The sequence below is a fragment of the Apodemus sylvaticus genome, chromosome 12 (assembly GCF_947179515.1).
Source record: "Apodemus sylvaticus chromosome 12, mApoSyl1.1, whole genome shotgun sequence".
In the NCBI taxonomy this organism is placed as follows: domain Eukaryota; kingdom Metazoa; phylum Chordata; class Mammalia; order Rodentia; family Muridae; genus Apodemus; species Apodemus sylvaticus.
In genome coordinates this window covers 19,469,614-19,613,792 of record NC_067483.1, presented here as the reverse complement: position 1 = coordinate 19,613,792, position 144,179 = coordinate 19,469,614, and the positions used below count along the sequence as shown (strand labels likewise).

The following is a 144,179-nucleotide window of genomic DNA, read 5'->3' as shown; positions in this document are numbered from 1 at the left end:
TTGTGTTGAGTATAGGCTCTTGTAGTAGGATCTGATGATTTTTTGGATTTCCTCAGTTTCCGTTGTTATATCTCCCTTTTCATTTCTAAGTTTGTTAATTTGGATACTTTCTCTGTGCCCTTTGGTCAGTCTGGCTAAGGGTTTATCTATCTTGTTGATTTTCTCAAAGAACCAGCTCCTGGTATTGTTGATTTTTTGTATGGTTCTCTTTGTTTCTACTTGATTGATTTCGGCCCTGAGTTTGATGATTTCCTGCCTTCTACTCCTCCTGGGCGAAATAGCTTCTTTTTGTTCTAAGGCTTTCAGGTGTGTCATTAAGCTGGTAATGTATGCTCTCTCCATTTTCTTTTTGGAGGCACTCAGGGCTATGAGTTTTCCTCTTAGCACTGCTTTCATTGTGTCCCATAGGTTTGGGTATGTTGTGTTTTCATTTTCATTGTGTTCTAGAAAGTCTTTAATTTCTTTCTTTATTTCTTCCTTGACCAAGGTATCATTGAGTAGAGTATTGTTCAGTTTCCACGTGTATGTGGGCTTTCTGTTGTTTCTGTTGCTATTGAAGACCACTTTTACTCCATAGTGATCAGATAGGAGGCATGGGATTAGTTCGATCTTCTTATATTTGTTGAGGTCTGTCTTGTGACCAATTATATGGTCGATTTTGGAGAAGGTACCATGAGGTGCTGAGAAAAAGGTATATTCTTTTGTTTTAGGATAGAATGTTCTATATATATCTGTTAAATCTAATTGGTCCAAAGCTTCAATTAGTTTCATTGTGTCCCTGTTTAGTTTCTGTTTTCCTGATCGGTCCATTGAGGAAAGTGCAGTGTTGAAGTCACCCACAATTATTGTGTTAGGTGCAATGTGTGCTTTTAGTTTTAATAAAGTTTCTTTTACGAAAGAGGGTGCCCTTGCATTTGGGGCATAGATGTTCAGGATTGACAGTTCTTCTTTTTGTATTTTTCCTTTGACCAGCAAGAAGTGTCCCTCAGGGTCTCTTTTGATGACTTTGGGTTGAAAGTCAATTTTATCTGATATTAAAATGGCTACTCCAGCTTGTTTCCTGAGACCATTTGCTTGTAAAATTGTCTTCCAGCCTTTTACTCTAAGGTAGTGTTTGTCTTTGACCCTGAGGTGTGTTTCCTGTAAGCAGCAAAATGTAGGGTCCTGTTTACGTATCCATTCAGTTAGTCTGTGTCTTTTTATTGGGGCATTAAGTCCATTGATGTTAAGAGATATTAAGGAATAGTGATTGTTACTTCCTATCATTTTTGACGTTATTTTTTAAATTTGAATGCTTAACTTCTTTTGGGTTTGATGAAAGGTTACTATCTTGCTTTTTCCAGGGTGAAGTTTCCCTCCTTGTATTGGTGTTGTCCTCCTATTATCCTTTTTAGGGCCGGGTTTGTGGATAGATATTGGGTAAACTTGGTTTTGTCATGAAATATCTTAGTTTCTCCATCTATGGTGATTGAGAGTTTTGCTGGATATAGTAGTTTTGGTTGGCATTTGTGTTCTCTTAGAGTCTGCATGAGATCTGCCCAGGGCCTTCTATCCTTCATAGTCTCAGGTGAAAAGTCTGCTGTGATTCTGATAGGTCTTCCTTTATATGTTACTTGGCCTTTTTCTCTTACTGCCTTTAGTATTCTTTCTTTGTTTAGAACATTTGGTGTTTTGATTATTATGTGACGGGAAGTATTTCTGTTCTGGTCCAGTCTGTTTGTAGTTCTGTAGGCTTCTTGTATATTCATGGGCATCTCTCTCTTTAGGTTAGGGAAGTTTTCTTCCATAATTTTATTGAAGATGTTTGCTGGCCCTTTAAGTTGTAAATCTTCACTCTCATCTATGCCTATAATCCTTAGGTTTGGTCTTCTCATTGTGTCCTGGATTTCCTGGATATTTTGGGTTACAAGCTTTTTGCATTTTGCATTTTCTTTAACTGTTGAGTCCATGGTTTCTATGGAATCTTGAGCATCTGAGATTCTTTCTTCTATCTCTTGTATTCTGTTGTTGATATTTGCATCTCTGTCCCCTGATTTCTTCCCAAGGCTTTCTATCTCCAAAGTTGTCTCCCTTTGAGTTTTCTTAGTTGTTTCTACTTCTGATTTTAGATCCTGGATGGTTTTGCTTAGCTCCTTCACTTGCATGTTTGTGTTTTCCTGTAATTCTTTAAGAGATTTTTGTGTTTCCTCTTTCATGAGCTCAGCCTGTTGACCAAAGTTCTCCTGTATTTCTTTAAGAGATTTTTGTGTTTCGTCTTTCATGACCTCAGCCTGTTGAGCAAAGTTCTCCTGTTTTTCTTTAAGTGTTTTTTGCATTTCCTCCTTGTTGGCTTTTGTATTCTCCTGGATTTCTTTCAATGATTTTTGTGTTTCCCTTGCAAGGGCTTCTAACTTTTGATCCATTTTCTCCTGAATTTCTTTATGTATGACCTTCATGTGTTCCTGTACCAGCATCATGACCAGTGATTTTAAATCCAAATCTTGTTTTACTGGTGTGCTGGGGTATCCAGGACATGTTGGTAGAGGAGAATTGGGTTCAGATGTTGCCATATTGCCTTGATTTCTGTTAGTGACGTTCCTGCGTTTGCCTTTTGCCATCTAGTTCTCACTGGTGTTAGTTTATCTTCTCAGTGCTGGACTCACCAGTGCAAGCTGCCCCTTCCCAGTTGGCCTCTGGTGCACAGCTTACCTCCTGCACTGCTTGTAGACAGTGTGCTGCTGCCCAGGCTGTTCCGATCCCAAATCAGGCACCGGAAGGCTCCCGCTGGGGCCCGCTGGATTCACTGGAGCACACTGACTTCTCCCAGCTGGCTGCCCAGAAGCCCAGCTAGCCACTTGCAGGACTTGGAGATGTAATGCTGCCGCCCAGACTGATCTGGATCCGGAAGTGGAGAGAGTAGAGCTAAGGGCTTCTGCCTGAGGCCTTGCCCCAGATTGTGTCTGTGGAGCAGATGGAGCCCGTGTGCACTCCCAGGGAGTGCAGACGGTGTATGCTACTGTGACCTCCCCTGTGTTCCGCTCACTCCGCTGGGCAGCCGATCCGCCAACCGGGCTGTCGCACACAAGGTTAGCCTGGCCGCCCATTCCCTGAGTCCAGGCAAAAGCCTGGGAGGCCAAGGTCCGAGCAAAGTTCCCCTAGGGCTATGACTGTTAATTGGGTCTGCCAGGTGACTAGGATGGCGGGCGTGTGCGCCCGCGCTCCCTGAAAGCGCCGTGAGAGTCTGCTTTGCTAACAATCACCTGGGCGGGTTGACTCACAGATGGCCCACCAAGCCACCCAGTTCTTGGGGTCTGTCCTGTGCCTTTTGGCGCCTGGACCCCCGCTTTGTTAGCCTTAGGCTATGCCTGTTACAGGTCTGCCCGCCTGAGCTCTCTGTCGTCCTGCAGGCAAAATGACGGCGGAGCGCTCGCAGGCCTGTGCAAAAAAACCTCCTGCCTGGGTTGGCACCCCGATGGCCCCCCGACCCGCCCAGGGCCTGGGTGCAGGCCAATGCCCGTCGGGCTCAGACCACCGCGGTGTTGGCCTCGGATTATGTTTGTGTACCTCAGTCCGATCCGTGGAGTACGGAACCAAGATGGATGCGCCTCTCCTGACTGGTGGGAGGCCGAGTTCTGAAGTGGCCTCCATGCAGGAAAGGCACCGCACAACTGCAGCTGCTTGCTGCCCGGCTGGTCAGCGAAGGTCAGTGGTCGTGGGCGCAGGGCCTAACTGGTCCCTGTGACGCCTTGGTTCCACTGCTGATGGCCCTTCAGCTGGAGCAGCCACTGCTGCTGCTGCCGCTGCGGCCGCCGCCGCCCTCAGCTAATTTTTTTATTCGATATAATTTATTTACATTTCAAATGATTTCCCCTTTTCTAGCCCCCCACTCTCCAAAAGTCCCGTGAGCCCCCTTCTCTTCCCCTGTCCTCCCCCCCACCCCTTCCCACTTCCCCGTTCTGGTTTTGTCGAATACTGCTTCACTGAGTCTTTCCAGAACCAGGGGCCACTCTTCCTTTCTTCTTGTATCTCATTTGATGTGTGGTTTATGTTTTGGGTATTCCAGTTTTCTAGGTTAATATCCACTTATTAGTGAGTGCATACCATGATTCACCTTTTGAGTCTGGGTTACCTCACTTAGTATGATGTTCTCTAGCTCCATCCATTTGCCTAAGAATTTCATGAATTCATTGTTTCTAATGGCTGAATAGTACTCCATTGTGTAGATATACCACATTTTTTGCATCCACTCTTCTGTTGAGGGATACCTGGGTTCTTTCCAGCATCTGGCAATTATAAATAGGGCTGCTATGAACATAGTAGAGCATGTATCCTTATTACATGGTGGGGAATCCTCTGGGTATATGCGCAGGAGTGGTATAGCAGGATCTTCTGGAAGTGAGGTGAGTTGAACAGTACTCCATTGTGTATATATACCACAGTTTCTCTATCCATTCCTCTGTTGAGGTACATCTGGGTTCTTTCCAACTTCTGGCTACTATAAATAAGGTTGCTATGAACATAGTGGAGCATGTGTCTTTATTACATGTAGGAGCATCTTCTGGGTGTATATGCCCAGGAGTGGTATAACTGGGTCCACAGGTAGTACTATGCCTAATTTTCTGAAGAATCACCAAACTGATTTCCAGAGTGGTTTTACCAGCTTGAAATCCCCAAAATTTTTCCTGCCTGCAAGAATTACAGGGACAAAGATAGAGCAGAGCCTGAGGAAGTTTCTGGCCAATGACTGCCCCAAAGTGAGACTCATGCCATAAGCAAGAATCAATTGCTGATACTATTAATGATACTTTGCTATGCCTTCTGGCAGGTGCCTAGCATAACTGTCCTCCATGAAGCTTCACACAGCTGACTGAAACAGATGCAGAGACAGATAGGCAAACATTAGATGGGGCTCAGTAATTCTTGCAGATGAGTTGGGGGAAAGATTGAGGAAGGGTAAGAGATTCCACATGAGTACCAACACAATTTACTAACCTGGATGATTAAGGACTTCTAGAGACTTAGCCACCAACTAGAATGCATACAAGACCTGGACACCCATGCATATGTAGCAGATGTTCAGCTTGGACTTCATGAGTATTCCCCAACAACTGGGGTGGGCCTTACTCTGTCTCTATTGCCTCCTCCAGTAACTGGGCCATTGTTTTGACGTAATTGGTAGAGGAAATAGCTTGTCCTACAGTTACTTGAGGTACCAGAATAGGCTGGTACCCAGAGTGACTTCTCCCTTTTCAGAGGTGATGGGAGGAGGGGTTGTATAAGGGAGAAACTTGGATTAGATGGGTAATGGGATGTAAAGTGAATGAATAAATTTTAATATAAAGTGGAAATAATAGATAAATAAATAAATAAAAGTATAATAAACAAATAAAATAATGTAGGAATGAACTGAAAATTTGCTAAACTTCATCATCTCAGTTTTGCTCACATCTCTTTATTTGCAGTAATATTATGAAAATTCCCCTGAACTGATGGCATAATTTTAATAACCTGTATGTAACTTAAAAGGAAAGAAAAATTCAAATTATATTATGGGAATTTCTATGCACCCACTATAATCCAAAAATAAATTGAGAACAAATGCTAAATGGAATGTGGACTAAGAATTTGCACCCATGAGTTTGTACAAATACAAGATAATACACTTAAGGTATGCAGTTTTCTAGTCTACAAATGTTATCCAATAGTTGTTCTTTAGAGTTAAGTCATATGTTCTGGAGTGTTCCACCAGACAGAAAACTGATAAGGTTATAGGAAGTTCAGTACCCTAATAAATCTCATAATTGAGAATGACAGGAACCTGAACTAGCACATGACCAGGTACATATCCTGGAACAGGTGAACATAACACCGCACTAAGAGAATCATTACAATTGATCATGTAACATAAAAATCTAGAGTTATTCATGCTAATGAGGTATCTACATAGGCCCAGTGATTAGCCAATAACTATCTTTCTTGGATATCACTTGTTCAAAAGGTATTTGATCTCTAGCTCACCATGCATAAAACCTATGCATCTTCATCTGCCATGAATACAACAGTTTGAACAAGTAAGGATAGTACCTTTCTTCAAGGACCACTGTAAAGGGGGGAGGCTGGAGGGTGAGCAATGTGAGTAGGAATTGGTGGAATGGAGATGGGAATAGATAGTGGGAAGAATTATTCATCATTCAGAGCCACACCTAAGTCTCCCATGCAGGGCCCCTTTTCCAACCCCTCTGTTTTTAGGGCACACATTTGGAGCCAAAACAGATTCTGCCCTGTCTCAGGCCCATCACAGGCTCTTCGGTCCCCATTCCTAACTCTTTTCAGTCCCCAGCAGCATGTGGGTAGACAGAAGGATGAGGACCACCATTCTCAACTTCCTACATTTGAAGTTTTAGAACCACAGCCTATCTTCCAGTCCCAGTTTTACATGGGGAAATGCAGGGTGATTACAAATAATTATGGCCTTAGACAGGGAAGAAAGAAAATAGGGATCCTTGACAGGGATTCCTATCTTTACTTTCCTCTTTTCTATCCTTTCTTTCTTAGAAAAGGGTAAGTAGTTGAGAGGGAAAAGTAGGTAAGGAAATATTATAGAAATTAGACAACAAAAAAAATGATTGAATCTACTCTTTTCAACAAAACATTTTATAGTCATAATCTTGGATTGACAGAGATCTTCATATTTTGATGCAAAACTGAGGTTAGGTTTTGTTATATTGATCCAGAATTTTATAAATTGATACAGGTTTAAGGATTTCATTGGTATAAATATTTGTATATCGATATAAAATTTAAGATTATATTTGTTACAACATAATATAAGTATGTTTCAATTCTTAGATAGGCATTGTGCCTATGTAACACATTTAAACATACAAGGTTTAATCCTAGCCCTTTTTAATAACTGCTGTTACAAACTATTTAGAATAATTAAATAATGCAAGTCAAGAGTCAGCCAATCAAACTCATAGTCAGGTTAGATATTAGTCTGGATTATCACAAAAATATACATCCTGATATGTACAGATGATGGTTACCTGGAGGAAGGGAATGTTGGCTTGATGAGATATACTATGAATAGGTGGATGGTCTCCAAAAGCATCAGAGATCAACAGAATAAAGCATTTAACATTATTTAATTTTTTAAAAAATCTTTTGATGAGACAGATATGGTTCTGACAGAATTCTACTGAACCTCAAAAAGGATGATGATGAGTGTTACCTTCATGTAGAGTTGCTTTATTTGTTGGAAACAAGCCACTAGACAATAAATTCCCTAACCTCATCGACTGACCAAGCCCATTCAGTCAGCCAACAGGTTCCTGAGGGAGGGAGGGCGGATGAAAGAAATAAAACAATTAAGCAACTTTATAGGGTGGCTCCAGCCAGCACTGAAGCAAGTTTAGTTTTCCATAATTTTTTATACCATTCTAAGTATATGCAAAGGATAGGGTCAGTTCTTGGTCAAGATCAAACAAAGTATAAACAAAGTAGTCAAGAAACAAACAAGGCATAAACAAAGATCCCAAGGTCACTCCACTGAGGGACTTTTCAAGATGATCTATATACAAGGAATCCATTCTTCGACTGTATTTTTCTTGAGATTTCTTCGTTTTCCTGGACCAATGTCAAATGTTCTTTCCAATTTCCTTGACTCCAAGGGCTTTCCACAATCTATAGGCTAAATACTGTCCAAAAGGGACAAATGGACATGGGATAGTTGACAATTACTAAGCTCTCCTAAGGCAGAATAAGCTAGTCATTCATAATTTCTACTTCATTTAAGTTCTGGCAGATGTTCAAGACCAGCAGGCTGAAGATAGATGCTCCAAAGTTATAATGAATACTGGGACAGTCCAGGTGATCCTCTGTATTCCTCATTTCTTTAATGTTTTGAAAGTTTTGTTTCTTAGCTTTCTTCATACTCAAATAACATTTGTTCCTTCCTAATTCTCTGATGGGGTGGAAGACTAGATTGCTATAGTCTAACTATTAAACTTAAGTCATTTAACATTTAAAGGGATGTTCTGGGCCTGAAAAGATTTAGGATGATAATACAAGCTAAAATAAAAAATATTACTTGCAGTATTGTAAGTTCATTAACCTATGATAGATATAAATGCCCAAATACAAACAGACTAGGATTTTTAATATAACTCTTACTTAATAATTTTCACAATTATTTCATTTTTGGTTCCTACTGAATGTTATTGATTATTATAAGTGAAAGAGACTTTGAAATTTACAAAAAAAGAGGAATTGTTAAGGTTTGGTCTTTTGTTGTATTGTAATGCTAAATACTAGCCCTCAAGGTGTGTTTACCACCAAGAACAGGAGTTTCTGCAGGTACCCAAGTGAAATTCCCAAATGATACAATGTAATCTTGTCCCACCAAGTTATCCCTGAGTTGCAAATAAGGATGCCTCCAGCCAATAGCTAAGCAGAAGGGAGATAGATAGGGTTCTCAGTTTCCTGGGCTTGTGGCTTAAGGAGTTAGAGAGAGAGAGAGAGAGAGAGAGAGAGAGAGAGACAGAGACAGAGACAGAGACAGAGAGACAGAGACAGAGAGACAGAGGGAGACAGAGGGAGACAGAGGGAGACAGAGACAGAGAGAGACAGAGAGAGATAGAGGGAGACAGAGACAGAGAGAGACAGAGAGAGATAGAAGGAGACAGAGACAGAGAGAGACAGAGACAGAGAGAGACAGATAGACAGAGAGATAGAGAGAGACAAAGGGAGACAGAGACAGAGAGAGACAGATAGACAGAGAGACAGAGAGATAGAGACAGAAAGAGAGAGACAGAGAGAGACAGAAAGAGACAGAGACAGAGAGAGACAGAGACAGAGAGAGACAGAGAGAGACAGATAGACAGAGAGACAGATAGGCAGAGACAGAGAGACAGAGACAGAAAGAGAGAGACAGAGAGACAAACACAGACGCACAGACACAGAGATGCAGAGACACAAAGAGAAAGAGACAGAGATAGAGAAAGACAGAGAAGTAGAGAGAGAGAAACAGAGAGAGAAACAGAGAGAAAAGCAGAGAGAAACACAGAGAACGAAACAGAAAAAGAGAAACACAGAGAGAAACAGAGAAACAGAGAGAGAGAGAGAGAGAGAGAGAGAGAGAGAGAGAGAGAGAGAAGTGGAAAGAGAAGAGATGCCATAGAGTAGTAAAGATATGAAAACATGGCCTTGTGTTGGCCAATTGGAGTTTAAAGCATCTCAGTTATTGATTGAGGGTGAGGAGATCAACCTCTTGTGGATGGTATAGTATTACATTGGTAGTCTAGAGTTTTTCATTACAACTGTAGTGACCTTAACTAAGACATAGTTTTAACTATGTTTTTTAGAAATCTCATGAAATATCTCCCTTCCAAGTTAGCATGTCTATATTTTATGGACCCCATCAGGTTATGTTTAGGTAGGAAGGTTGGTGAGAAGTTATGTGTATAGTTTCTGAAATTTCTAGGATACACAATATCACATAAAGCTAACTGTTCCTCTGTCTCTTAGAGTCTGTCCCCATTCTTCACCATTGGTCTTCATGCCATAGGTATAAGAGGGTATAAGAGTTGTTATTCAGGGTTTTTGTCTGGTTGGTTTTGCTTGTTTGTTTTCTTTTGAATGGTGGAGATGGAGGTTGAATATGTAGCTGGGCAGAAAAGAAGTAAGTGGATCTTCAGTCCCGAGGCTTGAGGTCTAAGGCAGAGATCACCAGAAGAGAGAGGAAGAAGAAACAAAGCACCATGGGGTAGATGGACCATGAAGGCATGGCTATGAGGGCCATCCTCTTAGAGTAAGAATAACTCAGGCAGAACATGTCAAGTGGGTTTACTGACACGGAAGTAGACAAAATAGCATAAAAGGTTAAGATCTGCCCATCTCTAATTATGTACAATTATTGTAAAAATAAACATAAATGCTTTGTGTCTTTTATTTGGGAACTAAATTATGTAAGATGGGGTAAAAAAAAAAAAACCCAATATAATATTTACAATATATAGATGTAGAAGGTTTTAGGAGCCAGAAAGGTATTCCATTAGAGGGAAAGCAGGCTAAAGACTAGAGAAATAAGAACATCAGTTTGAAAGTAGGTAGAGGAAAGCACACATGAAAGAATAGAACTCTAGAATTTGAAATCAAATTCTACATGTGACAGAAGTCAACAGAGACACGATCCATTCAAACTTTAGGAGACAGATCTGAAGCTTGGTTCAGAATGACCAAGCTCTTTTGGGAGGGAATTCATTTATACCATTACTCCATATATGCCATTCATCATGATGAATTTAAAAAAGAAACAAAAAAAGAAAAATAAATAAATAAAAAGGAAAGAAAAAGACTGTTCCTATATGGTGGGGAAAAAGGTTTATTATTAATGTATAAGAGACATAGGAGAGAGCAGTCACAGGCAGAGAAATCTGGGAAACTCCAGAGCAGATATGTTATTCACTTTGACTATCATGAAAAAAACGTCTCTGAATCTAAAGATACCTAATAAACCTTATGGGTAAAATTTAATATAATTACACATTAGAAAATTCTCACAAAATCTAGTGATTCATATAGAACACAGAAAATATTATCTGAACCAAAATTAGTTGTTTTATTCTAACATATGTATAATTATGTTATACATGAATATACTGCTAATAATATTTATGGAGTTGTAAAAGACATCAGGAACATATATAAACTCTTACGTAATATATCAATATTCAGATTTTAATTTAATCCTAAATAGTTGTTTCTCTTTCTGCACCATTTATTTTTAACATACATGTCATAAGATAATTAATACTTATATTTCATATTTCATAATATTGTAACATCAAAAAGATGTTAGAGTTACCTCTGAAATTTCATGTTGGGAGAAAAGTATACATTGAAATATTTTGTAGAATTTTTTAAACATGAAAGAGTTACAAATTTTTATTTACATAAGAGAATATTTGATAAGTAATTCTCTTCAGATTTGCTGGTTTCCTATCTAATATATCCAACCTCTGTCAACATTAAATTTATAGTTATTTTTCACTTATTTCTCTTTTCATTATTTATTTGTTTTAAGAAAAAGATATAAATCTCTTACTAATTACATTAATTTTTCTATACAAGTTATTGCATTTCAAACTGCTAGAAAAATATAGTACTATTTTATATTTACAATTACAACTTTCATTGAGATTTAAAAATGTAAGATGTAAAAGAAAATTTTTCTACAAAATGTCAATAGGTAAAGTATTCAGAAAATCAACTTGAGTCATTAGAACAACAATCCATTTTTTTTTCATAAAAAAATTTATAGTTACTACTCATTAAATTCCTTCCACACCTGTTATAATCAGGCCAAGATGGGAATACATGTGCTCTCTGGGGTGGGTGGGCTTTTCTATGGTATTTAAATGATGGGTGGTGCACTGCAATCATAAGTAGCATCAAAGTCATGAATAATTATTCATGTGCTGGGATTAAATGTCTCCTGGTGCTGTAGTTAATAACTCTCATAATTATACAACCAAATGAAGAATTTGAGAAGTTTTCATATGTAGGAGAAAACCCCTAAGGCTCATTTCTTTCCCTCATGGTTGAAGAAACTTTGTGAGAGAGTGGATAGGAAGGGAAAAAGAAGGAAAAAGATGCCTAAAATATTTTAGAATATCTACACATCCTTAGAGAATACTTTGCATACCAAGGGCATTTGAGAACTACCATGCAAATAAATAAGTTAAAATATCATCATGGGTTTCAGAAATAGGTTTTTCACTGGGGTTAAAAAAAATTTAAAAAAAAAATCAAAAATCAATCTAGAGACACATAAAAGTATTCAATTCTTATTTTTCAAATTTTCCAAATAACCAAAAAAATATATTCTTCTATGTTTTCTTTTAAAAGAAATTGATGACTAAAAGGAAAACAGTCCTTTGATATTTCCTCATCTTCTAGGTATCAAAGCCTCAAGAAAGCACTAAGTTATTAAGATCCTTTTACATTTGTAGTAAATTCATTCATGGAATAATTGGAAACCTCCTTGTTATTCAGTTCATACAGAGCTTGTCCTATTGATGCTGAATTAGGAGGAGTTATACTGAATACTATGAATTATTCAGAGGACATTCTAGAAGGCTGAGGAGTGTGCCATGAATTCAGATTTAATATTAAAATCCTATCACACTATATGGACATTCTTTTTCTATATGTGTATGGTTAATATTTCATCTTTAACAAAAATTTTTTTCTCATATAAAACTATCTTAAATACTGAGAAGATGACTGATATTTGAAGAGAATTAGGTTTTAAATGAATAACTTAGCATAGGTCATGATTTTTTTCTTTTAACTTTAAGGTACATCATATTTATCATAATATAGCAAATACAATACCTTTTTCCAATTTATGTATGGATGGAGGTTCTGAAGACCAGACAGGTTTGGCATGATGACAAGAAAAGATAACATTTCAAAGGGTTAAACATTCTATATTTTTAATCTTGAAAAAAAAAAAAAAGAGCATGCTTGCCATTGCCATGGTGGTACATGCCTATAATCCCAGGACTAGTGAAGCAGAAGCAGGTCTATCTGAAGTCTCCTGTTAGCCTATGACACATAAACCTGATCCCTAAAACAAAAATAGAATATGTAATTATTTAATGTTTTAGTTTGATACACAGTTTATTTATCTTGTAGGTTTGAATGTTCATTTTAGCTGTTCCTAATTATTAATAGTTTGATGTATTTTAATCAATAAAAATCAGGGTATATCTAAGAAGAACTGAGTTTGAACTTTGAAGGGAATTGCATAAATCTGTAGATTGCCTTTGGAAAGATGGCCATTTTTATTATGTTAATCCTGCCAATCTGTGAACATGGGTGATCTTTCCATCTTCTGAGATCTTTTCTTCTTCAGAGACAGGAAGTTTTTGTCATACAGATCTTTCACTTGCTTGGTTAGAGTCACACTAAGATGTTTTATATTACATGTGGCTATTGTGAAGAGTGTCACTTCTCTAACTTCTTTCTCATCCTGTTTATCCTTGGAGTAGAGGAAGGCTAAGGATTTGTATGAATTAATTTATAACCAGCCACTTTGCTGAAGTTAATTATCAGCTGTAGAAGATCTCTGCTAGCACTTTTTGGGTCTCTTAAGTATACTATCCTATCATTAACAAGTAGACAAATAGTGATATCTTGATTTCTTCCTTGCTAATTTGTATCCCGTTGACTTCCTTTTGTCTAACTGCTCTGGCTAGAACTATACTATACTATACTATACTATACTATACTATACTATACTATACTTGATAATATACTATACTTTATTGAATAGATAGGGAGAGAGTGGGCAGCCCTGAAGAGCTTGAATTCTCAGATTCACCTAAAAGAACAAAAAATCCAGGATACTGAAAACTATTTTCAACAATAAGAGAACTTTGGGGGAATCTCCAACCCTGACCTCAAGCTCTACTACAGAGAAATAGTGACAAAAACCACAAGGTATTGGTACAGAGACAAGTAGGTAGATCAATGTAATAGAATTGAAGACCCAGAAATAAACCCACAAACCTATGGTCAGCTGATCATTGACAAAGAAGCCAAAACCATCCAGTGGACAAAAGACAATATATTCAACAAATGGTGCTGGCTCAATGCAAAATGATCTAATTCTTATCTCCTTGTACATAGCTCAAGTCCAAGTGGGTCAAGGTCCTCCACATAAAACCAAAACCACTGAGTCTAATAGAAGAGAAAGTGGGAAAGTGCCTCGAACACATTAGTGCAGGAGAAAATTTCCTGAACAGAACAAAAATGGCTCAGGCACTAAGATCAACAATTGCCAATTGAGATCTCATAAAATTGAAAATCTTCTATAAGGAAAACACTGTCTATAGAACAAAATGGAAACCTACAGATTGACAACATATCTTTACCAACTCTACACCTGATAGACAGCTAATATCCAAAATATGCAAAGAACTTAAGAAGTTAGACCCCAAAGAATCAAATAACCCTATTAAAAAAATGGGTACAGAGCTAAACAAAGAATTCTTAACTGAAGAACCTTGAATGTCTGAGAGGCACCTAAAGAAATGTTTAGTATCCTTAGATATCAGGAAAAAGCAAATCAAAAGGACCCTGAGATAGCATCTCATACCAGTCAGAACTATAAAGAACAAAAACTCAGGTAACAGAAGATGCTGGTAAGGATGTGGAGAAAGGAGAACGCTCCTCAATTGCTAGAGGGATTATAAGCTGGTATATTCACTCTGGCAATCAGTCTTGCAGGTTTTTAGAAAATTGGAAATAGTTCTACCTGAGGATCCAGCCATACCACTTCTGGGCATAAACCCAAAAGATGCTCCAACATATAACAAGAATACATGGTCCACTCTTTTCAGCCTTATTTATAATAGCCAGAAGCTAGGGAATTCAGATGTCCCTCAACAGAGGAATGGATACAGAAAATGTGATACATTTATACAATGGAGTACTACTTGACTATTAAAAACAATGACTTCATGAAAAAATCACAGACAAATGGAAGGAACTAGAGAATATAATCCTGAGTAAGGTTTAAGTCACAAAAGAGCACACATGGTATGTATTCACTGATAATTGGATATTAGCCCAAGAGCTCAGAATACTCAGAAACAACTCACTGAACATAAGAAGCTCAAGAAGAAAAAAGGCCAATGTGTGGATGCTTCAGTCCTACTTAGAAGGGGAAGCAAAATAAGCATGGGAGATAGATGGAAGGAGGGATCTGTGAGGGAGAGAGGAGGGGGAGGGAAAAGTGTACAGGATCAGGTGTGGGAGATGGGGAGAAGTATAGGGATCAGGAAATTGTGTAACTGTGTGGAATTAGAAAGTGGGCATAGCCATTAGAAATTCCCAGAAAGCAGGGAAGTGAGAGGTCCCCAATTGTTTGGGATCCAATCTGGATGACTTTAGTAGCAATACCCAACAAAGAGGAGATGGAATCTATAGAGACCATATCCAGAGGTTAGGCACCACCTGTGGTTGAGGGATGGGACTACCCACCAATATAAAAAATTTTAATCTAGAATGGATACTCTCCCAAGGAAATGTGCAGAAACAGAGTGGAACATAGATTGAAGGAAAGGCCATCCAGAGACTGCCTTACCTAGGAATGCATTTCATCTGCCGACACCAAACATAGACACTGATTCTTGCTGATGGCAAGAAGTGCTTGCCAAGAAGACAGAAGCCTGGTACAGCTGTCCCCTATCCCTGACCAATACAGCTGTGGATCACCCATTGGACTGAACATGGGGACCCCATTGGATGAGTTAGAGGAAGGACTGAAGGAGCTGCAGGGGTTGCAACCACATAGCAAGAACAGCAATATCACCTAACTGATTTCCCCTAGAGCACCGAGGAACTAAACCAACAATGAAAGAATACACATGCTCCAGCAACATATGCAGCAGCGTAATGCCATATCTAGCATCAGTGGGAGGGGAGGACCTTGGTCCTGTGGAGACTAAATGCCCTAGATTAGGGGAATGATAGGGTGCTGAGGTGGGAGTGGGTGTGTGGGTTGGTGGAGGAGCACCTTCATAGAGGGAAGGGGAGGATTGGGGGTTGGGGGACAGGACCTGTAAGGAGAACAACATTCAAATTATAAATTACATTTGAAATGTAAATAAATTGCTGAATAGTACTCCATTGTGTAGATATACCACATTTTTTGCATCCACTCTTCTGTTGAGGGATACCTGGGTTCTTTCCAACATCTGGCAATTATAAATAGGGCTGCTATGAACATAGTAGAGCATGTATCCTTATTACATGGTGGGGAATCCTCTGGGTATATGCCCAGGAGTGGTATAGCAGGATCTTCTGGAAGTGAGGTGCCCAGTTTTCAGAGGAACCTCCAGATTGATTTCCAGAGTGGTTGTACCAATTTGCAACCCCACCAGCAGTGGAGGAGAGTTCCTCTTTCTCCACACCCTCTCCAACACCTGCTGTCTCCTGAATTTTTAATCTTAGCAATTCTGACTGGAGTAAAATGAAATCTCAGGGTTGTTGTGATTTGCATTTCCCTAATGACTAATGAAGTTGAGCATTTTTTAAGATGCTTCTCCGCCATCCGAATTTCTTCAGGTGAGAATTCTTTGTTTAATTCTGTACCCCATTTTTTAATAGGGTTGTTTGGTTTTCTGGAGTCTAACTTCTTGAGTTCTTTATATATATTGGATATTAGCCCTCTATCTGATGTAGGATTGGTGAAGATCTTTTCCCAATTGGTTGGTTGCCGATCTGTCCTCTTGATGGTGTCCTTTGCCTTACAGAAACTTTGTAATTTTATGAGGTCCCATTTGTCAATTCTTGCTCTTAGAGCATATGCTATTGGTGTTCTGTTCAGAAACTTTCTCCCTGTACCGATGTCCTCAAGGGTCTTCCCCAGTTTCTTTTCTATTAGCTTCAGAGTGTCTGGCTTTATGTGGAGGTCCTTGATCCATTTGGATTTGAGCTTAGTACAAGGAGACAAGGATGGATCAATTCGCATTCTTCTGCATGCTGACCTCCAGTTGAACCAGCACCCTTTTTTGAAAAGGCTATCTTTTTTCCATTGGATGTTTTCAGGCCCTTTGTCGAGGATCAAGTGGCCATAGGTGTGTGGGTTCATTTCTGGATCTTCAATCCTGTTCCATTGATCCTCCTGCCTGTCACTGTACCAATACCATGCAGTTTTTAACACTATTGCTCTGTAGTATTGCTTGAGGTCAGGGATACTGATTCCCCAGATTTCCTTTTGTTGCTGAGAATAGTTTTAGCTATCCTGGGTTTTTTGTTGTTCCAGATGAATTTGATAATTGCTCTTTCTAACTCTGTGAAGAATTGAATTGGGATTTTGATGGTTATTGCATTGAACCTGTATATTGCTTTTGGCAAAATGGCCATTTTAACTATATTGATTCTACCGATCCATGAGCATGGGAGGTTTTCCCAATTTTTGAGGTTGTCTTCCATTTCCTTCTTCAGAGTCTTGAAGTTCTTGTCATACAGATCTTTCACATGTTTGGTAAGAGTCACCCCAAGATACTTTATACTGTTTGTGGCTATTGTGAAGGGGGTCATTTCCCTTATTTCTTTCTCAGCCTGCTTATCCTTTGAGTATAGGAAGGCCACTGATCTGCTTGTGTTACAATGAATTCATGAAATTCTTAGGCAAATGGATGGAGCTAGAGAATATCATACCTAGTGAGGTAACCCAGACTCAAAAAGTGAATCATGGTATGCACTCACTAATAAGTGGATATTAACCTAGAAAACTGGAATACCCAAAACATAATCCACACATCAAATGAGGTACAAGAAGAAAGGAGGAGTGGCCCCTGGTTCTGGAAAGACTCAGTGAAGCAGTATTCGGCTAAACCAGAACGGGGAAGTGGGAAGGGGTGGGTGGGAGGACAGGGCAAGAGAAGGGGGCTTCCGGGACTTTCGGGAAGTGGAGGGCTAGAAAAGGGGAAATCATTTGAAATGTAAATAAATTATATCGAATAAAAAAAGAAATGTAAATAAATAAAATAAGCATTAAAAAGGAAAAAATAAAAATAAATACAAATAAAATAATTTAAATGGTAGAAAAATATCAGATTTTCTGTTGTGCATCCTTATATACAAAGTACAATGTCCAGCATACTCATTTAACTGTTTGAGCTGCTTTTGCTTCTGGAAGCCAAGCATTATTCTCTAGGTGAATACGAAAAAGAATTGGATAAGAAAAGAACAGTGGTGAAGTCTATCAATATGAATAGCACTAAGTGACTAGTAAAAATCAAGCTCAAAGAAGATTGTGAAAAATAATTTGCTTCAAGTAGGACAGATTTTTCCGCTTGTAGCCTAATAATAGAGTTTCTTCTCCAATAGCTGGTGAAAGGAACTAGCAATCATATCTACAGATATTTTACAAGAGTATATCATTTGGTGCTTACAAATATCCAGTGAGTTTTAACTAAGGGGCTTCTTTGGAAGTTTGGAAAAGTTGAAGAGCATGCTAATCCTAACAATCATGCAATGATATTTAAAGGATGAATACACAGAACTTGTGGTTAAGATTCCCCTCAGTATAGCCAGCTATGATGAGAACAGTCCTAACCTGAGTTGATTAAAGGAGGGGATGGAAGTTTTTAAGACAGTGTGAGCTATAGATACAGTTAAGAACTTCTTGCTATGGTAGGATATTTATTACACCTTGGTCTCACTTAACTTCTGACTCTTATACCCCTTCTGGGCACCCTTTCACAATGTCCCTGAGACTTGTGGGAAAGGGTTATGATATATGTGTCTCAAATATAGCTGAGCAGTTCATACATATTTATTTTCAGCACTTTGATGAAATTGTGTTTCTACTATAACAGCTTTCCATTACACAGGTAGAATTCAGATGAGGTCGGAGGTTGAATTTTTCTGTGTTCTTTCAAAACTTAAAAAATATAGGCTGTTCTATGAAGATTCATACAAACATATATCAGAAAGGTCTATAATACACAATTGCTTTAGTCCAAATGCAACCACAAATTTTTAAAGTTTCTTAAAGTATCAAGTTTGCATTTGTAAGTTGCACCACATCTACACAAGAAGAGACACCACATCAGAGCTGGGGAAAATGGTGGAATTTGCTTCACCAAGTATTAATTGAGACATTTCTATGTACATGTAATGGTAAGCTTGTGTTGTTAAAACACTTATGTACATTGGCCAGCTTAGAACACATAGTGAGAATATGCTCCAAAACTGATAGTCAAGAAAAAATAATTTCTCATAACAGGAAACAATTATTTATTGACATAAACTGAACTACAAACATAGCAGGGTGATTCACCACACACACACACACACACACACACACATACACACATATACACACACACACAATTTCTGAATGCTGGCAAATATGGTTGTCATGACAGCTTTCCTCTTATGGTTTAGTTACTACATCTAAAATAGATAAAGTTATATAAAACCTATTTTTATGGTTATGTTATTACATCTAAAATCGATAAAGTTATATAAAACCTATTTTTAAGTTCTTTTTTTAATATATATTTTTATTTTCTATAGTCTTTGTTTACAATCCAAAAGCTTTCCTCTTTCCCAGTTCCACCCTCCCCATATGTCCCATAAGTCCTCTTCTCTTTATCCATTCTCCTTTCTTTCCCTCTCCCTTTTCTGTGTCCTGTTTACTCCCCTACAATGCTGGATTAAGCCTTTCCAGGATTAGGGCCCTCTTCTTCCTTCTTAATGGAAATCATTTGATATGCTAATTGTATCTTCAGTATTCAGAGGTTCAGGGCTAATTAATATCCACTTATCAATGATTTCATTCCATGTGTATTCTTTTGTGATTGCGTTACCTCGCTTAGGATGATATTTTCCAGTTACATCCATTTGCCTAAGAATTTCATGAATTCATTGTTTTTAATTGCTGAGCAGAATTCCATTGTGTAAATATACCACATTTTCTGGTATATTCCTCCATTGAGGGATATCTAGGTTCTTTCCAGCTTCTGGCTATTATAAATAAGGCTGCTATGAACATAGTGAAGCATGTGTCCTTATTGCATGCTGGGGAATCCTCTGGGTATATGCCCAGGAGAGGTATAGCAGGGTCCTCCAGAAGTGTCATGTCCAGTTTTCTTAGGAACCACCAGACTGATATCCATAGTGGTTGTACCATCTTATAATCCCACCAGCAGTGAAGGAGTGTTCTTCTTTCCCCACATCCTCACCAACACCTGCTGTCTCCTGAGTTTTTAACCTTAGTCCTTCTGACTGGTGTGACGTGAAATCTCAGGGTTGCTTTAATTTGCATTTCCCTAATGGCTAATGATGTTGAGCATTTCTTAAGGTGCTTCTTGGCCATCAGAACTTCTTCAGGTGAAAATTCTTTGTTTAGGTCTGTACCACATTTTTTTAATAGGATTATTTGGTTCCCTGGTGTCTAACTTCTTGAGTTCTTTGTATATATTGGATATTAGCGCTCTATCAGATGTAGGATTGGTTAAGATCTTTTTCCAATTTGTTGTTTGCCATTTTGTCCTTTTGACAGTGTCCTTTGCCTTACTGAAACTTTGTAATTTTATGAGATCCCATTTGTCAATTCTTGATCTTAGAGCATAAGCTATTGGTGTTCTGTTCAGGAACTTTTCCCCTGTGCCTATGTCCTCAAGGGTTTTCCCGAGTTTCTTTTCTATTAGTTTCAGTGTGACTGGTTTTATGTGGAGGTCCTAGATCCACTTGGAGTTGAACTTAGTACAAGGAGATAAGAATGGATCTATTCACATTCTCCTGCATGCTGACCTCCAGTTGAACCAGCACCATTTGCTGAAAAGGCTGTCTTTTTTCCATTGGATGTTTTCAGCTCCTTTGTCAAAGATCAAGTGACCATAGGTGTGTGAATTCATTTCTGAGTCATCAATTTTATTCCATTGGTCCACTTACCTGTCGCTGTGCCAATACCATGCATTTTTTTTAACACTATTGCTCTGTGGTATTGCTTGAGGTCTGGGATACTAATTCTCCCAGATGTTCTTTTACTGTGGAGAATAGTTTTAGCTATCCTGGATTTTTTGTTATTCCAGATAAATTTGAGAATTGCTTTTTCTAACTCTGTGAAGAACTGAGGTGGGATTTTGATGGGGATTGCACTGAATCTATATATAGCTTTTGGCAAGATGGCCATTTTAACTATATTAATCCTGCCAATGCATGAGCATGGAAGATTTTTCCATTTTCTAAGGTCTTCTTCAATTTCCTTCTTCAGTGACCTGAAGTTCTTGTCAAACAGATATTTCACTTGTTTGGTTAGAGTCACACCAAGATACTTCATATTGTTTGTGGCTATTGTGAAGGGTGTCATTTCCCTAAATTCTTTCTCAGCCTGCTCATCCTTTGACTATAGAAAGGCAACTGATTTGCTTGAGTTGATTTTAAAACCTGCCACTTTGCTGAAGTTGTTTATCAGCTGTAGGAGTTCTCTGTTGGAGGTTTTTGGGTCACTTAAGTATTACAATCATGTCATCTTCAAATAGTGATAATTTTACTTCCTTCTTTCCAATTTGTATCACTTTGACCACCTTATGTTGTCTAATTGCTCTAGCTAGAACTTCAAGTACTATATTGAAAAGATATGGAGAGAGAGGGCAGCCTTGTCTAGTACCTGATTTCAGTGGGATTGCTTCAAGTTTCTTTCCATTTAGTTTGATGCTAGCTACCGGTTTGCTGTATATTGCTTTAACTATGTTTAGGTATGGGCCTTGAATTCCTGTTCTTTCTAAGACTTTTAGCATGAAAGGATGCTGAATTGTGTCAAATGCTTTTCAGCATCTAATGAAATGATCATATGGTTTTTTTCTTTGAGTTTGTTTATGTAGTGGATTGCATTGATGGATTTCCTTATATTGAAACATCCCTGCATCCCTGGGATGAAGCCCACTTGATTGGGGTGGATGATCGTATTGATATGTTCTTGGATTCAGTTGGAAAGACTTTTATTGAGTATTTTTGCATCAATATTCATAAGGGAAATTGGCCTGAAGTTCTCTTTCCTTGAAGGATCTTTGTGTGCTTTTGGTATCAGTGTAATTGTGGCTTCGTAGAACGAGTTGGGTAGTGTTCCTTCTGTTTCTATTTTGTGGAATAGTTTGAAGAGTATTGGTGTTAGGTCTTCTATGAAGGTCTGATAGAATTTTGCACTGAAGCGAGCTGGTCCTGTGCTTTTTTTGGCTGGGAGACTTTCTATGACCCCCTTTTATTTCTTTAATGGTTATGGGCCTGTTTAGATGACCTATTTGATCCTGATTTAATTTTGGTGTTTGGTATCTGTCTAGGAAATTGTCCATTTCCTCCAGATTTTCCAGTTGTGTTGGGTATAGGCTTTGATAGTAAGATCTGATGATTTTTTGAATTTCCTCAGTTTCTGTTGTTATATCACCCTTTTCTTTTCTAATTTTGTTAATCTGGATACTGTCTCTGTGCCCTTTGGTTAGTCTGGCTAAGGATTTATCTATCTTGTTGATTTTCTCAAAGAACCAGCTACTGGTTTTGTTGATTCTTTGTAAGGTTCTCTTAGTTTCTACTTGGTTGATTTCAGCCTTGACTTTGATGATTTCCTGCCTTCTACTTCTCCTGGGTGAATTCACTTCTTTTTGCTCCAGGGCTTTCAGATGTATCATTTAGCTGCTATTGTATGCTCTCTATACTTTCTTTTTGTAGGCACTCAGGGCTATGAGTTTTTCACTTAGCACAGCTTTCATTGTGTCCCATACATTTGGGTATGTTGTGTCTTCATTTTCATTAAATTCTAATATGTCTTTGATTTCTTTCTTTATTTCTTCCTTGACCAATGTATCATTGAGTAGAGTATTGTTCAGTTTCCATGTGTATGTGGGATTTCTGTTGTTTTTGTTGCTATTGAAGACCACTTTTACCCCATAGTGATCTGATAGGAGGCATGGGATTATTTCAATCTTCTTATATGTGTTGTGGTCTTTCTTGTGACTAATTTTATGGTCAATTTTGGAGAAGGTACCATGAGGTGCTGAGAAAAAGATATATTCTTTTGCTTTTGGGTGAAATGTTCAATATATATCTGTTAACTCTAATTGGTCCAAAGCTTCAATTAGTTTCATTGTGTCCCTGTTTAGTTTCTGTTTTCCTGATTGGTCCATTGAGGAAAGTGCAATGTTGAAGTCACTCACAATTATTGTGTTAGGTGCAATGTGTGCTTTGAGCTTTAGTAAAGTTTCTTTTATGAATGAGGGTGCCTTTGCATTTGGAGCATAGATGTTCAGGATTGAGAGTTCTTTTTGTTGTGTTTTTCTTTGACCAGCAAGAAGTGTCCCTCAGTGTCTCTTTTGATGACTTTAGGTTGAAAGTTAATTTTATCTGATATTAGAATGGCTACTCCAGGTTGTTTTATGAGACCATTTGCTTGTAAAATTGTCTTCCATCCTTTTACTCTAAGGTAGTGTTTGTCTTTGGCACTGAGGTGTGTTTCCTGTATGCAACAAAATGTAGGATCCTGTTTATGTATCCAGTCTGTTAGTCTATGTCTTTTTATTGGGGAGTTGAGTCCATTGATGTTAAGAAATATTAAGGAATAATGATTATTACTTCCTGTCATTTTTGATGTTATCTTTTATATTTGATTAGTTATCTTCTTTTGGGATTGATGAAAGAAGGTTACTAGCTCACATTTTCCAGGGTGAAGTTTCCCTCCTTATGTTGCTGTTTTCCTCCTATTATCCTTTGTAGGGCTGGGTTTGTGGTACAATATTGGATGAACCTGGTTTTGTCATGGAATATCTTAGTTTCTCCATCTATGGTGATTGAGAGTTTTGCTGGGTATAGTAGTTTTGGCTGTCATTAGTGTTCTCTTTGAGTCTTCATGAGATCTGCCCAGGATCTTCTAGCTTTCATGGTCTCTGGTGAGAAGTCTGGTGTGATTCTGACAGGTCTTCCTTTATATGTTACTTGGCCTTTTTCTCTTACTGCCTTTAATATTCCTTCTTTGTTTAGTACATTTGGGGTTTTGATTATGATGTGACGGGAGGTATTTCTGTTCTGGTTCAGTCTGTTTGGAGTTCTGTAGGCTTCTTGTATACTCATGGACATCTCTCTCTTTAGGTTAGGGAAGTTTTCTTCCATAATTTTATTGAAGATATTTGCTGGCCCTTTAAGTTGTAAATCTTCACTCTCATCTATGCCTATAATCCTTAGGTTTGGTCTTCTCATTGTGTCCTGGATTTCCTGGAGGTTTTGGGTTATAAGCCTTTTGCATTTTGCATTTTCTTTAACTGTTGAATCCATGGTTTCTATGGTATTTTCAGCATCTGAGATTCTTTCTTCTATCTCTTGTATTCTGTTGTTGATAGTTTCGTCTATGGCCCCTGATTTCTTCCCAAGGTTTTCTATCTCCAAAATTGTCTTCCTTTGAGATTTCTTAGTTGTTTCTACTTCTGATTTTAGATCCTGGATGGTTTTGTTTAGCTCCTTCCCTTGCTTGTTTGTGTTTTCCTGTAATTCCTTAAGAGATTTTGGTGTTTCCTGTTTCATGACCTCAGTCTGTTGACCAAATTTCTCCTGTATTTCTTTAAGTTATTTTTGTGTTTCCTTCTTATTGGCTTCTGAATTCTCCTGAATTTCTTTTAATGATTTTTGTGTTTCCCTTGTAAGGGCTTCTAACTGTTGATCCATTTTCTCCTAAATTTCTTTAAGAGATTTATTTATGTCCTTCATGTGATCCTGTAACAGCATCATGACCAGTGATTTTAAATCCATATCTCGTTTTTCTCGAGTGTTGGAGTATCCAGGACATGCTGCTAATGGAGAATTGGGTTCAGATGCTGCCATATTGCCTTGATTTCTGTTAGTAATGCTCCTGCATTTGCCTTTTGCCATCTAGTTCTCACTAGTGCTAGTTGGTCTTGTTGTCAATGCTGGACTCACCAGTGCAAGCTTACTCTTCGCAGCTGGTCCCTGGGTGCCCAGCTGACCTCCTGCACTGCCTGGAGACTGGGTGCTGTGACCCAGGCTGTTCCTGATCCCAAAGCAAAGGCCTTAAATCTCCTGCCAGAGGCCTCAGGGTTGGATCCTCTGCTCTGCAGGGCCTGACTCACCCGAGCACATATTTTTAAGTTCTAAATGAATTATACTATACATATGATAAGGATTAATGCATTTCTCCACCAAATATTTGCAGTGGATGATAATTAACACAGAGACTGATACCTGGCTGTCTTAGTTAAGGTTTCCATTGCTGTATGGAGACATTATGACCCAGGCAAGTCTTATAAAGGATAACATTTATTTGGGGTTAGCTTACAGGTTCAGAGATTCAATCCATTATTGTCAAGGCAGGAAGAATGGCAGCATCCAAACAGGTATATCACTGGAGGAGCAGAGAGTTCTACATTTTCTTTTAAAGGCAAACAGAAAAACTTGCTGTCTTCCAGACAGCTAGTAGTAGGGTCTCAAAGCCCACCCCGACAGTTATATACTTCTTCCAACAAGGCTACACCTACTCCAACAAGGTCATACCTCCCCATAGTACCACTCCTGAGTCAACCATATTCAAACTACCATATTGATTAAAGTGTAGAAAATAAAAGCTCCAACAACTCAGTCCTAAATTGTATAGCTATTTCAGAGCCCACCCTTCCTAGATTCAGAGGTTGTTGTAGAAGAGAGAACAGAAACACAGCAAGGGCCAAAGATAGTAGATGATGAATAGGACAAAACAATGTCCTCCAGATATAACAGGAAAACTGCAATTAGAAACTTACAGCAATTATTATGGTATGAATAAGCCCTATGCAAGGTCCATTAGAATGCACATGAAATTTCATACTTAACCATGGAGCTTTTGATAACTGACAGCTGCTGAAACAGTGAGAGACAGCTTTGTTGAAGTGTGTTGTTCCTGGGAAGTTTGCCATATCTCATTGAAAGCTCACACATCCAAGACTATGTGAATATCACAATCTGGACTTGAAAAATAAACAAAACAATAATAATAAACAAACAACAACAAATAAAAGGACACAAAGTTAGATACATAGGGAAGCACAGAAATAACTGAAGAAGCTGGACAAGCAGAGAAATATGAGCAAAATATATTGTAACAAACAAAATTCTGAAAAAAATAGCAAAAAAATTCTTTCTTAAGTGAATTATACATTTACATATAATTAATGTATAATATACAATTAAGAAACTAAGGCTTCATTTCCATGAAAGATATAAGGGATACTATTTTGAGGAATACTAATGAGATAAAGCAGTAAAAATGCTAAATAGAAAAGCATAGATTATATAATTATATGTATGCTTTCAAAATTAAAGTGACCTGCAAATATTGTAAGAAAATCTCATTCATTTAAAAAGTATGCTAACATTGTTTGAGAAATGGTTTATGTTATAATAATATGCATCTTTTTGCAAAGTAGAAGTGGATGAGCTGATGTTAGTATGATCTAAAATTAGTATAAAGTGATTTAGTTTTATTTGATACTTGTTATTTATACTTCTTTTTACAATGAAGACAATAAATTAAGATGGGCTCTCCTTGAAAGTACATACATCATGGGGACAGAATGTAAAGTTATACTGGGGTTATATAAAACACATGTCTTACTTGCTAGAGTTCTTGGAAAGGCTCAAAATCACAAGACTTAGCATGGGTAGAATAAAGAGAAAATGAAAGAGGTTTTACCAAGGGACAAGTGTGTGGACTGCATGACTGGTTACATTCTGAGCAACAAAAGAGTAAGAAATTAGCTGGAGATGCCTTCTAAATTTCCAGGGTGTGTGATGATGTGTGTAGAAGTAATCCTTTTAGCAGAAGGGAAGTCATCTGGAAAGCAGCCTAAAAGGAACATGATGAATTATGTTAGAGATATGCTTGAATTGCGACAACAATGGAAACACTAAGGGGATCATAGCACAATATTATATGTGCATTGCTATAGACATTGTAAGCTATAATATTCTGTCTTCATCTGATGCATCATTTCCTAGTATATTGACTGAACAAATTGTCATTTAACCTGTATTTGACAGTCTTTTAATGCCCCCAAAATTTCCTATATCCTGACCAATTCAAAATTTTCTAATCCAATCTTTTTAAATGTTCTTCTTAAACTGTTCCAAAAATATATCTCCTGAAAATTATGGTCTTTGATGCTGGCTGTTTACCCTGGAAACACAAAATAAATGTAATCCTTTTTACACAACATCCCTTCAAATAATTGAAGCCATTTTTTTTACATCCCAGTGAGCCTTCTCCTCTGCAGGTTAAACATTAATTGATGTGCTTTTGGTGCCTATATGGTGTCTTTTTTATTTATAATACTTAGAACTGAACTGACTTTTCAAAATAATATATAATTAAGACTGATCATTATGATTAAAGGTTAAGTTTTAATAAAGATGTGTAAGAAGCATAAAGACCAAGCAATTCCAATAAAAACAGAATAGCTTAACACATGGAAACCAGGACAGAGAATCCCATCAAAGATAAAGAAGAGGGAAGTTCTACATGATGAGAAAATTTTAAATCTTAAATCCTAGAGAGATATTGATATTTGAAGAATTGGAACAAAGGTGTTTAAGTCATTTACTAATTAGCATTTGAATTTTGCATAAGTTGTATTTAATGAATCCAGATTTCAGAAATGTAAACTGTCAGAGAACAGGACATTTGCACAGTAAAATGAGTGAATACAGCCACCCGCAAAAGAATCTTACATATTCTGCAGGGCCTAAATGTAGGGACAGTACCTCAAGCAAAGGGTTTCCGACTTTCATCCCCAGGGTTAACTGGTGCAAACTACTTCTTACATAGACCTGTTCAATGACTCACAATTGATCTTGTTGTCATTTACAAATCATAAAGTAATTAATAATATGTTCCTCCTCTTAGTTGTGGCTATGTCCTAAGCCAGTACTGTACAGACTGTACCTGTACAGTAAATATGTACACAGAGAAAATCAATGATCGTCAATGTCAGCAATTCAAGCAGTCTTTGAATGGAAATGGCCTGCTCTGGAGTTTTTCTCAGGTATCAGTTTTTGTTTCTCTGGGAAACACTTGACCATTTTTACACATTTTTTTCATTCCTTAGCACCTGGAACTAATCTTGATGACTGAGTTAAAAGTTAGTATGTCAATTTTATGTATGTTTGTAGCAGTGCCAAGAACATCAATCTTCAAAACCATACTGGTGGTGTTTTCTGTCAAGTAGGTGTGACTTTTGTGACTCAGATGAACGTGGATAAGAAATATGTTTTTATTTCACCTACAAATACTTGTTTGGCCATTCCATTATGTACCTCCACTTCAAAGAGATTTTGAGCATTCAATTTGAAGAATATATTAACTTAATTTCAGATTCTCATTTTCTCATAGTTCAGTATTTGATGGCTCTTTTATTCAGTTTCTAAGTGATTTTTATGATATTTAATTTCAAAATTTTATCTTTAGATTCTGTACACACTCTTCTCTTTTTGCTTATTCCATTTATAAATGGAATGATTTCTACTTCTTATTTTTTAGAATATAACACAGAAAAAACTTGTATCCTATTTATTCTTCTATGATTAATTTCAACCTTCAGAATGACCTTATTTATATTATCATAAAATAGAAGAAGGCTATCATTATTGCTTTATTTCTGGATACTTTCCTTGAATGCCTCTTTCCTTTTCTTAAAAATGTTTGGTAGAAATAACTATGATCAAAGTACACTATATACATGTATGGAAATTTCAAAAAGAAACTCATTCCATGCAACTAAAATACATTAACAAAGAAGTTATATATAAATGTAGGCATGTTTATTAAGTCACTCAGCAAATGTGCATATTTGCTATTAAGGTGCCAAAGAAAATACTAAGAGTAATTTTCATTTTCAAAACTGAAATGGGGACTAGAGAATCAGCATCCTTCTTCACATAAAAGATAATGTGTGTCTGAGGCTTGAGCTCGGCTACTGCAGAAACCAATGTTGATAGTTTCTTTCATTTGTTCCCCCTTTGTTTCATTTTCTATTTTTACCTATTTAAGCCTTGTGAAAGTAAAGTTTTGGCATGGTCAGTTATCTCCTTTTATTGTGTAAATTCTAAGGTTCAAACTCAGGTCAGTAGGACAATGTAGGTTACTCAAACACATATTTTTGCCTTCATTTTGCCTTCATTTTACCTTCATTTTGCCTTCATTTTGAAGTAATGAAATATCATTATTTCAAGATATTTTATACAACATAATGATCATATTCTCTCTGTCTTCTCATTTCTTTTGGATCTATTCTTTCTTTATTCCTGCAATTTTGTATCTTCTTTTTATTTTATACCCATAAAGTACCTCTTAGGCTACCCATATACTCTTGAATATGTGGCTTTCCAGTGTATTCCTTACGTGATAAGCCCACTTAAAGAAAACTTACTCCTTCTTATCTACCTATTGACAACTCTACCCATTGTCAATAGTGCTCTAGATAGAGGTGTATTTGAGGAAAATATACCTGTATATGCTATAATATTGTGTCTCTTGAGCTTTTCAAAATTTTTTCTTTGTTTATTTGATATATTTTTTATTTACATTTTAAATGATTTCCCCTTTTCTGGCCCCCCATTCTCTGAAAGTCGCAAAAGCTCCCTTCCCTCCCCCTGTTCTCCCACATACCCCTTCCCACTTCCTGTTCTGGTTTTGCTCTATACTGCTACACTGAGTCTTTCCAGAACCAGGGGACACTGGGGCCACTCCTCCGATCTTCTTGTACCATATTTGGTGTATGAATTATGTGTTGGGTATTCCAGTTTTCTAGGTTAATATCCACTTACTAATGAGTGCATACCATGATTGATCTTTTGAGACTGGGTTACCTCACTTAGTATGATGTTCTCCAGCTCCATCCATTTGCCTAAGAATTTCATGAATTCATTGTTTCTAATGGCTGAATAGTATATATACCATTGTGTATATATACCACATTTTTTTGCATCCATTCTTCTGTTGAGGGATACCTGGGTTCTTTCCAGCTTCTGGCTATAATAAATAGGGCTGCTATGAAATTAGAGGAGCATGTATCCTTATTACATGCTGGGGAATCCACTGGGTATATGCCCATGAGTGGTATAGCAGGATCCTCTGGAAGTGATGGGCCCAGTTTTCTGAGGAACTGCCAGACTGATTTCCAAAGTGGTTGTACAAATTCGCAACCCCACCAGCAGTGGAGGAGTGTTCCTCTTTCTCCACATCCTCGCCAATACCTGCTGTCTCTTGAATTTTTAATCTTAGCCATTCTGACTGGTGTAAGGTGAAATCTCAGGGTTGTTTTGATTTGCATTTCCCTAATGACTAATGAAGTTGAGCATTTTTTAAGATGCTTCTCCACCATCTGAAGTTCTTCAGGTGAAAACTCTTTGTTTAACTCTGTACCCCATTCTTTAATAGGGTTATTTGGTTTTCTGGGGTCTAACTTCTTGAGTTCTTTGTATATATTGGATATTAGCCCTCTATCTGATGTATGGTTGGTGAAGATCTTTTCCCAATTTGTTGGTTTCCGATTTTTCCTTTTGATGGTGTCCTTTGCCTTACATAAACTTTGTAATTTTATGAGGTCCCATTTGTCAATTCTTGATCTTAGAGAATACGCTGTTGTTCAGAAACTTACCCCCTGTCCCGATGTCCTCAAGGATCTTCCCAAGTTTCTTTTCTATTAGCTTCAAAGTGTCTGGCTTCATGTGTAGGTCCTTCATCCATTTGGAGTTGAACTTAGTACAAGGAGACAAGGATGGATCAATTCACATTCTTCTGCATGCTGACCTGCTGTTGTACCGGCACCATTTGTTCAAAAGGCTATCTTCTTTGAGTTTGTTCATGTAGTAGATTGCATTGATGGATTTCGCTATATTGAACCATCCCTGCATTCCTGGGATGAAGCCTACTTGATCATGGTGGATGATCGTTTTGATGTGTTCTTGGATTCGGTTGGAAAGAATTTTATTAAGTATTTATGCATCAATATTCTTAAGGGAAATTGGCTTGAATTTCTCTTTCTTTGTTGGATCTTTGTGTGGTTTTGGTGTCAGCATAATTGTGGCTTCATAGAACGAGTTGGGTAGAGTTCCTTCTGATTCTATTTTGTGGAATAATTTGAAGAGTATTGGTGTTAGGTCTTCTATGAAGGTCTGATAGAATTCTGCACTGAAGCCAGCTGGTCCCATGCTTTTTTTGGTTGGGAGACTTTCTATGACCCTTTTTATTTCTTCAGGTATTATGGGATTATTTAGATGATCTATTTGATCCTGATTTAGTTTTGGTGTCTGATATATGTTTAGGAAACTGTCCATTTCCTCCAGATTCTCCAGTTGTGTTGAATATTGGCTTTTGTAGTAGGATCTAATGGTTTTTTGATTTTCCACAGTTTCTGTTGTTATATCTCCCTTTTCATTTCTAAGTTTGTTAATCTGTATACTGTCTCTGTGCCCTTTGGCTAGTCTGTCTAAGGGTTTATCTATCTTGTTCATTTTCTCAAAGAACCAGCTCCTGGTTTTGTTGGTTCTTTGTATGGTTCTCTTTGTTTCTACTTGATTGATTTCAGCCCTGAGTTTGATGATTTCCTGCCTTATATTCCTCCTTGGTGAAAAAAGCTTCTTTTTGTTCCAGGGCTTTCAGGTGTGTCACTAAGCTGTTAGTGTATAATCTCATTAGATGCAGAAAAGGTATTTGACAAAATTCAGCATTCTTTCATGCTAAAAGTCTTGGAAAGAACAGAAATTCAAGGCCCATACCTAGACATCATTAAATCAATATACAACAAACCAGTAGACAACATCAAACTAAACGGAGAGAAACTTGAAGCAATCCTGCTAAAATCAGGGACTAGACAAGGCTGTCCTCTCTCTCCATATCTTTTCAATATAGTACTTGAAGTTCTATCTAGAGCAATTAGACAACATAAGGAGGTCAAGGGGATATAAATTGGAAAGTAAGAAGTCAAATTATCACTATTTGTAGATGACATGATAGTCTACCTAAGTGATCTGAAAACCTCCACCAGAGAACTCCTACAGCTGATAAACAAAGTCAGCAAAGTGGCTGGTTATAAAATCAACTCAAGCAAATCAGTTGCCTTCCTATACTCAAAGGATAAGCAGGCTGAGAAAGAAGTTAGGGAAATGACACCCTTCACAATAGCCACAAACAATATGAAGTATCTTGGTGTGACTCTAACCAAACAAGTGAAAGATCTATATGACAAGAACTTCAGATCTCTGAAGAAGGAAATCGAAGAAGACCTCAGAAAATGGAAAATACTTCCATGCTCGTGGATTGGCAGGATTAATATATTTAATATGGCCATCTTGCCAAAAACAATCTACAGATGCAATGCAATCCCCATCAAAATCCCAACTCAGTTCTTCACAGAGTTAGAAAAAGCAATTCTCAAATTCATCTGGAATAACAAAAAAACCCAGAATAGCGAAAACTATTCTCAACAACAAAAGAAATTCTGGGGGAATCAGTATCCCTGAATTCAAGCAATACTACAGAGCAATAGTGTTAAAAAAAACTGCATGGTATTGGCACAGTGACAGACAAGTGGACCAATGGAATAGAACTGAAGACCCAGAAATGAATCCATACACCTATGGATCTTCGACAAAGGAGCCGAAAACATCCATTGGAAAAAAGATAGCCTTTTCAACAAATGGTGCTGGTTCAATTGGAGGTCAGCATGCAGAAGAATTCGAATTGATCCATTCTTATCTCCATGTAGTAAACTCCACTCCAAGTGGATCAAGGACCTCCACCTAAAACCAGACACACTGAAACTAATAGAAAAGAAACTGGGGAAATCCCTTGAGAACATGGCCACAGGGGAAAAGTTCCTGAGCAGAACACTAATAGCTTATTCTCTAAGATCAAGAATTGACAAATGGGACCTCATAATATTACCAAGTTTCAGTAAGGCAAAGGACACTGTTAAAAGGACAAAACAGCAACCAACAAATTGGGAAAGGATATTCACCAACCCTACATCTGATAGAGGGCTAATATCCAATATATACAAAGAATTCAAGAAGTTAGACCCCAGGGAACCAAATAACCTTATAAAAAATGAGGTACAGATCTAAACAAAGAATTTTCACCTGAAGAAAATTTTCACTTAAGAAGTGCTCAACATCTTTAGTCATTAGGGAAATGCAAAGCAAAACAACCCTGAGATTTCACCTTACACCAGTCAGAATGGCTAAGGTCAAAAACTCAGGAGCCAGCAGGTGTTGGCAAGCATGTGGAAAAAGAGGAACACTTCTCCACTTCTGGTGGGGATGTAAGATGGTACAACCACTTTGGAAATCAGTCTGGCAGTTCCTCAGAAACCTGGACATGACAATTCCTGAGAACTCTGCTATACCTCTCCTGAGCATATAGCCAAAGGATTCTCCGGCATGCAATAAAGACACATGCTCCATGTTCATTGCAGCCTTATTTATAATAGTCAGAAGCTGGAAAGAACCCAGATGTCCCTCAAAGCTGGAATGGATACAGAAAATGTGGTATATTTACACAATGGAATACTACTCAGCAATTAGAAACAATGAATTCACAAAATTTTTAGGCAAATAGTTTGATCTGGAAAATATCATCCTAAGTGAGGTAACCCAATCACAAAAGAATACACATGGAATGCAATCTCTGATAAGTGGTTATTAATTAGCCCAGAAGCTCTGAATACCGAAGGCACAAATAGCATAACAAATGACTCCCATGAAGAAGTATGGAGGGCTTTCTGATCCTGGAAAGGATTGATCTAGCGTTGGAGGGAAGTATCAGGACAGAGAAAAAGGAGAGAGGTGATTGGAGAATGGGTGGAGAGAAGAAGATTTATGGGACATATGGGTAGGGGGGATCTGTGAAAGGGGGAATCATTTGGAATGTAAACAAAGAATATAGAAAATAAAAATATGTATAAAAAAGAAAAGGCTATCTTTTTTTTCCATTGGATGTTGTCAGCCCCTTTGTCAAGGATCAAGTAGCCATAGGTGTGTGGGTTCATTTCTGGAACTTCAATCCTGTTCCATTGATCTGCCTGCCTGTAACTGTACCAATACCATGCAGTTTTTAACACTATTGCTCTGTAGTATTGCTTGAGGTCAGGGATACTGATTCCCCTAGAATTTCTTTTGTTGATGAGAATAGTTTTAGCTATCCTGGGTTTTTTGTTATTTCAGATGAATTTGAGAATTACTCTTTCTAAGTTTATGAAGAATTGAGTTGGGATTTTGATGGGTATTGTGTTGAATCTGTATATTGCTTTTGGCAAAATGGCCATTTTAACTATATTGATCCTGCTGATCCATGAGCATGGGAGGTTTTTCCATTTTTTGAGGACTTCTTCCATTTTCTTCTTCAGAGTCTTGAAGTTCTTGTCATACAGATCTTTCAATGTTTGGTAAGAGTCACACCAAGGTACTTTATACTGTTTGTGGCTATTGTAAAGGGTGTCATTTCCCTAATTTCTTTCTCAGTCTGCTTATCCTTTGAGTATAAGAAGGCTACTGATTTGCTTGAGTTGATTTTATAACCTGCCACTTTGCTGAGGCGCCTGCTATGGATTCATATATACTATTGTTTTTCTGTGTCCAGAAATCATCTGTTTTGGAGTCATCCAAGCCATTGGTAATTTTTGTGAGGTTAAAACAATCCATAAAATTACTTCGGAAGAATACAAGAAAGAATAATTGTATATTAATAAAAATTAAAATTTTGTACATATATATATGTATGTATATATACATATATATATGTATATATATATATATATATATATATATATAAAGAAATTTATTTATATTGATGAGAACGGAACATACTGACAAGAACATTACCCAGAATACACAGGTATGAAAATACATGATTATAAGTTACATAATGTTGAGATACAGTAGTGATCCTCTTCACTTAATCATTCCTGTGGTGAATCAAATGCAGATAATACAATGGCTGTAAACCAACTATCTTGTAGTATACAGTTAATAGGTAGAAACAGCAAAAGTGATTTTGTTTAAAAAGATACAAAAAAAAGGGCTGTTGCCTGCCTGCCCTTTCTGCTGTGGAAGAATCTTATCAAGTCTGCCACACTGAAGATACCATCACCTGATTCTTCCTAGAGAATCAGCCACACTCAGGACATTTGGTAACAACTCCCTCCCACCCCTGGAGGCCAAGAGCTACTGCCAGGGTTCTGGCTAGACTCACTATCCAGCAACCACCAAAATCCCTACCCTTCCAAATATGATTTCCCTACCAATCCTTCTTCCCCTTTTGGCACCACCTGCCCTTTCTGCTGTGGCGGAATCTTGCCAAGTCTGCCACAATGAAGACACCATCTCCTGACATTTCGAGAGAACCAGCCTCACTCAGGGCATTTAAGAACCAGCCGCATTCAGGTCATTTGGAGTGTGGAGAAGCCTTGGAGCACAGGAGAGCTGGTCTCCAAGGAGTGCCTGCATACTTATGTACAGAGAGAGAACTGGAATCCCAGGAGGAAACATACACAGGCTTCCTATACTCAAAGGAAGAGCAAGCTGAGAAAGAAATTAGGTAAATGACCCCCTTCACAATAGCCACAAACAGTATAAAGTATCTTGGGGGTCTTTGAAGGTCTGATAGAATTCTGCACTGAAACCATCTGGTCCTGTGCTTTTTTTGGTTGGAAGACTTTCTATGACTCCTTCTATTTCTTTAGGCGGTATGGGACTGTTAGATGATCTATTTGGTCCTGATTTAGTTTTGGTATTTGGTATCTGTCAAGGAAATTGTCCATTTCCTCCAGATTCTCCAGTTGTGTTGAGTATAGGCTCTTGTAATAGGATCTGATGATTTTTTAGATTTCCTCAGTTGTTATATCTCCCTTTTCATTTCTAAGTTTGTTAATTTGGATACTTTCTCTGTGCCCTTTGGTCAGTCTGGCTAAGGGTTTATCTATCTTGTTGATTTTCTCAAAGAACCAGCTCCTGGTTTTGTTGATTTTTTGTATGGTTCTCTTTGTTTCTACTTGATTGATTTCAGCCCTGAGTTTGATGATTTCCTGTCTTCTACTCCTCCTGGGTGAATTGGCTTTTTTTTTTGTTCCAGGACTTTCAGATATGTCGTTAAGCTGCTAGTGTATGCTCTCTCCATTTTCTTTTTGGAGGCACTCAGGCCTATGAGTTTTCCTCTTAGCACTGCTTTCATTGTGTCCCAAAGATTTGGGTATGTTGTGCCTTCATTTTCATTAAATTCTAAAAAGTCTCTGATTTCTTTCTTTATTTCTTCTTTGGTCAAGGTGTCATTGTGTACAATATTATTCAGCCTCCATGTGGGCTTTCTGTTGTTTTTGTTGCTATTGAAAATCACTCTTACACCATAGTGATCAGATAGGAGGCATGGGATTAGTTCAATCATCTTATATTTATTGAGGTCTGCCTTGTGTCCAATTATATGGTCAATTTTGGAGAAGGTACCATGAGGTGCTGAGAAAAAGGTATATTCTTTTGCTTTAGCATGAAATGTTCTATAAATATCAGTCAAATCCAATTGGTCCAAAGCTTCAATTAGTTTTACTGTGTACCTGTTTAGTGTCTGTTTTCCTGATTGGTCCATTGAGGAGAGTGGAGTGTTGAAGTCCCCCACAATTGTTGTGTTAGGTGCAATGTGTGTTTTGAGCTTTGGTAAAGTTTCTTTTACGAATGAGGGTGCCCTTGCATTTGGCGCATAGATGTTCAGAATTGAAAGTTCTTCTTGGTAGATTTTTCCTTTGACCAGCAAGAAGTGTCCTTCTGTGTCTCTTTTGATGACTTTAGGTTGAAAGTCAATTTTATCTGATATTAGAATGGCTACTCCGGCTCGTTTCCTGTGACAATTGGCTTGTAAGATTGTCTTCCAGCCTTTTAATCTAAGGTAGTTTTTATCTTTGACACTGAGGTTTGTCTCCTGTATACAGCAAATTGTAGGGTCCTGTTTCCTTATCCAGTCTGTTAGTCTATGTCTTTTTTTATTGGGGAATTGAGTCCATTGATGTTAAGAGATATTAAGGAATAGTGATTATTACTTCCTGTCATTTTTGATGTTATTTTTGTATTTGAGTGGTTATCTTCTTTTGGGTTTGATGAAGGAAGGTAACTATCTTGCTTTTTCCAGGGTGTAGTTTCCCTCCTTGTATTGGAGTTTTCCTCCTATTATTCTTTGCAGAGCTGGGTTTGTGGAAAGATATTGTGTAAATTTGGTTTGTTCATGGAATATCTTGGTTTCTCCATCTATGGTGAATGAGAGTTTTGCTGGGTATAATAGTCTTGGCTGACTTTTGTGTTCTCTTAGAGTCTGCATGAGATCTACCCAGGATCTTCTAGCTTTCATGGTCTCTGGTGAGAAGTCTGGTGTGATTCTGATAGTTCTTCCTTTATATGTTACTTGGCCTTTTTCTCTTACTGCCTTTAATATTCTTTCTTTGTTTAGTGCATTTGGGGTTTTGATTATTATGTGACAGGAGGTATTTCTGCTCAGGTCCAGTCTGTTTGGAGTTCTGTAGGCTTCTTGTATATTCATAGGCATCTCTCTCTTTAAGTTAGGAAAGTTTTCTTCCATAATATTGTTGAAGATATTTGCTGGCCCTTTCTGTTGTAAATCTTCACTCTCATCTATACCTATAATCCTTAGGTTTGGTCTTCTCATTGTATCCTGGATTTCCTGGATGTTCTGGGATACAAGCTTTTTCCATTTTGCATTTTCTTTGACAGTTGAGTCAATGGTTTCTATGGAGATTCTTTCTTCCATCTCTTGTATTCTGTTGTTTATATTTGCATCTATGGCCCCTGATTTCTTCTCAAGGTTTTCTATCTCCAAAGTTGTCTCCCTTTGTGATTTCTTAGTTGTTTCTAGTTTTAGATCCAGAATGGTTTTGCTCAGTTACATCATTTGTTTGTTTGTGTTTTCCTGTAATTCTTTAAGAGATTTTTGTGTTTCCTCTTTCATGACTTCTGCCTGTTGATTCAAGTTCTCCTGCATTTCTTTAAGGTTTTTTTTTTTTTTTGCCTTTCTTCTTTATTGACTTCTATCTCTTGGGCCTTATTCTACTGCATTTTCTTTAAGTGGATTTTTGTGTTTCCATTATATGGGTTTCTAGCTTATTCATGTTCCCCTGTATTTCTTTAAGAGATTCATTCATGTCCTTTTTGTGTTCTTCTAGCAGCATCATGAACAGTGATTTTAAATCCAAATCTTGTTTCTCTGGTGTGTTGGCATAACCAGGACTTGCTGATGTTGGAGAGTTTGGTTCAGATGCTGCCATATTGCCTAGATTTCTGTTAGTAGCATTCCTGCCTTTGCCCTTTGCCATCTTTTTCTCTGGAGCTAATTGGTCTTGTCTCTGGCTGTTGTTTCAGCCTCCTGAGAGGCTCTAGGGCTATTTCTGCACCACTGGATGGCAGGGTTTCCCCTGTTGCAGATTGCTGATGTGCTGTCCTCCTCTTGGGTACTCTTGCAGCCCTAGTGTTCTTTGCCCCAGATTGTGTCTGTGAACCAGGTGGTGCCCTTTTGCTCCTTCAGGGAGTGCTGAGGCTGTATGCTGCAGGGGCCTTTTCTGCATGCTGATCACTCTGCTGGGCAGCAGAACTCCCAACCGGGTTGGTGCACACAAGGCTAGCCCCGGTGGCCCCCAGATCAGCCCAGGGCCTGGGTGCAGGCCAACAACTGTCGGGCTTAGAGCCCTGCGATGTTGGTCTCGGGTTATATTTGCGTACCTCAGTCTGATTTCTCTGGCGACCGAGAACCAATATGGAGGCCTCGTAACTGACTGGCGGGAGGCAGAGTTCTGATGTGGCTTCTGTGTCGTGAAAGGCACCGTAAATCCACCGCTGCTTGCAGCCTGGCTGGCCAGCGATGGCCAGTGGTCGTGGGCGCAGGTCTGCCTGGACCCTGTCCACTTGGTGCTACTGCTGATGGCCCTTCCTCTGGACCAGCCCCTGCTGCTGTTGCTGCTGCCGCTGCCACCACTCCAAATCTGTACAACAATTTTTAATAGGGATATTTGTTTCTCTGGAGTCTAACTTCTTGAGTTCTTTGTATATATTGGATATTAGCCCTCTGTCGGATATAGCATTGGTAATGATCTTTCCCAATTTGTTGGTTTCTGGTTTGTGCTATTGATAGGGTCCTTTTCCTTACAGAAACTTTCTAATTTTATGAGGTCCCATTTGTCAATTTTTGATCATAAAGCATAGAATATTGGTGTTCTGTTCAGGAAAGTTTCCCATGTGTTCAATGTTCTTCCCCTGTTTCTTTTCTATTAGTTGTAGTGTGTCTGCTTTTATGTGGAGGTCCTTGATCTACTTGGACTTGAGCTTAGTACAAGGAGATAAGAATGGATCAATTTGCTTTATTCTGCATGCTAACCTCCAATTGAACCAGCACCATTTGATAAAAAGGCTATATTTTTTTTCCACTGGATGATTCTTTATCAAAGATCAAGTGACCATAGGTGTGTGGGTTCATTTCTGGGTCTTCAATTCTATTCCATTGATCTACATTCTTGTCATTATACCAATACCAAGCAATTTTTAATACTATTCCTCTGTTGTACTGCTTGAGGTTCAAGATACTGATTCCCCAAGAAGTTATTTTACTGTTGAGAATAGTTTTAGCTATCCTGGGTTATTAGATATTCCAGATGAATATGATAATTGCTGTTTCTAACTCTATGAAGAATTGAGTTGGGATTTTGATGAGGATTGCATTGAATCTGTATATTGCTTTTGGAAAGATGACCATTTTTACTACATTAATCCTGCCAATCTACGAGCATGGAATATGTAACAGTCTCCCAAACAAAAAAAAATCACAGGACCAGATGGAATTCTATCAGCCCTTCAAAGAAGATCTAACACTAATACTCTTCAAACTTTTCCACAAAATAGAAACAGAAGGAACACTAGCCAAATAGTTCTATGAAGCGACAATTTTGCTGATACCAAAACCATACAAAGATCCAACAAAGAGAGAGAACATTAGACCAATTTCCCTAATGAATATCAATGCAAAAATACTCAATAAAATTCTTGTCAACTGAATCCAAGAGCACATCAAAATGGTGATTCAACATGATTAAGTAGGCTTCATCCCCGAGATGCAGGGATGGTTCAATATATGGAAATTCATCAATGTAATCCAGTACATAAACAAACTCAAAGAAAAAAAACCACATCATCATTTCATTACATGCTGAAAAAGCATTTGACAACATTCAGCATCCTTTCATGTTAAAGGTCTGAGAAAGACAGGAATTCAAAGCCTGTACCTAAACATAATAAAAGCAATATATAGCAAACCAGTAACCAACATCAAACTAAATACAGAGAAACTTAGAGCAATCCCACTAAAATCAGAGACTGGACAAGGCTGCCTTCTCTCTCCAAATTTATTCAATATAGTACTTGAAATTCTAGCTAGAGCAATTAGACAACAAAAGGAGGTCAAAGTGATACAAATTGGAAAGGAAGAATTTAAATTATCACTATTTGCAGATGATATGATAGTATACTTAAGGGACCCAAAAAACTCCACCAGAGAACTCCTACAGCTGATAAACAAATTCAGCAAGGTGCCCTGATATAAAATTAACTCAAGAAAATCAGTAGCCTTCCTATACTCAAAGGATAAACAGGCTGAGAAAGAAATTAGGGAAATGACACCCTTCACAATAGCCACAAACAATATAAAGTATCTTTGTGTAACTTTAACCAAACAACTGAAATATCTGTATGACAGGAACTTCAAGTCTCTGAATTGAGATATCAAAGAAGACCTCAGAAAATGGACAATTTTCTAGATACATATTAAGTACCAACCTTAAAACAGGAACAGATAAGCCTTCCAAATATTTCCATAATTCTAGAGGAAATAGAAGCAGTTGTTAATAGTCTCCCAACAAAAATGAAAAGATCTTCAAAGAAGATCTAATATAGATAATCTTCAAACTATTCCACAAAATATAAATTCAAGGAACACTATCCAATTCATTCTATGAAGCCAAAATAATACCTAAACCAAACAAAGACCAAACAAGGAAAGGGAACTTCAGACCAATTTACCTTATGACTATTGAAGCAAAAATACTCAACAAAATTCTGGTCAAATGAATCCAAAAATTCAATAATTCATCACAATCAAGTAGGCTTCATCCCAGGGATGCAGGGATGGTTCAATATATGGAAATCCATCAATGTAATCCACTACCTAATCAAACTCAAAGAAAATAATCACATGGTCATTTCATTAGATACTGAAAAAGCTTTTGACAAAATTCAGCATCCCTTCATGATAAAAGTCTTACAGAGATCAGAAATTCAAGGCCCATACCTAAACACAGGGAAAGCAATATATTGCAACCGGCAGCCAATATCAAACTAAATGGAGAGAAACTGGAAGCAATCCCACTAAAATCAGGGACCAGACAAGTCTGCCCATTCTCTCCCTCTCTAATCAGTGTAGTACTTGAAGTCCTAGCCAGAGCAATTAGACAACAAATGGAGGTCAAAGTATACAAATTGGAAAGGAAGAAGTCAAAATATCACTATTTGCAGATGATAAGGTCATATACTAGAGCAACCCCGTAAATTCCACCAGAGCACTCCTAAAGCTAATAAAAAATCTTCAGCAAATAGGCTGGGTATAAATATCCAATAGAGGGCTAATATCCAATGTATACAAAGAACTCAAGAAGTTAGACACCAGAGAGTCAAATATCTCTAATAAAAAATGGAGTACAGAGCTAAACATGGAATGTTCAACTGATGATACTCGAATTGTTCTGAAGCACCTAATGAAATGTTCAGCATCATTAGTTATCAGGGAAATGAAAATCAAAAGACCATGAGATTTCACCTCATACCAGTCAGAATGGCTAAGATGAAAACCTCAGGGGACAGCAGAAGCTGGAGAGGATGTGGAGAAAGAAAAACACTTCTCCATTGCTGGTTGGATTGCAAGTTGGTAAAACCACTCTGGAAATGAATTTGGTGGATCCTCAGAAAATTAGACATAGTACTACCTGAGGAGCCACCTATACTACTCCTGGGCATATACACAGAAGATGCTCCAACATGTAATAAGGATTTATGCTCCACTATGTTCATAGATGCCATATTTATGATAGAAGCTAGAAAGAACCCAGATGTCCTTCAACAGAGGAATGGGTACAGAAACTGTGGTATATATACACAATGGAGTAGTATTCAGCTATTTAAAAAAATGAATTCATGAAATTCTTAGGCAAATGGATGGAACTAGAAAGTGTCATCCTGAGTGAGGTAACCTAACCACAAAATAACAGACATGGTATGCACTCACTGATCAGTGTATATTAGCCCAAAAGCTAAAAATAAGCAAATTGCAATTCACAAACCACAAGAAGCTCAAGAAGAAGGAAGACCAAAGTGGAGGTGCTTTGGATCCTCTGAGAAAGTGAACAAAATACTCATTGGAACAATTATGGAGACAAAGTGTAGAACAGAAACTCATGGAACAGCCACCCAGAGACTCTCCTACCTGGGGAATTATCCTATAAACAGTCATCAAACCCCAAAACTACTGTAGATGACAAGAAGTGCATACCAAAAAGAGACTTATGCTTGCCTTGGGAAGGGCCCTGTCAGAGCCTTACAGAGCCAGATGATAGCACCCAACCATTCGCCTGAGTACTGGGTCCCCAATGTAGTAGTTGGAGGGCATACTGGAAAAGCTGAAGGGGTTGTAGCCCCATAGGAAGAATGATGATGTTGGCCACCCAGATGCCCCAGGACTCATAGGGACTAAGCCATCAACCAAGAGGTACCCATGGTTCCAGCCAAAAGAGTGGCAGAGGAATGCTTTGTCTGGCATCAGTGGGAGAAGAGGTTCTTGGTCCTTTGAAAGGCTTAATAGATACCCCAGCATAGGTGGTAGGTGGGAGTGGGTTGGGTGGAGGAGCATATTCTTGGAGGCAGGGGTTGGGAGGAAACCTTGGGGGTTTTGGGGGAGGGAGGAAACCTGTAAAGGGTGTAACATTTGAAATGTAAAGGAAGAATGTATTCAACTAAAAAAAAAAAAGTAAACGGCAAAATTTGACCTACAAACATGTTCTTTGACTTCCACCTTTGTGTTATGTAATGTGCACACTTACTGTCAGAAAAACACAAATACAGAAAGTATAATTAAAGACTGGGATTTTTATACTTGTCATTTTAATTGCTATTTATCAAAATATTAGTAATAAAATCACTTAAAACCTCAGGTCTTTGGTGGATAAAATTCAAGTAATATTTATAGTATGTACTTTAAAAACCTTATATTACTTTATAGTTATATAGATATATTACATCAAGAAATTTAAAAAATCTATCTAATAAGTCAAGGAAGTTGACACTTTAATAACACCATCTAGTGATATTTTCTGTAATGATTTTAGAATAATTAATTCTACTTGTATTATCTACATTTATGTCTTTTATTATATCCAAAATTTATATTCTAACTACATATTTCAAAAGTCATATTTTCATTTCTGGTGATTAAATTTAAACTTTAATGGTCACAGTCATACGATTATTATTCATAAATATACTCTTCTTAGAAAATAGGCAATCTTGAAATATTTATCTGTTTTCAGTTCTTTATAGTTTATTTATTCTGATTGTATAATTTTGCATTCAATAGCTATGGTCACCTAGGCTTAATCAATCAGACAGTTGCCACATTCCTAGCTCATCATTCTTCTTCAGTGGGAACAATTTTTCAGATTCCCAAAGTACATGCTTTTATATATATTTTAGTGTAGACCAGCTGATAAAGGAAACACTGGTATGTTCCTTTAATTCTAACACTCTGAAGATAATGTAAATTCAAGACTTTCCCAGACAAGGTGTCCTGCTTGCCCACCCTAAGTGCTTTGTACTAAGTCCTGTTAGTCCCTTTTAAGGCACACCCAACAGAAGTAAACTTCAACTGGTCCCCTGTGCTCCATTTAAAAAGATAATAGAGACCTTTAAAATGGCATGTATAAATCATTTAATGAAATATATGAAAATATAATCAAATAAGAGAAGAAAATTAATAAGGCTGTTTTAGACGTGAAAATGTAAATAGAAGCAATGGAAAACCTAGGTATGAGAATATGAACTATAGACACAGCATCATCAACAAAATGAAACAGATGGAAGAGAGATTATGAAGCATATAAGATATAAGGAAATAATACATTGACCAAAGAAGATGTTAAGTATAAAAGAATCTGAAAACAACATATCCAAGAAATTTTGTGCACTGTGAAAAGACCAGACCTAAGAATAATAAGACTAGAAGAAGGCTCTGTTTTTCCTTCATTGCATTGTAATTCCTTCTCAGAACCTCATGGATCATTCTCGAAAGTTGACCACATACTTGGTCACAAAGCAAACCTCAACAGATACAAGAAAATTGAAATTTCCCACTGTGTCTTCTCAGACCCCTACTAATTAAACAACAGGCTCCAACAACAGAAACAGCAGAAAGCCAACAAGCCCATGGCAACTAAACAAGACTCAACTCAATGACAATGTGGTTAAGGAAGAAATAAGAAAAAGGAAAGAAAGGAATCAAGGAAGAAAGGAAGGAAGGAAGGAAGGAAGGAAGGAAGGAAGGAAGGAAGGAAGGAAGGAAGGAAGGAAGGAAGGAAGGAAGGAATTTCTAGAACTAATTAAAAGGCAGAAAGAGGATATCCAAGTTAAAAAATTAGAAATGAAATGAGGGACAAATAGCAACAGACACCAAGAAAATCCAAAGAATCATGAGATCTTATTTTAAAAACCTGTACTCTATAAAATTGAATGTTCTAAATGAAAAGACTATTTCCTTGAGAGATAGAAAGTGTAAGTCAAGTTACGAAAGTTAAAAAAAAGTTCAGGTGAACAATCTAAGTAGACCTATAACCCCTAAAGAAGTAGGAGCAGTCATTACAAGTCACCCAAACAAAACAACCATACTAGGTAGTTTTAGTGCAGAATTCTATGAAACCATCAAAGATGACCTAATATAATATAAACACTCAAATTATTCCACAAATAGGAATAAGAAAATAAATAAAATATTCTGTCTGTAGCCAGGAAAATGTATGAGCCCCTAATATTGGATAGTAACTACAAGTGTACATTCTTTTGCTAAAATATTATAATCGAACTAAATATAAGTGTTGTTAGGATTTTGTCTAAGATCCACCCCACAGTTTCCTGTCAACAGCCAGGTATGCCCCCCTCCCCAATTACCAGGCAATAGCCAGGTAGGTCTGGCCCATTATAAAAAGGGATGCTTTCCCCTCCTCTCCCTGGTATTCTCTTATTCTCTTATCCTCTTATCCTTTTGTTCTCTTGTCCTCTCTTGCCCTCTTGAGCTCCTCCCTTTCCCCTTCATCTCCCCCCTTCCCTTCCCTGCTCTCTTCATGTGGTCATGGCCTGCCTCTACTTCCCTACTTTTGCATTCTCTCTGCCATTCTCTGCATTTGCTATGCTCTTAACTCCCCTCCCCATGCCCTGAAAATCTCTATTCTAAACTATCATGTGTCTGGTCCCTCAGGGGGAAGGAATGCCTATGCATGGGTCCACTGAGGCACACCCCTTCCCACACATGCCCGTGCAACATAGCCCATGCAACTTATTCTTATGCTGCTTTCTCTTTTTATGATCACAACAAATGTATTTTTTTTATTTTTGTTTAACCCAAATCAGCAAATTAATCACTGAAAAAAATCAAAATTGCCTTTTATTTAGTTTGAATTTTATTATAGTACAGTTTAATAAACAGTATGCAATTTGGGCCATACAAAGGAACAAAGACTGAGTCTTTAATTATTTTATTGTTATCTTTACTAGTAGGAAAAATGATTTTCAATTTAAGCACTCATATTGTTTAACACTAACAGCAATTTTAGGAGAATTCCAGTGTGAAATATTTTGTGCCCCTTGCAGCTTAATAAATGGAAGAAAAAATCCTCCCCTAGATCTTTACTACCTCAGGTGCCCAGAAAGTATTTCATCACCAGATGTCAGTAAGTAATGTGATTTTACGTCCTTATCTCTTGGGCTGGGATAAGAGGTAAACTCAGTTTTTTCATTTTGGTTCAGTGTTCCTTCTGATTCTTCAGCACCATGACTGTAGAGCTCACATTTTTTAAGGAGTAATAAAATGGTATCTCGTACTGCGAGTTTGGCTTCCACAGACTTTCTTTTTATAGATCTGCCTTGCTTGTTTCAACTCAGAAGGTATTAAGTTTAAAGATGCAGTTGTACTATCTTGAGCTATAAAGGGATAGTCAAATGTGAGATCCCATTTAAACATCCTGCTGTCTGACCGCTTCTCCATAAAGACACCATCATGGGGGAAAATCAGACATTTCTTTGGTATAATAAATTTCATACTTGAATAAGATGTTAGAAGAGTTCAAAGTAATTTTTCACTTTATATTTCACTAACAATATACAAGTATATAATTTCCTCTCACACTTTTCCTTCTTATCATTAGTTATTAATTGGTTTCATGCTCACAAAATATGGCATTGTCACTGAATACCTGATATCCATTTTAATTTCAGACTTATTTAACTTTGTATTGTTTTCCTAGATTTTATTTCCTTTCTTAAATTTAACACTTCTTTTATGTACACCTTAGTATACACAAAAATGAATACACACTCATAGGCATATAAATACACACATATAACTCAGACAGCATTTTATTTAAACATATCAGGGAATCTTTTTCTCATTCCTAGCAAATCCTACAAATAAGGACTGTATTTTATCGCTTATTATTTAAACAGCCTGAGAGATATGAGTATATGGATTAGGAGATTTAGCTGAGGCTGTGTGTGATTCTGAATTTGAAAATGAACATATGTGCCCTAAGATAGGAGAATTTACTCCCATTATATGATCTTAGAGGCCCAGAGGCAAGAACCACACTTGCATAAAGAGGGACATTTCATGTGTGTTCAACTTAGATAATGAAATTGCAATCTTTACAAATGTTCCTACAATGCTTCAATGATTTGATCTTCTAGATATAGCCAAAGGATAAAGTCCTAAGATCAGTGGTGACCATATAAATAGATATCAGGTTCACCCTAATTTGGATATCTTGATAGACATTAAGTGTGAAATGGCAAGGTGGACTCCCAGTGCTCAAACTTCTATGCTTAAGACTTTTATGATATTCAGAAATTATGATAAAATGCAAAATCCTTATTCCTTTATTTTAAGACTAATAAAATGTTAAATTGCTCTGCCTGAACTTCTGACATACTGAGTGGTCTTCCTGTTACCTACACTAACTGGGACAATCAAATACTTACCACAAAACAGGTAAAAGGTCTCTTTAGATTAATAGGATTATATTTCTTTGAAGTAAACTCTAGTCAAATTATGTATATTTTAAAAAGCACATAAACACACTGGCCAATATTATTATATAACTGGTATTAAAAAATCAGAATGTATTAATAGCTCCAAACAAAAAAAATAAAAGATAATTAAATGTATTTTTAACAATGCACACCTATGTAAATAATGTGGACACATGTTTCCTGTACAAATATTCAAACCAGCAAATATGATTGAGTTGTAAAATCTTATAAAGTATACTTAGATATTTTTACTAATATGCTTTATCATCAGACTATTTGAAATAGCAATTAATCACTTTTCTTATCACCTTCCAGCCCACCTTTATACTTACCACAATACATGGCCAAAAACAATGCAAAAGAAAAATTTATGTCACAGCTAGGAAAATAGATCAATTAAGTAAGACAAAATGTTTATTGCTTCATTTTATATGATAAATACTTCCAAAGAGAACAACTAAGGGCTTTTGCTCTTGAATTTTAGTCATTTGTACTCAACATCCAATTTTGAACAACCATTTCTGTACCTATAATAACCATATGAAACTGTAATTTTAAAAAAAGCCTATGAAGCCTCAAGCATACCAAATACAACCAAATACAATTAAACAAACAAACAAACAAATGACAGATAACAGAGTGACATTGGAAACAGGAGTTGTGAACGTATCTAAGGATGTCAAATACTCCAGAAATGTATATGAGGAAGATTAAATGGTTTTAGTGGGTTATATTTTAAAATAAATGTATATACAAATAATGTATGTGTGCAATAACTATTTAAAAGAGGCTGTGAGTTTGAAGAAGAGTAGAATAGACGGGGGCATATGGAAGGTTTGAGGCAAGAAACTGAAGATAGAAATATCCAAATTAAAATGTAATATAAAAAAATACCAAACAAAAGGTATAGAATCTTGTCTAGGAGTATCTGAAAAAAAAAGTAAAGCAAATGAGTCAAGAGAGGGAAGGGAGAGGGGCCATCTGATGATCTAACAAGGGGACTGGTCTCAGGGGTCTGCGATTGGGATATAAAATGAATGAATGAATGAATGAATGAATGAATGAATAAATGTATAAATAAATAAATAAATAAATAAATAAATAAATAAATAAATAAATAAATAAATAAATAAATAGAGAGGGAGATAATATGACCAGGCTGACTGCTGTATATAAAAAAAGAGTTTGCATCAATTTAGCTGAGAGTTTTGACATGTCTCACAACTCTAAGATGCAAAGGCATGTCCCTCACATTAAATGTCAGTATCAATCTTTTCCTTGATAGAATAAACAATGTCTAGATGTCTCCTATCATCTAAAGCCAAGAAAACTATTTCCTTTTGTCAAAAGCTACTACATGTTCTATAAAAATTAAATAGTAGCCCGAATTAAAAGGAAAACTGAGTTACCTAAAATCTCTATTTCTTTGATTTTTATTTTAAAAATAATTGCAGCAAAATACTGACAAAATATGAAATTGGTGGATATGAATTGAAAACAAAAGATTTTGCAAATGTAAACAAAATAATCAACAGGGTACAATAGTTTCATTCCCTTTCTCTTTTGTTTCCTGTGATCACTTCCTCAGCTAGAACAGTAACATGGGTGATTACCCACATAATTCTTTAACTGACACTAAGCAGAAAGTCACAGCTCAAGGGTCATATGGAGTGTCTTAGTTCTTTTCTACTGCAAATAACTCTGGCTTTATAAGAGCACAATGAAGGACATAGAAGATATTGCACACACAAGAATTTTATGGCAAGAGTACTTGTGATTTTGACATAGTTGTTTTCATGTACCATCCATCAATAAAAGTTCAGAGTATAGCATTAAAACATAATCTAGTGAAGTCAACTCTGTGGACAGAAAAGGTACTAAAGTCAGTCTTGAGCTAAGACTTCAATTCACAACACCAAGCACAGTGCTTTAGCTATATAGCCTTCATGTCCAAGTAGAATTTCTTTGTCTCTGGCTGAAAAATCTGTTTAGCATCATTAATTTTTAAGTATTTGCAAGTAGAAGGTTATTATATTGAAAACATATAAAATTTAACATTTAAAATTATTATGCTTCTCTCTTACTGAGCAAATACACTTTACCTTCTCAAGTTAAAGGCTATTTTTCCATGTGATTTACATGTCTTACCTAGACTTACACATGTCTCTCAGTGGGATAGGTCCAGGGAGAATAATGAAGCAGAAATGAGAATCAGTAACCTTCATATACAATTAAAATTGACTTAGAAATGAGAATCAGTAACCTTCATATACAATTAAAATTGACCAAGGACCTCTCCTCCCATTGATTCCTGACAAGTCATTCCTCTGCCACACTTTTGGCTGTAACCATGTGTACCGCTTTGTTGATGGCTTAGTCACTATGATACCAAAAACATCTGGTTGACTAACATCATCGTTCTTCCCACAGGACTGCAAACCCCTTCAACTCCTCCAGTCCTTCTTCAACTCCTCTACAGGGAACCCAATGCCCAGTCCAATGGTTGGTTGCTAGCATCTGGCTCTGTATCTGTAAGGGTCTGGCAGGGCCTGTTCTTGAGACAACCATAATAGGCTCCTTTCAGTATGCACTTCTTGTCATCCATAATAGTGTTGGGGTTTGGTAATTGTTTATAGGATGAATCCACTGGTAGGACAGTCACTGGGTGGCTTTTCCTTCAGTCTGCATACTTTTTAAATACAAAAATCACATCTCTTAAATGAATACTTGCTCTGTGTGTATTTTCAAGTAAAATGAAATGTTGAATGAAATGAATATATGGGGAGAAAAATAAAGTTCTATATTATCCTGTCTTCTAATTTTGAGAAGTATCAGTTTTATCATTGTTTCTAACCTTCAATTCAAAGATTTTTTTCTTATCCAAGTAAAAACAACTTGACATCTCCAGTTCATAATTTATTTAGACATATGTGATGGCTATTGTTGGTTGTCAACTTGACAATGTCTGGAATTAACTGAAATCTACTAATAGAGGGTATACCTATGTCCTGCTCTTGAGGCAAAATGCCACCATCCAACATCCCATTGATCCAGACCTTGAGGCTGGAGGACACAGGCTTTTCATCCAGATTTTGAATCAGGATTACACATGCCTTCAATCCAGTTCTTGAGCTGTGAAGATGTTGCTGCTTGCAGCTACAGAGAACTCAGTCCCTGGAAGATAGGGGATAGATGAGGAGTGGTGAGAAAGAAATGACATCAGGAAACTTTGCTGTTCGAGATGCAAAGTTTATATGGCAGTTTTGACAATATATGGGCTATGGGGTGAATCTCTTGAGACTGGCTCAATGTTTGCTGGCTCCACCATCAGTGGGTGGCCTGTTTGATTCAGGAAAATGTAGGTCAGGCAGATCAAAGGACTTCAGCACTCTGCCTCAGGCTAGCTCATGTGTAGCTAGTGGCTTGCAGGAAATAAACAGGAGGCTGTACTGTTCTTTGAAGAACAAAGGGCCAGAGGCTATCACCGAGGTTCAAATATCCTCGCTCAAAACCTGGGGGCGGGAGGGAAGATACAGGAAGTCACATGATTAATATGGACCAAATATGGGCCACCTTTTCTGTAAGCCTATACAAGGACAAGAGAAGAAGGGGGGATTGATTTGTTCTTCACTTGCTTATCCTCACCTTGTCAGCAAATCTATCCCTTCACTTGTAGCAGAATTTTAATCACTCTACATGGCTGATCTGACAAGGGATCAATGACATAGCTCTGTATGATCTGGCTAGACTGCTGACATATCGCGTATCTTTCATCCCTCTGTGTGAAATATAGACAAGTACACACCTTTAAAGTAAAATTAGTTTGTAGAAAGTAGCAGCTATGATTGAAAGTGACGAATTTCAAATTTGAAGGACAGGCAATGTGTTGGATAACAGAAAGATTTGACAGAATGAGTTAGAGATATGATATGCACAACTCTCAGAAACAAAAAAGGAAACAAACTATTCAAAGCATTTTAGGGACAGATAGTCAGGTATGAGTCAAGTGAGTTCAAGGAATTCAAAGCAGATTTGAGTTTCATTCAGTTTAGTGCAGTTCAGTTGAATTCAGTTCATTCGAATTGAGTTCCTTCATGTGTTTGCACAGAGGCAAGTAAAGCCAGAGAATAAGAAGAAGCCAGAAGCTTAGAAAAAATCCGCGAGTTAATTTGAGGCCAAGCAGAACATTTCAGTGTGAAGCCAAGGGAATGAAGTTTGAATTCATCAGCTTGTAGAAGAATTTGAGCCATAACAGCTGAATTGAACCAGCCAGCCAGAGTTCAGAAAGAGATAGAACCTATACAATAATGAACCTCCGAGATGAGAATTACATTAAGTGAATTAATAGTTAATTTTATATTCACTGGATGTACTTCATGGAATATATCTTTTCCATTGGAGAAGGCATTGGGTCCTATTTCTTCAGGATTCCAGCATTTATAGAAGACGAGCTGAGAAAGTCAGCTTTGTGGACTGAGCAACTATTAGATTCTTGGACTATTAATTCACAGATGGCTTTTGTAAATTAATTGGACATCAGCTTCTAAATCAATCCAATAAATTCCAATAAATTCCATTTTACTTATTGAGAGAGAGAGAGAGGGACAGAGAGAGAGAGAGAGAGAGAGAGGATTTTATCTAAAACTCAGCTTGAATCTATAGAAATGTCAAATATAGGCTGAATATGAGTTAAGATACAAGGAAGATGTGATTAAATCCTGGGTATCAGTATTTAAATTCTAAATTGATTTAGTATTAGGCCTCTAGGACAATGGGCAGATTTCTAGTTCTTATCACCAAAACTAATTTTATAGTTGTCTTAATCAAAGAGTAAGAGAGTTACCAAATACATTATAAGAGGAAAGACTACGACCATGAAAAAATCCTATAAAACGTATTTTTGTACTGACTGACAGATCTTTGCATACTTTATAATTTGTATCTACTAATTTATTGCTGAACACTTGCTGTTCATCGGAAATTTAGTTCCTCTAGTCAAAGTTTATGGTTGGTTTATTCAAATACTTACACACTTATATGATCTTATTTAATCTGTATCTAATCAATAATGTTCTCCTCCAGATCCACTCCCCTTTCTTTTTCCTAAAAAAAATTTTAAAAAAGCAAAACAAAAGCAAAACCCACAAAAAACAAAAACAAAAACAAAGCAGACCTTACAGGGATTTCAGCATAACAATATACAATAAGACTAAGCACAAACCCTCACAATTGAACTGAACAAGGCAAACAAGTAGGAACAAAATGTTCCAAGAGCATGAGAGAATCAGAGACACTCCCACTGTTAGGAATATCACAAAACCACTAAGCTAATAAATCCTACTGATTTCGAAAGTATTTAGTGCACCATGAAGGTTCCATGATTGCTACTTCAGTCTGTGAGCCCCTATGATCCCTACTTAGTTGATTTTGTGGACCTCTCTGATTTTCTGGACCCCTCTGTTTCCTACAATTCTTCTTCTTCCTTTATCATGATGGACCCAAGCTCTAAGAGGTGGAACCCAATGGAGATTTCCAATTTGGGATTCCTCTCTCCCTAATATTTGTCGGTGGGTTACTGAATTTGCTCCCATCAGGTGCCAGAGGAAGTCACTCTAAGGAGGAATGGACTAGAAACCAATGTATGAGTATATCAGAATATCATTAGGAATCCTTACTTATTACTATAAGGTTTGAATTCCACCTTCTGAAATGAGTGTTAAATCAAAACAAAATTGTTGGTGGTTATTCCATATATATATATATATGTATATATATATAATATATAATATATATATATATACATATATATATATATATATGTTTCTGGATTAACTTGTTCATGATACGATTTTTCTAGACCAATCCAGTTACCTACAAAATTCATAATTTCATTTTAAATAATTAAATAATATCCCATGCTGCAAGTGTTTCATAGATTCCATTAATTAGTTGATGGACATTTGCGCGGTTTCTGATTTCTGTCTGTTATTAATAGAGCAACAATGAAGAACAATGAACAAGTAAATCTGTCATAGAATATAAATTAGTTTAGTTATATGCCCAAAAGTGGTATAGGAAATCTTGAAATATATCTATTTCCAGAATCTTTTGCAAGAATCATACTACTTTCTGTAGGAACTGTTGAGGTTTTCTCTCCTATTAGCAAGGAATATTAATTCTTCACTCCTGCATACTTGTGTCATTTGTTTTACTAATATTGAACCACAACTAATATTGGGGTAAAATACAATCTCAAAATAGTCTTAATTTGCATTTTTCTAATAGGTAAGTATGTTGAACATTTCTTTTAAGTATTTCTCAGCCATGTGTTTCATTGTTTGAGAACTCTGTTTTACTTCTGTGCCTCTGTTTTTAGTTGGGTTTTGTTTTGATATTCAATTTCTTGTTCATGTTTTAAATTCTATATATATTTTATGTTCGAATCATGAATTATATGTGTAATTAGGAAACATATTTTTCCTATTCAGGAGGTTTCCTCTTTATCCAAATAATGGTTTCCTTTGCTAAACAGATCAATTTCATAAGAACTAGTGTGTTAATTGCTTCTATTAGTGCTTGATTTATTACGGCTGTATTCAGAAAGTTTCCTATTTTCTTTGCCAACTAGTTTTAAACTTGTGGTTTTATTTTACTGACTTTATAAGTAAACTTAGCTATTTCTGTATCTACTCATAGTTTTTCAAAAGTTGTCAAAATTAGCTTAGGTATATTCTAAGCCTTATAAGTTCTCCCATGGCATTTTCTGTTTTATCTTTCATTTCTCATGATGCCACATTAAAATATATTATATTTTCAAAGCCTTAAAATTGTAACTATTTTAATTATAATGATGTGATTCAGACTGATGCCGATGTTCCATTTCGCTAATAAAAAAAATACAGAATGTATGAATAATCAGCATCAAAATCTTCTATGTGGAACTTTGGACCAGATCTAAGAAAAGCAACACACATAATTATTATAGTTTCTTAAATATTTATGTGTAGATTGTACAAAGGTGTCTCTATGATAATATGACAGGAGTGCAAGAGAATCTTAAAGAAAATGATATGAAAGCATTATCAATACAACTGGGATTTTAAGAGGAATGTAAATAGTGTAAGAGATCTATTAATTGACACCAGAATAAAACAATATATCTATTCAGAGAATATATCCCATATACCTCATTGACAATATCGAAAATTTCTTAATATTTTAAGAGCTTATTGTCATAAAGAAATACTGGAGAGTGTAGTATAATGTTCACAGATAATATACTTGTATAATTAAAATTTGAAAGGACTCATGTTTCTTTTAGTACGTTGAATATAAAGCTTAAAGTTATGCATATTGCATATTCATTTCTTTCATTTCTATATATCAACTTCTATTTAAATATATATTTGTGAGATGATTCATATATATATAACCTTTTTAAATTTTTATTTAATATTTTTTAAACTCCAGATTTTATTCCCCTTCCTGTCTACCCTCTATTTCCCATCCCATACCTCCTCCATTTCCCCCTGTCTCCATGAGGAAGTCCCAACCTACCACCCACACACCACCATATTTTTAAATTGGTGTAGTCTCCATTCTTTTGGGGGTTAGGTGCATCTTCTCTGACCAAAACCAGACCCAGTAGTCCTCTGCTGTATATGTGTTGGGGGCCTCATATCAACTGGTGTATGATACCAGTGCCAATGAGTTCAAGGCTCGTTCTCACTTTCTCTTCAAATAGATTCAGTGTGTCTGGTTTTATGTTGATGTCATTGATACAGTTGGACTTGAGTTTTTTGCAAGGTGACAAATGGGGGTCTATTTTCATTTTTCTACATGCAGAGAGCCAGTTAGACCAGGACCATTTGTTGAATATGCTTTCTTTTTTCGATTGTGCATTTTTGGCTTCTATGTCTAAGATTAAATGCCCCTCAGTGTGTGGCTTTATTTCTGGGTCTTCAATTCAACTCCATTGATCAACTTCTCTGTCTTGGTACCAAGACCATGCAATTATTATCACTGTTGCTCTGTAGTATAGCTTGAGGTCAGGGATGAAGCTTTCCCCAGCAGTTCTTTTATTTTTAAGAATTGTTTTCTCTTTTCTGGATTTTTGCCTCTCCAGAAGAATTTGAGAATTGCTCTTTTCATAACTTTGAAAGATTGTGTTAGGATTTTGATGGGGATTTCATTGATTCTACAAATTACTTTGGTAGGATGGCCATTTTCACTGTTAATTCTGCCAATCCATGAGCATGGGATATCTCTCCATTTTCTGAGATGTTCTTTGATTTTCTTTATTGAGAGATTTGAAGTTATTGTCATACAGATCTTTCATTTGTTTGGTTAAGGTAACACCAAGATATTTTATATTATTTATGGCTATTGTGAAGGAAGTTGTTTCCCTAATTTCTTTCTCAGACTATTTATCATTGGTAATTTAATGGTGGAAGGCTACTGATTTATTTGAGTTAATTTTATATGATATTGTTTATCAACTGGAGAAGTTCTTGGGTAGCGTTTGTGAGATCGGTTATGTATACTATATCATCTGTAAATAGTGATACCTCTATTTTTTCTTTGCCAATTTGTATCCTCATGAAAATCATCTCAATGTCTTATTGTTCTAGCTAGTACTTCAAGTACTACATTGAATAGATTTTTTTTACATTTCTTTTTTTTCATTTTAATATTTTTATTTTCTATATTCTTTGTTTACATTCCAAATGATTTCCCCTTTCCCAGGATCCCCATCCCCATATGTCCCATAAACCTTCTTCTCTCCACCCATTCTCCAATCACCTTCCTCCTTTTTCTCTGTCCTTATTTTCCCCTCCAATACTAGATCAATCCTTTCCAGGATCAGGACCCTCTCCATACTTCTTCATGGGATTCATTTGTTATGCAATTTGTGCCTTCAGTATTCAGAGCTTCTAGGCTAATTAATAAGTGGATACTTATCAGAGATTGCATTCCACGTGTATTCTTTTGTGATTGGGTTACCTCACTTAGGATCATATTTTCCAAATCGTTTTTGCCTAAAAATTTTGTGAATTCATTGTTTCTAATTGCTGACTAGTATTCCATTGTGTAAATATACCAAATTTTCTGTATCCATTCCAGCTTTGAGGGACATCTGGGTTCTTTCCAGCTTCTGGCTATTATAAATAAGGCTGCTATGAACATGGAGCATGTGTCCTTACTGCATGCTGAAGAATCATCTGCGTATATGCCCAGGAGAGGTATAGCAGGGTCCTCCAGAAGTGTCATATCCAGTTTTCTGAGGAACCGCCAGACAGATTTCCAAAGTGGTTGTACCATCTTACAGCCCCACCAGCAGTGGAGGAGTGTTCCTCTTTTTCCACATCCTTGCCAACACCTGCTGTCTCCTGAGTTTTTCCCCTTAGCCATTCTGATTGGTGTAAGGTGTGGGCATCTGTGTTTTGTCCCTGATTTTAGTGGGATTGCTTCAAGTATCTTCCCATTTAATTTGATATTTACTGTTTGTTTTCAGTCAATTGCTTTTATTATGTTTAGGTATGGGCCTTGAATTCTTGATATCTCCAATACTTTTAACATGAAATGATGTTGCATATTTTCAAATGCTTTTTCTGCATCTAAAGAGATGATCATGTGATTTTTTTCTTTGAGTTTGTTTATACTGTGGATTACATTATTGGGTTTTTGTATATTGAACCAGCCTTGAGTCCCTGGCATAAAGCCTAGAATTCTGGTAAATGGTGATTTTTATGTATTATTGGAGTTGGTTGGCACATATTTTATTTTGTATTTTTCCATGATATTTGTAAGTGGGATTGGTCTACTCTTCCCTTTTTGATTGGATCCTTACTTGGTTTAGATATCAGAGTAATTGTGGCTTCATAAAATGAATGAGATGGTGTTTCTTCTGTTCCTCTTTTATGGAATAGTTCAAGGAATACTGGTATTAGGGCTTCTTTGATATTCTGGTGAGATTCTACAATCAATCTGTATGGCCCTGAGCTTCTTTTGTTTAGGAAGTTTTTAATGATTTATTCTATTTCTTTTTGAGATGTGAGGCAGTTTAGATAATTTGCCTGCTCTTGATTTAGCTTTTGTATGTGGTATCTGTCTAGAAAATTGACTATTTCATTTATATTTTTCAGTTGTATTGAGTATAGGCTTTTTTAGTAGCATCTGATCACTTTATGAATTTCCTCAGTTTCTATTGTTAGGTCTCCTTTCTTTTCTGATTTTGTTAATTTTCATTCTGCCTCTGAGCCCTTTAGTGAGTTTGGCTAATGGTTTATATTCCATGTTGATTCTTTCAAAGAACCACCATTTGGTTTTGTTGATTCTTTGAATTATTCTTTTTGTTTCTGTTTGCTTGATTTCAGCCCTGAGTTTGACAATTTCTGGAGTCTACTCCTCCTAGGTGTGTTTGCTTCTTTTTGTTCTAGAGCTCTCAGGTGTGCTGTTAAGGTACTAACATAAGATCTCTTCAGTTCCTTTACCAGGGAACTCAATGCTATGAATTTTCCTCTTAGTGCTGATTTCATTGTGCCCAATATAATGGGCATAATGTATCAATATTTTCAATAAAGTCCAAACTCTTTTATTCTTTAATTCTCTCTCTCTCTCTCTCTCTCTCTCTCTCTCTCTCTCTCTCTCTCTCTCTCTCTCTCTCTCTCTCTGTCTTTAGTATTTTGTCTCTACTTTGGTGTAGGTACCCTCCTCCTTGTGTTGGAGTTTTCCTTCTGGGATCCTCTGAAGGGCTGCATTCATAGATATATAATGTTTGAATTTGGTTTTATCTGGCATATTTTGGGTTCTCCATTTATGTTGATTGAGAGTTTTGCTGGGTGTAGTAGCCTGGGCTGGCATTTGTGTTCTCTTAGAGTCTGGATGACCTCTGACCATACTCTTCTGCATTTTGGTGTCTTTTTCTTTTTTAAGAAGATATTATTTTGTTTTTTATAAAATGTTTCATATTACCTTGTCTTTGAGGATAACAATCAAATTGTCAAAGACATCTCAAGTGAATAACCTTTATTCATTAAATGGCCAGTGCCATTGTTTGTTCCAATCCAAGTTGAAACACCAAGCATATACCATAACATAGGCAATAACTATGTAATTATTGAAAATAAACATAGCATTCCCAGTTGCTTTTTGCAACTAGAAAGCCCAAAAATGAATCATTAGTCACATATATATGTTTTAATCTTCTAAATTAGAAATGAGTATCATTTATCTGTAATAAATGATTATGTCCTCTAGGATTAACACCATTATGTGGTAGAGGTAGAAACTGAGGACATCAAGAAAAAAATCTTTATAATTTGATGTGCACAAAAATACAAAATCATTTTTTAAGCCATTACCCTTTTGACGATGTAAATAATATGCTTGTACATCCGATTGTTTCTACATAGTCTGTCTGGGATACTAATTTTATGTGCCTTGCCTTAAGGGATCTTGTCCAGGCACCTTTTTAAGGATTAGTTATATATGAGTATATTGTAGCTGCCTTCAGAAACACCAGAAGAGGGCATCAGATCTCATCATAGTTGGTTGTGAGCCACAATGTGGTCACTGGGATCTGAGCTCCCATGCACCATGAATGAAGGCCTAGTCTTTAATGGCTGAGTCATCTCTCCAGGCTTACAACCACAAAATACAATAGTTCGGTTCCCAGCACCCAAGGCTGTCTCTCCAGCCTTTGGATTAGATCTTAGATATCCAGAGGACAGTCATTTACAGAACATATCTTTTTAAATTTGAATTACATTTGCATAAACAATTGTAAAGATTAAGAGTTAGCAGTATTAAAAGGGAACAATTTTAAGCAATTATAAATTATGAGCTGTATGTGTGTGTGTGTGTGTGTGTGTGTATACCATTATTAAAAGTTTGATTTTTAACATCTTAAAAAGAGTCACTATAGTGCCCAAGTCAGGTATCTGTGCTGAAGCAGGGGAAACTCAAAGGAACAAACATGTGATCTGATAGTAACAATTTATCTTTTGAATAACAATTATTAATTTTGCCTAAAAAGGTTTGCCATGTAATAGATCAACCATCAATGTTTTGTAATAACCAATTTGATTGCTATTTGAAAACAGGAACAAACATTATCTACCTTGAAAACAGAGGTTTAAGTCCTTCTGTGGCAAGCTTAAGATGAGGTTAATATAATATAAAGCCAATTAATATATCCTAACAAACTTTGAAAATCATTTACTTGGATGGGGAAAAGCCTGGGCCATGGCATCCCATCTCCAGGCAGTGCAAGAGGAGAGCTGTGCACCTGGCAGCCAGCTGGGAGAAGACAGCGTGCACTGGTGAGTCCTGCCCTGCAGAACAGAGGATCCAGTCCTGAGGCCTCTGGTGAGAGCCTTCCATTCTCTGCCTCTGTATCAGGAACAGCCTAGCCCATGGCACCCAGTCTCCAGGCAGTGCAGGAGGCCAGCTGTGTACCTGGAGGCCAGCTAGGAAAAGGCAGCTTGCACTGGTGAGTCCGATATTGGCAACAAGACCAACTAACACCAGTGAGAAGTAGATGGCAAAAGGCAAACCTAGAAACATTACTAACAGAAATCAAGGCAATACGGCAGCATCTGAACCAAATTCTCCATTAACAGCATGTCCTGGATACCTCAACACACCAGAAAAACAAGATTTGGATTTAGAATCACTGGTCATGATGCTATTACAGGAACACATGAAGGACATAAATAAATCTCTTAAAGAAATTCAGGAAAAAATGGATCAAAAGTTAAAAGCCCTTACAAGAGAAACACAATAATCATTGAAATAAATTCAGGAGAATACAGGTCAAAAGATAGAAGCCAATAAGGAAGAAACACAAAAATCACTTAAAGAAAGAGGAACGTTGGTCAACAGGCTGAGGTCATGAAAGAGGAAACACAAAAATCTCTTAAAGAATTACAGGAAAACACAAACAAGCAAGTGAAGGAGCAAAGCAAAATCATCCAGGATCTAAAATCAGAAGTAGAAACAACTAAGAAATCGCAAAGGGAGACAACTTTGGAGATAGAAAACCTTGGGAAGAAATCAGGGGCCATAGATACAAATATCAACAAAAGAATACAAGAGATAGAAGAAAGAAACTCAGATTCTGAGGATACCATAGAAACCATGGACTCAACAGTTAAAGAAAATGCAAAATGCAAAAAGCTTGTAACCCAAAATATCCAGGAAGTCCAGGAGACAATGAGAAGACCAAACCTAAGGATTATAGGCATAGATGAGAGTAAAGATTTACAACTTATAGGGCCAGCAAATATCTTCAATAAAATTATGGAAGAAAACTTCCCTAACCTAAAGAGAGAAAGGTCCATGAGTATACAAGAAGCCTAGAGAACTACAAACAGACTGGGCCAGAACATAAATACCTCCCATCACATAATAATCAAAATCCAAAATGTACTAAACAAAGAAAGAATATTAAAGACAGTAAGAGAAAAAGGACAAGTAACATGTAAAGGAAGACCTATCAGAATCACACCAGACTTCTCATCAGAGACTATGAAAGCTAGAAGATCCTGGGAAGATCTCATGCAGACTCTAAGAGAACACAAATGCCAGCCAAAACTACCATACCCAGCAAAACTCTCAATCACTATAGATGGAGAAAGCAAAATATTCCATGACAAAACAAAGTTTACCCAATATCTATCCACAAACCCAGCCCTACAAAGGATAATAGGAGGAAAACAGCAATACAAGGAGGGAAACTTCACCCTGGAAAAAACAAGATAGTAACCTTCTTTCATCAAACCCAAAAGAAGATAACCAATCAAATATAAAAAATAACATAAAAAATGACAGTAATAATCACTATTTCTTAATATCTAACATCAATGGACTCAATTCCCAATATGAATATGTAAACAGGACCCTATATTTTGCTGCATGCATGAAACACACCTCAGTGTCAAAGACAAACACTACCTTAGAGTAAAAGGCTGTAAGACAATTTTACAAGCAAATGGTCTCAGGAAACATGCCGGAGTAGCCATTCTAATATCAGAAAAAATTGACATTCAACCTAGTCATCAAAAGAGACACTGAGGGACACTACTTGCTGGTCAAATAAAAGATACACCAAGAAGAATTCTCAATCCTGAACATCTATGCTGCAAATTCAAGGGAACCCTCATTCATAAAAGAAACTTTATTAAAGCTCAAAGCACACATTGCACCTAACACAATAATTGTGGGTGACTTCAACACTGCCCTTTCCTCAATGGACCAATCAGAAAAACAGAAACTGAACAGAGACACAGTGAAACTAATTGAAGCTTTTGACCTATTAGATTTAACAGATAAATATATAGAACATTTCATCCTAAAGCAAAAGAATATACCTTTTCTCACACCTCATGGTACCTTCACCAAAATCAATCATATACTTGGTCACAAGACAGACCTCAAAAAATATAAGAAGATAGAAATAATCCCATGCCTCCTATCAGATCACTATGGAGTAAAAGTGGTCTTCAATAGCAACAAAAACAACAGAAAGCCCACATACACATGGAAACTGAACAATACTCTACTCAATGATACCTTGGTCAAGGAAGAAATAAAGAAAGAAATAAAAGACTTTTTAGAATTTAATGAAAATGAAGATACAGCATACCCAAATCTATGGGACACAATGAAAGCAGTGCTAAGAGGAAAACTCATAGCCCTGAGTAAATCCAAAAGAAAATGGAGAGAGCATACACTAGCAGCTTAAGGACACACCTGAAAACCCTGGAACAAAAAGAAGCTAATTTACACAGGAGGAGTAAAAGACAGGAAATCATCAAACTCAGGTATGAAATCAATCAAGTAGAAACAAAGAGAACCATACAAAGAATCAACAAAACCAGGAGCTGGTTCTTTGAGAAAATCAACAAGATAAATAAACACTTAGCCAGACTAACCAAAGGGCACAGAGACAGTATCCAGATTAACAAAATTAGAAATGAAAATAACAACAGAAACTGAGGAAATTCAAAAAATCATCAGATCCCACTACAAAAGCCTATACTCAACACAAGTGGAGAATCTGGAGGAAATGGACACTTTCCTAGACAGATATCAAACACCAAAATTAAATCAGGATCAAATAGATCATCTAAACAGTCCCATAACCCCTAAAGAAATAAAAGGGGCCATAGAAAGTCTCACAACTAAAACCAGCATGGGACCAGATAGCTTCAGTGCAGAATTCTATTAGACCTTCAAAAAAGAGCTAACACCAATACTTTTCAAACTATTCCACAAAATAGAAACAGAAGGAACATTACATAACTCCTTTTATGAAGCCACAATTCTGCTGATACCAAAACCATACAAAGATCCAACAAAGAAAGAGAACTTCAGGCCAATTTCCCTTATGAATATCGATGCAAAAATACTCAATAAAATTCTTGCCAACCGAATCCAAGAATACATCCAAATGATCATCCAACATGATCAAATAGGCTTCATCTCAGGGATTCAGGGATAGTTAAATATAAGGAAATCCATCAATGCAATCCACTACATAAACAAACTCAAAGAAAAAAACCATATGATCATTTCATTAGATGCTGAAAAAGCATTTGACAAAATTCAGCATCCTTTCATGCTAAAAGTCTTGGAAAGAACAGCAATTCAATGCCCTTACCTAAACATTGTTAAAGCAATATACAGCAAACCGGTAGCCAATATCAAAATAAATGGAGAGAAACTTGAAACAATCCCACTAAAATCAGGGACTAGACAAGGCTGCCCTCTCTCTCCATATCTTTCCAGTATAATACATGAAGTTCTAGCTAGAGCAATTAGACAACATTAGGAGGTCAAAGGGATACAAATTGGAAAGGAAGAAGTAAAATTATCACTATTTGCAGATGATATGATAGTATACTTAAGTGATCCAAAAAACTCCACCAGAGAACTCCTACAGCTGATAAACACCTTCAGGAAAGTGGATGGTTATAAAATCAACTCAAGCAAATCATTTGCCTTCCTATTCTCAAAGGATAAGCAGGCTGAGAAAGAAGTTAGGGAAATGACACCCTTCACAAAAGTCACAAACAATGTAAAGTATCTTGGTGTGACTCTACCCAAACCAGTGAAAGATCTATAGGACAAGAACTTGAGGTCTCTGAAGAAGGAAATCAAAGAAGACCTCAGAAAATGGAAAAATCTTAGATGCTAATGGATTGGCAGGATTAATATAGTCAAAATGGCCATCTTGCCAAAAGCAATCTACACATTTAATGCAATCCCCATCAAAATCCCAACTCAGTTCTTCATAGAGTTAGAAAAAGCAATTCTCATATTCATCTAGAATAACAAAAAACCCAGGATAGCTAAAACTATTCTCAACAGTAAAAGAACTTCTGGGGGGGAATCAGTATCCCAGACCTCAAGCAATACTACAGAGCAATAGTGTTAAAAAGTGCATGGTATTGGCATAGTGACAGGCAAGTGGACCAATGGAATAGAACTGAAGACCCAGAAATAAATCCACACACCTATGGTCACTTGATCTTCGACAAAGGAGCCGAAAACATCCATTGGAAAAAAGATAGGCTTTTCAACAAATGGTGCTTGCTCAAATGGAGGTCTGCATTCAGAAGAATATGAATTGATCCAGTCTTATCTCCTTGTACTACACTCAACTCCAAGTGGATCAAGGACCTCCACATGAAATGAGACACACTGAAACTAATAGAAAAGAAACTGGGGAAAACCCTTGAGGACATAGGCTCAGAGGAAAAGTTCCTGAACAGAACACCAATAGCTTATGCTCTAAGATCAAGAACTAACAGATGGGACCTCAAAATATTGCAAAGTTTCTGTAAGGCAAAGGACACTGTCAAAAGAACAAAACTGCAACCAACAAACTGAGAAAAGATCTTCACCCCTCCCCTACATCTGATAGAGGGCTAATATCTAATATATACAAAGAACTCAAGATGTTAGACACTAGGGTACCAAATAACCCTATTAAAATGGGGTACAGATCTAAACAAAGAATTTGTGTGTGTGTGTGTGTGTGTGTGTAAGTGTGCTGACACTCCACAGTCTTGCTAATGTTAATACAGAGTCTGACTTTATGATTTCTGTCTGTCTGCTGGTTTCCTATGTGATTTATATTTATAGTTTCAATTTGCACCCCGTCAATTTTAAATAAAGGGAATTCTGCAGATGCTTACTGGCTCTTCGTGTTTCCTTGTCACAGAAATGTTTATTTATACCTTTGCCCATTAAATTATCTTTTTCATTTTTATGAGCTGCTAAGCATTCTACCTAATCTCCTTTAAAAAAAAAAAAAAACCTGGATTACCCAAAACATAATCTACACATCAAATGAGGTACAAGAAGAAAGGAAGAGTGGCCCCTTGTTCTGGAAAGACTCAATGAAGCAGTATTCAGCAAAACCAGAACAGGGAAGTGGGAAGGGGTGGGTGGGAGGACAGGGGGAGAGAAGCGGGCTTACGGGACTTTTTGGGAGTGGGGGGGGGGGGGCTAGGAAAGGGGAAATCATTTGAAATGTAAATAAAAAATATACCGAATAAAAAAATTAAAAAAAAAAAGGAGATTAGGTGGAATGCTAAACAAAGAATTTTACCTGAAGAAATTCAGATGGCCGAGAAGCACCTTAAGAAGTGTTCAACATCATTAGTCATTAGAGAAATGCAGATCAAAACAACCCTGAGATTTCACCTTACACCAGTCAGAATGGCTAAGGTCAAAAACGCAAGAGACAGCAGTTGTTGGCCAGGATGTAGAGAAAGAGGAACACTCCTCCACTGCTGGTGGGATTGTAAAATGGTACAACCACTATGGAAATCAGTCTGACGCTTCCTCAGAAAACTGGACATGACACTTCAGGAGGACCCTGCTATATCTCTCCTGGGCATATACCCAAAGGATTCCCTGGCTTTCAATAAGAACACATGTTCCATTATGTTCATAGCAGTCTTGTTTATAATATCCAGAAGCTGAAAAGAACCCTGATGTCCCTCAATGGAAGAATGGATACAGAAAATGTGGTATATTTACACAATGGAATACTACTAAGCAATTAAAAACAATGAATTCATGAAATTTTTAGGCAAATGGTTGGAAGTGGAAACTATCATCCTAAGTGTGGTAACCCAATCACAGAAGAATACACATGGAATGTAATCTCTGACAAGTGGATACTAATTAGCCTAGAAGCTCTGAATACCCAAGGCACAATAAGCATAACAAATGACTCCCATGAAGAAGTAAGGAGAGGGTCCTGATCCTGGAAAGGCTTGATCTAGGATTGTAGGGGAATACCAGGACATAGAAAAAGGATGGAGATGATTGTTAAATGGGTGGAGAGAAGAAAGCTTATGGGACATATGGGGAGGGGGGAACTGGGAAAGGGGAAATCATTTGGAATGTAAACAAAGAATATAGAATATATATATATAAAAGAAAAAAATCTTTTACTTAAAAATTTTAAAAGTTGAAAGCAAAGGCCTGTAACAAACCTTTCATGATCAAAATATATTGTAAAATCTATGATCCCAAATTCTTGTACTGAATCAAAGACAAAACATTTTTTTCTCACATAAGATAAGGCTATTAGCCATTTCTTGAGGCAAAAACCTTCTCGTGAAATTGCTTTATTGTTTCTTTAAAGTTAGAAGCAAATGCTTTTATAATTATTAGAATTCAAGTAAAAAACAACCCTTTAAATCTATAATAATTTTGTATGGAGTAGGCAGGCCAAATTTTAATGTCTTCATAGCCTTATTGACCTTTCATAAATCTGAAATACATTTTGAACCACACCTGGATAAGTCTGTCAAGAATGTTCTTTTGGCCAAACACTCCCTTGGTGGGGTCTGCAAGACAAAACAGTTCCTCACAAGCCTTTCATTGAGGAAGCTATGAGCTTTGCACTAACTCAAATGTAAATTTTTTTATAGGTCCAACACCAACCAGCCCTAGGCAATTACAATGTATGAGGTTCCTCAAATGTAAAAAACTTCTATTCTGAGCCTTTTGTTTAACACCAGACCCAAACCCACCTGCCCTGCAAAGACTTGTATGAGGATCGAATAACAAAAGGAACCTGTAATTTCAGGATTCCTGGAATATTCTACTGTTTTTTTAGTAGTCAAAGGGGCCTGTTTGATATCAAGTAAATTTCCACTGAGATCTCCTTTTCAATCTTGGAGGGTTAAATTTTGCTTCTACCATTGTAGCCAGTAAACTTGTGGAAAAGTGGCAATAGGCCTATAATGGCCACAACTGTATCACTCTTAAAATTATCTTAATTACAAAATATGTTAAGAATCCTGAGCCTTTGACTAGACTGCAAACTGCAGCCAATGGCACACTGGCAATTTTTATCACAACTCTTAATTTTCTCTTGCAATAGTAGAGCATAACTACAACTTTGGAAACAAATCCTAATTTTAAACAATCTATTTTCTTTAAAAATCAATGGCAAATGCATTATTTTCACAGCACAAGGTTTGTCTGCCATTTTTTATGTTCAAATGTATGACAGTATAACTAATTGAATAGACTTTATTTTAAATCCTATTCCCTACAAGTCCAATTCCTAGGATAAGAGTCTCACAAAACATCATGTCAATTTAAAAGCATCATAGAAGCCTGTATTCTCTGGGTTGCCATGTGTTGTTTAAGATGGCTGCAACCTTGAGCTACTAGTTTTAGACTAACTTTTTGTTACCAACCTTATCAAGACATGCAAAATATACTTATATCTTTAAGAGCAATTATAAACAAGAACAAAACATGAGTTGCATTAGGCCACGTGTCACCAGTTAAGATGGCTACAATACTGAGTTACCAGATTTAAACTAATCTTTTCTTAATAACACTATACCTTAAAAACACTAAACCATAACCAATTAACTTATAACTCTATAGTCAAGGTATGTAAAAGCTTATATTGCATTGTAGGGGTGTATTGGGAAATGGGAAGGGGTGATTGGAAAATGGGTGGAGGGAAGAGGGCTTATGAGACTGATGTGGAGGGGGGAATGAGGAAAGGGGAAAGCATTCAGAGTAAACAAAGAATACAGAAAATTAAAAGAAAAAACAATTAGAAAGAAGAATAAAGTGATTACAGGAATCTCATAAACTTAAACCGAACAAATTTTTCTTTCTTCTAGTTGTAATTTCGAGAGAATGAAAAACAGTTTGAACCAAAAAACACAATTGTAACAGCAGCTTTCTTTCTAACTAAACTTGATTCCTAGCTGAGTGTGGGACACTTTAAATCAGCCTCTGCTGTGTAAACTGCGGCTAGACTAAAAAATAGACTGCCTGCAGACGAACTTTTTACCATTTTTTTAACATGAAACAAATAAACGCTCATTCACACAATGCCACGAATAGGACATAAACAAACACGTAGACACAGTGTACACTGAGGACAAACAATGATACGCAGAAAGGGAAGCATGCTCGTCAATGCAATTACATCCATTTTCCTTCTCTCTTACTCTCTCATTTTTCAAACTTTCTTAAAGCAGCTCTTAGAGGCTGCGGACATATGCCTATTTTTAAACCCTTTTCTTTTCACCTGAATCAGCTCTTAAAAGCTGTAGACAAATGCCTACAAATTCTTCCCCCATTTTCCACTGTCTTGTCCCTAAGCATTTTAGTGTTGGGTCTATGCTACTTTACTTAGTCCGTATCCTCTAGCACCGATTTTGCCCTCCATGCAGGATACCATCTTTTTCCATTTTCTGCAAATTTTCGCGAAGACAGGGTCACCTCAAGAAATCTTGCATCCAACCCCGCATTCAGGAGCCATTCTGTTGCATTCTGTAGCTGCCTGCAACTACTATGAACTGGGTTCTTCGAAAAGAAACTGAGGGATGGATAGGGGAAACAGCAAAAAGGAGGCCAGGATGATACTTTACCGACTGAGGCCCCAACTTTAATGGCAGTCAGACCATTTAACAGTTTAGGCAAGCCCTTCCCCCCCAGACTCTGGGCTGAGGTAAGGGGAAGTCATCTGGTGGTCCTTGGCTCCACTGCTCAGACAGCTGGGTGGGTCACCTGCTTAATTCAGGAATTTATAGACCTGGAGAAACAATGAACTTCACCTTCACTCTGAGCATTCCACCCTAGGTGGAGCAGGATCCTGAATAGCACAGGAATCCCTGCTCAACAAAGTCTGGGAGAGAAGTTCACCTTGACCAATGTGGAGTTCCTACCAAGATACCCCAATATCGCTCTGTACAGTGAAAAGAGGATTTTCTTTTCTGGTTCTATTTATTTGGTGTTCTGTTCCTTCTTGTACCTTTGTGGCCATTGATTTTTTTAGATTGGGGAAATTTTCTTCTATGATTTTGTTGAAGACTTTTTCTGGTCCTTTGAGTTGGAAATCTTCATTCTCCTCTATTCTAATTTTTCTTAAATTTGGATGAAATGTCCTATATTTCTTTATATCTGTTAAATCTATTTGATTCATAACATCTACTAGTTTCACTGTGTCTCTGTTAGTTTCTGTTTCCATTGATGAGAGTGGGGTGTTGAAGTCACTCAAAATTATTATATGAGGTACAATGTGTGCTTTGAGCTTTAGTAAAGTTTATTTTATGAATTTCAGAGCCCATGCTTTATGAGCACACATGTTCATAATTGAGAGTTCATCTTGGTAGATTTTTCCTTTGATGATTATGAAGTGCCCTTCCTCATCTTTTTGATAACTTTTGGTTGAATGTCAATTTTATTCCCTAATAGAATGGCTTTTCCAGCTTGTTTCTTGGGACCATTTACTTGGATTTTTTTTCTTTTTTTTTTTCTTTTTTTTGTAAGTGTTTTACTCTGAGGTAGTGTCTGTCTTTGTCACTGAGATCCTACATGCAGCCAAATGCTGGGTCCTGTTTACATATCCAGGCTGTTTTTACTGGGCAATTGAGTCAATTGAAGTTAAGATATATTAAGAATAAGTGATTGTTGATTCCTGTCATTTTTGTTGTTAGAGGAGAATTATAACTGTTTGACTATCTTCTTATGGGATCATTACAAGAAGCTTACTTTCTTGCTTTTTCTAGGGGGTATTTTCCTATCTTGGGTTTGAGTTTTCAATATATTATCATTTTTTATTGAATATATTCTTCAATTATATTTCAAACATTATACCCCTTCCTAGATTCCCCCTTCCCTGAACACCCCCAACCCATCTTCCCACACCCTATCTCCAAGAATATGCTCCTCCAACCAACCCACTCCCAAGAACCCCAAGACCCCCACTCAATTTCCCCACACTGGGGCCTCTATTGAGCCTTCACATAACCAAAGACCTCTTCTCCTACTGATACCTGACAAGGCCTTCCTCTGCCACTCTTTTAAGTGAAACCATGTGTACCCCTTGGTTGATGGCTTAGTCACTGGGAGCCCTGGGGCATCTGGTTGGATGACATTGTCTTTCTTCCTGTGGGGCTGAAACCCCCACCCCCCACGCCCACCCCAACCCCCGCCCAGCTCTTCCAGTCCATCATTAAACTCCTCTATTGTGAACCCTGCACTCAGTCCAATGGTTGGCTGTTGCTGCCTGCAGCTACTGTGAACTGTTTTCTGGAAGAGAAACTGAGGGATGGGTGGGGACGCAGCAAAAAGAACAAGGGCCAGGGCGACATTTGCTGATTGAGGCCGAAGTTTTTAACGGAAGTTAGGCCATATAACAGCTTGTGCAAGCCCCTCCCCCCCCCACTCAGGGGAAGTGATCTCGAGTTTCCTTGGCTCTACTTTCAGCAGGTGACCTGCTGGAATTAAGACTGCAGGCCTGGTAGATCCTTGGAAGCTCTGGGTGGTGGCTAGCAATGGCTGTCAGGTGAAAGCAGAAAGCTGTATTGTTCTATTAAGAACAAAAGGCCAGGGACTTTCATGGGCTGAGAACTAATGATTAAAGCAGAGATTGGAAAGCCCAGCTCAAACGCTGCGTGAGGGGAAGAGTTGGTTGCTAGTATTCAACTCTGTATGTGTAAGGTGGCACAGCTCCTTCAAAAGACAACCATAACAGACTTCTTTTGGTATGCACTTCTTTTCATCCATAGTGCTTTTGGGGTTTGGTGACTGTTTATTGGATGAATTCCCAGGTAGGACAGTCTCTGGGTGATCTTTCCTTCCGTCTCTACTCCACAATTTGTCTCCATAGTTGCTCCTATGAATATTTTGTTCCTTTTCTCAGAGGAACCAAAGCACCCCCACTTTGGTCTTCCTTCTCTTGAGTTTCCTATGGTCTGTGAATTGTAACATATTTATTTTGAACTTTTGGGCTAATATCCACTTATCAATGAGTGCGTACCATGTGTTTTCTTTTGTGATTGGGTTACCTCACTCCAGATGACACTTTATAGTTCCATCCATTTGCCTAAGAATTTCATGAATTCATTGTTTTTAATAGCTAAATAGTACTCCATTGTGTATATATAGCAATATTTCTGTATCCATTCTTCTGTTGAAGGACATCTGGATTCTTTCCAGCTTCTAGCTATTATAAATTGTAGGTCTGGATTTATGTAAAGATACTGTATAAATTTGTTTTAATCATGGAATACTTTGGTTTCTCTGTATCTGTTAATTGAGAGTTTTGTTAGGTAGAGTAGCCTGAGCTGGCATTTGTGTTATCATAGGGTCTGTATGACATCTGCCCAGGATCTTCTGGCTTTTAGAGTCTCTGGTAGGAAGTCTGATACAATATTGCCTTCATATGTTACTTGGCCTGTTTCCCTTACTGCTTTTAATATTCTTTCTACATTTTGTGTATTTGGTGTTTTGATTATTATGTGATGAGAGGAATTTCTTTTCTGGTCAGTCTATTTGGAGTTCTATAGGCTTCTTGTATCTTCATGGGCATCTCTTTCTTTAGGTTAGGGAAGTTTTCTTCTATAATTTTTTGAAGATATTTACTGGCCCTTTAAGTTGGGAATCTTTGCTCTTTTCCATACATATTATCTGTAGGTTGGGTCTTCTCATTTTGTCTTGGGTTTCCAGGATGTTTTGGATTAGGGGCTTTTTACATTTTCCATTTTTTTGACTGTTGTTCTGCACCTGAGATTATCTCTTCTATCTTTGTATTTTGTTGGTGATGCTTGAATCTATGATTCCTGATTTCTTTCCTAGACTTTCTATTTCCAGAGTTCTCTCCATTTGTGATTTATTTATTGTTTCTGCTTCCTTAGATCCTGGATAGTTTTTTTCAGTTCCATGTATCTCCCTTTGAGATTTCTTTATTTTTCTATTTCCATTTTTATATCCTTGAAAGTTTTGTACAATTTCTTCAAATGTTTGGTTCTGTTTTCATGTAATTCTTTAAGGAATTTTTGTGTTTCCTCTTTAAGGGTTTCTACCTGCTTACCTGTGTTCTCCTGTATTTCTTTAAGGGAACTATGCATGTCCTTCTTAAAGTCCTCTGTTGTCATCATGGGATGTGATTTTAAATCAGAATCTTGCTTTCCAGTGTGTTGGAGTATTTGGGACTTGCTGTGGTGGGAGAACTGTGTACTGATGATGCCAATAAGTCTTGGTTTCATTTCCTTATGTTCTTATGCTTGTCTTTCTGGTTATCTGATTATCTGTGGTATTAGTTGGTCTTACTGTTTCTGATGGAAGCCTGTCCCTCTTGTGAGCCTTTAAGTCTGTGACTTTCAGGTGTCAGCATTCCTAGAAGACCAGCTTTCTCTGGGTGGGATTTGGGTCTGGAGAGCTGTGCTACAGAGTTAAATCCTAAGCACAGATGGAAACTAAAAGGATCCTGTCCCCAATTGCTCCCACGTTCCTATGTCCTGTGTTCTCTGGCAGGTTCCTCTTTGGCCAGATATTGGAGCAAATGTATTCCTATGAACATAGGAGTGACAGAACTGTTGGGAGACCAGCTCTTTTGGGGCAAGATTTGGGTCCAGAGAGCTGTGCCACAAGGTTAACTCCAGGTAATACATGGAAATTGTGGCTTCCTTTATTTCTTTAAGTGATTTATTTGTTTCTTCTTTACAGACTTCTACGTATTTACCTTTGTTTTCTTGTGTTTCTTTCAGTGAGTTATTTATATCTTCCTTAAATGAATTTATTATCTTAATAAGATGGGATTTTAGGTCAGTGTCCTCATTTTCAACTGTGTTGATATATTCAGGGCTTGCTATTCTGGGAGAACTGGGTTCTGATGATGCCCACATATTTTGTCTTTTGTTGTTTATTGTCTTATGCTTGCCTCTAGCCATCTGGTTATTCCTGGTGTTTGCTAATCTAAATGACTCTGTCTACAGTCTTCCTTTTTTGAACCAAGGTTCCTTCAGGCATCTTTGTAGGCCTAAGGCTCTGACTGTAGCAGACCTTCTGTGGAACCTTACAACTGTGGGATCTTCAGAGGGGCAGAGAAGCTGCTGATCTGTTGCCTTGGCTGGAGACGATTTCCTGGGAGGCCTTCAGACTGTTGAGTCTTCAGAGGAGCACTCAAGGTGTTGTCTTGTATAAAGATGTCCTTCAGGGAGGCCTATGGACTATGATTTCTGTTTCCCTGTGTGTAGCAGAAATCCAGAGGGGGCTTTATTTCCTTCTTTTAATTCGATATTTTCATTATTTACATTTCATATGTTATCACCGTTCCTCAATTCCCCTTAAAAAACTCCCAATTCCATTCTCCCCCACCCCCACCTGCTCACTAGCACACTCACTCCCACTTTCCTGAACTGGCATTCTCCTACACTGTGGCATCAGCATTCACAGTACCAAGAGCCTCTCCTCTCATTGATGGCTGACAAGGCCATCCTCTTCTACATCTGTGGCTGGAGTCATGGGTCCCTCCAAGTGTACTCTTTGGTTAGTGGTTTATTCCCTGGGAGGTCTGGGAGTACTGATAGGTTCATATTGTTATTCCTTCTATGGGGCTACAATCTTCTTAGGTCCTTTCTCTAGCTTCTACATTGGGGACACTGTGCTCAGTCTAATGAATGGCTGTGAGTATCCACTTCTGAATTTTGCACGCATTGGCAAATTCTTTCACGAGACAGCTCTATCAGGATCTTGTTAGAAAGCACTTGTTGGCATCCACAATAGTGTCTGTGTTTGATAAGTGTATATGGGATAGATCCCCAGGTGGGGCAGTCTCTAAATGGCCTTTCTTTCAGTCTCGGCTCCATACTATGTCTCTGTATCTCCTCCCATGGGTATTTTGATCCCCTTTCTAAGAAAGACCAAAATAGCCACACTTTGGTCTTCTTTATTCTTGAGCTTCATGTGGTCTGTGAATTTTATCTTGTGTATTCTAAGCTTCTAGGCTAATATCCACTTACCAGTGAGTGCATACCATGTATGTTCTTTTGTGATTGGGTTCCTCACTGAGGATGATATTTTCTTGTTTCATCCATTTGCCTAATAATTTCATGAATTCATTGTTTATAATAGTTGAGTATTTCTCCATTGTGTAAATGTACCATATTTCCTGTATCCTTTCCTCTGTTGAGAGACATCTGTGTTCTTTCCCACTCCTCCCTATTGTAAATAAGAATGCTGTGAACATAGTGGAGCATGTGTCTTTTTTAAATGTTGGAGCATCTTCTGGGTATATACCCAGGAGTGGTATAGCTGGGTCTTCCAATAGTACTATGCCCAATTTTCTGAGGAACTGCAAAACTGATTTCACAAGAGGTTGTACCAGTTTGCAATCCTATGAGCAATGGAGGACTGTTTCTCTTTCTCTTTCTCCACTTCATAGCCAGCATCTGCAGAGACCTAAGTTTTTCAACTTAACCATTCTGATTGGTGTGAGGTAGAATCTCAGGGTTGTTTTGATTTACATTTCCCTGATAGCTAAGCATGTTAAACATTTCTTTAGGTACTTCTTAGGCAATTGATATTCCTCAGGTGAAAATTCTGTGTTTAACTCTGTACCCCATTATTTAATAGGGTTATTTGGCTCACTGGAGTCTAATTTCCTGAGTTCTTTTTATGTATTTGGATATTAGCCCTCTGTCAGATGTAGGGTTGGTAAAGATGTTTTCCCAATTTGTTGGTTGCCCTTTTGTCTTATTGACAGTGTCCTTTGCCTTACAGAAACTTTGTAATTTTATGAGGTCCCATTTGTCAATTCTTGATCTTAGAGCATATGCTATTATGGTTCTGTTGAGGAAATTTTCCCCTGTGTCCATGTGCTTAAGGCTCTTCCCCAGTTTCTTTTCTCTTAGCTTCAGTGTGTCTGGTTTTATATGGATGTCCTTGATCCACTTGGACTTGAGCTTAGTACAAGGAGATGAGAATGGATTGATTTGTATTCTTCTACATGCTAACTAACAGTTGAACTATCACCATTTCTTGAAAATGCTGCCTTTTTTTCTACTGGATTCTTGATCTCCTTTCTCAAAGATCACGTGACCATAGGTGTGTGGGTTCATTTCTGGGTCTTCAATTCTATTCCATTGATCTACCTGCCTTTCACTGTAGCAATACCATGAAATTTTTAATTAGGATTGTTCTGTCATACATCTTGAGGTCAGAGATGATGATTCCAACAGTTCTTTATTGCTGAGAATAGTTTTCGCTTGATAATTCCTAAACCTGATAAAAGACTTCAGCAAAGTGGCTGGATATAAAATTTACTCAAACAAATCCTGTACTCAAAGGATAAAGAAGCTAAGACAGAAATTAGGGAAACAAGACCTTTTACATTAATCAAAAATACTATAAAATAACTTGTTATAACTCTAAGTAAGCAAGTGAAAGATTTGTATGACAAGAACTTCAAATATCTGAAGAAAGAAATCAGAGAAGATCTCAAAAGATGGAAAGATCTCCTGTGCTCATGGATTGGTAGGATTAATATAGTAAAAGTGTCCATTTTGCAATCTACAGATTCAATGCAATGGGTCTATCAAAAGTCCAGCTCAATTTGTCATAGTGTTATAAAGAGCATTTTCCAAATTCATCTGGAATAACATAGGGTGGTGGCTTTCAATCTGTTGGGTCAGTTGCCCTGTATGGTACAAAGCCCCTGGTAGGTCTTCAGACTGGTGTCGTTCACCCAATTTCCTGGTATGCAGCAGAAGTCCTGTGATGCACAGTTTAGCAGATTTTTTTGTGGTGACTCAGCTGTAGTGTCAGTTACCCTGAGAGTAGTGGATCTCTAGGATGTCTCAGGATGTGATGTCAGATGCCCTGAGTGTAGCAGACCTGCTGGGATGCCTCAGGATGTGGTATCTTCAGGGGAGCAGTATAATTGTTTATATAAAGGTAAAATATGACTTTAGAAGAATGACAATATATTAAACACCTAGAATATACCTTGGGATAGGGGATTTCTGTAGTATAGCAAAAGAGTAAATGTACATAAAAATAATTCAATAATTTATATATTGCTTGTGTGTGTGTGTGTGTGTGTGTGTGTGTATGTGTGTATGTGTGCATGTATTGGAATTCTGAGAAATGTGTTTGACATAAAGTAAGAAAGAGAAGAGGTTGCATACAATAGCATGAAAGTATTAAGAATGGCATGATCTTAAAGGCCATATAAAGGGCCATATCTAGCATAGATTTATGGTCCAATATAAGATACTATGATGTGGCACAATGTGTCAAGACATAAGAAACACAATAATTACTTCTGGACACGATTATTTCCACTGTTTTTACATTAAAAAGCTGTCAATATATCATAAACAATGGCATATATATTTTGTCAAGAATTTTACATTTCATATTCATTGTAAATGAAACACAAAGACAACCTAGAGAGACTTCGACAGATCAATGACTAAACACATAGCACTTTAGTGTGCCTTTTTAAGAAGTATAAACTTAGTCTGGCTAAGATGTGATGTCCCATAATGGTGTGGCACCAAAGAGGGGGATTCTGCTCCTCTGAAGAAAGGGGCAAGGTATAATGAGAAGAGAGATTTGTGAGGGTAGTACTTGGGGCAAAAGGGGTTTGGCACTGCCAAGACAATGGAAGTGAATAAAAATTAATTAATGAGAACAAAAGAGTGAGTTTTTAAATAATTTACCCCTGAATATAAAGTATGAGATGATATTATACAAGCTGTTCTATTGCAGAAAATGCATATAACACAAAATATGCCTCTTTTAATGATAAATTTCATTACTATCAAGTACCTTCCTAATGTTATATAATCCATTAAAAATCCCATATCTAGAATTTGTCCATATTCTTCAAATAATAGTAAAGTATTTGAATGGTAAACTTCCATTCTTCTTTTCATGATCCTTGACTTGAATCATTTTATTTTGTGTTTATAAAATGTTGTCCTTCATAAATATGTAATATGTAAATACCATTTCCTGAGTACATTTAGTTTAGGATATAGATATACATACATATATGCTTTATGGGCTGACTACTTGCTATTGGATAACTATTTAGGGAACTAATAGCTATGAACAAATGTTGTCTCAGTAATCCCTAATTGCCTGCCAAGGTTGGACTTGGCTTAAAGAAGTGTTCTGAGAAAGAGGTATTTTTAAGAGGAAAAAAAATTACTTGAAGTCAAATTTTTGGTTATAAGCCAATGCCCTATGTTCTGCTCAAGACAGCTTTCTCTTGCCATTACAAAACTTCTCTGGATACCTCACCTTTTGCAGATCCAGTACCAGTCTTTTATTTACACATCAGTTCAGTCATCTCCCACGGGTTCATTTTTTATTATCTCATGAATAAGAATTCCATGACCCAAGCCCAATGATTCTTAGAAGCAGACATCAACATATTTTTTTAATAATACAAAAGAATTCACAGGTCAGCCTACTTTTGTTAAACACAAACAATAAGCTGGCTAGATCAGATCCCCTCCCTGATATTACCATTCCTACCATGCCTGAGCCTGAACCTAAACATGGGGTCAATCTGTCTCCAAGTGTGGGGGAGGGTGAGGTTCTAGAGCATAGTATCTGCTCCTGGGCCCAGATATGAAAGGAAAGAAAGGTTTGTCTTCTGAAGGGAAGGAGATCCTGTATCCTCTGGGTCCCAGGCTTGTCCCAGTTAGTCTAGGTATTAGGGTCGGGGTTGGAGACTCAACTGTGATCCTGGGAGTGTGAAAGCTCCTTAGAGTCAAACTGTCTCTGAGTATTAGGGTGGTAGGGGTGCCGGAGCACAGGATCTGCTCCTGGGTTCATGTGTGAAACTCAAGTCTGTTCTGTACTTCTAACATCAATTGTAAGATACAGCATAGATTTTCAGTGTTGTTGACAAAATATATGCACAAATATGCTGATGTGTATGATTCTTTGTTAGGGTGGGCTTGTTTCTACAGGACCAGTAATCCAAGTGTGGATATCATGTAAGAAGTCCAGATTGTTTTCTTTTACAGCATCTGTTTCTGAATAAGAAACATGTGTTGTCAAAACAATACCCTTTTATTCTGATAAATAGATAAAATACAGGTAAATTATCTAGAATATGAATTCTCAACAGAGAATATTTTGTCATTTATTTCTGCTTTGGGTCAAGGATAAGAAAATCAACAGTATAGTGGTTATAGGAGATGATAGGAGTGGTATAAGAGAGTGAAGTTTTGCTTGGTTTAGAGCAGTGGTTCATCCTTTAGTCAAAAATATTCTAGAACTCATATTGTTGCTGCCATAGGCTGCTCATCAACGTGTAGCAGGCCACTTGGCTAAATCCACCCTCCTAAATTCTGAGGTTGCTTCTTTAAGCCACTATTAGTAAATAGAATGAATTTTAAAAACTTTGTAGTGAAATGTGAAAAATTTGTGATATTTCACCTACTTGAAATTCCAAAAATCAAATAATTCAACTCTAACACCACATGTCAAGGACAATTGACCCCAACCAAGAATGATCTTGTTTATTTTATAAGAAACAAATAGTTATAGTAAATTCTGTGTAATCATTGATTTCAGAACATTTCATTGGTTGATTTTATCACAGATATAATTTACTCAAATTATGCCATTTTCTATTGTGGCATTCCTTCATATTTCATCTTCCAAATTAATGAATTTATAACAGTATGATAAGAAAAATCAAGAAAAACAACATCAGAGAAGGATGTAAAATCAATGGAATTCTCTCTGGGAGTCTCTCCAGAGTAAATGCAGGGGGCTAATTTTTAAAAAATGTAGTTAAATATTTATTTAACAGCCTTCCATTGAGTTATTCTATATTAAAATTCTTATGAAGTCATTGATGCCTTTGATAGGCTATTAGATCTTATACACATCAAAAATAGTGTAGCTATCTACCTTCTGAAAGAAGATGGTCTCTTCTCCAATCCATACATTCTTAAAAGAAACTAGTCCTCATTATAAGACACAGACTCCCTTTGCAGCCCCATAGGAGGAACAACAATATGAACCAACCAGTATCCCCAGAGCTTCCAGGGAATAAACCACCAATCATGGAGGGACCCAGGGCTCCAGCTGCATGTGTAGGAAAGGATGGCCTTGTTGGACATCAAAGGGAGGAGAGGCCTTTGGTCATGAGAAGTCTGGATGCCCCAATATAGGGGAATGCCAGGACAGAGAACTGGGAGCGGGTGAGGTGGTGAACAGGGGGAGGGGAAATGAGATAGGGGAATTGCAAAGGGGAAAACAGGAAAGGGGATAACATTTTAAATGTAAATAAAGCAAATATCTATTTTTGAAAAAGAAAGAAAAAAAACAAATACTCCCATAGATGTCTGTATAGGTAGTGAAATGACAATATGTCTTCTGTAGACTGTACTAGTGTGTTTGTATTTTCTTGTAATAAACACACTATTTAAAACCAATTTAGGAAAGGAAAGAATTTATTGGATCTACTGCATGTAGTTCACCATGTATGCAAACCAAGGCAGATACCCTAATGCACAAAATAAAGCACAAATCATATAGGAAGGCTGCATATTAGCTCTCTTTATCAATGGCGTGCTCACTAGTTACTTTCTACAACCTAGAGCCACCTTCTCAGGGTGACACAACCCACAGAGTTGCTAGCCTTTAACAGTGAACAAACAAGAAATTACCTTACAGATATGTCCATGTGCTATTCTTATTAAGGAAATTTTTCAATTGTGGTTCCTTCTTCCCAAGTAAGTTGAGGTTATCAATCAAGCTAACTCATCACATACCTACACAAGAAAACAGACTTGGAAAAAAATAAATGGCCTGTGATTATGTCTTATGCATAATTCAGTCTCACTAAAGAAATATTAAATAAAAGTTTTAAATAGGAAAAAATATAATAGGTGGAGGATTAACTACAAGCCAGAAAGAAATCTATTTACAATTAGGAAGTTAAGTGCCTGCCTAAGGGCACTGACTTACGTATATAATTATTTCAAGATAAAAAGCATGGTGTAATATATTCCTTTTCAGGGTAATAAATTATCCTTGTACCTTCCGAATATGAAAGAAAATCTTATATTGCATAACCACACTTTCAGAATAGAGTTCACTTGTATACATGTAATTTTTCCTGCTATAATCTGATTACATACATAAATCTACAATGAATTGAAAAACACATCAAACTCCCAGTTGAAAATTTTAGCAAAGGAAAGAAAAAACAATTGAAAACTAAAGTTTCTAATATCTGCATTTGTCTGTTAATAAGGGGTAATTTTGCTGGCTTGATATCTCACTGAGGAGATCAACACTAAATGCAAACACTTTACCAAATAATTGAAACTAGAAGGGCATCTCTCAAAAGAGGCAGAGGGTCTGGCAATAACAGCAAACTAAAACTGAGAGTGCAACTCAGCCTACTATGAGTAACAGGACACAAGATAAAACACTTCAAAAGTTAGGAGAAAATATGTTTCTAAGAACCCATGTTGTATTTATTTATTATATAAATCACAGTACTATAATAATATCTCTACACAAAATATTTAAATGATTCTGTTTCATTAGAAGTTGCAAGGAAGAGCTAGAGTTCATTGAGGGCTAAAGTATCCCACTGGAACAGTAACACAAAATAAGCTATACTGAAGCTAGAACAAAGAGATAGTGTCATAGTGAATTCAAAGTACAGTCTAAAATGCCAAGAAGTTTGGAGTAGAGGCATATGTAAAGTCACACACAGGTAATGGTATTTGAACCATCTTTGTCATTTCTCAGTTTTCTCTTTCTTTTGGATCTCAACACAGCATGATGATTGTCAAAGTAAAAAGTTATACCATTTATTTTTCTGAGGAATGTGAATATCTGTTTCCTCCAAATTGAAAATTTTGTCCCAGAGGGAAGGAGGTGGCTCATGAGACTACAGATGCTCACAGAATTTACAGTTCTTAAGAAGCTAAGAAATTGATGAGTCATAAGGGGCCAGTCAAGTATAAAAAGATATAAAGAATTTTGCAAGGAGGAGATTTCTTCAGTCCTGGAGCTTGAAAGTCGAAGCTTGATGAGTCATCAGGCATGTGGGAGCATGCTTTTTGGTGATACAGATGTTTTCCCATCAAATCTCAAAACTCATTGATTTGCCCAACTAGATTTGTGTGAAATCCTTTTGAGATCTGTTGTCAGTACTATCTATGGAGTAAGCAGACATTGACATTCAGGTCAATCCCTTAGTTTTCAATCTTTGCATGGAGTTGTGCAACTGCAAAATGTAAATTCAAGCAATCCTATAATATCGCATACTTTTAAAATCCATTCTACTACAGGCCATAACTCCACACTGAAAGTTCCTATATTTTTAATTCAGGAACTTTTGTATATCAGCAAGGAGATTTAAAGATGGAAAAATGTCTGGCTCATCAGTTAAAAGCACAAGCTGTTCCTCCAGATGATCTAGGCTTCTAACTGTTTGAAATAGTTCTGTCTCAAGATCCAGATACACCACTCCTGAGCATATACTCAAAATATTTTTTACTATGTTTACAGCAGCTTTATGCATATTAACCAGAATCTGGAAACCACCAAGATATCCCTCAACTGAAGAAGGGACAAAGAAAATGTGGTTCATATGCACAATGGAATATTACTTATCTATTAAAAATAAGGGCATCATAAATTTTGCAGGAAAGTGCAGGCATAAAATACCATTCTGAGAAGAGTAATCCAGATTCATAGAGACATGTGTTGCATATACTCACAAGTCAATATTAGCAGTAAATAATGGGATGAACATGCTACAATCCACAGACCCAAATTAGCCAAATAACAAGGAGGGCCCAAAGGTGAATGCTTGAATCTGTCTTAGAAGGGAAAATAAAATAGATATTTGAGGTGTATGGAGGGAGGGAACTAGTTGGGAGAGGAAATGCAGAGGCGAACAAGAGGGCAGAAAGGGATCAAGTTTGGGGAGATCCAGGGAGAGAGGGCCAGGAGAATGAATAGAAATTGGTGATAGGTGAGGCCCCCAGGAGTCTATGGAAGTGACTCTAGCTGAGAATCCTGTAATTGGGAAATGTCCTGTGGTGTCCATGTCCTGTAGCTAGGCAGAACTCCCTTCATAGAGGCAGGGGAAGAAAGGGGAGGGAATTTATGGAGTGAAAACAGGGAAGGAGTATAATACTGGAAATGTAAATAAAGTAACCAATAAAAAATGAAAAATGTATTAAGTATGATCGATATGATATTGTTACCTTAAAAATGTATCAACCTGAGGACCAAGCTATACCATTCTTGGGCATATACTCTAGGAAAATGCTCCACCATATAATAAGGACACATGCTCCACTATGTTCATTGCAGCCACATTTATAACAGCCAGAAGCTGGAAACAATCCAGATGTCCCTCAAAGGAGGAACTGATACAGAAAATGTGGTACATTTACACAGTGGAATATTACTCAGCTATTAACAATGAATTCATGAAATTCTTAGGCAAATGGATAGAACTAGAAAATATCCTGAGAGAGGTAACCCAATTACAAAAGAACACTCATGGTATGTAATCACTGATAAGTGGATAGTAGCCCAGAAGCTTGGAATACCCAAGATACAATTTACATGCCAAATGAAGCTCAAGAAGGAAGAACAAAGTATGGATACTCTTGTCCCTCTTAGAAGGGGGAACAAAATACTCACAGGAAGAGATAGAGAGACAAAGTGTGGAGCAGAAACTGATGGAAAGACCATGCAGAGACTACCCCACCTAGGGATCCATCCCAGATACATTTACTAAACCCAGACACAAGTACTTACTGACAGGAGCCTGTTGTAGCTGTCACCTGGAAGCTATGCTAGTGCATGACAAATACAGAGGGGGACATTGTCAGACAACCATTGAACTAAGCACAGGGTCCCCAATGGAAGAACTAGAGAAAGGACTCAAGGAGCTGAAGGGGTTTGCAGCACCATAGGAGGGACAACAATATGAACCATCCAGTACCCCCCAGAGCTCCCAGGGACTAAACCACCAACCAAAGAGATGCATATGCAGCAGAGGATGGCCTTGTTGGACATCAAAGGGAGGAGAGGCCTTTGGTTCTGAAAAGGCTAGATGCCCAAGTATAGGGGAATGCCAAGACAGGGAAGCAGGAGTGGGTAGATTGGGGTGCAGGGAAGGGGGGATGGTTTAGGGGGTTTTCAGGGTTGGAGGGCCAGGAAAGGGGACAACATTTGAAATGTAAATAAAGAATATACCTAATAAAAAAGAAAGAAAAAAAGAAAATTATATATATATATATATATATATATATATATATATAAATTTTTAGGTAAAAAGTATGATTATTTCATGTTTTATCAAACAACATTGTTGATACTTGTTTCTCATCTCTCCTACTTTAATTTTCTTTTTCTTTTTCTTTTTTAAATAATGAATTTTTGACTTTAATTTATATTTGCTATTTCTATTTTGAGATTTTATTTTAATTACAACATTCCTTACTCTCTTTTCCTTGGGTGTCCAAATACAAAGAACACCTCTATAAAGCATTCCTGCCTTTAAGCTCAGGGAACATTGCAGAAAAGGGCACAAAAAGATTGTGAAAGCCACAGGATCAGGGACTTTACAGTGAGATTGTATCTTAGTTATGTGTAAAGCTTCACAAACATCACGATAGCACTATGAGCTGAGGAAGGAGGACAGGAGGACACTGATAAAATTGCCAAACTGTGTGAGGCCCCTGATGCCTCAACCCTACATAAAGAACTACAGACAACTGAGTGATGCTGAGAGGCAGAGCTGCCCCCCCGCCCCAGGGAAGAGCCCATCTATAGGGACCCTTCTCCTTTCATATTAATTCTCCACCCTCCCAAATTGGAATTACCTTCCAGATATTCTATTGGCTAACTCATGTCACCCGCATCCTGCTATTCTCTGCTCATGTTCCCCCAACAAATAGTCCTTCCATATTTTCCCAATTTCTGCAGTTACTCCATGTTATATACATACATCGAAGATTCAGTTTTAGAAACCACAAATGAACATGTGGCATTTGTCTTTCACAATCTGTCATATATCACTCGTTGTAATGTTTTCAAGATCAATCCATTTACCTTTATATTTCATAAGTTTTCTTTATGTCTGAGGAGTGTTTCATTGTGTGCATATAATATTTTCATTATCTACTTACCTATCCAAAGACACTTATGTTCTATACCTTGCCTGTGGTGAATAAGTCTGAAAATAACATTGCTGAGCAAATACCTATAGAGTTGAATGTAATAACCTTTGACCATATATCAAGGATGAATATATCTGTATCATATGAGAGATTTACTTTAAGTGAGGAGGTTTAAGACTGTTTTCCAGAATGGCTTTTCCAACTTGAATTCCCACCAACAATTAATGATAGTCCCTTTTTCCCGTGACCTCCAAAATATTTTTTCAGTTGTTTTTAGTTTTTAGCCACTGTAACTAGAGTGAGATATTTAAGGATGCTAATCTATTTTGAATGATAGTACTCCCTATAGGAACCACAGACAACAAAAAAGAAAAAAGAAAAGAAAACAAACAACAACAAAAAAGAAACCTCACTAGAAACAGAGCAGTAAATCCTTTCAAATGGTTTGTCAAAATAGTGCAGGCTACCCCCAAAGAAAATAGATATTATCAATGTAGTCTTTGGATACTTTTCAGGGGTTGAGATGAACCTCTATTGCTGAAGACCCCACACACATAAGACACAAGGCTCAAATGAGTCTAACTGGATTAGATCTGAAAGCCTATGGTCTTGCTTCCCTGGTTCTAGATGATACTGTGAAAGCTGCTAGGTGAAAGATGCAATTAAACTGCATTTCCTACCTGTGATAACTTTGAGTGATTACAATTAACCAACATGACAAGATATCCATGAAGACCCAGTTAGTGGCACTCACATATATGATACTACCAACAACTGTCTAACTGGACTTACTACTCACTTGACAAGAAAGAAATCATGCCCAGTACTGGAAACCTGGCCATCACTCTAGACTAGTTCAGTCCTAGTGAATAATTAACTACTGTTACACTGACAGACTCAGCACAACCCCTTACTACATTCTAAATATTTTCCTCACATCAACAGAAAAATGTACCACAGCTCATCAAAGAAGCCTCCCTTTATAGAAAATGAAAAGCTTCACAGAAAAACACAGCTGGAAAAATGTAGAGCTCAATAGATCCTGGGAATTCAAGCCCCAACAAATACAGCTCTAGTATCCATAGTCATGAGGTTTTACAGAAGAGAGTCCAGGAAATCAGGAAGTTAGCTCCTGTGAGAGAATCAGGACTGCTTATATTTTTGCAAAACATGAAAATTTAGGAGTTCCACTCTTAAGCAACAAATTACTCCAGGCCTTTTTCAGGGATGAAGACCTTATTGGTTGTCCAATGCAGATTGATGAGTCTTGAAACCATTTGCATATAATTAACCAAAACAAATTCAGTACCTTACATTTGCAGTATTAGAGCATATACATACTGTTGAGGTTTTTTTTCTTTGTTAGTTTGTTCTAATGGCAGTGGATTGATTCAGCAAGGGGAATGCCTTAGGAGGCCCTTAGAAAGTGCTCCTTCTCAGGAATCAGACCTATGACAAGTTGAGTATAAAAAGACTTTCTTTTGGAGAAAGGAAATGTGTGATAGGAAGGGAGTAGAGACAAACAAAGAAGAATAGAGAAGGAAGAAACTGGCTGGGGACATGTGGAGAAGAAAGAGGGGGAAAGGGGGAGGGGTGGGAAAACAGAAAGACAGAAAAACAGACAGACTGAATAGTCCTTATATGCAATCCAGGTTTGTACCTGGCTATTTCTAGGTAACAGTTGGATGGAACCTACAGAAAATGCTAATACATATGGTCCTATATACATATACATACACACACACACATATATATATATATGTGTGTGTGTGTGTGTGTGCGTGCATATATGTGAATATATAATAATAATAATCTAAAAACAGAGACTATCAATTTGAGAATGAAAGGCAACAGAGTAAGGTTTTCAATGTGGGTAATTGGAAGAGGCTTCAGAAAGGAAAAGGAGGGTTAAAGTGACACTATTCTATTTCTAATTCTTATAAATAAATGAAAAGGAAAAAATGAAAAAAAGACAAATATGGGCCTTTACAGGTCAAGAGATGAGGCTCACTAGCCACTAATCAATCCAAAATAAAGATTATTAGACTTTTAAACTGTTTGTGAGCTAGTGAGGTAGCAAAGTAGGAATGAGCACTGACCTGAAATATTAAAAATCTGAGTTAAATTACCACCTAAATTATCAAAGGAGAATGCCTAGTTCTGTACCTACTGTAACACAGTTACACTATATAAACACTTACACACCCACTTACAGATACACATACAAACACACTTAATAGAAAAATATCAACACTTTTATTTCATTTAAAATAAAAATTTAATAAAGAAGAAGCAAAGACAAAAGGACTTGAACCCATAACCATTTCCTCCAGAAGTTTCTTCCATTTAGTGGATTACAGCTCATCCAGAGCTAAGTGTAGAATGCAGTGACCATCCTCTCCTCCACAAAGTGTTTGTCTCAATGCTTTATCGGTGGTACCTGAACTGGCAGGTGAAAGTTTCTCTCTGTTGACCCCTTGCTCCATAGTTTTATTTTTGATGCTACATTTCACCCTTTAGAAACAACATGATTTTGACATTCTATGCACTCACCTCTCTTCAATTTTATGATGTCAGTTTGGTGTATAAAAAGCAGGTTTGTGTTGGCATGTCTGTGAAGCAGATCCATTGGAAGATCTTGCTGGGCACCATCTTGCTCTGACTCCAGAACACTCTTATCAAAAGATAGGTAGAAGGCAGGGTCAGGGACGTATCAACAGGAGTCATGGGTGAGGCATACATCCCTTCACTTCAGGCTACCAAGCATCAACACTTTTTCCTGTAATTTTTATTTTGGGCCTTTTCTGTCTGTTCTTGCACATCCACCTAGAGGGAAGAGACAAGAGGCTTCTTTTATCCCAGTGAGTCTGTAGCCATGATAGAATGTGTCCAAGATGACCTTTGTCAATTTGATCTTTGATCTTTGTGAGACTTTTTTGTTTGTTTTCTTTGCTTTGCTTTGCTTTGCTTCTTAGCATGAGGTTATAATAAAGGAAGGAAACCCATTGTTGTTTAAATTACCCAATGTTGAAAGTGGGAAAATACATGCATATCCAAATATGCATAAACATTAATGAGTGGTATAAGTGATGGTGCCAAGTATTAGGGAGCAAACTATATGCAATTTCATAAGGGGAAAATCTCTTCTGATTTTATGAGTTGTGAGTTATATTTTTCTTCTCTTCACTGGTTCATTATTGTTCAAACTCATTGTAACAAAAGGGGGATAAAAAAGACCTGGTTTAGGATATTTTTGTCTCCAAACTGTCAGAAATACTAACATAGTAGATATTATCCCTATGTCTGAATATGAAAGGTGGAATTCAGGAACACCAACCAGAGAGTCTGTGGAACAGGCAAAGAGAGAGCACGCTACAGCCACAGTTAGGAGGGCAAACAGCCAGAACATACTTCATTCCACAGTCTGTTAGTGTTCACAGCTATAAAGCATGCTTGCAAAGGGTTGTATAAAATATGTTATATTTTTCTATCCTGATAAATTTACTTTCAGAAGGGCAAAATGTGTGAAGTTATTTTCTATATGACTCAAATTTGGAAAACCATCAAAGATGAATGCCTCTGTTTTATACATTTCTCAGTTCTCTGGATGGATTGTCTATGTTTAGATTACTATATGCATAATTCATGAAACTTATGTTTATTTAAAAAAATTTATTTTTATTGATTTCAATTCTACAAATCATTCAGTATAGTGTTATAATCAAGGTTGCCACATAACTTGTTATATAGTGAATGGTCAGCACATTTTGTCATACAGTGATTGTTTATGAACAGCCTAGAGCTGAGACATTTTAGAGATAGTATAAATGATTGAAAATAATAAAAAGTAACATTTTTCTTTATAAACTTATATGATATTTTAAGTGTGCATAAATTAAAGCTTTCCTGAAAGATGACTGCGTCTGCTCACTTATGTATTGGCAAAAGCTGTTGTCCTAGCAGCAGCAGCAGAGTTGAATACTTGCAGTATTTAACTATGTGCCTAAGGTTCTAAAATAGTTACCATCTGGTACTTTATAGAAAAGTTTGTTCTTTTGAGTTAAAAGCTCAAAACATAAAGAGGAACCATATTTTAAAAAATAAGCACATTCCGTGTTTTTAGAAAACTATAAATGAAAGTATAGAAAAATGAATAATCATGTCTTAAAATAATTTTGGATATGATAAAGTGTTTTGACTAAAATCAAATAGTAAAAGAATTTCTGCAAGTGTGTCAAATTCAATATCAAGAATTTTACTTTTATACATCTTATTTCTTAAAAAGATAAATGTTAAGATAAAAATTTCCATTAATTTACCTATCTGTACCTCATTGCCAAGATAATAGCATTTTCAGTCAAGTCCTAATTGACAGTCCATAAAAATCATACAAAATTAAATTCTCCATCAGACCTCAGCAGTGAGCCTCATTGGTTCAGGAACTATTAATTTTGACCTAGTCAACAGGATCTCAAAATGAATCAGAAGAAAAGCTGGTACAAGGTCTAGAAAATAGTTGCCTCTTACAAAAATATTTGTTGCTTCCTTGTTACAATGATTTATAATTTAAAAGGGTAAATAATTTTCCAGTGTCTCTATAAACATGTCATACCACATAGGACAAACCCTGGCATTGCTGCTCAGTCATGATTTATAAGGACAAAAGTCAACCTGAACAATATGAAGAATTACTACAAAAAATGCTGAAATAGGGGAAGTGTTCCTTGACTTATATACAAATACCCCTGTGCTCAAATTAGCTTGTAGGGTGTGGTCTTGTTTTTGATTTTTGTTGTTGTTTGTTTATTTTTGGGTCTAAGAAGGTAAACTCTTCAAATGTTTTGTTCAGAGGAATTTCTATATCAAATCTGTTTTCTAGCTCCCTATAATATATGGGTGCCAGTCACTGATACTGGATTCCCAAAACTTTTCTAATCTTACCTCACACTATATTATGTACTGGGTAGCTTTGGTTTAATTTCTTGCAACTGAAGATTATTCTGAGTCTGGTAGAAACACTGTCAGTGTTTCTCTATGGGATTGATCAGGAAATGTGGCATCTACCAAACCTAAGAAAGATTATAAAATTCTACTAATTCCCCCAATCACTTGTTATGTGTTATTCCATGAAATGTAGACAGCTGGCTTTGAAGTAAAGAAAATGAAGGGACTGTGAAGAATTGCAGTGGGTGGGATACAGCTCCACTTTTGCTTCTCAACCTGAGGAGTCCCTTTATTTTGTACAGACCTACTTTCACTTAAAATTGGATGTTTTGGTTCCACAAAGAAAAGAATTTCAGGACTAGTGAGTATGCAACTTGCTGACACATGGATAAAATACATTCCTATTACTCTCATCTTCAGCTTCCCTTGTCTTCTTTCCACCAAAAAGTAACTTTTCTTATATTCATTGCCTTGGTTTGTTTGCTTGCTTGTTTGTTTTGTAAGCCAATGAATTCAACCAGGTTCATCTGTATGACCACTGGTTTAAAAGTCTCCATTGAAGTCTGGTGTACTTACCAGTGACCATACAGCTTAAGACAGTGGTTCATTGTTTTGCAGAATCTATAAATGGTCACTAGATCAGCAGGAAAGAAACAGAGCTAGGTCGTTTGGACTGCTTCCCATTCCAGTGTGGATAGTGGCAGGACAATTCTTATGAAGAATAAATTGTACAGAAATCTAGTTGCATTAGTTGTAGATGGCTGCATCCTACATAGGAGATGGCATTCAGTAGGCCGTCTTGCAGTCTTCAGTCTCTTACATTCTTTCTATTCCCTTCTCTCAAAATGTTCCCTGAGCTTAAGAACTGGGTGAATATAAATGACTTATTTATAGTTGAACATGCAACCATACACAGTCATGTTCTGGGCTCAAAGTACTTCACACCTATCTGTTTATGGCTGATAGTAGCATTTATCTATGGTATCAACATACATAATTGGGAGTTAGTTTGGCAATATGTTAATTTAGCTATACAACATTGAAAGATACAACTATTAGGCCTTCTAATTCTATAGCTATTGACTATTGACTGGACTTGACTGGATCGGAATTTTATTCTCTCCTATGGAAAAAAACCCAAAAGCACACAAAAAAAAGCACAAAAAAGAGTGACTGTTCCTCCGATGATATCTGGGTAACTATTGAAAAATTGGACCCATTCTGCCTGGCAGGTTTATGCTGGAGTTTGTAGGATTAAATTTTAACATAAATTTTTAAGTAGGTTAGTAAAGAGCTAGAGAAAGAAAAACATGCACACATGGTGGCATAGGTATGGACTCTTCAAATAACAAGTCATAATTAATTTTCTTTACAATATTTATATTTATTATTTTCATGGGATTTGAAGCTATTATATTTATAGATTTGCTAAGGAACTTTAAAAGTGTGTATTTAATTAATATGCATTAGTGTTTCTCTAGATATATTTAAAGGTGCCAAGTGCATACTCTACACGTGGAGACCAGGGAAAAAAAAAGGGCTTTTAATCCCCTGAAAAAAATTACACCTCATTCTTGGCTACCAGTAGGTGCTAGGAACTTAACCTGGGTCTTCTGGAAACATAGTCTGTACTCAAAACAGAATAATCATCTTTCCAGCTGCCACTTGAGAAAGAATTTAAATGAGATCATGTTGTGGTTCTAGAGTAGCATTTGATAAGATAAAGCAGCTGATTACAGCAATGGAAGAAGACAGTATAAATCTACTTTATTTTTTCTATATAATTTTGTATTATTAATCATTTTATTTGTTTACATTTCAAATAATATCTCTCTTCCAGGTTACCCCTTCACAAACCCTGCATCCTATCCACCCTTCTCCCTCCTCCCATTTGCCTCTATGCAGGTGTTCCTCCACCTACTCACCCACTCCCACCTCACCACACTTCTTCTTCGATGGGGTATCAAGCTTCCACAGGACCAAGAGCTTCCCCTCCCATTGATGCTAGAAAATGCCATCCTCTGCTACATAAGTATCTGGAGCCATGGATCCCTCCGTATATGCTCTTTGGTTGATGGTTTAGTCTCTGGCATCACTTAGTGGTTCAGCTAGTTGATATTGTTCTTCGTATGTGTTTACAGTACCATCCAATCTTGCCTCTAGTGCTCCCATTGGAGTTCCTGTGCTCAGTATGATGGTTTGCTGTATCTGCATCTTTATTGGCCAAGTGCTGGTAGAACCTCTTAGGGAATGGCCATGCCAGGCTCCTGTCAGCAAGTACTTCCTGGCAATCAGCTATAGTGATGGGGTTTGGTGTCTATAGATGGGATGGATTCCTATGTGGGGCAGTCTCTGGATGGACTTTTCCTTCCATCTCTGTTCCAGTGTTTTGTCTCTGTCTTTCCTTTGGACAGTAACATTTCTGTGTTAACAATTTTGAGATGATTAGGTGTCCTGGCCCTCAACTAGGGCCCATGTCTTTCAACTAGAGGTGGTTTCTTCAGATTCTACACCAACCTTGTTGCATATTTCTGTTAAATTCATCCCCATTGTGTACTGGGAGCCTCTACATTCCCTAACACCTGGGACAGTCTAGTGGCTAACACCAGTTCCCCATTCCCCACTGCTAAATATTTCTATTCAATTTCCTGACCCTCTGCACTTCTGTCCCTTATAATAACTGATCCGACACCTGCTTTTCTCCCCTCTTCCCCCCTCTCTCTTTTGCCTCCCTCCCTCTCCCTCCCATGACTATTTCATTCCTCCTTCTATGAGGGATTGAAGCACACTTTGATCTTCCTTCTTTTAAAGCTCCATATGGTTTGTGAGCTGTATTGTGGATATTAAGAACTTTTGGGCTAATTATCTACTTATCAGTGAATATATAACATGTGTGTTCTTTTGTGTCTTGATTAACCCACTCTGATATTTTCTAGTTTAATGAATTTGCCAGCAAAGTTCATAATGTCATTGTTTATAATAGCTGAGTAGTACTCCATTGTGTAAATGTGCATTTTCTGTGTCCATTCTTCTGTTGAGGGGCATCTTGGTTGCTTTCAGCTACTAGTTATAATAAATAAGGCTGCTATAAGCAGAGTGTAACATGTGTCCTTGTTAAATGCTGGAGCATTTTGGGGTATATGCCCAGTAGTGCTACAGCTGGGTGTTTATATAGAACTGTTTCCAATTTTCTGAGGAACTTCCAGATTGACTTTCAGAGTGATTTTACCAGCTTGTGGTCATAACAGCAATAAAACAGTGTACCTGTTTCTCCACATCCTCTCCAGCATCTATTGTTACCTTCATTTTTGATCTTAGACGTTCTGATTGGTGTGAGGTAACATCTCAAGGTTATTTTGATTTTCATTTCCCCTATTCTTCTCCCATGTTTCTGGATATTTAGGATTAACATAGTAAAAATCACCACCTTACTGAAAGCAATCTACAGATTCTATGGAATCCCCTTCAAAAGACAAACTCTATTCCTCAAAGAGATATAAAGAGCTATTCTCAAATTCATCTGGAATAACAAAAAAAAAACAACAACAACAAAAAAACAAGCAAACAAACATAAAACAAGATAGAGACAAGTATTCTGGACAATAAAAGCACTTCTTGGAGAATCACCATCCATGAACTCAAGCTGTACTACAGAGCAATAATGAAAAAAAATCATGGCATTGGTACAGAGACAAGCAGGTAGATCAATGGAGCAGAATTGAAGACCTAGAAATAAGCCCACCCACCAAGTGACCCATCAAGTGGTCACTTGATCTTTAACAAAGAAGCCAAATGTGGGACAGAGACAGCATTTTCAACAAATGCTACTGGTTCAACTTTCAGTCAGCAAGTAAAATAATGCAAATTGATTTATTTTTATCTACTTGTACAGAGTTCAAGTCCAAGTGGATAAAGAACCTTCACATAACACCAGATATACTAATATAATACAAGAGAAAGTGGGAAAGAGCTTCGGACAGATAGGTACAGGGGAAAATTTCATGAAGCAAACACTAGTGTCTCATGCTCTCAGATGAACAATTGACAAATAAGATCTCAAAAAATTGAAAGGTTTCTGTAAGGCACAGGACACTGTCAATAGGATAAAACAACAACCAACAGATTGGGAAAAGATCTTTACCAATCCTGCATCCACATCCAATATAGGGCCAGTATCCAAAATATACAAAGAACTCAAGAAGCTAGACTCCAAAGAACCAAATAACTCTATTAAAAATGAGGTACAGTGCTAAACGAAGACTTCTCAGATGAGGAATCTCTAATTGCTTAGTAGCACTTAAAGAAAAGTTTAACATCCTTAGTAATAATCCATTTTAAACAGAGTCAAAAATCTTGTTCATGGTTCTCCTGTGTGGTTTGACAAGATTGTGGATTCACCATTGAATCAACATACACAATATTTTCCAGATCATTGTAATCACCTCTTCCCTGACTATTGATTTGTCCTCCCAAGGATGCTGAATTTTTATTGCAGTATTTTCTGCTTCATGCATATCCTATGTACTCCTATAATTGCATTTATATATACATACACATAGCATTCATTCCTGCACATGTATGTATACCATACATCCAAACACATTAATTTTATTTTACTGATATGAAATATTTGCATATATTTATGAGGTCTTGTGTGATATTTTGACTCCTGTGTGCTTTAAGTAATAATCAGACCAGTGTGCTTAGTAGAGCCATCTAATTAAAATTTATTTTACATAAATATGTGTAAGTCCTTTCTGTTGTGCATATGGATACTTTCTCATGTGAAAAATATTATCCAATACTCATTTAAATTCAATGTACTTTACCACAGCACATCAGACCACATTCCTATTTAAAAAAACAAAACAAAAAAGCAACTATATTTGTTGATGAATATCTACTCAACTTTACTTTCCTTGTCTCTAGTAAGTAGTAATTGTAACCAATTTTCAACTTTTGAGAAAGCATTTTCTATATTCTACTTATGGCAAAGATTAGTAGAATCTGTCCTTTGGTGTCTGTTGTTCAAGATTTCTATGACATGCCATTGTTCATACTTGTTTTAGCTTTCTTTGAGACATTGTAGTTCATTCCTACTCTTTGAAGATGTTCACCCAAAACCCAAGGGTACAGAGCTAATCTATGAACTTCTAAGGGAGCAAACTAATCACATCCCTATATTATGTAAACATCTTTGTTGCTCCTTTTACATTTCAATAGACACTATGCATTTTTGCATTTTATATTTCAAGACAAAAAGCAACTCCCTAGATAATTGCTCTAAAGCAAAAAATGAGAGTAAACTCTAAAATAGCAAATTTGCAATTGACATTTCAAACTTAGATCTGAAATACATTATTATTTCTCTAGAGTTTTTAGGGCTTTAAATATTTCTTCTGCTATTTCCACATAGAGAGAATTCACTCCTCAAGACAAATTTATAAAATGTTTCATCTGGGAGTTATTTCAAAGTACCTCTTGTCCATAGTTGATGTACACAAAGAAACACTTAATCTTTTCATGTGAATCCCAGTTGCCAAATACCAAACGTAGCTCTGAAGACATTAATGACCCAAAAGACAATGTTACTGAATTTAAATTCTTATGTCTATGTTTGTCAGTTTGTAATCCATCTTTCCACGATTGTCTTTGTAATATTCTTATATTGTCTATATTTGTTGTGTTCAGGGCCTTTGCTCCCATTTTAATTAACAATAAACAATATTCTAAAAGGTATTTCCAAGGCATTTATTTTGACAAGTTTTTTGATCAAAGGAGAAATACCATTGTAAACAGTATTTGACATTGTTAATGCTTTCTAATTGAAAAATTAATGAATTCCAGAAAGCAAATGATAAAGCAGGCTGTGTTTAAGAATTTTTAGTGGTATTGGGATTGTGTGGGCTGAATCATCGTTAGAAAGATCATCAGCCCTGGTACATTCAGGGTATTTAGTAATGATTTATTTGTAGTACTTTTTACAACTAGAAAAACAGTATCTGCCCAAAGATGTGGTAGAGAAACAGAAGGGAAAAAGACAGAAGGGAAGAAGCCAACCACCAAAGAATTGGTAAAACTGTCCTCAGGGATAATTGCTTTAGCAAATGTTGCCTGATACTAATTATGGTTAATATCCTTATGTTTTCCCACATAACTAAAAGGGCCATGATATTTTGATTTTGAAATAGATACCTACACATAGCAGACCAATTGTACTACTTTAAGACTGACAAATGAAAACCAATAATAGAAGCAACAAGGCTTGCAACAACTTGAATAAATATGGTCCAATAGGCTTATTGGGAGTGCCATTATTTGGAGGTGGCCTTTTTGGAGGAAGTGTGTCTCTAGTGATGGGCTTTGGTCTTTCAAATGCCTCAGTCAGGACCAATGACACTCTTTCCTCCTGCTGATTGCTGATATAGATATAGAACTCTCAGTAACAATTTCAACACCATTTCTGCATGTATGATACTATGTTTCCCATCATGGTAACAACACACTTAAAGTCTATCTGCCAGTAAGCCAAAATTAAATGCACTCTCTTATAAAAGTTTCTATGGTCATGGTGTCTCTTCACAGCAATAGAAACTCTTAAACATGGTTATTTGCTTCAATATCAGAGCAGATCCACAGTGCCCAATTTTAGTTCCACTGACTTGAACACTTGCCAAACATAATAACATATCATTTCTGTACATGTTGAAATTATGGACCTTAAAATTAAACTAATTCCAGACCATAGCACAGAGGCTGATAGAGGAGATTTAGAGCAGTTTCTTTGGACAACTGTAGATATCAAGGCCAGGGAGAAAGCAAGAAACACCACTCAACATCACTACTAGGTTGAGTAGACCAGATCCTGTAGGTCAGAGTTCTATAACCTTAAGCTGACCCTGGCTCATATGATCCTAACTCCACCAATGGTCTCAAATCTAGAAGACCTCATCTCTCCATCTAGAAGACCTCAGTTAAGGTATAAGCACTTTGTAGTTCAGACTTATGTGACCATTAGGTATAGAAAACAAAGGACAGTCTACATTCAAGAGAGTTATTATTTTCTTCACAATAAGCAATATTATAAAAACAAAAACAAAAACAAAACAAGGAATATTCTACTTGAAAGCAATTTGCACACTTTCTCAGAAAGAGCATGATACACCTGAGTGAGGTACAGGGAAAAAAAAACATGATAGAAAACACAAGCAAAGGATCACTTGAAGCCCAAGGTCTATAATCAAAGGATGATCACATAGTATAACAATATTGTCTGAACAGTACTAACATTTTGAATTAAAAAATACGTAAAATATTATATTTACCATCTGTATACAAATACAATGTGTTTAATAAATATATCTGTCCATACATACTACTACAACTTTTCCTCTGCTCCTTCCAACACTTTAAGGAAATGTCTCCTGAATCCACTATAAATTCCTAGGGTAGTGGGGCCCAGTGAATGAGAATGGAGCCCATAGGCTCATATACTTGAAAGCACAGTTAGTGAGCTCTTTGGGTAGGATTAGGGCATATGGCCTTGTTGGAGCGGGTTTGTCAGTGGGGTGATTACTAAGGTTTCAAGAGTGCATGCCAGAGTCTGTATGTCTACCTTCAGTATACAAATGAGGATGTAGCTCTTACTTACCTCTCTAGTACCATGCCTGCCTGCAACGTACCACACCTCTCATTACGACAATAAATGACTAACTCTGAAGTTGTAAGCAAGCCTTATAGAAAAAAACATGCAGGATTCCCTTGAACTTACATTCAATAAAACCCTACACAAATCACTATAAAGTATTTTAATAAGAACACCTTCCAATTTTCAATAAAAACAAATGTTATTTACAGCAGACCTTTAACTTTTCTCCATTCAATAAACAATTATAAATTAAATCTCTAAAATCAAAACCCTGTATATCAATGTTACATTTCCTGATGAGTTAAAAATGTAATTTTAAAAAATATTATATTTCCTAATTATAGACAGGACGAAATTTATGTGCTTTATATTTCCTTCTACAAAAATATTTAGATTTGCTCTATAACTAAAGGTATAAAATGGTATCATAATTTCTGAAGTAGAAAGTGAATATTTATGAAAGATTTTATGCAGTAGTAAAATAAAACAAATTTAAAATCATAAAATCTTAAAATTGTATCATTATCACATCCTATGTGGTCCTAACCTTAGATTAAGAACCAAATGCAACAAATGTTGAATACAGGAGAACTAGTCCTTCTTTGTAAACTGTCACACTGTTGTTTATCCAATAGCAAGAAGTCAGTCTCAAATAGTGTTCATAGAATTAAACTTGTAGAATTTAGCAGATTGTACTTATATATTTAGAAATACATATTTGTATAAAGAAAAGGAGGTTATAGATGTGAGAAAGAGCAAGTCTTCATTGGAGTGATTAGAGGAAGTAAAGGGAAAGGAGGATAGGGTTTAATTGTTTTTTAATTTCAGAAAATTCTGAATTATGTTTGTAAAGGAGTGCATACCTAGTGTTCTTCCGGAGGGATTCTTCTGGAGGATGTTCACAAAGACATAAGTAGACAAGTCGAACATTGAATGAACATACCAAGCTAGAGCCTCTGATATAATTCTCTCAGCATGTTTACCTTGTTATTAAATCTTAACAATGTAAAGAGGGACAGGGAGAAGTTAATTATGACTGGATATTACTTATGCCTACCAAAAACATAAAAATCTATAAAACTCTAACTTAGCATTAAAGATAATATCAGTGTACCCATATATTGTATATTTGAATATTTCCTATATTTGAGAAAAGACACAGCTTAAAAAAAGATATATTTTTCCTTTATTTCTTGACACAATTATTATACAATAGTTTGAGACTCAGTCTGCATGCATGTGTATTCTTTCTTTCTATTGCTGTTAATATTTTTTTTATTCCATCATGGTTATAAAGAATACAGATATTACTTAAATTTATCTATATTTGTTGTGTCTTGCTTTTTGTCCCAATATGTGGATGATTTTGTAGAAAGTTCCATAGACTGCTGAGAAGACTGTTTATTCTTTAGTGAAAATATTTCAAAAATAAATCTTTAATGGATTTGTTATTATCATCTTCAATTATATCAATTTCTGTTTCTATGATAGTAGGTACACAGGAGTACAGGTGGCCATCAAAGCCAGACAATCTCGGCCAATACATTAGAGATAGATTTACAGTCGGATGATAGCTGCCTAATGTTAATGCTGAGGATTCAATTTAGGTCCTCTAAAGAGAAGTACTTATTCAACCTTTGAGCCATAACTCTAGCCTCGAGAAATGGTTTAAAATACAACTGTCTGAGAAGGCACAGGATGAAAAAGATTCCTTATTTCATAACTCAGTATTCATAAACTTTACCCAGAACCAATAAATAAATAATAAAATAATGATTAATGAATGTGGCTTAGAGTTTGTGCATTTTTTCTATTTTTTTACTTTATTGATATATTTATTTACATTTCAAATGATTTCCCCGTTTCTGGATCCCCCACTCCAGAGTCTTTGCAGAACAAGGGGTCACTCCTCCGTTCTTCTTGTACCTCATTTGATGTGTGGATTATGTTTTGGGTATTCCAGTTTTCTAGGTTAATATCCACTTATTAGTGAGTGCATACCATGATTCATCTTTTGAGTCTGGGTTACCTCACTTAGTATGTTATTTTCCAGATCCATCCATTTGCTTAAGAATTTCATGAATTCATTGTTTCTAATGGCTCCATTGTGTATATATACATTTTTTGCATCCACTCTTCTGTTGAGGGATACCTGGGTTCTTTCCAACTTCTGGCAATTAGGACAAATAGGGCTGCTATGAACATAGTGGAACATGTATCCTTATTACATGCTGGGGAATCTTTTGGGTGTATGCCCAGGAGTGGTATAGCAGGATCTTCTGGAAGTGAGGTGCCCAGTTTTCAGAGGAACCACCAGACTGATTTCCAGAGTGGTTGTACCAATTTGCAACCCCACCATCAGTGGAGGAGTGTTCCTCTTTCTCCACATCCTCGCCAACACCTGCTGTCTCCTGAATTTTCAATCTTAGCCATTTTGACTGGTGTAAGGTGAAATCTCAGGGTTGTTTGATTTGCATTTCCCTAATGACTAATGAAGTTGAGCATTTTTTAAGGTGTTTCTCTGCCATCCGAAGTTCTTCAGGTGAGAATTCTTTGTTTAACTCTGTACCCCATTTTTAATAGGGTTGTTTGGTTTTCTGGAGTCTAACTTCTTGTGTTCTTTATATATATTGGATATTAGCCCTCTATCTGATGTAGGATTGGTGAAGATCTTTTCCCAATTTGTTGGTTGCTGATTTGTCCTTTTGATGGTGTCTTTTGCTGTACAGAAACTTGTAATTTTATGAGGTCCCATTTGTTAATTCTTGCTCTTAGAGCATATGCTATTGGTGTTCTGTTCAGAAACTTTCTCCCTATACTGATGTCCTCAGGGTCTTCCCCAGTTTCTTTTCTATTAGTTTCAGAGTGTCTGGCTTTATGGGGAGGTCCTTGATCCATTTGGATTTGTGCTTAGTACAAGGAGACAAGGATGGATCAATTCGCATTCTTCTGCATGCTGACCTCCAGTTGAACCAGCACCATTTTTTGAAAAGGCTATCTTTTCCATTGGATGTTTTCAGCCCCTTTGTCAAGGATCAAGTGGCCATAGGTGTGTGGGTTCATTTCTGGATCTTCAATCCTGTTCCATTGATCTGCCTGCCTGACACTGTGCCAATACCATGCTGTTTTTAACACTATTGCTCTGTAGTATTGCTTGAGGTCAGGGATACTGATTCCCTCAGAATTTCATTTGTTGCTGAGAACAGTTTTAGCTATCCTGAGTTTTTTGTTATTCCAGATGAATTTGATAATTGCTCTTTCTAACTCTGTGAAGAATTTAGTTGGGATTTTGATGGGTATTGCATTGAATCTGTATATTGCTTTGGGCAAAATGGCCATTTTAACTATATTGATCCTGCCGATCCATGAGCATGGGAGGTTTCCCCATTTATTGAGGTCTTCTTCCATTTCCTTCTTCAGAGTCTTGAAATTCTTGTCATACAGATCTTTCCCATGTTTGGTAAGAGTCACACGAAGATACTTTATACTGTTTGTGGCTATTGTGAATGGGGTCATTTCCCTAATTTCTTTCTCAGCCTGCTTATCCTTTGAGTATAGGAAGGCCACTGATTTGCTTGAGTTGATTTTATAACCTGCCACTTTGCTGAAGTTGTTTATCAGCTGTAGGAGCGCTCTAGTGGAGTTTTTTGGGTCACTTAGGTAGACTATCATGTCATCTGCAAATAATGATAATTTGGCTTCTTCCTTTCCAATTTGTATCCCTTTGACCTCCTTATGTTGTCAAATTGCCCGAGCTAGTACCTCAAGTACAATATTGAAAAGATAAGGAGAAAGGGGGCAGCCCTGTCTAGTCCCTGATTTTAGTGGGATTGCTTCATGTTTCTCTCCATTTAGTTTGATGCTGGCTACCGGTTTGCTGTATATTGCTTTTACTATGTTTAGGTATGGGCCTTGAATCCCTGTTCTTTCCAAGATTTTAAGCATGAAAGGATGCTGAATTTTGTCAAATGCTTTTTCAGCATCCAATGAAATGACCATGTGGTTTTTTCCTTTGAGTTTGTTTATGTAGTGGATTGCATTGATGGATTTCCGTATATTGAACCAACCCTGCATCCCTGGGATGAAGCCTACTTGATCATGGTGGATGATCATTTTGATGTGTTCTTGGATTCGGTTGGCAAGAATTTTATTGAGTATTTTTGCATCGATGTTCATAAGGGAGATTGGTCTGAAGTTTTCTTTCTTTGTTGGATCTTTGTGTGGTTTTGGTATCAGCATAATTGTGGCTTCGTAGAACGAATTGGGTAGAGTTCCTTCTGTTTCTATTTTGTGGAATAGTTTGAAGAGTATTGGTGTTAGGTCTTCTTTGAAGGTCTGATAGAATTCTGCACTGAAACCATCTGGCCCTGTGCTTTTTTTGGTTGGAAGACTTTCTATGACCCCTTCTATTTCTTTAGGGGTTATGGGACTGTTTAGATGATCTATTTGGTCCTGATTTAATTTTGGTATTTGGTATCTGTCTAGGAAATTGTCCATTTCCTCCAGATTCTCCATTTGTGTTGAGTATAGGCTTTTGTAGTAGGATCTGATGATTTTTTGGATTTCCTCAGTTTCTGTTGTAATATCTCCCTTTTCGTTTCTAATTTTGTTAATTTGGATACTTTCTCTGTGCCCTTTGGTCAGTCTCGCTAAGGGTTTATCTATCTTGTTGATTTTCTCAAGAACCAGCTCCTGGACTCATTGATTCTTTGTATGGTTCTGTTCGTTTCCACCTGATTGATTTCAGCCCTGAGTTTGATGATTTCCTGTCTTCTACTCCTTCTGGGTGAAATAGCTTCTTTTTGTTCCGGGGCTTTCAGGTGTGTCATTAAGCTGCTAGTATATGCTCTCTCCATTTTCTTTTTGGAGGCACTCAGGGCTATGAGTTTTCCTCTTAGCACTGCTTTCATTGTGTCCCAACGATTTGGGTATGTTGTGCCTTCATTTTCATTAAATTCTAAAAAGTCTCTGATTTCTTTTTTTATTTCTTCTTTGGCCAAGGTGTCATTGAGTAGAATATTGTTAAGCCTCCATGTGTATGTGGGCTTTCTGTTGTTTTTGTTGCTATTGAAAACCACTCTTACACCATAGTGATCTGATAAGAGGCATGGGATTAGTTCGATCTTCTTGTATTTGTTGAGGTCTGTCTTGTGACCAATTATATGGTCGATTTTGGAGAAGGTACCATGAGGTGCGAGAAAAAGGTATATTCTTTTGCTTTAGGGTGAAATGTTCTATAAATATCAGTGAAATCCAATTGGTACAAAGCTTCAATTAGTTTTACTGTGTCCCTGTTTAGTTTCTGTTTTCCTGATTTTTCCAATGAGGAGAGTGGAGTGTTGAAGTCCCCCACAATTATTTTGTTAGGTGCAATGTGTGGTTTGAGCTTTAGTAAAGTTTCTTTCAGGAATGAGGATGCCCTTGCATTTGGCGCATAGATGTTCAGAATTGAAAGTTCTTCTTGGTGGATTTTTTCTTTGACCAGCAAGAAGTGTCCCTCAGGGTCTCTTTTGATGACTTTAGGTTGAAAGTCAATTTTATCTGATATTAGAATGGCTACTCCGGCTCGTTTCCCGAGACCATAGGCTTGTAAAATTGTCTTCCAGCCTTTTACTCTAAGGTAGTTTTTGTCTTTTACATTTAGGTGTGTTTCCTGTATGCAGCAAAATGTAGGGTCCTTTTTCCTTATCCAGTCTGTTAGTCTATGTCTTTTTATTGGGGAATTGAGTCCATTGATGTTAAGAGATATTAAGGAATAGAGATTATTACTTCCTGTCATTTTTGATGTTATTTTTATATTTGAGTGATTATCTTCTTTTGGGTTTGTTGAAGTAAGGTTACTATCTTAGTTTTTCCAGAGTGTAGTTTCCCTCCTTGTATTGGAGTTTTCCTCCTATTATTCTTTGTAGAGCTGGGTTTGTGGAAAGATATTGTGTAAATTTGGTTTTGTCATGGAATGTCTTGGTTTCTCCATCTATTGTGATTGAGAGTTTTGCTGGGTATAGTAGTCTTGGCTGACATTTGTGTTCTCTTAGAGTCTGCATGAGATCTGCCCAGGATGTTCTAGCTTTCATGGTCTCTGGTGAGAAGTCTGGTGTGATTCTGAGAGGTCTTCCTTTATATGTTACTTGGCCTTTTTCTCTTACTGCCTTTAATATTCTTTCTTTGTTTAGTGCATTTGGGGTTTTAATTATTATGTGGTGAGAGGTGTTTCTGCTCAGATCCAGTCTGTTTGGAGTTCTGTAGGCTTCTTGTATATTCATGGGCATCTCTCTCTTTAAGTTGGGAAAGTTTTCTTCCATAATTTTGTTGAAGATATTTGCTGGCCCTTTCAGTTGTAAATCTTCACTCTCATCTATACCTATAATCCTTAGGTTTGGTCTTCTCATTGTATCCTGGATTTCCTGGATGTTCTGGGATACAAGCTTTTTGCATTTTGCATTTTCTTTGACTGTTGAGTCAATGGTTTCTATGGTATCTTCGGCATCTGAAATTTTCTCTTCCATCTCTTGTATTCTGTTGTTTATATTTGCATCTATGGCCCCTGATTTCTTCTCAAGGTTTTCTATCTCCAAAGTTGTCTCACTTTGTGATTTCTTAGTTGTTTCTACTTCTGTTTTTAGATCCAGGATGGTTTTGCTCAGTTCCATCATTTGTTTGTTTGTGTTTTCCTGTAATTCTTTAAGAGATTTTTGTGTTTCCTCTTTCATGACTTCTGCCTCTTGACTCAAGTTCTCCTGCATTTCTTTAAGTTTTTTTTTGCCTTTCTTCTTTATTGTCTTCTAACTCTTGAGCCTTATTCTCCTCCATTTCTTTAAGTGATTTTTCTGTTTCCATTATATGGGTTTCTAGCTTATTCATGTTCCCCTGTATTTCTTTAAGAGATTCATTTATGTCCTTTTTGTGTTCTTCTAGCAGCATCATGATCAGTGATTTTAAATCCAAATCTAGTTTCTCTGGTGTGTTGGTATAACCAGGACTTGCTGATGTTGGAGAGTTTGGTTCAGATGCTGCCATATTTCCTAGATTTCTGTTAGTAGCATTCCTGCGTTTGCCCTTTGCCATCTTGTTCTCTGGAGTTAGTTGGTCTTGTCCCTGGCTGGTGTTTGGGCCTCCTGAGGAGCTCTGGGACTATTACTGCAATACTATATGGCTGGGTTTCCCCTGTAGCAGATTGCTGATGTGCTCTTGGGTGCCCTTGCAGCTCTCGTGTGCTTTGCCCCAGATTGTGTCTGTGAACCCGATGGAGCCCGTGTGCACCCCCAGGGAGCACCGAAGGTGTATGCTGCCGGGACCTCACCCGCGTGCTGATCACTCCGCTGGGCAGCTGATCCCCCAACCGGGCTGGTGCATACAAGGTTAGCCTGGCCGCCCAGGCCCTGGGTCCAGGCAAAAGCCTGGGAGGTCAAGGTCCGAGCAAAGTTCCCCTCGGGCTATGACTGTCAAAGGGATCCGCCAGGTGACCAGGATGGCAGGCATGCGTGCTCGCGCTCCCCGAAAGCGCTGGGAGAGTCTGTTGGGCTAACAACCTCCTGGGCGGGTTGACACACAGATGGCCCACCAAGCAGCCCAGTTCTTGGGGTCAGTCCAGGGCCTGTTGGGGCCTAGACCCCCGCTTTGTTAGCCTCTGGCTATGCTTGTTAGCCGGCTCTGCCTGCCAGAGCTCTCTGGTGTCCTGTAGGCAAAATGATGGCGCGCGTGCCGGCCAGGGCAAAAAAACCTCCTGGCTGGGTTGGCACCCCGATGGCCCCCCGAACAGCCCAGGGCCTGAGTGCAGGCCAACGCCCGTCGGGTTCAGATCCCCGTGATGTTGGCCGCGGATTATATTTGTGTACCTCAGTCTGTCCGATCTCTCTGGAGTCCGAAACCAAGATGGAGGTGAGCCTCTCCTGACTGGCGGGAGGCCGAGTTCTGAAGTGTCTTTTGTGGAGCAAAAGGCGCAGCAAATCCGCAGCTGCTTGCAGCCCAGCTGGTCAGCGAAGGTCAGTGGTCATGGGCACAGGGCCTAACTGGACCCTGTGTCGCCTTGGTTCCACTGCTGATGGCCCTTCAGCTGGACCAGCCACTGCTGTACTGCTGCCACTGCCGCCGCTGCCCAGTTTGTGCATTTTTTAAGCTAGTTAAACATTTTGCTTTTATTTCCTTGGTAAGAGAAAGCGAAGATCACCTTGCTTTTAGGTATCTTCCAGATTCCAAATTTTGAGTGCAAGAAATACTGGCCTTTTGGTCTCTATTATTACTTAGCCGAAGTTTCTTAATTCATAGAAAATTATACTTCTGCATGGTACCTTAATTTTTAGAAAGAGAAAAAACAAGTAAATATTTAAAATTAGTTCACAGATCAAATTGGTGGAAGAAAATCTTCTAGGTTATTGATTTGGAAGCTATTTAGTATTTACAAATGCATCTAGAAATTTTATAATCAAGTGAAAAAAAAGTACATAATTATAAATATGGTTCCTTCTATACTCCTGCCAATAATGATGAATTGACCAGGTTTGGATTGTTCTGCCAGTGGTAAGTTTTTCATGCGTACTGACACTAATCATTAAATAATACTTCTTCTAAGAAATTAGGTTATTCCAATTTTGGTTTTATGTTGAGATCCTTTGTTCACTTGGACTTGAGTTTTGTACAGGGTGATAAACATGCTTCTATTCATTCTTCTGCATGTAGACATCCAATTAGATCAGTACCATTTGTTGAAAATGCTTTCTTTTTTCCATTGTATAGTTTGGGCTTCTTTATCAAAAATCAAGTATACCTTGGTCTGTGGTTTTAACTGGCCCAAAATTGAGACCTTAATTGGGAAAATGGGAAAATACCTTTCCTATGGGAAAATACCAATCCCAGACACTATTAATGTTAGTGTTATGCTTGCAGACAGGAGCATGTTGTCCTCTGAGAGGCTCCATCCAGCTTCTTATTTAGACAAAGGCACCCAAGATCAACCAGTGGATGGAACTTGGGGACTCTTATGGAAGTGTAGGAGGAAAGACTGCAGGTTCCAAGAGGATATGAACTCCACAGAAATACAAATAGTCAACTAATCTGACATTTGTGACTCTCAGAGTCTGAAGCACCAACCAAAGATCAGTCCTCCCTGCACTTATGTAGCAAGTATACAGTTTAGTCTTCATGTGGATCTTGAACAACTGAATCAGGAGCTATTACAAAAGCTGTTGCTTGTCCTTGGGATATGGTCTTCTAGCTGGACTGTCTTGTCTGGCCTCAGTGGAAGAGGAAGCTCCTTGTTGAAAATGGAACTGCGAGGAAACAGGAGTACCTAGCCAGGACACCACCTGCTCAGAGGATAAGCGGAAGATGATGAAACAAGGGTTGTGGGAGTATTTGACTGGGAAGGGAGCAATTAATGGGATATAATGTGAATAACTAAAAATAAACTAAAATTTAAAAAGAAATAGAAAAAGAAAACATTTTAATTAATATGCTAAATTAAAAAAAGTTAAATTCAAAATATAAAAAGAATATTTTTGATCAAATTTTCCATTGCCCTGTTTTTGACAAAAATGGATATTAAGATTTCAATATGATAAATACATTCTACCGTTTGAATGATAAAGAACTCCCCTCATCCCCATTGTCTGAGCCATTTGAATCCTTAGCCTTAGTGGATGGTAGTTTTTAATGAGCTCAAGAAGACAGATGAGGCCTTGCAAAATTTAAGTCATTTGAATGTAGATGGTTTACACTGAAAATGTATCTAGTAGCTCACTAAAACTTTTGAACTACAGATATAAAGAAATGACATCTTATGTTTTGGACCACTTTCCTTGGGGCAGGCTTTGAAATTTCAAGCCATGAGCCATTTCTAGTTTGTTCTCCCTGCCTCACGCTTGTGGTTGAGCATGAGTGTACTCTCCTCTTTCAATACTGACTGCTAAGACTGAAGGTTGATGACAATCTTCCCCACTATAATAGACTATTATCCCTCTGGACTTGGGATATTTCATCCCAAATAAACTATCTCCCTTAAGTTTCTTTGGTTATGATATTTTATCCCAGCAACAGAAAAGTACCCAATACAGCATGTAAAGTTAAAGGTTGGTGCAGTTTCCATTTGGAAGATTGCTACAAGTCAAAGCATGTTTATTCCTCCAGGAAATCACATCTAGAGAAGACAGCTGCCACATAGCAGAAAAATGAATTCTAACTATTCAAGTAAGATACAATGCCAAACTTTATTTTTTATATGTTTTATATTAATTAGATTAATTTGTTCCCTGAAAGATGAGTATCTCAGACCTCCAAGTCAAAAGCCTTCCTCCATTTTGGAACTTATAATCACAAATGTCATTTTTTATTAATATATTCTGAAATTATATATGCTGCTTGCAGACAATACTGACAGTAAGATAGTGCTGTGGTAGTTACAGTACACATAGGGCTTCTAGACAAACCATAAAGAAAATATTTATATGAAAGCTAGTATATTAGAAACACTCCAGTTTGAAGCTTTACATTTTATTGAAGTTCAACAGGCAGTAAATACCTTAGAACTGAACTCTTATGAATGTAGGTCACTGAAAATTTATCTAGGACATGACTAAAACTTTTGGGCTGCAAATATAAAGCAAAAATGTCTTATGTTTCACACTTCACACCTTTTCTCTCCTATCTTCCTGTAGTGACATGTGACAAACAAATGATGTGATTTCCTCAAAGGCATGTAACAAGGAGAGCATTTTTTATGACGTTATTCTTCCTAGTATTGTACTTGAATTCAATGTACTCTGATCACATTTATGCCCATTCCTGTCTCTAATCTCTCATATACCCAACAACTGTATCCTTCACCCAAACCAAACTTCCTTCTAAATGCCTATCAGCTTTTTGCTGCAGACCCTGTACAAACAACCACAGTTGCTGCACATGTGTATTGTTAAAGCCAATATCATGCCAAGGACACAGCACCTTCTGTATTCTTTTCTATCTTTCAGATCTGATAGTCCTTCAGAACCACCTCTGCAGTGTTTCCTCATGAAGGGGTGAGGGGTGCCACAATTTTAGTTCAAAACAAAATGTTTACTAGCAATTTAAAATATTTGCTTTCTTGCCGATGATTTACTTGTTGTAGGTCTCTCTAAGTGCTAAGTGTAATGGTCAAATGTCAATATACAAATCAAAGTTATATTCCACATCATTATTATTCATTGTTATCATTTAAAATCATTTTTCTACTCCTCTGCCACAGCCACCCACCATCGCCAGCCCACCTTCCTGTTCAACTCTGACTCAGAATCCATGTGCCACCATGGCAAACTTCACAGTAGATCAGATCCATGACATCATGGACAGGAAACCAATATCCGGAATATGTCAGTCATTGCTCATATGGACCACGGCAAGTCCACGCTGAACAACCCCTTTGCGTGCAAGGCAGGCACCATCGCCTCTGCTCTACCTCAAGAGACATATTTCACTGACACTTGCAAGGATGAGCAGGAGCACTGTATCACAATCAAGTCTGCCATCTTCTATGAGCTCTCCGAGAATGACCTGAACTTCATTAAGCATAGCAAGGAAGGCTTGGGCTCCCTCATTAACCTCACTGACTCTCCAGGCCATGCGGATTTCTCTTCAGAGGTAACAACTGCCTTGTGTATAACTAATGGAGCTCTGGTGGTGGTAGACTGTACCAGGTATGCGTGTACAGACTGAAAGAGTGCTGCTACAGGCCATTGCTGAGCACATCAAACCTGTGCTGATGAATAAGATGTCCTTAAGTTAAACATAAAACAGAACAGGACACTGAAAAGACTTGTTTTATGGATTAGATCATTTTCTCTATTTGGATAGCAATGAATCCCAAAGCAAGCACTTTACAAAAGTAAAGATCAGCCACATGCTTCTAGGGTTCTGTGTACTAATTGTGTGACTATTTTTACATCAGTAGTGGAGTTTTCCTTTCATTAATTTATGGACTTGAGGGCATATACAGACCTAACATACTTGTCTGTTATGAATGAAGTTACCAAAAACATAACTGTATGCATAGGTAAGGCTAAAAAATGTAGTATATCTTGAATAAGCAATTCAGCACTTATCAATGGATCCTATGGGTTTTTTCATTATTTAACAATCTCATATACATGCATGATGAATTTTCATCATTTGTCAGTCCCATTCCTCTTCTTTATCTCTCGTCTTCTGAAATTTAAAGGTCAATATTATTAATGATTTTTATTTCTCTACATTGTATCTACAGTCTTGGGATTGTCCATTTGGGTCCAGGAAGGAGTGTGTGTGTGTGTGTGTGTGTGTGTATTTCAGATACAGTTTAAAGCCTGATCCTGCTTAGATTTCAGTGGCTTGCCTTAACCTGAAGCTTTCTGGGATATAAGAGTGCACTTTGTATATTGTGCACATGAAATAGTCAGGTATTGTCCTAATACAAAGTATTATCACTTGGGAAAATAAAAAAAGATGAGAGGATGAAGGATGACTGTGAATGAATGCCAAGGTAGGTGTGAGGAAATTATATATGTTGATGCAGATTATATATAATATGTATAGGCATGTTTTAAGCAATTAAGCAAATGTTCTTCTTGATCATTTTTCAGACTCACCAAACTCCTTTTAGTTGGTTCTGAAGCTGCAAACACGTTTTGCATCATAATTATTATCTGAGTTCTTGATCTTAGGCAAATTTTGACCATAAAACCACAGAAAACAAAGTCAGTAAAGGTCAGAATATCCCAGAACACAAAAGAAGGGGAAAAGGAATGAATTGAAGACAGGTTATCAGACTTTCAATTACTAAAACCAAAATACAGATAATGCAAATTTCCTCAGTACTCTCACCTACCTGATCATAGTTATACAAGCAAGCAGACAAACCACAAATGTGTACATATACACTGGCACAGGCTGCATGCAATTAAGTTCAAGAAGGCAACAGAATATTTAGAGATGAAAGAGAGAATAACAAACAGAAGAAAATGTGCCCTCCAATCCTGCACATACAGCATACCTATTGTTCTTCCTGATTGAGGTGGAGTGGGGATGGACGAAACATGGCTGCAACAATTTACTCCCAAATGATGCACTAAATTATCACCCACTTAATCCTTTAGCTGCTGCACTGCAAAGTTGAATCTTGGTCTTGCTAGCTTAGCAGGTATAATTCAGTCAGTGAAACACTTTATAACAAACACAGCAAGAATAGCCTGTTGACATGGACCCCTTCCCTGCATGTAAAGCCTCTGACATTTTTGTACTTCAATATGGGCAAAGCTTTATTCACAGCCCTAGGACTACTCTCCACCATGTTAAAAAGTCCTTTCGCAAAAATTAATGACAAAAGAAATGGGTCAAGAAGCCCAAACATAGTGTTCTCTCACAAACTGAAAGACTTAACTCTGATTTTTAATAATCATTCATTGTGATATTTTCTGTCATATTTCTCCATGCTATTATTTTTGAAATAGAACACTGGTCTATATCCATAGTAACCATGCGTAAATGTTGAGCTGTACCTGCAAACAACCTGAAATCATCATTTTAGTGAAAACAGTTTTCACACAGAGAAAATCTCATAATCCCTTTAGAATAATATTTCTTCATATATATGCCACAACATTCATTTGTTGTATTTTCAGAAAAATACATAATTGGCCAATATTCTATACCCTAAATTTTCAGCTGGTATTCATAACACCTATAATAGTGTGTGATGTAAACTAACATTTACTAGTTTACCTTTAAATGCTCTCTCCTTCAGTCAGTGCTGGAGACATTGAAAGTGACAGGTATCATTTCTTAAAACATCTAAATATCATTCTGTAGCTATATGATCCATAAATTAAGTATTACTGTTGTTCACCCAATTAATTTGTACATAATATGCATCTATGAAATACAAAAATGTGAATTTTGCCACAACATAAAGACGAAAACAAAGTGTGTTTAAATTAAATTTTAAAATTTAAGAGCAAATAATACATTCGACTCATTATTGAACCTCTTTCAGAAGATCTATTTAACTTTAACATTGACTTTTAAATGAAATATTTAACATTCCTTCATGTGATTTTGAATTTAACTCAAGCTTATAATATTTATGAAAATTTGAAATCCTCATCAGCTCGTTTAGCTCTTCTGTAGTGTGCGTCAGGAAAGATGTGCTCTATTCTTGATCACATTAGCTTCTAGCATCTGAGGCTCAGTTATGGGGACAAATGTTGTATTATGTTTTCATGCAATGAACTATATTATATTTTCTGACCTAGAACCAGTAACTTCCATTAGCTTTCATGAAGTAAGACTTTACTAATTGTATACATTAATATAAAATAAGAGCAGTCTTTTCAGAATCAAGTGATGAAGATGGAATTATGAAAAATCATACTTAGAATTCTAGATTACATGCACTAGAGACAAATATACTACTATTACTCTGCTAAATAGACACAATATCAGATAACCACATATGTACTTATCTGTGTACTCACAGTTAGGTGTGTTTCTGAACCCTCATCATGAAAAGCTCCTTTTTACAATAGATAGTGACTGATACAGAAATATAGTGATTCTTAACATCAGAGACTTAGGGGATATAGAGTTGCTTCTTAAATGGGTCTGTTGTATTATACCCCTCTTCTCAAGGACCAAGTATCATCTTGTATGAGAGTCCTTAAATATCATACGATACTGGGGTACTGAATGACTACAGCAAATCAATGTTTTCCAGACATGGCAAGGTCATTGCATACATGAGCTCATGGAGCCTGTGATGAGACACACAAGATCTATACAAGGTCAATTCAGCCAGAATCCAAACATAGATGAAAGAGTAACTTCCAAATCCCACAACAAACTGGGGGTTGATTTTCCCCCAGCTACAGATAATGTAGTCTAATGAAAGGAGGACAAGAGGACACCTGTTCTTATTGAATTACATGAGAAGTAACCTTCTCTGCAGATATTATCATATGCAAAGTTATCATGATTGTTTTGTAGTGCAGATTGAAGCATAGTGATTCCTCCAGAAGATCTTTTATTATTCATAATTGTTTTGGCTATCCTGTCTTTTGCTTTGTTTTGTTTTTCCTTATAGTAGAGGGTAAATGGAACCTGAAAAGGCCATTTCCAGTGTTTAGACACTGCTCCCAGTGGAGGAACGGCACAAACCCACCTTGAAAATTTTCAAACCAAAATTGTTCCTGTCTAAAATAAAGCAGGAACAAAAATGGAGCAGAGACTGACTAAACAGCCAAACAGTGACTAGCCTAACTTGGGTTCCATCCCATAGGCAGGTATTAATCCCTGACATTATTACTGATACTATGTTGTACTTGCAGACAAGAGCCTTGGCATGAATGTCTTTTGAGAGGCTCTAGTACCAGCTGACTGAGACAGATGCTAATATTCACAGCCAAACATTGGACAAAGGTCAGGGACATCTATGGAAGAGTTAGGGGAAGGATGAAAGGAGCTGAAGGGGAGGGGATTGCAACCCCATAGGAAGACCAAGAGTATCAACTAAGTTGGACCAGTTGGAGATCCCAGAGACGGATCCACCAACCAAAGAGTATGCACAGGCTCCTCTGGGATCCCTGGCACATATAACAGAGGACTGACTTGTCTGGTCTCAGTGTGAGAGATTGAGACTAATGCTGCAGAGACTTGATTCACAAGGGTGTGAGGGATGCCTTGGAGGTGTATCCTCTCAGCGGCAAAGGGGAGGAAAGATAGGAGAAGAAATCTGTGAGTGGGGATTGAACAGGGAGAAAACATTTTTCACATAAATAAGTAAAACATCAAATTAATATGACCTGTCTGTGAATTAGTAGTAAATATGTAGATTTGTAGTCTTGGTTGAAAACTAATTGGTTATCTACTTTATTGTTAATTAAATAGGGTGTGGTAGAAAAGGTGATTTCACACAATGTATGAATTAGTGGTATAAATTTCACCATTGTTATTGCTGACTATTTTGTATGGGAGACTGATATTCTCACATCTTGTCTAATAAGCCTGAGCAAGTCTCTTAGCCTTGTCACTCTTCCATAGTTCCTGGAAACTATGTGACTTAATTCAAGTACATAATTCTTTGCCAGCCAAAAAAAAAACTTGTGTCCCTAGCAATGAACACAGCTGGATGTACTCTCATTGGGTTATATTATAGTCTCATATTGGATGTTTCTCAGTAATAGTCTCAAAAATTTGCCTATATGTTGTACATTATATTAGAGCAACTAAGTCATAACTGTGGGCAGAAACCAAATGAATAAGTATGATTTTATCTGGTTCACAATAAAATTAGGAAGCATATCACATAAAATTATTTTAAAAAGAGTAGAAACAGATGGCTTGCCTCACAGCTTCTGTATCATTCCTGCGATCTTACTTCACATAAACTAAGGCCAATAAACTGTTCTAGCATTGTGCAAAAAAAAAAAAAAAAAAAAAAAAAAAAAAAAAAAAAAAAAATCATGCTGTAAGGGAATTGGACTGTCTAAGATTTCCCTGAAACAGAAAATCTCCTCTGTGAAAACATAGTCATTGTCTAGGATTCAGAATCACTTACTAGTCAGAACTGAGTTCTCAATAATGAGAATGGTGACTCATTGCAGACTGAGATGATTAACCAAGGAAATCTAGAGAAATTCTTGCAGACAGGCTTAATACCCTGGATAATTTTACCAGCCTAAGGAAAGAGACAAGGTGACATTATTTCAGTAGCAAGGAACAGATAGTTTGGAATAATATAACTCCTCAAATTAAATAACCTTATTTGACCCATGCCTCAGTCAGGCAGGGTGAAAACACCAGTGTGAGAGAAATTGCTGAGTAAATGATTTCTGAGGCTGCAATGATCCCAACTATGGCAGATTAATTGTGTAAAACAGAATGTTGACAAGTTACAAATATTAAGAGATAATGTAGCTGAGTCATGGGGTACCTCTTTGGTTATCAAAATGAAAAGGGAACCAAACTCTTTAATGGCATGACCACACAGTTTAAACCAGGGTTGTTTAAAACTTTTATCCTAAATGAATGGGTCTATTTTACAATTTCCCTGAAAGGAGTCAAACACCCAATATACAACATGGAGTATGCTGGTGAATGTAGGGTAGGATACAGTGTTAACCATACCAGGGAAGAAAGGGTCATCATATTTGCCTATGGACTTAAAGAAACAAATGGGAAGAAGCAGAGTGGCAGAACAGCTGGGACAGGGTACTTCCTGGCTCCATCTGTACCCAGGAGCTGGGTTGAGCCACAGCCCACTGTTCCAGGGAGGAGCTGATCTCCCAGGGATGCTGAAACAGGGTTGAAGTCCCACAGGAGAGACAAGCTCCAACCAGAGACAGCAGGACCAACTAACACCAGATTAACAGATGGTGAAAGATAAACCCAAGAACATTATCAACAGAAACGAAGACAACATGGCACCATCCGAACTATGTTCTCCCACAAGACCAAGTCCTGAATATTCCAAAACACCAGAAAAATAAGATTTGAATTTAAAATCACACCTCATAATGCTCATAAAGGACTTCAAAAAACACATAAATAACTACCTTAAAGAGATACAGGAAAACATAACCAAACAGGTGAAGGAACTGAACAAACTATCCAGCATCTAAAAATGAAAATAGAAACAATAAAGAAATCACAAAGGGAAACGAGTCTGGAAATAGAAAACCTAGGAAGGAAGTCAGAAGTCATAGATGTAAGCATCAGCAACAGAATGCAAGAGATAGAAGAGAGAATCTCAGGTACAGAAGATACCATAGAAATCATTGACACAACAGTCAAAGAAAATCCAATATACAAAAAGTTCCTAATCCAAAACATCCAGGAAATCCAGGACAAAAGGAGAAGACCAAACCTAATCTAAGGGTTATAGGGATAGAAGAGAGAAAAGATTTCCAGCTTAAATGGCCAGTAAATGTCTTCAACAAAATCATAGAAGAAAATGTCCCAAAACTAAAGATATGTCCATGAACATAAAAGAAGCCCACAGAACTCCAAATAGAGTGGACCATTACAAAATAATCACAACACCAAATGCACGAAATAAAGGAAAAATAATAAAATCAGAAAGGGAAAAGAATCAAGTAATACATAAAGGCAGACCTATCAGAATTACATAAAACTTCTTGCCAGAGACCATGAAAGACAGAAGATCCTAGGAAGATGTTATACAGACCCTAAGAGAACACAAATGCCAACTAGGCTACTTTCCCCAGCAAAACTCTCAATTACCATAGATGGAGAAACCAAGGTATTCTATTTCAAAGCCAAATTTATACAATATCTTTCCACAAATCCATCCCTTCAAAAGATAATGAATGGAAAACACCAAGAAAAGGAGGAAAACCACACCTTTGAGATAGCAAGAAAATGATCTTCTTTTAACAAACCAAAAAGAAGAGAGCTTTAACTTCACTGCTAATAACAAAAATAACAAGAAACAAGGATCACTTTTCCTTAGTACCTCTTAATATCAATGGACTCAATTTTCCAGTAAAAAAGACATAGACTAACAGACTGGATATGTAAACAGTACCCAACATTTTGCTGCATACAGCAAAGAATCTCAGGCTGCATTCACCTCAGGCACACGACAGATACAACCTAAGAGTAAAAGGCTAAAAAACAATTTTCCAAGAAAATGGTCGCAAGAAACAAGCTGGTGTAGCCATTCTAATATCAAATAATATCGACTTTCAACATAAAGTAATCAAAAAAAAAATAAGGAAGGACACTTCATACTCATTAAAGGAAAAATTTACCAAGATGAACTTTCAATTCTGAACATATATGCTCCAAATGCAAGGACCCCCACAATCATAAACAGAATAGAATATTTTACCCTAAAACAAAAGAATATACCTCCTTCTCAGCATCTCACAGTACCTTCTCCAAAACTGACCACATATTCAGTCACAAAACAGACCTCATCAGATATAAAAAGACTGAAATAATCCCATGCACCCTATCAGATCAGCATGGACTAAGCCTGATCTTCAATAACATCAAAACTACAAAAGGCCCACATATATATGGAAACCTGAACAACATTCTACTCAACAATAACTTGGTCAAGGAAGAAATAAAGAGAAAAATTAAAGAATTTTTAGATATAATGAAAATGAAAGCACAACATACCCAAAATTAGGGGACACAATGAAAGTAATACTAAAATGAGTAAAAACTCATAGCTCTGAATGCCTCCAAAAAAGAAATTGGAAAGAGCATACACTAGCAGCTTGACATCATATCTCTAGAACAAAAGAAAGGAAACAAAACCAAACAGAGTAGACTGCAGGAAATAATCAAACTCAGGGCTGAAATCAACCAAGTAGAAACAAAAACAAGTATACAAGGAATCAACCAGAAAAGAAGCTGGTTCATTGAAAAAAACCAACAAGACAGATAAACCCTTAGCCAAACTAACCAGAGGGCACAGAGACAGTATTCAAATCAACAAAATCAGAAATGAAAAGGGAGCCGTAACAATAGATACAGAAGAAATCCAAAAATTTATCAGATCCTACTACAAAAGCCTATACTCAACAAAAGAGGAAAATCTATATGAAATGGAAAATTTTCTAGACAGAGACCAGGTACCAAAGTTATATCCGGATCAGACAAATGATCTAAACAATCTCATAACACCTAAAGAAATAGAAGCAGTTATTAACAGTATCCCAAACAGATAAAGCCCAAGACCAGATGGGTTTAATGCAGAATTCTGTCAGACCTTCAATGAAGACCTAATACCAATACTCTTCAAAATATTCCACAAAATGGAAACAGAAGGACCACTACCCAACTTGTTCTATGAAGCCTTATCCTGATACCTAAATCACACAAATACCCAACAAAGAAAGAGAACTTTAGATCAATTTCCCTTATTGATGCAAAAAGACTCAATATAATTCATGCCAACCAAATCTAAGAACATATCAAAATGACCATCTGACTCACTCTTCCTTGCCTGCTTGCCTCTTGGGACTGAGCAACTGCTAGATCCTTGGACATCCATCCATAGCTGCTGCTGACCATTGTTGGGGAGTTGGACTAAAGTCTGTAAGTCATCAACAAATTCCCTAACTATATAAAGACTGCCCCTATATGTTCTGTGACTCTAGAGAACCAGCACTAATACAGATATTTGATCTAGAAGATCAGTGCAGCAGCTGGGATTGAAGTCTTCCTGTCCCTGTTGGCACCAGGGAGCTGGGAGACTCCACAGCCTTCTGTGCACAGCCTTCCAGGAGAGAGAGAGAGAGAGAGAGAGAGAGAGAGAGAGAGAGAGAGAGAGAGAGAGAGAGAGGTGTCAGCGGAGGGAGAGAGAGAGGGGGAGAGAGAGAGAGAGGTGTCAGGGGAGGGAGAGAGAGAGAGGGAGAGAGAGGGGGAGGGAAAGGGAGGGGGGAGTGAGAGGGAGAAGGAGGGGGAGAAGAGGGAGAGGGAGAGGGAAAGGGAGAGGGAAAGGGAGAGGGGGAGGGAGAGGGAGAGGGAGAGGGAGAGGGAGAGGGAGAGGGAGAGGGAGAAGGAGAAGGAGAGGGAGATCTCCCAGGAGCTCTTTCACTTCTGAGATCAGAGGAGTAAGGACACAGGCTTACAGGCCCACAGGAGGAACAAACTCCAGCCAGAGGCAACAAAGCCAACTAGCACCAGAGATAACTAGATGACAAAAAGCAAGCACAAGAACCCTACCAACAGAAACCAAGGCCACATGGCAACATCAGAACCCCGTTCTCCCACCACAGCAAGTCCTGGATACCCCAACACACAGGAAAAGCAAGAGTTGCATTTAAAGTTGTATATCATGATGCTGATAGAGGGCTTCAAGAAAGTTTTAAATAGCTCCGTTAAAGAAATATAGGAAAACATTGGTCAACCGGTAAAAGTCTTTAAAGAGGAAACACAAAAATCCCTTAAAGAAATGCAGAAGATCATTGGTCAACAGGCAGAAGCCCTTAAAGAAGAAACACAAAAATCCCTTAAAGAATTACAGGAAAGCACAAACAATCAAGTGAAGGAACTGAACAAAACCATCCAGGATCTAAAAGTGGAAGTAGAAACAATGAAGAAATCACAAAGTGAGACATCTCTGGAGATAGAAAACCTGGGAAGGAATTCAGGAGTCATGGATGCAAGCATTAACAACAGAATAAAAGAGATAGAAGAAAGAACCTCAGGTGCTGAAGATATCATAGAAAACACTGACTCAATAGTCAAAGAAAATGCAAAATGCATAAAGCTGGTAACCCAAAACATCCAGGAACTCCAGGACACAATGAGAAGACCAAGCCTAAGGAATATAGGTATAGATGAGAGTCAAGATTTCCAACTTAAAGGGCCAGTGAATATCTTTAACAAAATTATAGAAGAAAAACTTCCCAAATTTAGAGAAAGAGATGGCCATGAACATGCAAGAAACCTTCAGAACTCCAAACAGACTGGACCAGAACATAAACTCCTCCCAGCACATAATAATCAAAGCACCAAATTCACTAAACAAAGAAAGAATATTAAAACCAGTAAGGGGAAAAGGGCAAGTAACTTATATAGGCAAACCTAACAGCATTACACCAGACTTCTCACCAGAGAGGATAAAAGCTAGAAGATCCTGGGCAGACCTCATACAGACCCTAAGAGAACACAGTGCCAGCCCAGGCTATTATACCCAACAAAACTCTCAATCATCATAGATGGAGAAACCAAGATATTCCATGACAAAACCAAATTTACACAATATCTGTCTACAAGTACAGCCATACAAAGGATAATAGATGCCAACACAAGGAGGGAAACTACACCCTAGAAAAAGCAAGAAAGTAATTTTCTTCCAAAAAACCCAAAAGAAGAAAACGACACAAACACATAAATAACATAAAAAATAACAGGAAGCAAAAGTCACTATTCCTTAATATCTCTTAACAACAGACATAGACTAACAGAAAAAAAAAATGACCATCCACCATGATCAAGTAGGTTTCATCCCAGGGATGCAGGGATAGTTCAATATACAGAAATCCATTAATGTAATCCACTATATAAACAAACTCAATAGGACAAAAGGACAACCAACAGATTGGGAAAAGATCTTTACCAATCCTACATTGAATAGAGGGCTAATATCTAATATATACAAATAATTCAACTAGTTAGACATCAGAGAAACAAATAACCCTATTTAAAAATGGGGTACAGAGCCAAAAAACGAATTCTTGAGTGAGGAATACCTGATGGCTGAGAAACAGCTAGAGAAATGTTCAATATCTTTAATCATCAGGGAAATGCCAATCAAAACAACCCTGATATTCTACCTCACACCAGTCAGAATGGCTAAGATTAAAAACTAAGGGGACAGCAGATTGTGGAGAGGTTGTGGAGAAAGAGGAACACTTCTCCATTGCTGATGGGATTGCAAGCAGGTACCTCAACTCTGGAAAACTGCCTGGTGGTTCCTCAGAAAATTAGACATAGTACTACCTGAGGACCCAGCTATATCACTCCTGGGCACATACCCAGAAGATGCTCCAGCATGTAATAAGGACACATGCTCCACTGTGTCCATAGCAGCCTTATTTATCATAGACCGAGCTAGAAAGAACCCTGATGCCCCTCAACAGAGGAATGGATTCAGAAAATGTGATACATTTACACAATGGAGTACTACTCAACTATTAAAAACAATGAAGCCATGAAATTCTTAGGCAAATGGATGGAACTAGAAAATATCATCCTGAGAGAGGTAACCCAGTCACAAAACAATACACATAGTATACACTTGCTGATAAGTGGATAATAGCCCAAAATCTTGGAATACCCAAGATACAACTAAAAGAACACATGAAGCTCATGAAGAAGGAAGACCAAAGTAAAGATACTTTGATCCATTTTAGATGGTAGATCAAAATAGCCATGGCTCACAGCCAATCAATAGAATGAGTATATGGAGGAGCTAGAGAAAGGATCCAAGGAGCTAAAGAGCTTTGCAGCCCCATAGGAGGAACAATAATATATAACAACCTGTACCCCAGACCTCCCAGAGACTAAACCACCAACCAAAGAGTACACATGGAGTGACCCATAGCTCCAGCTCCATATGTAGTAGAGGATGGCCTTTGCTGACATCAATGGAAGGAGAGGCCATTGGTCCTGTGAAGGCTCAGTGCCCCAGTACAGGGAATGCCAGATCAAGAAAGTGGGAGTGGCAGGTTGGTGAGCAAGGGGATGGGGGATGGAATAGGGGTTTTCAGAGGTAAAGCAGGAGGTAAGTGGATAACATTTGAAATGTAAATAAAGCAAATATCTAATAAAATATACAAACAAACAAACAAACCAAAAAAAAGAAACAAGTGGGATCTTTTGAGCTAATTGAAGGTAATATAATTGTTACTGTAATTGGATTCAAATTTATACTTATGTATTTCCTGCAGGGCTTATGTAACAGAAATTATTCTCTAATTTGAGGAAAGCATCAGAAGTACACAGTGCATATATAAATTCTCTAAATCCATCCTTCTTTCATTTGCAAAATATGGTGAGTCAGGGTGTGCCTGGATACTTCTACTAATTGATCTTCACAGCTTTCACTACATATTTAGCATTTTCTTGATTGGTAGGATAGGGAGTTAATATCTTTGAATAGGGTGTTATATGACTATCTGTAAAAGACTCTAATACACCTCAGTATAAGTCAGGTAAATGTATAAAAACTCACATTTCTTGGGAAAAGTGTGAATAGATCCAAACACTTAACACCTATGGCAATCCAGGAAAGACTGCTGTTTTCCCCTCCACCAAAATAAATAAGTTTATACATTACAGGACTTTGAGTATTACGAAGAATATGTGCTTAAATGGGAGAGTTTTGGCCATTTATATTGAATAATCCACATTTAGTTTAGTTTGTTTTGACCACAAATCTTTATTCTAAATAGAAGAAACACAGCAAATGTTGGCATAGCCATTTTGTGGTTACACTGTACTTAACCATGGTTTTGAACCCTGAGTCTACAGAGCTGATGTAGATGCTACGATGCTGCTACTTAAGAACTTATTGGAGAGATCATGGTTGGGCTATAGGAACAATACTGCAAAATTATATTCAAGATTATTGTTACTGACTTTCCACTGGATTCCTCTGAAATTTGCTGGCTGAATTTGACTTGGAGTTAGCTTGGACCCACATACTTGCAAAATTAGAAAGAACCCAAAGCCACATCTGTCACCTAGAAATGATATCAACAAGAGTGGGAGGTTTCATGCCTTGTCCCTTATCTCTGTACATTTCTTGATAGTAGCACATACAGAAAAAGAAAGTTTGGACAAAATTTCATCCTCCATCCCCTTTTTTATACAAAGGGTGCTGGAACCCACTAAGGAGCCTCATTTGGAAGCTAAAACTCTGGGCCTGCTTCACTGATGATTTGGCTAAGCAAAGGATTGATGTGGTCCTCTGGGCATGTGCATCTATTCAATCTCAACACCAGCTGTGAAGAATAGAAAAATGAGCTGGTGGTGCAGTTCACTGGACAGAACTCAGACATTTTTAGATGTCTGCCCATGCTCACCGCTGTGAAGATTGGTACAGTTTGACTGAATCCTGCAGTCTTTCCAGGAGCCTAGTGTTTGGTCTGCCACTTGGAAGAAAGGCTGGCAGATTAATATTCCTCACTTTGGCGCAATGCAGTGCAGAGTCTAATCGCTGCTGCTGATAAACCATCTGGATTTGTCATGCAACTGCCCATGTCAAGCGTTATTATCTGATGAAACCAACAAAAACCATGTTGCTGTTCAAGCCTGAATCACAGCAGACCATCATGTGTGCCTCAGCCCAGCCACAGGTTGGCCAGAGCCTCTCTCTCTGATGCTAACAATACCAATCAATACACAGACTTACAGCATTTGCCTGGAGTGTGGTGTGTGTGTGTGTGTGTGTTTGTACTTTTCATCTTACTGAAAAGAAGACCCTATTACCTCAGGCATTGCCTCTTGCTGAATTCTAGATGACTGATTATTTTATACTATAAACCCTCTCTAGATATTTCTTATTGGACTTAATGGTAAGCATATTACAAAAGTCACCCAACAATGATCTATCATTTTTTTTATCTGCCTTCAATATTCTCTGAGTCTTTGATCGGATTTAATGCTAATGCAATATGGATGCAAATGTTTCTCATGAGGTTCTGCTCTGAAGTCCCTTCTTATCTAATGATATTCAGTATTTTTAAGGTGCTTATTTGTTACCTGTAAGTCTGCTCAATTACAAAGTATGTTCAGGACTTTTGTCCACTTTCAAAATGACTTTTTCTTCTTGTCTTTGATTTTATATTTATCTCACATATAAGTACTTTGCAAATATCTTTCCCACTACAGTGTGTATTGCCTTTTCTTCTTAGTTTTTTGTTTGTTTGACGGATTAATTTTTCTGTTGTTTTAAAGCTAGAACTTGAATACATAATTGAGTTAATGTTTTTATTGTTTCTTGTTTGCAGTCATATCTGGAATAAGCTTCACAGATCTTGACCTCTATCTTTTATTCTTACCACTACTTTGTAATTTTATGTTTTGGAGATGAGCTTCTGAATGAACTTGTATTATTATTTGAGTCTAATTTATTATTTCTCCATGGATGCTTAATACTTAAGGATTATTTAGTGAAAAGTTTGTACAGCTTGAATTAAATTGTTTTTGCAATTCAGAACGCAATCTGTATTTAAATAAATTGGCATTTTGTATATGTGATATCTGGCTTTTCTGACATTTTTACTTTATGCCCTTAAGACTGTCATTTTATTTAATTTTATTCATTTTTAGGTTATCTATTATTATTATGTTTTTCCTTTTCTTGGATCTTCCGAGATATTCCCTGCTCTATAGCCAAACAACTCCTTTATATTTTTCTCTTTCTTAAAAACAAACAAAAGCTGGATGGTGGTGGCGCATGCCTTTAAACCCAGCACTTGGGAGGCAGAGGCAGGCAGATTTCTGAGTTTGAGGCCAGCCTGGTCTACAAAGTGAGTTCCAGGATAGCCAGGGCCTCACAGGGAAACCCTGTCTTGAAAAAAACCAAAAAAAAAAAAAAAAAAAAAAAAAACCAAAACCAAAACAAACAAACAAACAAACAAACTGAATCAACTAAACCATTAAGATGTGAACATATACATATACATGCATACACATACACACACACACACACACACACACACACACACACACATACACACAGGCACATACACGCACACACAGGCATGCAGAGAAAGAAAAAAAGGGACAAAGAGACAGAAAGAGACCAAACAAAATAAAAAAACAGAAACCAAAATATCCAATCAAACATCAATGGAAAAAAGCAAACACATTTGAAACAAAAATTCAACACAAATACCCTTGAGTTAATTTTGTGTTGTCTATCTTCTGCTGAGTATAAGGCCTACCTTGAAATAGACTCAATGAGAATCCATCGGAGAAAACTATTTTTTCCTTTCCAAATATATATCAATTGTAACAATCTTTTGGTTAGGGGTTTGAGCCCATGTTCACTTTCCCCCTTCTGGAATGAATCCATGTATGCCTTTGTGTACTACCATTCTCCACGAGTTCAAATGTGCCAATCCTTCAGTCTGCAGTACACTGTTTTCTAAATCACACACACACACACACACACACACACACACACCAGTCCCCTTAGATTTCTTTCTGTTTCCTTTCTGAACTGTTTCCAAGCACCAATGGAGAGTGTGTTGGAGACCTCATTTATCTCTGAATGCTGGACATACACAATTTAGAATGTTTTATATTGTGGTTAATATTTATGGTCCTCATCGTTTCTTGAATTTTATTTTAAAATATACTTTTAGCTACAGTTTGATTTCTGCCTCTCATACTTTCCTGTTTCTATCTTATCCTTTAGATGCGCTTTAATTTTATACTAATTAATATACCTTTCTGTAAAATAAATTAGAAATTAGATCCTAGTCAATACCCAGAAGATGCTCCAACATGTAATAAGGACACATGCTTCACTATGTTCACAACAGCCATATTTATAAGTGGATTGTACACGATTGGAAAGTACCCAGATGTCCCACAATTGAGTAATGGATACAGAAAATGTGGTATATTTACACGATGGAGTATTATTCAGCTATTAAAAATGACTTCACGAAATTCATAAACAAATAGATGGAACTTGAAAATATCATTCTGAGTGAGGTAACTCAGTCATAAAAGAACACACACAGTATGTACTCACTGATTAGTGGATATTAGCCTAAATATTCTGAATACTCAAGATTCAATTCACAGACCACATGAAATCTAAGAAGACCAAAATGTGGATGCTTCAGTGCTTCTTAGATGGGTGAACAAAATACTCACAGGAGGAAATATGGAGACAAATCATAGAGCAGAGACTGAAGGAAAGGCAATCTAGAGACAGCCCCACCTGGGGATCCATCCCATCTACAGTCACCAAACCTGGATGCTGTTGTGGATGCTGGGAAGTGCTTGCTGATGGAAGCCAGATAAGGCTGTCTCCTGAAAGGTTCTGCCAGAGCCTGACAAATACAGAGGCAGATGCTCGCAACCAACCATTTAACTGAGTCTGAGGTCCCTGATAGAGGAGTTGAAGAAGGAACTGAAGGAGCTGAAGGGGTTTGCAGCCCTATGGAGGGAGCAACAGGGTTAACAGACCAGACCCTAGAGCTCCCAGGGACTGGACCACCAACGAAAGAGTGCACATGGAGAGAGACCCATGTTGCTGGCTGCATATGTGGCCTTGTTGGACATCAGTGGGAGGAGAGGCACTTGGCCTGAGGATATTAGATGCTCCAGTGTAGTGGAACACAAGGGCAGGATGATGGGTGTGGGTAGGGGATGGGGGTGCACCCTCATAGAGGCAAGTGGAGGGGAATGGGATAGGGGGATTCTGAAGGGGAGATCTGGAAAGCGAAACATTCTAAATGTAAAAATACAAAATATCCAATTAAAAAAAAAAGAAGGGAAAAAAGACAAACCTATACCGAATGTAGGAAAAAGATGAGGCCCAGAGAACTGTATATGGCCTAATTCTGCCTTCTTTTCTGAGGTTCCTGAGCAGTTAAACTGGTAAGGAACTCTTTCTAGATTCCAGAATCACTCACTACAAACAGGGTAATCAACTGCTCATTGATACAACATACTTACTATTATCAAATATTTTGGTGAGCAATGTTCAGAAACCTATGCATAGAAATATGAACAAATAAATCAAGAAGTAAAATACTCAAGGTCTCATACCTTCATTTATATTGTCTTATCAAAACAGAAAGAGTACTACTTCTTTATAAGAAAAAAATTGTTTGCTACACTGTAATATTAAATATTAAATAATTACAAATCTAAACTCAAAATATAACAGAATTTAAAAGGCATAGAAATTATGTTATTTTTGACATTTTATAAAAGTTCAGAGTATATTTAAATAATCAATGATGAGTATAGGAGACCATGCCAACCAGTCAGAAGAACTGCTTAGGTTGGGAAAGATGGAACCCTGTGAAACTCAGAATTAAGAACAGGAAGTGTGGAGCCAGCTCACTGCCAAACTACCTAATATAGAACAATAACCATGACACCCCACAGAGAGGACCAGGATAAAAAGTCACTGTAGCATAAAAACCTGGAATGCTCAGTGGTAATGAGGTATCTAAATAGGCCACGAGTGTTTAATCAATGAGTTTCCCTTCTCAAAGGGAAATGTTCCTTCCCTTCCCAAAGAATGGGCATTGCTTTCTGCAAAAGGAATTTAATCACTTTTTTCACCCTGAGAAAGGTGTATGCATTCACATTCACCATCAAATAAAACAGTTTAGACAAGAAGGACTATCTCCATCATCAAGGATTGCCTCAGGGAGAGGTCTCAAAGAGCTGTGCCTAAACCCAGGGAGAAGGCCTTCTCTCTTTCAGCCCCTCAGGACTCTTAGCACTCCTTGGAACAAAACTGGATTCTGGCCCTATCAGGGCTCTGCCTGGTGCAAATGATCTAAGGTGAAGCTCAGACCTACAGACAGCTCCCAACCCCCAGCAATAAGCTGAGGACATCTGGGTACATAGTAGATAGGAACCTCAGCATCAATCTCAAACTTTGCTGTTTGTAACCTGAGAAAATAAGGAATGAAACCCCTATCAAAGACTGTGAACTGCCTCCCCTTATCTGCATGTGGGCTGTGCTCCTGTACCTCAGAGGTGAGGTAGAAAAGCACCCCAGTAATCAATTTGAATATTCTAGAAACTTTTTTTCTTTTTTTTATTGATATATTTTTTATTTACATTTCAAATGATTGTGCTATAGACGGAAGAAACAGTTTCTATTAGCTAATGAGATTAGGATTATTTGAAGCTTTATTTATTTTTTGATGAATATATACTTCTTTGCCTTCCGAAGTCACTCATATACTACACAATTTTAAAAAAGGAAACTTATTGTTTCAGAATGTTTCTCACTATATAGACAAGTCTTGCAGCAATCACCTGACTGTATCTCTCTACTTCCTTAAGAACAGAGAAGACAGATAAGCATTGTGATGTCTGGAGTACTGCAGTGTTTTGACCTATATCTTACCAGATTTTTTTTCCCAGCAATAACCATTAGCATGCACAAACATTATATAAACATGTCTGAACTTAAAAGGAATTGCAGGTTTATATGATATTACAGTAATAAGTACTGATATTTTTAAATCTATATGCCCTTCAAAGAAGAATGCAAATGCTTTCCAAATTATAACAATGCAAATTTTAGTGGGAAACAGTACTTTCTTAAAGTAAGCCTTTAGATGAAGCTGCCTTTCCAGTATTAAAAAAAAAAAATCTGTTGGAAGCTCAGCAATTAAGACAAAGAGTTTTCTTTCTCATTGTATTTGAAATGAACATGGGGTTATTAAGAGACGCCTAGGACACATGAGAAAAAACTCTGAATGAGAAAGCAGGAGATGCAGACACAGACAAGAGCACATTCTTGCTATGAACTGTCTTAAGGGATATATTCTCGGTGAAACTGAGATAGAGGTCAAGACAAAAATAGAACCAAATGGTGCTGAGAGTTTGCTGTTCGGAATGAGAAAAGGAACAACCCTGGCAGACATAGCACCTCCCTCTGAGATTGTGGGGAAGCAAATGTCAAAACAGAGGCAGTAAACTGTGACTAAGCCAGGGTGATAGGTCTGCAATGAATGGCATACACCCTTCTGACTTTTACATCTTGTTGGAGGTAATCTTCTTTGAGAATTAATGACCCAAAAAACGTATTCAAACATTCATCAGTCTGAATCACCATGTCATTAAAATTTAGACAATGATGTCATTCAACTTTCCCAAATGCTCTAAAACTTCTATTTGCTCATAATTTAACATATAATGGTCTGAAAAGACAATAGATATGAAATTGAGTCATTTAAACATAGAGCTGCTCTATTAACACAATGAAATCTAGGACTTTACTTAGCAGACCCTTTTGGAAGACATAAAAAATAGCTGGTTTTCAGTGTAGCTATTCCAAATTGCTGAAAGACTTTGGAAGTTGTATTGCAGGTCTATGTTGTCTGTTTAAAGTCTTCTGACCTCTTAGTGACTTTCTTGAGTGAGCTCCTTTAGTGAGACCAATGACAAGAGAAATGGTCCATGCTGGATTGATATTAAGGCTCACCTCTTTTCAATTCCTTTTTCACTAGTCTCAGAGGAAGGAAAGAATCAGACATGCTCCCTTAATTTTGTTTCTGGCAATTAACTCCCAGAATAACACCAAATAATTACAACCACAACATTGCAGAGAAAGTTAGAATAGCAGTAAATGTTGCAATTCCATGAACTTTGACAAACAAGCCCCTATAAATGGTCCAAGGCCAGTCAGTGTGAACTTGGAACATGTTCTGCATGCTTAGAAAACTTGGAAAAGATAATGTGTTATGCAGAATGAAAATCCCAAATGTTCAAAGTATGACATTGTGTCTTGAAAATAGAAGAGAAACAGCCACAGTGACTATTAGTTTTAAATATACAATCAGAAACCCCAGTTATTTTTCTGTGCATTTATCTATACATCTATCCCTCTATTTGTTTCTATTTGTTTTAATTTCATTTGAGATTAGGGGTTAAAGCATTAAAAAAATCTCTGTATTGTTCTTCTTAAGAGTATACATATGAGTTTATTGCATAGGCACGCTATGTAAAACATTTTCCCAAATTAATGGATAATATGTCTTAAATCTCATCAGACATTATAAAGTTGATACTTGTTACTGGCAAGAATCTAGTATTTTAAGTACTGTACCATTTTCCCTGAGTGAATCTTTTTCTCAGACTCTAAATCCCCCTACATATTTGAAAGTGACCTCTCTGTAAATAATTTTGAGTGAATTGTACAGTTATGAATGCACTGTTTTGAAAGTCATTTATGTATTGCCTATTCTCATATAGTATTTCATTCTACATAGTCATGGAGAAAGCAGTTAAAAGACTTAAATAAAAGTTAGATTTTAAAGATTTTATGTAGTACTTCTTCTAAAATGTTGACTGAGTTACTTCCTCTGGATTCATAGGTATTCTACCTGACAATCACTAAAAGGATTATTTTTCTCTAGAGAAATTTGATCCTTTGAAAACTTTAAGATGTTATTCTACATGAAAGAATTCCTAAAAAAAAATTACTAACTTTTGACCTGCTCAAAAGGCAGCCAGTTGTGCTTAGTCTTATAAACCTGGCCATGTACCTGGCTTGTTAAGTTGTGGATCATAGAGAAGGAACTGCTATTACTCCTAAATAAGGCTAACATGATTCCTAACTGCATTCTAAAACTTATCCATATGCTCTCAAAGAAATGTAGTTCTTACCATTCATCAAAGATGTGTCACTTTTCAGAAGACAATAATCATTACAGAAAATCACAACTAGTTAAAATATATAAACTGAGTATGTGGTACAAGTCCCAAAGGATTCATTATAGCACAATACTTGAACAAAGTCCTTAAATAACATTGACAAAAAAGACAAAGAATGAGTGTAAGAGCCAGAGAACCATGGTGAGATTGTGTTCCCTAGAACTAACAGGGAATACTACTCATGATACCACAACAATGTGGTGGCATATGCTAAAATGCTAGGCTACAACAGTGAAATCCCATAAGACTACCACCTATAGGCAAACTACTTGCTACTTAGGAAGCACTAGTGTGTCTCAGGGATGAGTTCTCTACTTAGTTATCTAATACCAAATGTTTAGCCCTAAAATCTTATATATAGAATCAATACTGAGTAGACTTGGCAGGGTGCAGTTATGTATTTTGTACAAAAACATATTTGATAATATGCATATGAAAGAAAAAGTGACCCTAAATTTCAGAGAAAGTAAAACAGGTTGTGAGACATGGGAAAGGCTTGAAGGAGGAAAATAAAGGGAACATTTGCATATTTTTACTTATTTAAAAGTTACAAAATGTTTTAATATAACTTATCTTAATAAAGGTGGGTTTCCAGCTAAGTCTTAAAAGCTTAGAAGACTAGTTTGCATGGTTTATTTTATCTTTGTTTGTATTTGTATATGTGCACATGTGTGAAAATGTCTTTCAGAGTCTATAAAAGGCAATTGGATATCCCATAGCTAGAGTTATTTGTGATTGTGGACCAGAAGATATGGTACCATAGACCTGAACCCTAGTGATTTTTCACAGCATCATGTATTCTGAGATTTCTTTCTATTTTCATATTTTGGCACTAGAGGTGGAATTTGAAGTTGCAATAGCACATGTCAGGCCCAGTGTTTTTGTATACATCTCTCTGCTCTCTGCCTGGGGTATCCTCATACAAACTTCTCAGCTGCTTTTCTAGAATCATGCCTTTGTATTGCCTACCACAATAATTGTGGACTAACACTTTGAAAGTATAAGAAAACCCCCAGTTAAATATTTTCTTTCAAACGAATTTCTTAGTCATGGTATCTCCTCCCAGTAATACAACACTAAGTAAGACACCAATAAAATTGCTTATGTCACCCCTTCCAAAGGCAATTAAAAGCCAGGAGGTCACAGAAACTGGTATTTACACCCTTCAACCTGGAGAGAATTAGCTATATTTCAAACTTAGTCCTTAGTTGGTTTCTTTTTATTATATTTGTTTTAGACATGGACTTTTTCTATATAAAATTGAGATATTACTACAGAAAGAGAGGCTACTCTTATGGGTTTGGCAGAAATGAAGATATTCAGAGATACTTTTGTCTTCTGATTGGATTACCCTCTAAATGAATCAGTGAAAAACTAAGAAATGGGAATTTCCCTGGAATTTATGCTGAAAAGAAAATAAAAGAAAGGGAACTTATCTCCAAGGAGAAGATTTCAAATAGCTCAAACAACTCTTCAGACTACTTTATAGGATGTTATTGACCCCAGATGTGGATGGGTCAACGTGGGCAGAGTCAAAACTTAACCAGGATTTCATAAATGAGCACATCCTTGGCTATATGTTTATACTTTAATCTAACTTCAGGACCCCAAAAATAGAAATGGGGTTTCCCTGAATTTCTTTATCTCTCTTTGTAATGTAGCTATAATAACTAAATCTACATTTACAAATTCTTTCATTTTAAACAAATAAAACATAAAATAGCAAACACAGCCCATCAAAAATATGAAAATGCCATGATATTCTCAAAGAATTAATAAGATGTCAATTTTTGAAAATATTATCAGAAGCAGAAATTCTATAATATCTCATTGTGCTTCTTAGTTTCATATAAGTATGACATAAGTTAGAGTTGTGGTCCTCAACTTTTATGTTGTAACCTTCACAATGGTCACATATCATTGATCCTGCATATAAAATCTGGACATTCTAATTCATAACATTAAAAAATTGCAGTTATGAAGTAGCAACAGAAATAATTGTATGGTTGGTGGTTACTTCAAGGTGAGCACTGTATTAAAGGGTTACAGCAGTAAGAAGGTTGAGAAACACTGAGCTAGACTCATTTAAGAAACATCAACTTAGAAAATTACCTCTGGAAGATTGGCCTAAATGGCACTTAATCGGCATTTTCTTGATTAATGATTGAAGCGGGAGGGCCTAAACTATTGTGGGTGGTGACAACCATGGGGCAGTATCATGGAGCTATATAAAAAAGCAGGCTGTGAGTCTTAGTTGCCTCTGCTTCAGTTTGTGTGACCAGATTCCTGTCCTGACTTCCCTGAGTGACTGAGTGAGACTGGATAGCTGTAAGCTGAAACAAACCCTCCCCTGTGCTAGTTTAAAGAATAGCCACCATAGATTCAAACATTTGACAATGTCTTTACCATTGCTTGCAATGTATTAGGAGGTGTGGCCATGTTGGCAGATGCTTGACCTTGCAGGAAAGATCTGTGACTGGGGGTGGACTTTAGGTTTTAACAATCTCACTAGTTTTCAATTTAGTTTGTTCCTTGTTTTTCTCTATATATCTCATGATTGTGTCCCAATACATAAGCTTTCCATTACTACTCCAGTGCCATGCCTGCCTGCCTGCCTGTACCACGCATGCTGCTATGATGCTCAAGGATTTTACTACCTTCTGGAACTATGAGCCCCACATTAACTGATTTTTTTTTTATTAAGATGTCTTGGTCATAGTGTTTTGTCATAAAAAAGAAAAGAAACTCCCTAAGTTATATTTGGTTATATTATTTTATCAAACTAGAAATCCAAAATAAAGCATGATATAAAATCAGTTCAATAATTAGATAAACAGAAAATAAGACAAGAAAAGTAAGTTTAGAATAAACACTAGCCAGTCATTTTCATGTATACAAGGTTTCAATGAAACAGACACACACACACACACACAGAGAGAGAGAGAGAGAGAGAGAGAGAGAGAGAGAAAGAGAAACAGAGACAGAGACAGAGAAACAGAGACAGAGAGACAGAGAGAGGAGAGAGAGACAAAGAGATAGAGGGAAGAATGGAGGAAGAGAAAAAGAAGGAGGGAGGAAGAGAGAGAGACAGAGAGAGAGAGACAGAGAAACAGATACAGAGAGACAGAGAGGACAGAGAGACAAAGAGATAGAGGGAAGGATGGAGGAAGAGAAAGAGAAGGAGGGAGGAAGAGAGAGAAAGAGAGAGAGAGAGTGAAAGAGAAAGAGAGAGAATGGATGGAGCTAGTATATAGATTTTGACCGTTTTAAGTTTTGAGTGCTGTATTAGGCAGAAACGTTTTCTATATATGTGGATAGCTATACCTATTAGAATATAATGTAGTTTTAAATATGATAATATGTTTAATTTATTCATTTTAAAACAGAATGATGGCATATTTTTCGCATTGTACATGCCGATCATTGACACAAATGATGTGCCAAGTAGAATATAATTTTAAAAGGTTGCATTATTCCTAACACCTACTCATTAATTTTTTCTACTCACAGTGTATGTTTATTCAGTAAATCTATCCAGTTTATAGAATGACAAGTGATATCTGCTTCTGTGAGTTATGACCACATCTCCTTAGGATCTTATTCTTCATAAAGAAATTAGTCAATAGGGAGTGTCACCTAAGGTCATTTCCCCTTTTTATGTCTCAGCATCCAGCATCCATTTTCACCAACTAGGTATCTGCCACATTTTCTATATTAGATTTCACCTGACTTCATGATGTTTCAATGATTGCCACATTTGAGTTCCCTCTGAGTTCTCATTCTTCCCAACTCGTGTTTTCTCCTGCCCATAAAGATTTAGCCTCCGCAAACATACCAAAAAGACTATGTGACAGAGGCAATTCTCAATTGAGATTTGTTTTCCCAGATACATCTGATTTTATAAAGGTGACAGAAAACTTACATCACCATAGTTATCTATCTTCCAAGATATCTTAACAAAATATCTTCCAAGATCTTTCTGGCAGTCCTTTTGTGTGAGTTTAAAAATGATATGTTTGAAGGTGGCACGGTTTCTGGAAAGAGATGGAAAGTTTTCTGTACTAGTTTGTTGACTGTAATTTAATATAGATGTAGCCCTTGTATAAGACTTCAAAACTGCTTAGAACAATGGCAAAATGCAGCCAAAACTCTTCCTAAACTTGCACAGGCAAGGCCTCCACCCAGTTGCTGACCTTGTTTCTCTCTGAAACCACTTGTGACACACTTCTGCCTTCCACATTACTTCAAGTACAAGTCTTCCAGACTTCTGCTACAATGGCCCATTAAGCTCTGTTTAAAGCATTCGATTTTTTTCTACTCCAAAGTTTCAATGACTTCCACATTTCTTAAAAATCAACATAGTTTTTTCTTCGCAGTAACAGACGACTATCTATTACCAATGTCTGTATCAATTATATTTCTGTTGCTGTGAAAAAATATCGTGACCAACAGAGGCCTATTGAAAGAAGCGTTTATTCGGTTAACATTTTCTGAAGGATATATATATATATATATATATATACATAATATGGGGAGATGTAGAAGGAGAAAGCTGGAGGAAGAAGCTGAGATCAGGCCTTAAGCCATCAGCAAGAATGAGTGCATGAATGGGAAATCAAGACTGTGAACTCTGCAAACCAATTCCAATGACATATTCCCCTTAGCAATGTTGCTCCTTTAATATTAGGTAACATGCTTCTGCCATCAACTCTAAATAAAGTGTCCAAATATATGAACCTAAAGTTAACAATTTTTATTTTAAAAAACACACTGTAAACTAAGTGGGTGTTTAAAGCGAAACACAATAAAATAGGAAGAGATAAGCTGGCTTGGAGGATTATAAAGTACAGAAGGAAATGAGGTAATAGATAACAAACTAAACTAAAAAAGATTTCAAAACAGGTAACATGGAAACAATATAGTTCTCTCCCTCTCTCCCTCCCTCCCTCTCTCTCTCTCTCTCTCTCTCTCTCTCACACACACACACACACACACACACACAGAGAGAGAGAGAGAGAGAGAGAGAGAGACAGACAGACAGACAGACAGACAGACAGACAGACAGACAGATAGCTATAGAATTAAAGAGAGGTAAGTTCAAATGGAATTAGCCTTCCATAAAGCAAGAATAATCCTACTAGACATCATAGATTAGAAAAAAACAGTGATAAGAATGGAGCTTTTTTGGACTTATTGGCCAATGAAATCATACATACTTGAAATATTACAGGCTATTAATAGTACTCTTAATTACCTCCTGAAACTAGATAATTAGCCTCTACTGTTGAAGACAGCACATGTTGACTCATAAAACATGAAAAAAAAAAAAAAGCCAAACTGGTACTACCTTGTAAGTTATATCTCTACCATAATGCTTTCATAGTGTTAAAACTTTCTATGAATGCTATAGAAGGAAATAAAAATCATCAATAGTTTTATCCTGGTGCACACTTGGGAGCTATAATAATCACTAGCCTGGAAAGGCAAACCCACTGTTGATATAATGGCATTAATATCATGTGGTTAATAAATCATATTCTGATTGGAGTTAGGGCTAGCACTACACCTCTCACCTTTATTAGGGACAAGAACTTATGGTTAGACTGCTGATAGGCACTAAAGGAGAACCTAGTGCTATAATTTTTCCTATGGACATTGTGGTAAACCGATTTTCATGACTTCTTATTATAACCATAGAATAGTGTATCTCTGAAACATTATTCCCTACTATATGTAATAGATTGTGATTAACTCAGAGACCTGCCACTGACTGTGTTGCAGAGATGAGACTGAGTAATCCATATATTACCATTTCTCCCAAAGACATGAGCTCATTGCAGAAGAAACAGCAGTAATTTTTAAGTGATAACAATGATGGAATATTAAAAAAATTAATGTATTCCAAATACAGAAGGGCAGCTTCATGTCTGCACTCACTGTGGCTGTGACAATACAAGACCAGTGAAACTAAAACCTGACAAAATCCTGGTGTGGAAAAGAAAGTTGGGATTGAAGTCACATCCCTAGTTGAGGAGCTATTTGAAACTGATAAATTCCAGGAGAGGAATAGTAAGTTTTCTTCAATAATGTGTCCCCTAGTATGTCAAAATGGCTTCAGTGGATGGCTCTATATCCAAGAGAATAAACTAAATTTCATGGATTTAAGAAAATAAGGCACAAAGTTTGGTAGGTAGGGAAGAATGGCATGGATCTGTGAGGAACTGTGAGAATGAAATGAATATGATTAACAGTGTCCAAAACACTCACATAACTCTGTTTTTCAAAGAAAAACAATTGAAAGAATCATTCTGACAGTTTCATATATTTTAAATGGCTTTCTAACAGAAAATTAAGTAGATAGAAAATTAATAATTTAGATTTTATCAATCTTAAGACACCTGATTCCAATATAAATGCCATTAGTTTTGTTAATTTGAAATCCTATCTCTTGTGTCAAAGCATGATTTGTTTATACAATTGCTCCTTTTATGTATTTGAAAGTCTGTCTGATCATCTTTTTTCTACTAATACTAATTGAAGAGCTATAAAAAGTTTAGAATTTAGAGTATCTATCAGAGACCCAGTGCCAGGAATGGGGAATTCTTTTCAGTTGTTTGTCAAAGGTGTCTATTGCCATAGCCCTTGCTGACCTTCCAGAAAAAAACGAAAATTATACCCTATTGTTGAAGATGCCACATAATTCAGAAAAGGAACTAGGAAGAATTGATATGGTTCTGTCTTGAAAAGCTCTTTCCTGAAAGAAAATAAATGTGGGCTCTTAGGAAAGCTTTTCAAGCATCAATGTGAAAAACATGCAGGAAGGAAAGAAGTAAACATTTGATTCAGGAGCTCTTCATCAGCTCTGCCTGCTTTAGTAATTAAGATCTATGGTGCCTAAAGCTCAGATCATATAAAACTAAGGCAAGGGTAACTTTTATTTGCCTTGTGTAAGTTTTATCTCATATGCTTACTAATTAATAAGTTTACCCTGTCTAGTTTTTTCTGAATTCGCACTGGACAGTTCAACTGGGCCATTCTGACTCAAACTTCTCCCCAATCTGATTCAAACTGAATTCTTTTAGCTTCTCACTGCATTGCTTTGCTTAGCCTCCCACTAACTTTGGTAATTTGTTCTAATCTTCTGGCTCCTTCTTATTCTCTGGTTTCAACTGCTTCTGCTGATTGGCATTAAACTGTGTGAACTCACAAATGAACTCAACTCCACTACTCTTCAATCGCTGCACTCCCAACTGACTGACTCAACCCCACTGCACTGAACCCTATTGACTGAACAGAACTGAAAGACTGAAGTCAACCAGTGCTCCTTTAAATACCCTCTCTTGACTGTGCTATTCTCAGGAGAGTTGGGTTTATCCTATTTTTGACTCATTCCGTCAAATATTTTTGTGATTTTTCACTTCGTGTTTCCCTCAATTAGAAGTCACTTCAGACATGACTGCTTCTGTCAAAAATATGACCTTAACTTCATTGTCAGGGATTAAAGGTGAACAGTATGGCTGTATTTCAATTAGATCACACAGTGTTTGGATACAATCTTTTGCCATAGCAGCAGTGTTGTTGGATTAAAATTTTTCTACAAAGATTTTTGTTATTGGGTAAGTCTTTCCACCTCCTCTGTCTTCTGTTTATTTTGATCATAGCATCCATAATAGCTACTCCCTTCTTTTTTTTTTTTTTAACAGTAAGAAATTTTTTTATTCGATATAATTTATTTACATTTCAAATGATTTCCCCTTTTCTAGCCCCCCCCACTCCCCGAAAGTCCCATAAGCCCCCTTCTCTTCCCCTGTCCTCCCTCCCACCCCTTCCCAGTTCCCCGTTCTGGTTTTGCCGGATACTGTTTCACTGAGTCTTTCCAGAACCAGGGACCACTCCTCCTTTCTTCTTGTATCTCATTTGATGTGTGGATTATGTTTTGGGTATTCCAGTTTTCTAGGTTAATAACCACTTATTAGTGAGTGCATACCATGATTCACCTTTTGAGTCTGGGTTACCTCACTTAGTATGATGTTCTCTAGCTCCATCCATTTGCCTAAGAATTTCATGAATTCATTGTTTCTAATGGCTGAATAGTACTCCATTGTGTAGATATACCACATTTTTTGCATCCACTCTTCTGTTGAGGGATACCTGGGTTCTTTCCAGCATCTGGCAATTATAAATAGGGCTGCTATGAACATAGTAGAGCATGTATCCTTATTACATGGTGGGGATTCCTCTGGGTATATGCCCAGGAGTGGTATAGCAGGATCTTCTGGAAGTGAGGTGCCCAGTTTTTGGAGGAACCGCCAGACTGATTTCCAGAGTGGTTATATCAATTTGCAACCCCACCAGCAGTGGAGGAGTGTTCCTCTTTCTCCACACCCTCTCCAACACCCAACATCCCTTCTTGAGCAGCAGTCTCACTAAGCTTCATGACACAGGACAATTCTCCATTTGTATTATACCTTAAGTACCATAAGTATTAACACAGGCCCAGGATGAGATTTAAGCACTTAACATTATCATGCTGATTCCCACATACTAATGAGTTAGCGCTAGGGTATAAGAATCATATGTGGCTGTGTAGTAATGGCACATGCCTTTAATCCCAGCCCTTGGGAGGCAGAGGCAAGTGGATTTCTGAGTTCGAGGCCAGCCTGGTCTACAGAGTGAGTTCCAGGACAGTCAGGGTTAAACAGAGAAACCCTGTCTTAAAACAACAACAACAACAAAAGAATCATACGTATAGAGGGAATTTTCCTAATTGATTCCCAAATTGTTTCCCAAATTGTTGATTGGCTAAATAAGGCAGAAGCCAATTGCTAGGCAAAAGAATAGGTGAGATTTCTGGGCAGGACAGGAAGAGAAGGGAAGAGAGATTTGGGAGTCAGACCAAGCAGTGGGCAGACAAAGAGCTGAAGATATGTGGGTTTCTCTGGGTACCAAGAGTTTGTGGCCTCTGCAGTTGAGCCTGCAGAAACCGAAGAGGATGGGGCAGGATATTCTTCACTCAGCCTTTGAGTTATCTGATCAGTTTTAAGATATAAAAGTCTCTAGTGTTTTCCTTTAAGACCGCACAGGCCACTGCAGCACCCAGCAAGCAACAAGAGGAGACCAAGAGAACTAACATGGGAGCTGAGTGTGACCAGGGCACTTGTTGGTGGTTGGCAGAACAGTTACCGGAGTGGATGGGCTGTGTAACACAAGCCTTGGCTCCAGTCATTCTCAGGAGGAGGGAGTAGGATAGAATTGGAGCCAGCAGCAACAAGATCTTGGATCTAACCAAGATATGAGGAGCCACAGGACCAGGCAAGGAGACCAGGCAAGGCGCAGCATGCTTTATAAAATTACACACAACACATAAGGAAGATGTTCTTGGGGTTAGGGACCTCTAATTGTTGTCCAGAGAGAAAATATTGCAAAACCTATTTTCCATATATCTGGTCGGCAAGAAAATATAATTCCAAAGGAGATAACAATGGTCATCTCCTATGTAGTTAGTGAGCAGACGCATATGATCAGGAAGATTGGTCAAAGAGGAAAAGTGAGTCAAGGAAGGCTAATGGTATACTCAAACCAGAGAACCTGAGTTCAGGCATAATAAAACTAACATGTTTTATAAGGAAAATTGTGCTACACATCTGAAACTCTTATTATTTTACAATGCTATTATATTTTCATTGTTCATCTAGGCTGAATGATGCTTAATTTTGAAACTAACTGTATTTGCAATCTCATATTTAAAATATTTTGGAAACACACCACACACCTACACACATACCCACACCTACCCACACACCAAAGTAACTTAAAAGCACCCTCAAGCTATAATGTAACCTCTTAGTGATTGTCATTTTTTAATTTTCCTTATTTGGACTATGTCTGGAGTAATACTTCTCTATTTAACTAGGGTAGTAACCACTGACTCTGTGCTAGATTTTGTCACCTACATCGAGACATCCAAATTTTATATGGGTTAGCCATGCCACTGAAAGAAATCACCCTGGCAAATAGTGTAACATCTTCAGGTAATGCTAGGCTACCAGCCAACAGGTACTGGAGGCTCTCAATGTCCTCTTTCTGTTAGTTATTTCTCAAAGATCTATAATTACTAAATTGTTTTCATAAACTTAGAATTCCAACAAAGAGAGTAAATAAAGACAGAAATACAAAAGAAATAAAGAAAAAATCAAGTTAAATTATAGCATATATACATAAAAAGATATTATTTCTGAAATACAGTGTACTGCACAAGTACCAAGTACCAAGTACAAGTACCAGGCTTTAGATCTGAAGCGCTCGTTTGTACAGTGGCAAGGAGTACTAGCAATATGTGCCTAAAGCTGTGTGTTTTCACAGCTGAAGGGCCCAGCTTTGTTTGAGGCGATTATTCTCTGTGCAATCTCTCTGTGTCAGTTCCTTTTTCATGCAGTGGAAAATCAATGCCTGTTCTCCTGTTTGTATTCTTAAGAACTATGTGTGTTGTGTAGATATTGTCATCATCACCCTGAAGTAAATTCTATTTCTTTCATTTTCTTGCAAGAGCATACAAAGAAATTTAATAATTTCTTCCAAAAAATATTTGATAAATTCATTAGTAAATCCAAAAGGACCTGGACTTGAAATACAATAAATGAATGGATAGATAGATAGATAGATAGATAGATAGATAGATAGATAGATAGATAGATGGAAAGATAGATAGATAGATAGATAGATAGATAGATAGATAGATAGATAGATAGATGGAAAGATAGATAGACAGTCAGACGGACAGACAGACAGACAAATAGATATGTTTCATGTATATGGACGAGATATTTTGAGGGGAATATTTGAGAGAATATGAGGAAGTGGAAAGTATATGAACAAAATACATTGTATAACATATTGAAAAATGTTTTTTAGGTACAAGTGATAGGATTTTGTAACTAGATTTTTCATTAATATTAAGTTTTATTCAGTGAGTGCATCTTGCATATATGCCTCACTTTTTGAAAAATTCATGTTTTAGAACTTACTTCCTATAAGCCTAATCTATACAGTAATGTTTTCACTTGGATTGGAATGCAGTTAGAAGACAGAAGAATGAAGAAAGTAGCCTGAGCAGAGAGTATGCATGGACTTAAATTTAGATGTATTTATCACACTCATAGTATTTCATGAAAATATCTACCTGTCATTTGTTTGAGATATCCTTAGAACTGTATAGAGCATGCATACTTTGTTATCCGTGAGCATGAAGTAAATGTCAAAAGCTTTAACTTCTCATTTCTTCATATTTAAGGTTTTGCTTTGGTCTGTGTTTTCTCTGAAGAGCGAAGCCCTACCTTTCAGAACACAAATGCTGAGTATCTCTGAAATCTACCTAATTTCAAGTACCTGCTTTCCAGAACTGCTGGAGTTCTCACAAAATCATGCCTCTGGTACTATTTGGACTCAGTCAACCAACCTTTTTGGAGCTGAGATCACAGAAAAAGAATGGGATTTCAGGAAAAAGGGTGGTACAGATGTGAATATTCCAAGAAACTGGGCAAATAGTCAAGATAGAACTGTCTGCTGAGGCAAGATATCCAGAGAGTAATTAAGTCTAGAATGGTGTAAATTTACACTGATCACCATGTGGCCCAAGTAAACCTGTTAGACTTCTTGTAAGAATCCAGATGTCTCTATTACAGTAGCAATATATGGATGCAATCTTCATTCAAGTAACAATTCCCTGGAAAGAATCTGTCAGCGATGAAAAGAGATCCAATGTTTACTTGAGGTTTAAACAAATAGCTTTGATTGATAGAGTTTATGTCTGTCTGTTCTTGATTGAGCAGAACTTTGTAGTTTGCATTTAAGAATAGTCTACTGGGTGCTACTGCTATACCACTTTTCTCCTGTAGGACTCAATATGGACTCAGCCAAAGCATGTGTTTGTTTTTGTTACTGTAGGATTGGAAAAAACAAAACACATCAAAGGAGCTGCCTAAACTTGAAAGCCCTTTAATAATTTGTATTGGGTGTGGTTCTTTGGTGGCATGACCTTTCACTTCTGCCTAAAACAATGCTTCATCTTGGTAAACACAGGATTCTAAAGTAAAAGAAAGATATTTATAACTGCTATTTTGGTCCCTTATTCTTTGTTTTCCCCAAACTTCACATAAATTAGGCCCAAAGACTCTTTCTACAATCATTTAATTTTGGTTCAGTAATTATAATATATTCCATACATTCTGGAACAAGTTGAGGGAAACTGAAATGGCATATTCCATTCTGTTATTGCACACCCTGGATTGGAGGAAACTTTAACCACACATAAGGTCTATTGGGATCAGAAAAATCTGTGGGTACCAAAATTCAATGGATCACCGGAAGATCTGACTTTCTCTAAACCTAATGCTACATCAGCTTAGTAAGAGCTCTGCTTTTGTTACATATCACCCAGGTATCTAGCTGCCTTTCAGAATTTTAGAGTTTTGAAAAAAATTACTTTCTACTTCCCATACCAATAGGTATTACTTTTTGTTTTCTATAGAAGTCTTAAATTTTATTTTAAGCATTTGAGCATACTGGCTGGAAATAAACTCTCATGTACATTTTCTCAATCCCCTATCTTTTGAAAACTATCCCACATGTGCTAAATAACGCACCATATGCACCTGTGCCACTAAAGGCGAGATCTAACTGACTCCAACAGAAGTCATTATGGTAAGTTTAATTTTGCATCCATTTTTAAAAGCAGAGTACACAGCTGGGATCTCTCTTAAGGGTAGTCGCAACGTGTACTGCATCTTTCTCCCAGTAGGCTCATCATGTCATGCCTAAGACTCACGGCCTCTGGCTGCCACAAGAAGCTATGAATACATAATACAAATGGATACTCAAGCGCCCCCAAATTACTTATTCTGTGAGACACTGTACTGTGCTTATCACAAGAAGCAGTCTAAAAAAATTAAAAGGAAAAGCATTACTGGGTTTTCCTTCTTTTTTTGATACTACCTCAATATTTCAAGTTTAGAAAAATGCACATGCTGATTACTTCATTATTGGTTTACTATTTTACACAGCTTTGACACTCTCAATCTGCTTTGAAAATTCTGTAAAATCTATGATTCGAGTATTTTCTGTCTTATAAAAAATCATTCTTAGTTATCAATCTTAAAGAAAATACTTAACTTTTGTGACTCTATAATTTTTAAAGCAAAAGCAGGCCTGCTAAATACAGGCATTTCTTATCGCTTTTACCATTTCTAAAATCCATGGGCAATGCCTGTTTACATGATAAATATACTGTAAGGATCCATGACTTGCTGACTAATGATACCCTGGACTCAAATAGTATGTAAACCCAAAGAGTGTTTTTTTTTTCCCTGAGGTAACCAGCATGCTGGGGTTGCCCATTACCAACATAGACATCCAAGTGAGCTTGCAGGCTCCATTTAAAGTACATTAGGGGAATTCCAGGGTAGGTGACATTACCTTGCTCTATTTCTTAGAGACAATCTGAAACTATTATTGGGTTATGGGGCTGGAATCTGTTGTTGAGGAGTTTCAATTTACTGTGGTAATTTATATCTTTAACTTATTTTCACCAAACAATAATACAATATCCTCATAGTTCCCACATATATATCAGTTAAACTCATAAAAATCACTTAAGAGACTTTTTAGCAACATAATACCTATAACTGTGAAGTTCTTCTACATTTCCGAAAATTATTATTTTCTGTGTACTTTAAATGAGTCATTCTAACTAATCATAATTCATTGATTCCCACTTATATTTTCATGATATTTAGTAATGCTGAAGAATCTTATATAATGATTAATCATTTCTAAGTCTAGTTTCGAAGAAATTTTCTATTTGTACAATTTACCTCTTGTTAAATGTTTGTTTTGCTGGTAATGAGCTAGTTGAGTTCTTATACATGCTAGATACTAATTGCTAGATAACTTACAAATAAATGTTACTACTTTCTTTGATGTTTACTCTTTGGAGTGCTTCTTTTGCTATGCAGAGATTTTTCAGTTTGCTATAATTTCAGTTTTCCACTTATTCTTTTGTTCTTTGTCTTTTGATTGTTCTTTTTCTTTCATTGGAAACAGTTTTTATTTCATATAATACATTCTGATCATGGCTTCCCCTTTCTTTTCTCCTCCTAGTTCCTCCTATGCTTCCCTAACATTCAGATACACTCACTTCAGTCTCTCACTAAAAAGCAAAAAGGCTTCTAAAGAATAATGATAAAATTAATTAAATCAAAATAAAGTAAAAATTAGCATCAGAATAGGACAAAACTTAAAACGTGAAAAATACCAGATAAAGAAACAGGCACAAGAAACAGGTAAAGACAGAGAAATCGAGTTGTTTGCATAAACATTCAAGAACCTCATAAAACACAAAACTAGAAATCATAAAATGTATTCAAAGGACCTATAGAGTAAAAATTTATATCATATGTACAGAATGGTTCTGATACTCTGATTAGAAATGAATGATGAAAGTCCTGTTCTACAACTGCCCAATTGGCTCTTGATTGATCAATAAAAATATGAGCATCCAATGGCTGGGCAGAAGAATGAGGAACTTTCAGTTTCCCCACAGGCAGTTGAGGAGAAGCTGGAAATACAGAGAATTCACGATGCTTCAGAGGGAGAAAGAGCCACCAGCTATGTGAGCTCTAAACTGTGCCTGAGGTACCAGGTGGAAGATTAGACATGCAACTAAAATGAAGGAAGAACTAGAGGTGTTGAGATGAGAGTGAACAGATGGGCACACTAGCAAAGAGAGGCATAGAAGAGCCTGGCTATTGCATAGAAAGCATATTAAATATAATTTAATGTGTATGTGTTTTATCCACAGATCAACGGTAGGGTATTGCCTGGCAATGCAATCTGCCTGGCCCTGCACCCAGAGCTTAAAATGGGGTAGTAGAGTAGGAGAAGCTATACACTATAACCATATATATGTGAAACAATTTTTTAAAGTCATGTGTTTGTGTATGGGTGTAACTTGATGGATGACCATCAACCCTTGGGGTTGTGTATTCTAAGGAATCTCTTTCTTTTCATATTGGCTGACTGTTTCTGCCTCTGTTCCAATGTGCTACAGAAGGAAACTTCGCTGCTGATGGCTAAACAAGGCACTGATATATGAATACAGAGGAATGTTATTAGGAGCCATTTTATTGCTATTTTCTTGATTGTCTTTGGTTTTTTGTTAGTTTGTTTATTTTGGAACATTAGCATTTGGTTTTACCCTAGATCCTTAGGATATCTAGTCTCAGGTTCCTGGTTACCCAGACAGTATTCACTTCCATTATTTTTAGAGTGAGACTTAAGTCAAATCTGTTATTGGTTCTTTACTTCCACAAGATTTGTGCCACCATTACTTGAGCATATCTTGCAGGCAGGATACCATTAAAGGGCACAGTGGTAGTGACTGCATTGGTGTTTACACATTTTCTTTGGTAGTGTGAAGAAGGTGTTCCTGAACCAAAGACTCTAACATATAAGAGTAAATGCTCTTTGTTGATTCCAATTTGACTTCTCCATGTTTGGTGGGTTTCATGTTTCATAGATGTGTTCTTCACCAACAGAGCCTAGATATCAGTTTATAGATAATAACCTTGTGAAAATTAAGTCTTGGCAACAGCCTGGGTTATTTATGGATTCCCACTGAAACCTTTTGGAAAACAATTCCATTTGATGTAACCAAATCCCTATACTGAAAGTTTCATTTTATCTTAAGAGATATCTAGTTGGATCTCTTTGTGTACACACACACACACACACACACACACACACACACACACACACACGCACACACACACACACATACACACACACACATATACACACACACACACACATATATATATACACTCACAAAGCATCTGTTCTATCATGTTTTTATATTGCCCCTCAACTCTGCCTAATTTCAGGAGTCTCTTTTCATATTCCCTCCCTATTTCCTCTCTTTTGTTCCCTTCTTCAATTGATCCTCCCACATCACTATATTATGGTTTGTATTATTTTTCTTTCCTGGAAAGAACTGTTTCCTTTTGTCCTAGTTCCTAATGCTATACCTATCCACTGTAGTTCAATCAACTTGAGCTTTCTTATCACTGCCTTAACATCTAACATATATCAGAGTGCATACCGTATTTTCTTCCTGGGTCTGAGTTCCTCATTCTGGATTATGTTTTCTTAGTTCTACCCATTTAATTGTA

The 144,179-nt window shown here is 37.1% G+C and overlaps 1 pseudogene; it reads left to right on the top strand.

The window, feature by feature from the left end:
• The first annotated feature begins 107,317 nt into the window (after window positions 1-107,317).
• Window positions 107,318-107,794, top strand: LOC127697761 (elongation factor 2-like; annotated as a pseudogene).
• Window positions 107,795-144,179: the final 36,385 nt, after the last annotated feature.